Here is a 144,179-nt window from a genome sequence, read left to right as displayed (position 1 = left end):
TAGGATTTCAGTCTTTTTAAATTTGTTGAGTCTTATTTTGTGACCTAATTTTTTAAGATTGTTGTCAAATTTGAGATGACTTATATTGTCTTTATTATATATAAGATTTCAGGACATTTCAGTAACTGACAAGTCTTACTTATAACTTACAAGTCTTACTTATCTCTAAGTTACAAAATATTCTGAATTGTTGACACCCCACCAACTTGTCATCAACTTGCAATAGCTTTTTATGAATCTTGTGATATTAATGTGAATGTTAAGTATTTCATTTCATGTCAGCAGGAAATTTAAATTTTTTTCAGTGTGTTTATATAATTCATTCTTCTATCATTTTTTGATAAAGGTATATAATGTCTCTAACTATAAATTTTTTCCTACCTTTTTGTGTGAAATTTAAGGCTCATATTTGGTTTCCTAGTAGATCTTCTCAAAATTTCCCTCAAAGACAAAAATCTTAGCATGTATTTCCCTTGCTCTGCTTCTGTTGCAATCATAATGGAGGAATGGGGGACAGTTTTTGAAAAAAGGCTTCTAGGAAAACTATCTAATAGATAGGTCTCTTACACCGCTATTATAATGGCTAAGATTAAGCAAAACTAAGACTACCGGTTAAATAATATTGTAATAATCCAAAAAATGTAGTAAGAACTTGAAGAAGAAAAGTGGCAATGGAAACATACAGAATATTGAGATCTGTAGATGAAATTAATTTGACATCAATTTCTACATTCTGCATATAAGCATGATATATTCACACCTATACTAGAATTCCTTTCCTTATATAAAAACAATGTGTTAAATATAAATGAACTAGAGAAAAAAAAATCTGATGAGAAGTGAGTTAAAATATGAGAAGAAGGATTTGACCAAGGCATCTCTAGCTAGTGGGATAAGACTATTACCACCAGAGTTCTGGGCAACCATAAGTCATTGAAACAGAATTACAATACAGTGATATGTAACTCTGAAAAAAGAACTGAACTACACAGAGCCTTATGGAAAGTGTAACAATTCAGCTCATAGTTGAACCCTGAGGAAATACTTTTATGATTAACTCTGCTTGGTGATGGGTCTAATTTTAATATTGTCTCAGTAATTTCTGCATGACTTAATTGTCAGTGATGAATGGCAGCAGTTGGAATTCAAGCAAATCAAAATCACAAAAGCAAACGAGGTAAACAAAATATGTAAAATAGTCTCTGTAGAACAAGTGAGCACACATGTTCCAGGGATGATCAGTGAGATAAACACAATCCACTCCAGAAAAAAATGTAATTAATTTTTTTTTCCTGCATTGGAGTCACTGTTTTGACCAACCTAGAGAAAATTTCAAAAAATATCCAGAATGAATAAGTATTAGCTAACAATTTTTAACTTACTCTCCCATCACTATTAATCACTAGGAAACTTTCTTTGCTATATATTCTATATGTAGAATATACATGGTACTTAGAATGTAGTTGGAGTTTTTAAAAGGAATTTAAAAGATTTTAAGCTTAAGCTCCCACAAGTTCCATAACTTCAGGTCTTTAAAGTCATATTAAGTGAGATTTATTCAACAAACATTTGTTGGGCACCTACTTTGTGCCAAGAATTATGTTAACTGAGGAAATAAAAAAAAAAAAACTGAATTCCTGCCCTCAAGGTCTTTCTGAGCTGAGTAGAAAACAGAAATGAATATGTAAATTTTGCAAGAGAATACACTGGGAATTCAAAGGATAAAGTGGCAAACTTTAGCATCTAGTCCTGACTCAGGTACTATGGACAGATATAGGAACTTAGCCAATGAAGCCCTTGTCCATAAAATGGTTTTGCCCTATAGAAAAGGTCAATACTTTGCCCAAAGTCATAAAGCCACTAAGAACCAGAACTTGGACTCAAACTGGATCTCTATCTATCAGTCTTTTGAAGCTCCCATAACAAAAATACCATGGACTGGGTGGCTTACACAACAAGTATATCTCTCACAATTCTTCAGGCTGAGAAGTTCAAGGTCAAGGCACTAGCTGATTCCATGTCTAGAGAGAGTTTGCTTCCTGGTTCATAGAGAGTTGCCATCTTGTTGTATCCCCTACAGCATAAAGTGTTAGAGAGCTTTCTGGGGTCTCTATTATAAAAACACTAATCCCATTCATGAGGGCCACACCCCCATGATCTAATCACCTCCTAAAGGCCCTACCCCATAATACCAACACACTAGGAATTAGAATCACAAAATATGGACTTGCATTGGACACAGTCAGTTCATAACATCTTATAAGTAAAGAAAAAGCAGTATATTTTACCCCAGCTCAAATCTGAGAGCTCAAGCCTAGCCCTCTCTTGGAATGCTCACCTTAAAACAAAGCTACTAAAAGCTTTGTTTATAACAACCAAGGTATGGAAGCAACCCATATCCATCGATGGATAAATTATATATTCACAATGGCATATTATTCAGCCATAAAAAAGAATGAGATCTTGCCATTCACCACAACATGGATGGACCTACAGAGAACTATGCTAAGTGAAGTAAGTCAAACAAAATGCTGGAAGGTGGAGAAACTATCCTCCAAACCAAGAAGGCACTTTGAAAATGAAAGATGAAGCACACAACTCCATCCAGTTTACACAGTTATATTCAGGGTCACTTACTACAGGGAGAATTGGGCAGATGATGATCCAGGGCTTCAAAGCTACTTTCTGCAAAGTCCAGATCTTAGTTCACAGATTTTATAGAATGAAGGGATATGCAGGAGGGCACCCTGCATCCTTTTTTTTTTTTTTTTTTGAAGTTAAATAATTTTTAACAGATTGCACAGCAGTTTTGAATCATAATTTGACTCCAGATTCTTCTCTTTATCACTGTAGTATAGTATATAGATCATTCTACATTTCACACCCAGAACATTTTAATAGTTATTTTTCTCCAAATAAAGCTGGCCCAGCGTACTGATCATTTTGTGATATTTTTCAGCTGTTAATAGGGATCAGAAGCATGTCATGCTTCAAATTTCAAGAGGCTTTTTATGATTGAATATACTTGGAAATAGTATTAGATAATATCTATGATGATATCCTTTCTTAATTTTCCCATAAAAAGAGCCACCAGAAGTATTTTAGTTTAATAGTCAAATGAATGGCACCTCTTTCCAATACAGGCTAAAAAAAAGGTTTTATTCTTTTGCCTTTCTGTATGTGTGTGTGTTCTGTGTGTGCATGGCAGGTGGGGGGGAATGTGTTATCTCTACTAGTTATCTAAATGAATTTAGGGAAGACTCCCTGCATTCCAGTCATGGAATGTATGTGTGCGTGTGTCTGTCTGTATATATGTGTGTATAGGGAATTGTCAATCAACAGCTTTTTAAATTGAACTGTAGTTGACACAATGTTACATTAGTTACAGGTGTACAGCATAGTGGTTGAACAAGTCTATACATTATGCTAATGTCTCCAAGGGGCCACATAGAGCGGAGGGAAGTCATCTCACAATTTTGGACAAAGTGGCAGGCCAAAAATGGAGTCAGTGTTGTCAGCAGTCTTACACAAAAACAGATATCATATGATTTCATTTATATGTGGAACTTTTAAAAAAAAAATCAACAACCAAAAAACAGAAACAAATTGGTGGTTACCAGATGGGAGGGGGTATGGAAATAAACAAAATGGTTGAAGGGAAGTGGGAGATACACACTACTGGTTAAGGAATAAATAAGTCACAGGGATAAAAGGTACAGAACAGGGAACACAGTCAGTGGTATAATAGTGCTGTATGGTGACAGAGGGTAGCTACACTTGTGTTGAACATAGCATTATGTATAGACTTGTTCAACCACTACATTGTACACTTATAACTAATGAAACACTGCGTCAATTATAGTCCAATTAAAAAAGCTATTGATTGACAATTCCCTACTCACACATGCGCGCGCGTGCATGCATGCACCTTAAGTCAAACCTAGCTACCCAGTTTTCCTTCCTTTAATATTGATAACCCCAAATCACCATTTAGGAAAAACAGCTGCAATAAATTAAAAACCCAAACTATTTACTCTGTACATAATAGATAATTATGGAAACAAAAGAGAACTTAAGGAGGAAAAAACTCTTAAAAAGTCAGAGAAACTTGAGAGAATATTTTATCCATAAAATAAGAACAAGGAGGTACCTGGGTGGCTCAGTTAGTTAAGCATCCGCCTTCAGCTCAGGCCATGCTCTCAGCGTCCTGGGATTGAGCCCCACATTGGCCTCCCCACTCAGCAGGGAGTCTGTTTCTCCCTCTGTCCCCCCCAATCCCCTCATCATTCTCTTTCTCTCTCCCTGAAGTAAATCTTAAAAAAAGAAAAGAAAAATAGGCAATTCTGCATCTTGCAGAAAACAAAAAAACAAAAACAAGATACTAAGAAAAAGTACCAATTACAGATGAAGGAAGACCTACTAAAGGTTAAAATAATTGCCTTTGTTAAAAAAACAATAAGAAAGATTATAAATAAAGCTGAGGATCTCTCCCAAACACAGAAAAAGAAGATAAAGATAGAAAATATGAGGTAAGAAAAGACATATAAAAGACAAAAGCAGATGGTTTACCATTTGACTAATAATGGCCTTAGGAAAAGTGAATGGAGAAAATAGAATGGAAGAATGTAAGGTAAATATATTAATGTAAGATACGTAAATATAAAAATCATAGGAGACAATTTTCTGGCCACAGAGGAGACATACAGAGTGCCAAGTTCCATAAATAATTTTTGTAAAGCCTATCTTACCTGCATCTTCATGAATGTCAGACTGCCAAAGATAGAAGATGATAGAAGCTTTTAGAAAGAAGAAATCAACCAAAGAAGGTAAATCGTATTGTCATTGTTGTCTTAAAAACAAGGCTTTGTGCTATGCCAAGAGCTTGACCATCCTTTTTGATGAGCAGAAGAGACAATGTCATTGTAAACAAAGAAATGATGTTGTTTATTTTATAAGGATAAAAGCAGAAGAGTCTGTTTCTTGATATGGTCTCTCTGATTTCTTTGGCCCCCTTAAACTGGCCACTAGCAAACCAAGTGTTAGGAGGTTTTCAGAGATGTGGGAGTTGAACATATTTATAAGAACAGCCCCCTGTTTTTATACCCAGATGGTCTTTATAACTTTTGCTATTAATAAGTCCAATCAGACATCATGTAATAGGAAACAATTATAACTTTAGACACATCTAACCACAGACATCCTCAAGGTATATCAGTCAGCCCTCTGGATGAAAGCTTCTCAGGAATTATAGTCCACATGGCTAAATCCTCATGACAACCCTCTGAAGTAATGGAGCAATGCATTCTGAGGAGGACAAAATGACTTTATAGCAATCGAGTGTGAGAGTGAATAAAGGCACTTTCAGGCAAGCAATGACTTAGAAAACTTAGCTTTTCACACTACTTCAAATTATTTGTAAATATGTTACTTAAATGTCAGGTGTTTAAGCCACTGCTATCTGAATTCAAACGTAATACTATGGATCTGGGGTGGAGGGGGATGTGGAGAGTATCAATGATACCATGCGTATGTCTTATTTTGATTTTTGACAAATTAAATTAAGATAGAAATCACCAGATGCAACACTATCATTTTTAATAGAATGGTGATATCATAATACCCTATATTCACAGAAGACTCACTTTGAACCTCTCACTATACTTTTCCAATGTTTGTTGCCTCACCAATTTTCCGATAAAAGACATATTACTTTTTTAGAGGACTTTTCTTTGGCTTATGAACTCAAAGTAGATACTGGTTACCTAATTCCTTCCCAGGAACCAATTTTTCATATTAAGGCTAAAACAGCCAGCACTGCTGTTCTCCTCTAGATTATATCCTAAACCTGGTCAGTCTCAGCTCCAAGTGTGGTTTTGGATTCTCTTCACCTGCTGATGTCTCCCAGTCTAAATCTCCATCCTGGAGTTCCTCATCTCTGATTAACATCTCTGTTGCTTGCCCCACTAAAGTTCAAATACTGAACTCATTATCAACCCTTGCAAAATTCTTACTATATTTCCAATTTCAGTAAAGGCATCATCATCTCCTCAGTCCTGTGGATTAGCCATCTCTAAAGGATATGATAGTTTGACCTGTTCATCCCCCTTCCACGTACCTTCTAATGTGTTTTCTTTTTTAAGATTTTACTTCTTTGGCCAAGCATGAAAAAACACAAGAAGGGGGAGCAGCAGAGGTAGAGGGAGAAGAAGACTCCCCACTGAGCAAGGAGCCCAATGCACAGCTCGATCCCAGGACCCCAGCATCATCTGAGCTGAAGGCAGATGTTTAACTGTCTGAGCCACCCAAATGCCCCTAGTGTTTGTTTGTTTTTTATTTAATTTTTTTTTAAATTTTAATTCAATTTTAAGGTTGGGAAATTCAAACTACATTTCTCATATTTGTTTGTAGGCATGGCTTAGAACACCAATTAAGTTGGAGGACACACCCAAGTCTGAAAGGGCTGCCTTTTGGGCTACATTACTTTTCAAATCAAGGGTATAGAAATATGAGGTTTTGCAGCCATACTGCCTGCCATATCCTTTCACCAACTTCTTGGATATTGACCAGGAATTGTGGTTGCAGTAGCCAGGCTCTGGATTCTTCTGCCCAACCTCAGTTGAGGTAAAAGTGTTAGTCTATATCGTGGGGCACCTTTGAACTCAATTCCAGTGATGACCTTGGCAGTAGTAAATGTCCTAATGGGCCAGACATGGAATCTAGGAATTCTTTCTGAAGACCTAGGCTAGATTCCAGTCTTCTAATGACCTTGGCAGTAGTAAGTGCCCTACTAGGCCAGACATGGAATCTGGAAATTATTTCTGGAGAGGGAGGTTACATTCCACTCTTCTGGCACACCTATGATTTTCTAAGCCTTAATGACTGCAATTGAATCTCTTTCTGCTAAATAAGGACAATTACTGTTTTCTGCTGTAAATCCTAAAGTCTTATTCAGTTGTTCCTCTTTCTTCATACCCCAAATCAAAGCAGTAAACAAATCCTACCAATCCTGCCAGAATTTCTTTTGTGTCTGGTTACTCTCTCTTTTCTGTAGGTTAAGCTTTTAGGATATAAAGAGCATAAATTGTTTGGGTCCTGGAATCAATTGATGGCCATGTTACCTTATATAAGTCACCTATTCTCTCTGACTTAGATTTGAAAATGGAGAAAGCAAGACTAGATTGGTTTAGGAGTTCTAGATTAAGGCAGGTAAGCCTTTTAGGTAAAATCAACGGAAGGATTTTTAGTGCTTTCTTGAGTCCTTACTCAGATGACATATCTCCCTAACCAACCAATGATGGGAATTATTTTTCGTCAGTGGCTGAGAGAACATGACTAATTTCAAAGCTCAGGAAGTGTATATAAAATGAATATAAGCAGATTGTAAAAGGGAGAGGAAAGGTAACAGACCACTAGAGAATATAGGACCCAAGGAACAACATGGTGATGAATTCCCTGAGTTTTCTTTTTGCCTCCTATATTCCAGACTTGGAGCTGAAGGAGCCAACAACCCAGCTATGCCAATGGGCACAGACCAAAAAGCTCCAACAAAAGTCTGCTCTTTCTAGCCAGAGAACACCAAGACAGAAAACTTTTAGACAATAACCACACTATTTCCATCTATATCAGCAAAGGCTGAGTGGTGGGTGGCTAAAAGAAATTCTCTAAAGAGAAAGCCAGAAGGAATCTTCTAACATTAACAAGGAAGAAAAAACATGGTAACATGCATAAATACAATAGTTTTTTTCCTTCTCTAGATTTTTCTAAATTATGATTGATGGTGGAAGCAAAAAATTTACTACTACCTGATGTGGTTCTAAATGGATGTCAAGGAAATATTTACGACAATTACAATAAACTAAAGGAGAGGGCATACAACTTAAAAGGAGGTAAGTTCTTATATTTTACCCCAATTGGTGAAATGATTATATTAGTAGATTGTGATAGTTATGTATATATAATGCCTAAAGCAACCACTAGAAAAGCTATACAAAGAGATGCACTCAAGAACAAAAGTTCGGTGAAAGATAAGGTTTTCAATACATAATGCTGGAGCAACTGGACCTCCATAGAGGGAGGAAAGATGTCTTCACCTAAGTCTCATACCTTATACAAAAATTAACTCAAAATGGATTATAGACTCAAATGTAAAATATAAAGCTATAAAACATTTAGGAAAAACAACAGAAAATCTTTGGGATGTAGGACTAGACAAAGTTCTTAGACCTGACACAAAAAGCACAGTCCATAAAAGGGAAAATGGGCAAGTTAGACCTCATCTAAATATAAAACATTTCCTTTGTGGGGATCCCTGGGTGGCGCAGTGGTTTGGCGCCTGCCTTTGGCCCAGGGCGTGATCCTGGAGACCCGGGATCGAATCCCACATCGGGCTCCCGGTGCATGGAGCCTGCTTCTCCCTCTGCCTATGTCTCTGCCTCTCTCTCTCTGTGTGTGTGACTACCATAAAAAAAAAATAAAAATAAAAATAAAACATTTCCTTTGTAAAGTACCCTGTGAAGACCATGAAAGAATAAGCTACACAGAGTGAGAGAAAATGCTAACAAACCACTTATCTGTCAAGGACTATAGAAGAACTTTCAAACTCAACAGTAAAATAAAACAATCTAACTAGATAATAAGCAAAAGATCTAAATACATATTTTCCTGAAGAGGCTATACGGATGGCAAAAAAAAAAAAAAAAAAAAAAAAAAAAGCACAGGGAAAGATATTCACCATTATTAGCCATTAAGGAAAGGCAAATTAAAGCCACGATGAGAGTATCACTATCTAACTCTCAGAATGGCTAAAATAAGAAATGCTGACAATCGCAAATGGTGGCGAGGAAGCAGAGAAACTGGAGTGCTTATATACTATTCTTGGGAATGTAAAATGACATGGCCAGTCTGGAAAACAGCTTAACAGTTTCCTAAAAATTGAAAATACTACAATCATATGACCCAGTATTGGCACATGGCCATTGATCCCAGAGAAATGAAGACTTAGGTTCATGCAAAAATCTGTACACAGATGTTTATAGCATCATTATATGTAATGACCCCAAACTAGAAACTACCTAGATGCCCTTCTGTGGCTACATCCATCCCATGAATACTCAATAATCACAAGAAACAAACCAGTCCCACAACAATCTGGATATGAATCTACAGAGCTATACTAAGTAGCAAAGCCAATTCTAAAAGGTCACATAGGATCCCATTTATACAGCATTGTCAAAATGGCAACAGATTAGTGGCTTTCAGGGGTCAAGGAGTAGGTGATTTGAGAGAAAAGTGGATATGACTCTAAAAAGGCAACATGCGAGATCCTGTGTGATGAGATTGTTATGTATCTTGACTGTATCAGTGTCAGTTTCCTGATACTCTTCTGTAGTTTCCCAAAGCGTTACAGCTGAAGGAAGTAGGGTGAAGGGGACATGGGATCTCTATGTATTATCTCTTACACCTACAAGTGAATCTATGATTATCTCCCACCCCCACTCCAAATGCTTAACTTAAAAAAAAAAAAAAAAACTTATGCCAAGAAAATTACTGGCCAGAAACGAAAAATTCCAGAGGAACTGCCTTGCCTTCTTATAGTCAGACTATTTTCTTCATTATTTTGTTAAAAAGTTTATGAAAAGATTCAAAAGTATTCCAAATTTCACTGAAGAGTTCTGAGCATTTTGAGAACAATTTGAGGAGGTTACACCACTGCCTTTTAAAGTAGAATCGCAGGGGGCTCTGGGTGGCACAGTCGGTTAAGTGGTTAGGTGTCTGCCTTGGGCTCAGGTCTTGATCCCCTGGGTCCTGGGATGGAGCTTCCTTCTCAGCCGGGAGCCTCCTTCTGCCCCTCCCTGCTTGTGTTCTCTCTCTCTCTCATTCTCTGTCAAATAAATAAAATCTTTAAAAATAAATAAAATTGCAGCCTTCTAGAAGAAAGCTCTCAGCTGCAGTCCAAGCACTATAGCACGTGGGGTCTTCTTATTTTAAAGTATATTTTGATGACATAAATGGTGCCCCCACACACACTGTTTTGAGGAAGCAGCCCTCATTCATTTACCTTACTAATCCTTTCTTCCCTCGCTAATTACTAAAGAGACCCCAGTAAGGGGATGCCATCATGTTATAGCAACTACAAATCCTAGGTTAGATCCAGGAGCCTTTAAATAGTTTAATCCCCATACTCAGAGAGGTGTCATCTTCCTCAATTACTCTTTTCCATGAGCTTCTCCCTTCTACTTACCTTTCTCTTCAACTCTCATTCACTATCCACGTTAACAGGGAGGTGCTCCCATTTGGCATTCTTATTGGCAGAAGTAAGGTTATTCATGAGAAAATTAAGTGCAGCCTAGAAGCAGTGACTTCAATTTTCTCTTTGCTGGGCCCTCCTAGAGTTTGACAAGCTTTTCCCATGCCCCCCCTGCTAGGCCCCTTGCACTTGCAGTGAAGCTCCTATAGTCTCAGCCTCTGAATTTTAGCTCACTATATTCCTTTTGATACTTTATTCCCTTCTCTCCCCTTGCCCTTTATTTGAACATGATCTCATACTGCCCGGAAAGCTACTCAGAAGCTCTGGGACCCTGTGTGAAAACACAGGGTTAAAGCCCTTTGAAGCCTGGAAAAAGTTTTCCATAAATTCAGGCAGGAGTGAAGTTCATATGGGGTCCCTAGAGTAACATTTCAGATGATGAAATATTTCAACCACTATTTCATTGAAACATGCATGCTAGTAGTTCGAGTAGGAAATATCTTTGCCTTGCTCCATGAAATAAACAGGTGAGCTACCAAATATAAATACAGAAGCAAGGGGCGTAGTCTTGAAAATGAATTTAGTTTTGAAATGAATAATAGTTCCTTTCACAGATTGATTTTCATTAGTGCATTTCATAGGAAAAATTTGAGTTTTTTATTGCCTAGCCACTGATGTACACTTCTTCTTCCAATACCAAACACACTATGTTTTTCCTTTCAAAAGAATTGTGGTTTTGTTCTAATAATATTATCTAATCCTTGTAATAATTTAACTGTAGGAAGACACGTAACAAAATTAACAGGGTTAAAGGGTTTTTGTATTTCTAATGAAAAATGAACTCAAACTATACATACAGTTCTAAAAATTTCCTTTTCACACTATACATAGTAAACAATTTTCCAAGTCAAGATTTACTTTTGACCATATAGGTTAGATCGCATATAGCATCTATCTCCAGAGTTCCTGACAAAAGGTGAGACATATCCTTACATTGCCAGAAGCGGGCAGAGTACGTCTCCAGATAGTACTGAGGACTGCTGTGTGTCTGCCAGAAATGTACACCGTTTGATTCACATTTTCAGTTACATGTGGTTCTCTGCCTTTGGTAATGATGGTGAAATACAACTTCTGAAGTAGAGCTCTTAGTTCCCTGGGAGCAGAGCTGAGGACACTGAGGAAGCACTGGGTCCTACAAAGGGGGATAAAACTTATAACTTTTAAAGTATAATCATAAAAATAGTGGCCACAGTGCTCTGAGCATTAATTATATCAGAAGCACTATAGTCAGCAATTCACATAATATCCTCACATCAACCCTAGGAGGGCTGTTGGTATTTCTTATCTCATTTATAGACGAGGGGGACCATCCTCCTCCCTTACTCACTTTGAGAAGTAAGTATCTTGCTCAAGGTTAGCTGGCTGGTAACTCGTAACACAAATGTTTTATACTGGTTAAAAAAAATGTAATAGTATAGAGCACTCAGAGTTTGAAAGAATAAATGCTTATCCTATGCATTCCAACCTCAGTTTTATATACCAGTGATGACTTCTTTTAACTATTTCTGATTTTATCTTTTTTTGTCATTTTACTTAGTATTTTGTTTTTAAACTACTTTATTGAGGTACAGCTGCCATGTAAAAAGCTGTACGTATATATTGTATACAACGTGATGAATTTGAAGAGAAGTATATACCCACGAAACCGTCATCAAGGCCATAAGCATATCCATCACCTCCCAATGCTTTCTCTCACCCTTTATTATAGTAATTTTTTGTGGTAATGCTTAATATAAGATCTACTTTCATAGGAATTTTTTTTTATTGAGGACAGTTGACACACAATGTTACATTAGTTTTAGGTTTACAACATAGTGATGCAACAACTCTGTATGTTCTGCTATGCTCACAAGTGTAGCTATCATCTATCATCATAAAAATATTATTATATTACCATTGACTATATTCCCTAATCAGTTTCTTTTATCATCACGATGTATTTATTCCATAACTGGAAGCCTGTATATCCCAGTCCCCTTCATCCACCTTGCCCATCCTCCCACTCCCTTTCTTTCTGCCAACCATCAATTCTCTGTATTTACAGGTCTGATTCTACTCTTTGTCTTTTTAAAAATTCATTTATTTTGTTTTTTAGATTCCACATAAAAGTGAAATGATATGGTATTTGTCTTTCTTTATCTGATTTATTCAACTTAGCATAATACCCTGTAGGTCCATCCATATTGTCAAAAATGGCAAGATATCTCTTTAAGTACTTGAATAATATGTCTGTTGTACATATACCAATTGGCACTTAGATTGGTTTCATAATTTGGCTATTGTAAATAATGCTGCAACAAATATAGAGGTACATATATCTTTTCAAATTAGTGCTTTGGTTTTCTTTGGGTAAATCCCCAGTAATGGAATTACTGGATTGTACAGTAAATCTGTTTTTAAGTTTTGAAGAAACTCCACATTAAAAGTATCACATAGTGTAATCGAGTGTAATTTATTCCTGAAATGGAAAAAATTATTCAATATATGCAATCAATAAACATAATATGCGGGCAGCTCCAGTGGCGCAGCGGTTTAGCGCCGCCTGCAGCCCAGGGCAGATTCTGGAGTCCCGGGATTGAGTCCCACATCAAGCTCCTTGCATGGAGCCTGCTTCTCCCTCTGCCTGTGTCTCTGCCTCTCTCTCTCTCTCTCTGCATCTCTATGAATAAATAAATAAAATCTTTAAAAAATTAAAAAAAAAAACATGATATGCCACATTAACAGAATGAAAGATAAAAATTATATAATCATCTCAGTAGATGCAGAAAAAGCATTTGAGGAGACGATTGCTATTAATAATGAAGCATTTTCCACTTCTATCTCTGAATGATGTTACCATAGAGAAGAGCTATGGATTTTTGTATATTCCCCTTATATTCATTCACTTTAATAATACCCTTGATTTATATAGTTCTTTGGTACAGTCTCTAAAACTTCACAGAAAACGGTTTTGATTAGCAAAAGGAAAGCATTTACCTCTTATCTTTCAAATGTTGTACCGACGATTTCATCTTGCCATCTTACTGTAGTCTCTATATCCTCCAGTGAAATGATAAGTTATAATGGGGATAGTGTTTTCTTATTTTTGTGAGAATCTTGAGTCTTATTAAATGTGTTTGGCATCTGTAGATATAATCATATAATTTTCTCCTTTATTCATGTAGATAGATATTTTAATTTTAGACTAATCCTACTTAGTAGTATAATGTAGAGTTTTTGTACTTATGAATGAAATTGGTCTATAACTTGCTTTTCTGAACAATTTTCATCAGCTTTTGCTATTGCTATTAAGCTTAAATGCTAACCTCATGAAATTATTGGGAGTTTCATTCTTTGTCTGGAATAGTTTAAATCACACTGAAGTTTATGAAACCATGTGGTTCTGGCATATTTTGTAGTGAAAAATCTTTACTCCCTTTTCAATTTCTTTCATTATGATTGATCCATTCAAATTTTTAACTTATTCTTGGAATAAGTTATGCTAATTTATACTTTTTAGCAAATCATTTTTCTCCAGGTTTTCACATTTGTTGCCACAGACTTTCAGGTAGTACAGTAGTATTTTAGTCTCATTCATTCCTATGCTTATTTCCTTATTTTCATATTTATAACCTTGTATAATTTTGTTTTCTCTGTGCTATTTTTTCCCTATCATGTTCTTAAGAATATTATCTATTCAAATTTTTTCAAAAAATAGTTTTTATGTTTATTTTCTATTCTTGTGTTCTATTCTTGTGATTCTCAGCTTTTATTTCTTGTTACCACCTTTTTACATTCTTAGAATGATTTTATTGTCATTTTTTTATTTTTCTAAGATGGATACAAAATTCCTTTATTTTGGTATTATCTTTTCATACTAAAGGCATCTCAAGCTACAGATTTTTCTTTGAACTGCTTTAGCTAAGTCCCATTGGTTTGGGTATGAGATGTTCTCCTTTTCTTTTTTTTCTTAAAGATTTTATTTATTTATTAATGAGAGACATAGAGAGAGAGGCAGAGACATAGACAGAGGGAGAAGCAGACTCCTGGCAGGGAGCCTGATGTGGGACTTGATTCCAGGACCAGGATCACGCCCTGAGCCAAAAGCCAGATGCTCTGAGCCACCCAGGCATCCCAAGATGCTCTCCTTTTCATTGTTTTCTAAATATCTTGTATTTCATTTTTCATTCAATAATTAAAGGATTTTTCTTTAATTTTAAGTAAGTTTTTGTTATTTATCCTTTTTAATTTCAAACTTCATCATATAAGGATCAGAACATACAGTTTGTGGAACTCAATTTTATGAAAAAAGTATTAAGCTCTTCTTTGTGGTCAAATGCAAATTTTATTGTACATAAAAATTTGTGCTCTATTGGATTAAAAATTCTATGCCTATTAAAATTTTTAGAATTTTCTACATCCCTGCTTATTTTTATCTATCAAATCTATTTTTTTCTGGAAAAAAAGTACATTAAAAATCTCTCACTATTATTGTCTTTTCATCAACTTATCCTTGCATACCTAAATATATGTTTAGCTGCTTTGTCATTGAGTGTAGCAATTCATCATTGTTAAATGATTTTCATTAACTATACATTGTTATGATGCCACAATGCCTCACTTTTTCTGATCTTAATATAACTACTCTTGTGTGGGGAGCCCATTAAGTTTGGGAAGTTAGATGAAACTATGGCATATTAAAACATAAACTATAAGACTTCTAGTTTTCCCAGAAGATTCATTTAATCTCTTTAGAGTAAGCCTCTCATTTTTGGTCTGGATTATATTTCTCTCTCATTTACACTTCAGGAGGTTGAGAATCGGGTTATATAGGAAGATACCTTTATAGGTAAATTGTTCTCTTGTCAACCTCACTTTTCATTTCTAATTTGTTACACCTGCTAAACCTGAACCAGAATCAGTAAGAAGTTCTGAAGAGCAGAGAGGAAAAAAGAAAAAGAGGACGAAAATCACTGAGGGCAGTTATTTGCTTAGGAAAGTTCAAGATCTGTTGTATTTTGATATTCCTGAGGGCACCAGATTGACAGAAGACACATAGTGGAAAATGCAAGGTTTGTCTGACGGACCAGAAAAATTTACTTTCTCTCTGCAGGTCCCTCATAAGACTTCCACAGAGGTTACTAGTTGTGCCAACTCTGTTTTCTGACAACATAGCTGCTCCTATGCAATATTAAGGCAAGCAACACTGAGACATAAAGGCATATTGATTTTTATCAAGTTGAAACAGAAGAAAGATGGCTTTTTCTTGTGTTGTGGTTCTGTTACTGGCTATAGGTTTCTATTCAGTAGTAGAACCTAGTGCTTAAAAGCATGAGTTTGGACATAGACTTCTTGACTCAAATACTCTTCCCATCATCAAGCAACTGTGTAAACTTGGGCAAGTTACTTAGCCTTTATAAACCTCATTCCTCAATTAACAGAGAAAGGCTATAATCATTCCTATCTCAGGGTTATCATGAGTAGTAAATGATATAATTTACTCTGTTTAATAAGGCACCTGTCACCCAGAAACCTCTTAATAAATAGTAGCTATTATGGCTGCTGTTATTAATATTGCTACCTAACATTGTCATGCTCCTGTTTTCTTGTCTTAAAGTACAATAGTTAGGAGTTAACTTAATTGCTATCTCCTTGGCAATGTGTGCATGTAGAGTTTCCTTCTCAGCCCTCCTGGCTCAGGTTTATTTAAATCTCTTAATTGTTAAGACAGTATAGCTCTTGTTGTCTGACCTGGTATTAGTTTCATTGTACTACCAGCTCCCTGTGGTGTCCCATGCTTAGCACTTCCTAATTAACCCACCTGACACTGAGAACGCCACTCCTAGAGCTTTACTCCCTCACGGTAATAGTATGCTACATCTTTGAGGGAAGAGCTTAGATTGTGCTTCTGGCTCTTAAGAGAGAAGAAAGTACCGAGGGATGCAATATTTAGAATTAAAAGTGAACTCTGAAGTTCTACAGATCCCAAGCAAGCACATTAAAAAATTGATGGCCTTCTCTAATAAGGCAAAAAAAAATTAGATTTAATTATTTATAGCAGATGAACATGAAATATTTTGAATACTAAGAGTGAGCACTTAAGTTTATGAACAAAGAAAGGAATGAGATTCAAATAAGCTTCAGAAAAGTTATAGCAGGGGTGCCTGGGTGGCTCAGTTCGTTAAGCATCTGCCTTCAGCTCAGGTCATGATCCCAGGTCCTGGGATCGAGCCCCATGTTGGGCTCCCTCCCCTGAGAAGGAAGACTGTTTCTCCCTTTCCCTCTGCTGCTCCTCCTGCTTGTGTTTTCTTGCTCTTTGTCTCTCAAATAAATAAATCTTTTAAAAAATATATTTTTTTAAAAAGTTGTAACAAAAATTGCAGAGATATGGGATGCCTGAGTGGCTCAGCGGTTGAGCATCTGCCTTTGGCTCAGGGTGTGATCCTGGGATCCGCGATCGAGTCCAGCATCAGGCTCTCTGCATGGAGCCTACTTCTCCCTCTGCCTATGTCTCTGCTTCCCTCTCTCTGTGTCTCTCATGAATAAATAAATAAAATCTTTTTTAAAAATTGCAGATATAGGAACTTTGCAATATATTTATGCTATTTGTTTTAACATGTCAATTAATATATTCACTTTTTTAAAAATGCTATATGCGTGTGAGTAATGCAAACATAAAGACTGATCCAAAAAATGTGCATGTCTAATCAGAGTTCATTGAACTGGGCAATAGTCCATCAGTCTTGTCTGTACTTGGCAGAGCCCAGGACAAATGTTTCCATCACATGGTAAAACCAGCACCTTGTGGGAGCCCATGTAACATTGGTGTCAGGGCTGGTCCTGAAATATGACGCTATGACATATTATCTTGGTGACTATAAGCATATTTACACTTCTTCTCTATAATATATCCCCAGTAACTTCATATGTAAAATATCCTAATGCCTGTAAAAATATCAGTGCAATGATTAGAAATAATGCTTGTAAATGTCCTAGAATATGTATGATACTTAAATGGTAGCTACTACAACCAAAGGGTAGCTTCATGTCAATACTGATGTGAAGTATATTTATGTTTTTATTTAGATTGATGTGTTGTAAAGAATTTAACCTAGACCAAAGAGGCCTGGAAAATGTCCTATTGAATAAAAGTGTCTTTATTTGCCTGGGGGCTTTGGTGCACAAAGGTAGTCTAACAATGTGATTTAGAGTAGGGACTTTTGGTCACACAGTATTAGTTCAGCCCTCCAATGAGTCAGATTAGCCATGTGGACAGCCAGCCAGGTCTATGTGTTCAGTAAAACTTCTGGATTCACTGCTCAGGTGAGCTTCCTTGGTTAGCAATTCATACATTGTTGCCAGGGAAGTTAATGCGATCCAAGAGTTCAGGAGAGGACAAATAGAAGCTCCGTATTTTGAAATTTCCTGGACTCTGCTCTATGTGTCTCTTCCCTTGGTTGATTTTAACCTGTTTCTTTTTGCTATAATAAACTATAGCTGAGAGTATAACAGACTTCAGTGAGTTTTATGAGTCCTTCTAGTGAATCATCAAAATTCAGAGTGGTCTTGCAGACCCCCGAACATGCAACTAGTATAAGAAGTGAGGGTGATTTGTATAATGTTTCCTAACCTTGCAACTTGCTTTGCAAATTCTCTATAAATCTAAAATTACTCCAAATAAAAAGTTTATTTGAAAACAAACAAAAACCCCCAAACAAACAACAAAAAAACAATCCTAGAACCTGCTCTGGCTAGATAAAGCAGAAAGGATAATGTCCTATATCACTTTAATATAGGATGTCAGGTGAAGGATTCCTAAGACTAAGGAACAAAGCCTCAAATCACCCTATGATATTTTACTAACTTGATTTTATGGCAGCCAGTGGTAGCTCATCACCAGGCCTGTTTCTGCCTCAGAAACTCAACTTTGCAAACACTAGAAAACCACCACTCTATTCCTGTAGCCTATACCAACAAAATAATAAATAAATAAAATCATTCATTCAAAATTCAAAAATTTAAAAAATGGATGCCCCATTTACAGCATCCCAATCAGATATGTTAGCTGCAAAGGAAGCTTGGAAATTAAGTTCTGACATCGCCCTTGGAGAGGGATGACTTCTTTTGTGAGAAAAGAGAAGATGTATAACCAAGTAAATGACACAATAAAAATACCAAAGAGAAAAAAAGAGACTGCAACTCTAACTTATTCCTTCATAGTTAGAAAGGTACTAAAAAAAAATAGTTATTAATCCCATGGAGAGGTAGCATCAGCAAATGTAAAAGTAATAAACACTATTATTAGTTTAGCATCTATTATGTACCAGGCTCTGTATACACACCAATTCTAAAGTTTCTAAGAGCCCTGTATGGCAAGTATTATTACCCTCATGTTATAAATGACATAACTGGAGTCAGAGTAGTTAAACACAACCAAGTTTACACAGCAGCAGAGCTGACTGACTCCTTACCCTCCTCATGCAGTTGCTTCCAGAATGCCGCCAAAGCACCTAAAGCTGAGGAAACATTTCTACATGAATAATGTAGTAAAATATATTTAAAATTTAACTGCATTCAGTTTTCCTTGAAGAATGGTTTTCATTCTGAAATCCTAGTCAGTGCTAGGCTTCCAAGCATTGTAATAGAAATGTCTGAGCCCAGAGAAATGCTAGTGGACAGGAGGTCAAAAAAGGTGTCCACTCAGAGATGGTCACAGAGTGGGGAATATGACAGGTGACTTTGGATATGGAAGGTCCAAAGGTTCTGTCTGGCTTCAGAAACATTGTCAAGGTTCATCTTTCTGAAGATAGGATGACTGGATAAGGCAATGAGTCTACAGCTTCGCTTCTCATCTGGTGGAGCCTGCCAGAGAGCCTGATAATGATACACCATAAAAAGTACCGCACCTGTTTTTTAAACTTCCAACAAGTTTATCATTAGGATATTGCATAATCCTAATGCAATACCTTGGGAACTTTTTTACCTTGGGAACTGTCACTGAGTTTTCTGCCAGAGACTTGAAGGATCTACTTCTATGTTCTAGATGAACTATTACTTGGGGGAGGTATGATTCCCAATAGAAAATTCATATATGGAAGAAAAGGAAGGTGGCAGGGAAATTTCTTTGTCTGACTTGCCACATTAAAATTTCTCTTTCTAATCATCCTTGAAGATTTCAATGATGTGGACTTGTTTTTGCATAATGTGTGAAGCTTAAATGGTTCAGTACCCATGAACAATGCTTTCTTTAGTATCCAAATGAAAGCATACCAGAGTGATATATTAACATGCAAATTGGACCATGTGACTCCTCTGTTTAAATCCCTTCAATGGCTTTCCTTTAAAATAAAATTCAAACTCTTTACCATAATGGAAAAGAAAAAATGTGCTTGCCTTTGTTACTTCTTTTGACCTTAGTCTTATAAGCCTGAATGAATTTATCTACCCAACTCTGCAGCCATGTAGCTCCTTGCAGGAGATATAGTTCAATTTACTTAAATGATAATCATTAAGTATCTATCATGTGTTAAGTTTTTGGTAGATGATGGGGATTTAAATTTATATAAAACATGGACAGTCATGCAGTCTGGTGGAGGACACATATGTAAATTAATAGAGAACAATGAGATATATGCAAGAAATGCATGCATGGTGGAGTGGTAGGGCCAAGTAGGAAAGGAGTGTTGGGAGGTAGACAGCCAGGGAGGACTGCACAGAAGATCAGATTAATCAGGCTTTGAAGAATGGAGTCAGGAAAGCAGAAAACAACAACAACAACAACAACAACAACAACAACAACAAAAAGTGTAGGGAGAGGAACAATATGTTAAAAGGTCCAGGAGCATGAAATAACACAGGATGTTGTCATGTTGGGCCATAATACACATGAGGCACAGGACAGTGTGGGGGCTAGATTATTAGGGACTTGAATGTCACGCTAGCGGTTTGGTTGCCAATCTTCAAGCCAATGATTTCCCATTATTTTTGAGTCTCCAGTAGAAATCTGAATAGAAAGTAACATGGTAACACACCAGGTCAAAATATACGGAAATGTTCAATACTGTGTGTATGTGTGCATATATATGTGTATACCACTACTACTAAGTGTGGTACCATAACTATTCAAAACTATAATTGTAAATTAACTGACATTTTAAAATGATGAATCTTCAGCCTATTTGTAGCCAATTGGTTGGCCCTTGTCCCCTCAGGTGATTCGGGAAGTCACCATCAGACATTTCCTTCAAACCCCAACATCTTTTTGTTCTCTGAGGGATTTTTCTGGTGGGAAAAATATGTTCTTCAGGTTGTATAAGGGGTAAGCCAAAAGTTCCTAGGGGAACCGGAATGCTTCTCAAACAATGAAAGAAGAGTATTAGAAAATATTCCTGCTTCTTCAGCCCCCAGAGAGACAATTCTCGGGGTTTGTTCGGGTTTTTTTATATCTTCTTTCAGAAGCCCCTGGCAGACAGAATCCAGTTGCCCACAGCAATAACACCACAGTACCACACCCATTCATGGCTCTTTCCTTCTGCATCTCACCTTACCCCTCACCATGCTTCCTCCAATCACCCCCCCCAAATAAACCTTGTCTTAGGGTCTAGGATATTAATTTATTCTGTATATTTCAGCAAAGTTAGGAGGAAAAAATTATAAGCCAGTGGTTACAGGTGTCTGATCACATTCTAGCTATAAGCAATGGGGGTGTCTTTGAATGGTTTTAAGCAAGGGAATGGCACCTGAATGTTATTTTACAACGATCACTCTGGAAGCCAGAGTGGAACAAGGAAGGAAGGAGGGTAGGAATCAGGATAAAAAGCAAGGAGGCCACATGTAATAAACCAGGTTAGAAATTATTAAGGCCTGAATTCAGGAAATGAAGCTGGAGACCAGGAGATAGACTAAAGCAAAATCATAGTACAGGATTCTCAGAGCAGTGGCGGCAGATACAGAGGCCTCCAGGTACTGTAGACATTTGGTTACATCAAAGTTTTGTTTTGAATTTGACCACTGAGTTCTACAAGAGAGAAAATAATGATTGTAATATACAACATACATGAGTCTACAACTCCTTCAAATGGTCTCTGGAGCTGGGCGATGAATGAGTTTTACAGAATCTGGGAACTGCTGAAAATACTGATGTAATTGTGTGCACTTTTATAGAGAGACAGTTCATAGTTTTACAAATATTTAATTGGCTTTGAGACCCGAAAGAGAAAACTTCAGCCTAAGAAAGGAAAAGAGGAAGACTTCATGCCATTCCCTCTGAGAGAAGCTCAGGAGTGAACTAGGAGTAAATGTTAAAAAGAGCTTGTTCAGAATAAAGAATGAGCCCTGAACAGGCAAGTTACTGTGAGGATTCTGGTCAGGGCAGAAAACTAGGCCTGGATATGAAGGAGAGAAAAGTATTTAGCGGTAACCGATGGGGAGGGGTCAAATGGAGATGCAGCATAAAGATTCCTCAAGTTTGTGTTGATGACTTCTGTCAGAGCTGATGGGGAAAATTAGCACAGGCCCCAGACTTTACAGAATGACTAATTATTTCCAAATGGGGAAGTAAACAGAAGAAATGTGTCAGTGAGGTATCAAAACTGACCAAAGAAAGTGCTGTTTGTCAGGGCTACACCAGTCCACACGCTGCCTTACGAATTTTACAAAGCCTCCCTGTTTCATCCAAGGGGGTGCCGTCTTGAGGTAGAGCCCACAGCTCAGTGGATTCTAAACCCCATGCATGCCCTCAGCCAGCTTCCCTTGTAAGGGCCCCACCTGAACCACTGCTCACAACAGCCCTGCCTCTGGTCTACACCGACATTCAGGACAGCATATCAGCAGCCCTCCTGCCACATCCTTGCAAGCTTCCCCAGCCCTCCCATCACCACACACCAGCCCCCTAGGGGGCCCCGTCCCTCTCTCACCATTCTACCCTCTCAAAGCCACCTAATTATTCCCCACTCCTTCCCATCTTCTGGGGAAAAAAGTTTATTCATTCATCTTCCCCTCTGTCTGCTGTGCTTCTTAGAAGGCCTTCAGACATCTGAGCCTTCCCCTTTCTTACGACCATCCCTGGTGCTCTATACCCCTGATGAATCTTTAGGACTTTTGGACCACTTTGGGGGCTTCGCTTCCCATTTCTCAGTCTACCATCACCTCTCTCTCTTGCCCTCACTAGGTTCACTTTCTTGCTCCCTGGGCCCTTCTGGTCGATCTTTGTTACTTTCTTTGTAGAATCAGAGGCTTAAACTCAGACAAGTCTGAGGTAAAGTAATGTTGCCACTCCACAGTTGTCTGACTCTGCCTCACAGCATTTGGCTGGAAATACAGAATGGCTGCTTTGTTTAATCCCTCCCAAATGATTATGGGACCTGGAGAGAGCAGTTGATGTGTGTCATGTCAAGGTCTCTTTGCGATCTATGGGAACCCACCATCTTCTTCCTCAACTGTCCCCACTTAGCATGGTGTTGTTTGCCACCTTTACCAGGAACCCCATGGCAGGGTCTGCACGGTTTCCTACCTTTGTTCTTACCCAGGCCAAGGCTGCCAATGACAAAACATCAAAGGTACTGATGTTCACCTAGGGGTTGCCATCTGCCATCAGTGCCAACTCCCATGCTGCTAACATCTTGGGCTTTCACTATCTCACCATCCTTTTCATTGTATTCACAAGCTGTCCTCAAGAATTAATTTAGCTGCTTTTCTCTTGTTATTTACTAAAGTTATTAGAATGCAAGCTGCCAACATTTTGGCAAATTGTCAAATTTTAGTTAATGGGAAATAACAGTGACTATTTATTATTCTAATATCTGGATCAGACCTGTGTAAAGAGTAAATGGTAGTTCATTCCATTGACAATTATAAAGATGTCAGTTAATTAATTTTCATTCATTTAATAAATGTTAGAGTTCTAGGTGAGAGGGACTTTGATATCACTTGAGAGAATAATGAATTTCCAGCCATAGGGTTGTTGTTTTTTTTACTTTGTTTCTCTAATATTCAATTTCTAGCTGCTATTTATTCAAGTTATCCATGATTTTAATTCTAAATCAGAACTCACCTATAAAAAGATGGCATGGAAGGACAGACCACACCTTCCGTGGGATTTCCCATAAAATCCTTACTATTTGTTGGGATTGAGTTGTGTTACCCACAAAAGATATGTTGAAGTCCTAACCCCTGGTCCCTCAGAATGTGCCCTTACTTAGGAATGGGATTTTTGCAGATGTAATTAGTTCAGATGAGATCATGGGATAGGTGGGTGCTTAATCCTGTTTGACCAGTGTCCTGATAACAAGAGAGAAGTGTGAACAGACACAGAAGATGGCCATGTGGACGCTAATGCAGATGTGGAATCTTACTGTCACAAAACAGGGAATGCTTGGGGCTACCAGAAGCTGAAAGAGGCAAGAATGGATTCTTCCTTAGAGGTTTTGGAACAATCATGGCCCTACTGACACCTTGATTTCAGACTTCTAGCCTCCAGACCTGAGAATAAATAGATTTCTGTCATTTGAAGCCACTCAGTTTGGAGCACTTCATTACAGCAGCCCCAGCACCCTGATTCACTCTCTGAGAAAGAGCTCTCCTGCTAACTCATGCAGTCAGCAGCCACTACTTAGGTGTTCCCTGGTATCTCTCTATGCTGAGGCCCAGGAATGTGGCACGATCCCTACTTTCCAGGAACCCCTAATTCCAGGGGAGCAGGGTCAGGGGAGGCAGACCTACTAACCACCAGCACTAACCAAGGAGACAGAATAAAAGAGAGATAAATACTAACCAGGAGAGCAAACACCACTGCCTTTTAAAGTAAAATTGTAGGGGCATCTGGGTGGATCAGTCGGTTACATGTCTGCCTTCAGCTCAGGTCACGATCCTGAGGTCCTGGGATGGAGCCCCGCACTGGGCTCCCTGCTCAGCGGGGAGTCTGCTTCTCCCTCTGCTCCTCTCCCCTGCTTATCTCTCTCTCCCTCTCACTCTTGCTCACTCTCAAATAAATAAGGAATTTTTTTAAAATAAATGATTAATTAAATAAAATGTAGGTGCTATTGTGCAGGTACAGTGAAACCAATAGATCAGGAGGTGAATGCCACTGAATACATAATTTCTTACATTTCTCAGGAAGAGGGGGCATACCATGCCATAGGGGGCCATATGGAGAAGCAGGTGTGTTGGCCAAGAGGCTGAGGGAGCAGGAGAAAAACATGAGCAGAGATCTTTGTTGTGGTTTCTGTAGAAAGAAACAAGCAAGTCTGGGCAAGCAGGCTTAGGATTGACTAGTCTGAATAATGTCAGTGGGATCTAGGGTGTGGGGGCTGCCCCTGGTCCTCTGGTGCCTGGTTCTGGGGTGATGAGGCCAGGTGGCTAAAGGTCCAGAGAGAGGAACCAGTGTGGGGAGACCCTGGATTGTTTCATTTGAATATGAAAGGCATGGTCCTGGGTGTAGTCAGTTTACTGAGGGTAGGAACTGACTAGCCCTGAAAGGGACAGACTCTCCAGGTCAATTAGGCTTCAAGATGTCAAAGAATCAGAAATACAGAAAAAAAAAGAAAAAAAAAAAAGGCATGATTAATACAAAAACCTTTCTTATAACCGAGTCTAGTTTAATAAGATGCAATTCTTCCTAAACTTGTTCACCTTAAATTATTTTAGCCTTAAATATCTTCTAGAAATAATAGGATCCCAAAGGGACACCAGTGCCAGGTAACAGGTTCTGGTGCTGAGACACACTGGGACTTTGGCTGCTAATAGGACTAGAAGGGGACCCTTGTGTTTCCTTCTGTGTAACAGGAAAGTCAGAACGAGTAGCTAGCGAGTCATTTGGACTAAATGAGAACTAAATGAGTTCATTTATGTCATGTCAGTCTAGCAGATTGATTCATTTGGTTTTCGTGCAGAGCTCCAAGAGAACAATGCCAATTATTTCCACAAATGGAAAGGAACAATCCAGCTATCTAAGAAGTGAGTTTAGCATGCTTATTCCTTTAAGAGATAAGACATTTATTCTTTCTTTATTCCTCTCCCTTCTTCCTTCCTTCCTTAGGAAAGAAAAAAAAAACTATATTGGAAGTTAAGAAGACAAAACAGGAACATCCGAAGTTCACATTCTTCCTAGGTGTTTGCTACCATTGACGTCAGGGATAGCAGTCCTTAACTTTTACCAACTACTTTTTATTTGCCAAGCACCATGCTAAGAGCTTTGTAAGCAGGACCTCATTTCTTCCTCTTCATAATTCTTTGAGATAGGTGTTCTCACTCTCCTCTGTTGGATTTTTTTTTAAATGAGATTTGAAGATATTAGGTGACTTACCCACAGGGGCCCATTAGAAGAAAAGATATAACAGCTGAAAACCAAGTCTCAGACATGATAACCCAAGTTTCCGACGGCTGTGCTGGTGCTTCTTAAACTTACCATGCTTGGAAACCACTCAAAGATCTTCTTGAAATGCAGGTTCTGATTCAGTAGGCTTCCGCAGGGACCTGCAATGCTGATTTTCCAAGAAGCTCCAGGTGATTTCCAGCAGAAAACTCTTTTTTTTTTTTAAATTAATATATTCCACATTCTAGAAGTTTTTCAGTTAACAGAATAATTTCGCAAAAAGGTAGAGTCCAAATACGCCCTCTCCTCACATACATAGTTTTCTCCCCTATTACTAATATTTTGTATTAGTGCAATATGTTTGTTACAACTGAGGAGCCAATATTGATTATTGTTAAGTAAAAATCGATAGTCTTCATTAATTAGGGTTACTCTATGGATTTTGATACCACAGCCTTCAGGTCACCATAGTCTTCACTAGATCCTTCTGTCTCTCCAGTATCTGCCATTTATGATCATGTGAGTTCTGTTGTTTTTCGTATTAAAAAACAACAACAACATTTTTGGCACTCACGTCTCTATCAAAAGTGAGAAGATGAGGGGCACTTGGGTGGTTCAGTGGGTTAAGCATCTGCCTTCAGTTCAAGTCATGATCCTGGGGCCCTGGGATTGAGCCTTGCATCGGGCTTGCCACTCAGTGGGAAATCTGCTTCTCCCTCTCCTCCCAGCTCATGCTCTTTCTCACTATCTCTGTCACTATCTCTGTCTCTCTCTCAAATAAATAAATAAAATCTTTTTAAAAAGGGGGGGGGGAGTGAGAAAATGAAACACCAGCAAAAGCTTCATGTTTCCAGAAAAGTGGATGAGAACTATCACTTAATTTGATGCATATATGACTGCCCAGTCCCAAGTATTGTTTTAATTTGAGATGCTTCATATAGAACTCCTTTCTCCTGAAGCTTTGTCCTTTATGCCTCCAGCCAGATAGGACAGCTACCATAATGGAGGACAGGACATTTCAGGATCACAGGAAACCTAATGTTTTCCAAAGGCCCCCAATTCTGGCTCCTCCTCCGACCCCCTATTAGCGCTGCTCCCTCCCTTGCCAAAAATAGTACCATAGTTGTCTGGTTCTTCTTGGAAAGTCCCATTCTGCTTCCACACTCTCCTGGGGGCTGTCTTGGCCTTCTCTAGCATGAAATACAGAATATCTGATAAAATCTAAATTGTAGGTATTTATTGGATTCATTTAGTATGCTAAATGAATGAATGAATGAAATGGGGCTAACTAAAAATACTATACACAGAATTGTTTTTTAAAGTTTTTTTTTTTCATTCATTTATTTGAGAGAGAAAAAGAGAGAGGGAGAGAGTGAGCATGAGTGAGGTGAGGGGCATCAGAGAAGCAGGCTCCCTGCTGAGCAGGGAGCCAGATGTGGGCTCCATCCTGGGGCACTTCAGTATCATGACCTGAGCCAAAGGCAGATGCTTAATCGACTGAGCCACCCAGGCACCCCAAAATTAATTTTTATTTAAAACTAAAATCTAAGTGTCCTGTGTTTGTGTGTTGCTGTGTTATTTTTCTGTTGCCTTTTTTTTTTTTTACTAAATCTTGCAACCCTACCTCAAAGATATCTTTCCACCTGCTCAAATATCACCCCACAGACCAAGTGTTTCATCTTTTGCTAGGACCTGCCCAGTGTTCCTTCCCAAATGGACCCACTTTCTTGAAGTTACTGTCCCTATTTTCCCTGTAATTCCATAGTGGACAAATAAAATGTTCTGTCCATTTTTTCCTGATAGAATAATAATAATAGACCTCTCTACTAATTTTTACTCTTTCTCCTGTCACCAAGATAAACATCAGGACAATCCTTAAATAGGAATAACTTGGTGAAGGAATGTTATTCCTGTGAATCCTTCCTTAGCACCATCATATTCCAGGGCACAACGTCATCTTTTTAGTTCTGTGGTTAGAAGTCTTTCCCCAGCTTTATTTCTCTTGCTACTTTTATTTGCTGCACCTTGCCCCACTCTTTTTATTTGATTCAATCCTAAGCATCCTTTTTCAGTCTCTTCCTTTAATTCATTAGAAACAAGACAGTATCTGATGACAAACTTGCCATCTTTTCTGTGTTAGCATCATTGTCACATTTTTTAAAGCCCAAATCATAAAACATGAGATATTTGCTCAGCCCCAGGCTTGATGAAGCCATCATATCCCACCTCTGGGCACCTTCTGAGTGTAACAGGAATAAACCTGTGGACCTCTGGAAGGTTTGTTGTTTTTTGTTTGTTTGTTTTTATGCCATGGAGGTTGACACGTGAACGGACTATTTTCGTAATTGTTTTCCTCAGAGGTTGCTAAGATTTCACATGGCTCTTCTGGCTTCCCACCCACCCCTCCATCCCCTGCCAATAATGGCTCTCAGACCTCTTCAGATAAAAGCATGTGCTGGTCTCTTCTATCATCACATTATAAAACCAAGAAGAAAAAGCCAAAAGAGCTGGCAGTCATATTGAGAAGTAAATAATTCAAGACCTATAACCTGTATTGGTTTCAAAACCGAGAGGGTTAAGAATTAGGGTGGCACGTGAAAAACTGTGAAAGCAAGAATTGGAGCAGAAATTCTCCAAATACAAGTTTTATCAATTGTGTGTCTGACTCCTCAATAGAACGGTCTCAGCAGGGCACCTGGGTGGCTCAGTGGTTGAGCATCTGCCTTTGGCTCAGGTCAGGATCCTGGGGTCCTGGGATTGAGTCCCTCATTGGGCTCCCTGTGGGGAGCCTGCTTCTCCCTCTGCCTATGTCTCTGCCTCTCTCTTTGTGTCTCTCATGAATAAATAAATAACCTTAAAAAAAAAAAAAGAATTGGGTCTCAGCTGCACCAGAAATCCATCTCTTTACCATTACCGTTTTGTACAGTCAATGTGTACTCTCAGTCTAACTATCAACAGTATTTGCTACACCTGACTATTTTCTGGAATCAATCCCACCCTCAAAGACAGGGTATAAACTGCCCCTGAGAAATATTCTAAAGAACTTGCCAAAGTGTGTTGATGTTTTTAATCTCTTCTTAGTTATCCCTATAATCTGAACTAAATGACTCAACACAATAAGATCTCTATTCATTAAGGTTGTAAAAATAAGCTTAACCAACTTGGGGTTTTTTTGGTATAACCACTGCAGTGAAGTGAATATCACTTGTCAGAGGATTTTTCCTTTCTAAATTAATTTAATCATAGAACCTCTCTCAACTCTGTTTCTGTAATCATTATGCCCTTTCAATGTCTTTCTGAAGTTTGTGTCATTCTAAAGAGGTAATGAAATGGATAGAGCTTTACCGTTCCTCTGGCAAGGATTTAAACAAATCTGTGAGGAAAGCCAAGCCAGGTAGAAAGATCCCCAGGTAGTAGTTCCTTTAGGGATTTTGACTTAGCAGATAATAAACTGGCACTTCTCTTTGCTAGGACTTTAGGTCCCATTAAGGTGGTTTCATTTTCACCTTGGTTTCATTTGTAAGTTGATGAATGCCACCTGACACAATACTCTATGTGTGTAAAATACGTACACAATAGCATGTAGTGCTATTTTCTTTATAAAAACTATTATTTTTCCAGAAATCAAATTCATCCAAAATAATTAAAAACAAAGATTTTAATCTTATAAAATTGAGTATTATGAATGTGAATTAAAGCCACCTGACTTTTATATGAGTCTCATTAGCATAAGAGCAGGAAAAATGCTTTAAAAATCTGAAAATAGCATGATGATGCATAAGAGGTAAGGTTCTGACGTGGGATGGATTTATATTTAAAGGCATTAACGCACAGCCTATTTATGTGTCCTCCGTGGTGCTAAAGCTCAATGACTTTGGAATAGATTTGCCTCAAATTATGGAATTGTATGATGTTACAGTAAGACTAATTACTAAAGCAATACAGTCCAAAAGTCTCTTGTGGGCAGATAAGGAAGATGAAAATCCAAGTGAGTATGTGATTTTTTTAAAGATTTATTTGTCCATTCAAGAGAGAGAGAGAGCAAGCAGGGGGAGCGACAGGGGGAGAGGAAACCCTGCAGACTCCCTGCTCAGTAGGGAGCCCAACACGGAGCTCATTCCAGAACCCTGAGATAGTGACCTGAGCCAAAAGCCAGTCAGATGCTTACCCAGCTGAGCCACCCAGATACCCCCTTCAGTATGTGATTTGTCCAAAGTCACAACTTAGGGCATATGGCTCAGAGGCCCATCACCAGACCCCCAGGCCTTTAGCCAATTAGTCAGTAGGGCACTATTGTGCTCTGGTCCACACATCTGTCCCAACTTTCTTCTTGTTCAGCTCCCTGGGCCACAGATGATAGGAAAGCTATTTGCCACAATCCCTTTCAGCCAGGATTCTACATGTGACCTGGTGAAAGGAAAGAATTAATACCTGGACTACAAATCTTTCTCCAGCCTCAGAGATACTTAAGCACATTTAGATCTGTAGCCAAATTCTTGAAATGTCCATTGTGGTCAGTCAAGAGCACCAAAAAATAGTCCTAAGTATGTTGTACTTAATAGTCCAAGATTATTTGCTATGTAACTTGTAATTTATCAATGGACAGTAGCTGCAAGAAAGATTGAGAACCCAGCACATGCTATTTGTGTGCTAGGTGATTAGCAAAGTATCTAAGTTCAGGGATTCTGAACTCTGTGGCTTCCCTATGTAGACATGATCCATATTCACTTCAGCATCTTTTAATTTCCTTTGGTCAGAACATAAGCAATGCATGTGACTGGGGACATTGGGAGCTGCATCCAAGGTCTTTGTGATACTCTTGCCCTGGATCCCCTCTCTTCTGGATCCTTCCTTAAAGATAAGTCAACATTGCACCAGGTAAGCCTGTTGTTGTGCATTACAAGTCTGAATGAAAATCCAGAGTAGAAACCCACCCTGGTCATCTTGCTCTGAGATTTTACCAAGCAGATCTACCTACATGCTTGCTAGAGGCAGACATGAACGCCAGGTGATGTGGACACATGCAAAGCCTTCAAAGCTTCCAGGAGGCACAACGGCAAAAGTATCTGACTTTTCTGGGGCAATGTCAGTGTTCTTTCTACTGTCCAGACTTTAGCATCAGAGGGTGCAAGGAGCAAGCTATGGCGGGAGGGATTTTTCCAAAATAATTAATGTATGGTGGGATTCATTTTCAAACCCTGCTCCTAAATGTGTAAGTTTTCTGGGCCAACCAAACCTTCAAATATGCATCTTTTCACCATGTAGAATGGATTGTTTTTCTGCTGTCAAGAATCCTTATCAATAGTTAGTAGTTTCTTTTCTTTTGCATTGAAGGAATTGTTCTGAGCATTTTACTTTAGTTTGGCTTCTGTGTAAAATCCTGATCTGAGTTAAACTCATCCCATCTAGGGACTCTCAAGGGGAAGATTTGTTTCTGTAGGCTTTTGCCTAAAATTCAGAAGCCCCACAGAGCTGCCTATGATGTGTTTAGAATACCTGACCACCTACCCAAGTCCTTCAGTCCGTTAGATACCATCACTCAGAGAGGAAGGGAAACTGGACCTGTGGTTAACTCTACCTGGGTCCCTATTCCCATGAAATTTGGGAATAATTTGGCCGTCTGGCCTTATGAATATTAAATAGCCAAGGGAAAGGAAGCTTTAGAATAAGAAACTTCACCAAGCGCTTGCTTTGCTCACACAACAGGAGAGGCAGGAGAGCCAGTGAGATAGGATGGTTCTCATCCACCTTGCCAAGATGAAGATATCTCCCCCTGACCCTCATCAATCACCATCCATCACAGCAGCAATGCCTGGGCTTCACAATACTCAATGGAGCAACTGACCAAAATATGTTTATTTTTAATACCCACCTAATGGGTATTGGGACATCGTAAAAGCTACAAAGAGAGAAAGAATGAGAAAGACAATTCTTGCTCACAGGAAGCTATCGTACAAGAAGAGAAACCAAGCTTGTTATGATGCATTTCAGCAGTATTAGAAAAATCCAGGGAGGAAGTTAGAGATCAGAGTAGGAGATGGACAGAGCCAGAGAGGGAGAAATAGTTGGTTCAGGGAAGGTAGGGGAGGTCTCTCCCCTTCCTGAAGCTGGAAGTCTCTACAAGTGAAGAGGCTTCATTTGAGAGGACGGAGGAAGGGAGATAACTTTCTAAGCGGGTAGGCAATAGGGCAAATCAAGGACAGAGGAAATAGGAATGGAGAGTGAACTGCCAGTGGGTGGACTTACTTGCTTAAGGAGAGATGGCTACATGAACGAAGCAAAAAGATGTTCCTGGAGAACACAAAGGAAAGGGGTTTGACCAGCATCCTAAATCTTTAGTTCCACTGTCACCTTGGTGTCCTCAAATGGAGAAAGACAATAAAAGCAGCAGGTTCAAGGCTGCTTTTCACTATGCAGTGGCCTCCTGTAGGTCTCAGAACTTAGGGCTCTCCTTGTGTGGCTATGGATATACAAGCAAAAGCTATAAGCTGTGAAATGAGCATAAATATTGGTTATATCTAATTCTACCTCCTGTGGCTATGAGAATGTCTCCATTCGTATGTTCATTCAATAAGCACTAAGTACCCAATAATAATTAATTCCTAATTACAACTAAGTACTTACACGTATCTGACTGAATTCATTCACGGATGCAGTGGAGACAGATAATTGCCTCCTTTTTTTTCCCTCACTACTAGAACCCCTCTGGTACTAGGGGTGACAGTGGACCCAACCACAGGGCTGCATTTTCCTGCCTCCTTCACAGATGTGGATGTGGACACAGTTATGGCCAGGAGTGACTGGGAAAACTATGAGTGAGTGGACCTGCTTGCTTAAAGGGAGAGGACTAACATGGAAGAAGGAGGAAAAAGTCTGAATATAAGGAAAAAGGCTGGAGCAGAATCCTGAGATGCTGAAAGTACAAGGATCAGCCTAAAGGGAAAAAAATCAATCCTATGAGTCAATGTGAAGATAATATCATTCAAGATAAGCTTCATGAATTCTAAGAATGACCCACTTTTAATATAATCTATTGCATTATTTGGCTAACAGAATAGTTGTCCTTCTCTGTGGTATGGGTCAGAGACAGAGGGGCTGAGAATGTACATTCCCCCTTAGGAAGGAAATGTGCACTCCTTTGAGATAGTTAATGTTATGATTCTCAGTTATCATATGATAAAATAGAGACCTAGGTATTTAAATAATTAGCCAAAGAGGACAAAGCAGGTCAGAGGCAAAGGGAGAACTCACACATGGATATGCTTCTCCTGCTTCCTTAAATGTCTGATAACATGTGAGGGACAGGCAACACAAGATGGAGCAAAGAACAGTCCTTGCCTGAGGGGAATTCCTAGTCTATCTGAGAGCCTGATATATAAAAAAACACAGATAAGTAATGCTAAGGGAGCAGAGAGGAAGAAGAAATCAAATAGGGAGAAGTTTGTGGCAAAGTCTCTCATGGTCCTGGAGTCTGTTTCAGGGAAATCACCCCCCACCTTCTTTCTTGACCCATTCCTTAAGGCTTAGCTGGCAACTGTTGCTTTCCAACAAGACTTAAGTTTCTTAGCTTATTTTCAACACTTTAATAACTATTCATTGACTATCTCCTATGTGCAAAACACTGTGCTCCATCATTATCAAAAGAGTCAACAAATGGATGAGGAATGGTCCTTGCCTTCAAGAAAATTACAATCTGGGAAGAAAAAAATACTAAAACTTATAATAAAGAAGTGAAAATAATATCCTAGCAAATTCTGTAAGAGTTAATCAAAGGTAAAAGACACTAGGAATACCAATCTGCTTTGATCTCTGATTTTTTATGTCCTCTGAAGGTTGTATCGGTCATACTTACTACAAAATATTGAGTCTTTATTATATACCTAGCCCCATGCTAGGCTCTAGTACTTCAACAAGGAACAAGACTCAGCTTTTGCCTTAGTGGGGGTTGGTGCCCATAGACCGGGCATTCTCAAGAAGGAGGATCTGTTCTTAAATGCATAAGGCACAGATATATATGCAGTGCATAAATAGATATGCACTATGTATGTGGTGTTAAAATCTTATGAGAGAAGGTGGTATAATGATTAGACATGCCTAGAAAGCTTCTTTGGGGGAGTTACATTAAAAATGGGTTGGGAAACACTGTTATAGACAATTTAACAAGGAATTACAACACAATGTGATAAAGGCTGTGATAAGCCAAACAGACACAAAATAGAGACACATAACCTGGGCTTGAGAAGATAGGAAGACCACCCTACAGTCCTCAGTTTTGGTCTCTCAGTTCAGGCCAAAATGGCAAGTAAGGGCCAGAAAAAGTGTAGGAAAGCATTTCAGATACAGAGCATTACATGTAAAGTCATAAGGTTGAGGAAAAAACCATGCTACACTAATAAAACTGCATGATGTTTACAAACTTCACCAGAAAGTTCAAGTTGGAAAGGGGAAAAGCTAAGATGAGTTTTCTACACTTACCCATACCAAGTAACCATAAGATCTCCACTTTTGAATGAGATCCAAAGCAATAGAAAGCTCTGTAGCAAGTCAACACTACAATGCAAGCTGCTCTTAGGACTTATGACTCCACAGATCCAATGAGATACAAAATGTCTGTGACAAATAGGAATGAGGTATGAGCCTCTGGGAAGCAACAGCAGGGGAATTACAGCAGAGAACTAGGGAGTTGTGAAGCAAACTCATACCCTCTTCTGCAAAAAGCTATCCTTTTGAGATGCAGTTTTTGGCTTGCTATGATAAAGATTAAATGCCTCACCATGAGATATCAAGTGGCCAATGTGATCTGAGCTGCCAATGAAAGCTGGGTGCTGAGTGTATGCAACAGCAATCAGCAAGTCCCAGGAGTAGATGGTTCAGACCTCTTTGACACCTACATTGGTTGCATTACCGCTTTTCCCCAGTCCATATTTATGGCCCCACAGGAATTCCTATGACAGTTGATGAAGGAGAGAAAAACTCAGTCCTAGTTTACAGGCATTTCTGCACAATATTCTAGTGTCAACCAGAAGTAAATGGTGGCAGCATCACAATCCTTCTCAGGGCTGGCAATGAAGGATAACAGCAAAGGAATTTTTCCCAGTGGGTAGTTTGATTGTTCACTTCGCACCAAAAGACATATGTCTTTATGGGCAGTTGTTAACAGTTGATCTGGATGATCAAGGACTTGGAAAGAACAATATTGGAAGACACATCCCAGTAAGGCCTGGGGAAGAAGTATGAGGATGAACCTTTCAGAATGGGCAGATTGTGAATATATTTTTATGCCATGTTATTGGTTATCAAAAAGCATCTATCGCAGAAGATATTCTCAGTAATCAGGTGAGCAAAATGACATGTAGATGTCAACCTCTCCCCAGTTATCCTGGTGCTTACTCAGTGGCCCATGGACAAAGTAGCCACGGTGGCAGTAATGCAGGCTATAAATGGGCTCAGGACACACTGATTTCCCCTCCCCAAGGCTGGCTTAGCTACCACTATTGTTGAGTGCCTAATCTGCCCACATCAGAAATTGAGCCCTCTGGTGTGCTAGTATTCCACAGGGAGGACCAGAGAGATACCTAGTGACAGATGAATTACATTAGTTATATGGAGGAGGCAGGAATTTATCCTCATTCAAATAGACATGATTTGATGGTCAATATGAATTGACCATCTCTATTTATAGTGCCCTGCCAGCACCATAGTTTGTGATTTATAATGCCCTGCCAGCACCATAGTTTGTGAACCTCTGAAATGTTTCATTTATCATCATCATATTATGCAAATATCACTTCTAATCAGGGAACTCATTCCAGAGCAAAAGAGCTATATAATGAGCTCATGCCAATGGAGTTGACTAGTCTTCCAATACCTATCACTTAGAAGCAGTTAACCCCAGTAGAATGGGGAAACAACCTATTGAAGATGGTTATGATGCCAATCAGGAAATAATATTCTGAAAGGACAGGATTCTATTTTATAGGATCCAGTTCATATTTTGAATCAGTGACCAATAAGTAAAACAATGTCTCCCACAGTTAGAATACATGGATCCAGGAATCAACATATAGAATTGCATGTGCTTCACCTCATTATTAATAATCCACAGGGAGAATTTCTGCTTTCTGTCCCTACAACTTTGAGGTTTGACAGTTTAGAAGGGGGAAATATTGCCATCAAGAGTCTCAATGACAGTTCTATTGAATTAGAAATGGTGACTACCACCTGACCATTTAGAGGTCCTCAAGCTTCTGATTCATTTGATAGGTGAAGGTGGACTTAATCTCCTGGTTGAAATGATTATCCCTGATTACTAGAAGGAAATTCATTTGAAACAGGGAAGACTACATGTGGAATTCAGGGATTTCTCTGCCCAAAAAAGGTCAGACCCATCAGGAATGAAGATTTAGAACACCTCACCAATGAATTAAAATACCTTGACCTGGTGAAGCTATGGCTGTCAGCAAAGGAAACATGGGATGGGTAGAGGAAGAATGAAGTTATAAGCAGTGGTCCTGTGACTAGTTATAGAAACAATGACTAATGACTATGTATTTTTATTTCTTTACTGATTATATGAATGTATATATGTTTTTTGTATTTATAAATACAAATTTATCTTTCTCTTACAAACTATCCTTTATTATTTTATACAAGTTTTGTTGGCAGTTAAGTTTACGATTTAGTCTTTAGCCAATTAAATATTCAAATGGAACTGTGATTGAATTTAAGGAGTAAGTGTTATAGCCCAGAGATAAATAGTATGATTACTAATGAAGGTGGATGCATTTATTGTTGAGACTTTGGGTTCCTCATTTGAAGAAAAGGATGAGAATGTCTTCATTTGTACAAAGAATCGTTACCTTGCTAGAGGAAAACACAGTTGTTTTTGTTGTTTGTTTGGAAGACAAACAGGCACAGAAGGGATGTGTATGTGTGCTGACTAGCCAAAGGGACAGATTTTGCCAGTTATTATTCTCCCTTAGCTTCAAACCTCTATACCCTGTTTCTGATGTTGGGGCTGGGACTGTACAAATTACATTTCTGCTTTGCCAAAAGGCTTTGTTAGGCACTACTAGTTAGCCCAGAAAATTAGACCGGAGGGAGAAGAGGCTCTTCCTTCCTGTTACTTATGTTTGCTTCTTCCTTGCTCTCTGTTACGTCAGTGTCATCCTGGCCTCACCTCTTCCCTCAAGAAGTAGCAGCCCATTCTCCAACAGTTGCAGACTAGTCCCCTCAAACACCAGCACCAGCTCTGTAGAGCTGGGAGCCTGAGCTACTCAGGGCAAACCTCTCAGCTTCTAAAGCTGAATTCCTTCCACTTTTTCCCTTATTCCTCCAGCCCTCGAGCAGATTGTAGCCATTTCTTGCAGTCTCTGCTTCTGCACTTAGTGTTCTCTTTCTGCTTTGCCAGTTCCTCAATCACTAGTTAATAATTCTTTATATTCAGTTCTCTCAATGACAATGACCAGCGTGATTTCTGTCCCCTGACTAGTCCCTAACTAATACAAAGAAACCAACACAGGCTGGATCATAAAGTATCTTACAATAACCGCTAAGAAGTTTGGATTTATTCTCAATAAAATGACACTGAAGGGTTTTTCTTTTCTTCTTTTCTTTTCTTTTCTTTTCTTTTCTTTTCTTTTCTTTTCTTTTCTTTCTTTTCTTTTCTTTTCTTTTCTTTTCTTTTTCTTTCTTTTTTTTTTGCTGTTTTCTTTTTCTTTTTTCTTTCTTTCTTTTCTTTTCTTTTTTTTTGCAAATCAAATGCAGTTTATTTTTTTTATTGGCGTTCAATTTGCCAACGTATAGCATAACACCCAGTGCTCTTCCCATTAAGTGCCCCCCTCAGTGCTCATCACCCAGTCACCCCCACCCCCTGCCCACCTCCCTTTCTACCACCCCTTGTTCGTTTCCCAGAGTTAGGAGTCTTTCATGTTCTGTCTCCCTTTTCTTTCTTTCTTTTTTTTTTTTTATTTGCCGTTTTCAATGAAGGAGCCCATCTCTTTCTCCATGGGGGAATATCAACATCTGTAGTGCAATACAGTACAATTTGAAGAGTATGTGTTTCCTGCAGGAGTCAAATTGCAAAAGGATCCTCAAATCACATTTAATTGATATTATTATTAATTATTATCCTGATTATAATGATTCCTAAAACAACTACCCTAAGTTGTTTCCTTGTAATGGCCTCCCAGACAAGCCAAGAATCCGATTCGTTCCGTAGGTCTTCCAGGGATGTGAACGGCTATCCTGCCATCATGTACTGATGTCTCTGGGCCTTGCAACATACTGCCTTCCATCTGTCCTCCAAGGCGGGGACCCAACTGTCTACCCTGAAACTCAGATCATGGACAAGACCTTGAGCTTCTCTTCATCTGACGGAGTGTTTCTTGTCCCATCACCCAGAAACCATGACTGACTTGGTGATGACAGGCAGTTTTTCCACAAGGAAAGCCATTTCTGACGTTTGGCATCATTTTCTGAAGCAAAATATTAGACCGTAGTGGATGAAATATGGACGGAAATTGCACCAACTCTGTCTGAATAGCCTTCCTTCTCTTTGGATCACTCCAGAGGTAGCCATGGTATGTAGCTGCACCTGGGGCTGCACCTGCCACAGCCCTCTGGCTAAGGGATATGGTTCTTTCTCAAGATCTTTTAATCAAAAGGTTTTGGGAACAAGAAGAGGGGCAGGAGGGAAGTATCAGTGGGGAAATATCCCTTTCATCCTGAAGGAACTGATGAAGCAAGGATTTTGGGATCAGTGTAGTCTCAACTGAAGGGTTTTTCAATCAGGAAAGTAGCAATGAGATTTGGACTTGAGAAAAATTACCCCAACTGCACTTTGGAGAATACATGGGAGGGGTGAGTACTAGAGGCAGTTAGGAAGGGATTGCAAAAATCCAGGTGAGATGATACCTTGAACTGAAGAAGGGAAAGTGTTGATTGAAAAAAAAAATGAGGTAAGAACTATTGAATAGTTAAGACCAACAGGACTTTTTGCTGGTTTGGCTAAAGGTAGGGAAGGAGGGAAAGATATTTATTTCATTTGGAAGTGACAAAGAGGAAGCCATCAAGGTTGACAATCTCTGGAAATGACAGCTGGATAAGTAATTCAGTTCATAGAAAAGAAGCCCAAACATTGAGGGGTAATCAGGTTTAAGGCAATCAAATGAATCTGGTGGTCTTTAGGACATCAAGGACATCAAGGAGTGGTTAGATTCAGAGATCTGGAGATCAAGAGAAGGTGATTTGATCTGGAGTCAGAGATCTGGGAATTATCAAAATACATGGTACCAAAGAGATTGATGGAGTACCCATGGAGAGAATCGAGTGAAAAGAGACCTAAGGCTAAAATCCTAAGAACAAAATGTGAGGATGTTTCAAGTGGTTCTCAGTCAACAGGTATATCTCTCCATTCCTGAATTTGAAAGATACTAACAGCTCTGTTGAGATTTAGGACCCATTTGTGTAACTTCAGGACCTTGGGAAATTTGCCACACAATCTCCTCTTTTTGAGAGAGCTGTTATATAGTGTTTACTGCCACGCCATCAGTATCTACCTACATAAGGGACTCTAGTGAGGGCTGCCCTATTTATTGGCATGGCTACTAGGTAAGCCAGCATGGGGCACTCATCTTTGAGGAATTGATGCAGAGGTGCCTGAAAGCATGCTGAGAAACTGGTGAGCAAAATAAGACTCTGAGAGGATTAGACCCCTGAAAAAGCAAGTGTCTAACATGTCACATGATGAGGACATAACCAAGAAGTGCTGACCCAACAGGGGACCCGTCTATCACTTTTACCAATTCAGTTACATTTTCCTTTGAGAGAAAATACAATATAGCAGTCAAAGGCACAGGTGCTAGCAAACTAAAACAGTTGATCTCAGCTCTTGCACTTACCAGCTATCTCACGTCTAGCTGATTATTTTATTCCTTTAAATTTTGGATGATTTATCTAAAAAATAGAGAAAATAAGAGCAACTCAAATCATAAGAGAATTGATGTTTAAATGAGGGAATCCATATAAAGCATTTTGTGTTAGCTGTATGTGCTAGATACCAGTCTATTGCTTCTTCTTTCTAAAATCACCCTGCATTACCAGCTCTGTGCTAATGGAGATTTAAATACTACTACTTTGCAATATTAAGCTTTATTGATGGAGGGTCATCGCAGGGAGATGGATTTTTTTTCCCTGATTCTAGTGTGCTGCGATTTTTGCTTCTGGCACCTGCTGCATAGACCTCAGCAGCACAGGTCTTGGTCTGCCCCAGCTGCACACTCAGGATCTATAGTGTCTTGTCAAGCTTGTAGCCTGGCCTAGACTAGTGAACACTTCCCATGGCCCTCCTGATGTAGACCCTGGGCAACCCAGGCCTCCTGGCACCTGACTCACTCTGTGCCTGCTGCCAGCCTCAGCCAGCCGGCACTGCCTAAGTTGTTGTGCCAGGTCTTCCCGATATGTATGCTTCACACCCCAGGCTACACACTGCCCTGCAGAGGGACAGGATCCAGCTACCCCAACTTTCTCTGCAAGAGCACCTGCCAGCCTCACCACACTTGCCAGAGGGTAGCTTCCTGCTTGCCCAGCAAACATAGACTACCTTTAGCCTTGGAAAAACAACAACCATCTCTACTGTCCCATGGGCTGCAACCACACCTTTTCCAGTGAGCTCTGAATCCCAGCGTTGGATTTACTCTAACTTGACCCTTTCTTGGAAACTCTCTATCAGCCTTAGTGTGTCCTGTAGAGTTCTCCCTAGATCTTTTTAGTTACTTCTCTATTATATTTAGTACTTTTATATATTAAACCTTCTGTATTCAAATTAATGGTGATTTCTGTTTCCAGAACAGATCTTGACTGATGGACTATTCTTGATATCATTACTTTATTCAACAAATATTTATTGAGTTCTTGCAGTAAGGTTGGCATTGGCACTGTTCTACATATTGATGAAACAGCAATAAACAAGACAAAATTCCCACACTTACAGAAATTGCATTCTCTAGGAGGACAGATTGGGGCACCAGTTAAATAATGTGAGATGTCTCTTTGTCTCTACAAGGCATGTACCTCTTACATTTCATAAAGCTTTGAAATCAAATTCACATTTCCTTAACATTAGAAAAGTTGGTGTAAAATATCAACTAATTCAAATCTAGTTCATTCAAATTTTTTATCATAATATTTTCTTTTAGTTATTTTAAAATCACATTGCTTTTGGCCAAACTTATCTTACAAGTTCACTCTGATATACATTTAAAATTTACCATTTAACTCTTCTTATGTCCTGGTGCTTGGTTCTCTTTTGAGTCATCTAATATGAGTGGCGGCATTAACTAGGTATGCCGTTACTCTGCAGATGGTTATTATTTTAAAGTTGCTTAGCAACAATTGTTTAACATTCAGCTCCTATCAGCTTTTGCACTGAGATGTTTTGAAACCCTGAAAAGAGTGTACTATTTCAGGTATTTAGCATTGAACTCCATTATTTCTCTGCTAAAATAGCACACTCTTATAGTTTGTATAGAAATTACACATTTATTAAAGTCCATAATGATTGCTGATTGAGCCAAGCATTTCTACATATTTCTATCAGACTTAGAGATATGCAGAGCACAAAACTAATTGGAATATATAAATTTGTGTTTCGAATTCACTAATCTTGAGGGTAAAGATGCATTTCATGACCAAATAAATTCTAAAAATGAAAAGGTGAAAAATGTGGTTAGACTAGATAAACTTATCAGCCTCTTCAAATTCAATAGCTTTATATGAATCTAATTGACATTACAAAGGTCCTATAGTCTTTTCTCTATCAGTTCTCTTACTAAAGAATAAATTAGAGACAGAAGAAAAAACGCAAACAACACTGAAGTGCTGTTCACTGCAAAACCAAGTTTACTTGAAACACATCAACATAAAATCGTGCCAAGGGCTAGAAAGTAGAGCTTTATTAAAACAAAAACAAAAACAAAAACAAAAAACAAAAAACAAAACAAAAAGAAAAACAAGAGCACCAAGTGCAAACACAAAACTAACCCTTATCTTTATTTTCCTTTTCAAGCCGGTGAGTTTCTATAGTACATATTGAACACATTCATAAAATGCTATGAATAAATCAAAACGGTAGAGTTGGATTATGCTAAAAGAAAGAGGGGAGCTCATTATATTAAAAGAAAGAAACCCCGTGGTTGATCCTTAATAAAATAAAATTATTATTCTCCTACTTTACTGAATATTCAGGGTAAGCACGTGTTGTATTTTTTTAAAAATCCAACAACATAATAGCGAAATACTCTATTTTTAAACAATATGCCATATGTTAGGAGTGGAGAGGTTAAGAATAATGGTAAACATTCAAATGTCAAAATATGAAACACTGCCCCCCGGAGTCCCTAAAGAGCCCCATGTATCATTACCAGTCCTAACTTTGTTCATTCCCCTAGAGGTAAACATCCTCCTAATTTTTATGACTATTATTTTCTTGTTTTTCTTTATACTTTAACCATTAATATCTACATCCCTTACACTATTGTTTCACTTTGCCTGGTTTTAAATTTTTTACCAATGGATTCATACTATATGTTTAGATTTTCCTTATTTCTTTCCATCAGTATTATAGTTATAAGAAGCTGTAGTTCATTCAGCCTCATTGCTCTCTGACTATACCATAACTTTTAATCTATTCTGTTTGAAGGACATTAGGATTGTTTCTGGTTTGGGGCTGCTAAAATCATTATATGAGCATTCTCGTATAGTATCCCAATCTTTTACAAATGCACAATATAACCTAGTGTACTTATGTTGGAGTGACTTCGTAGGTTGTAAAGTAATATTAATAATAGCAATGATAGCAATAACAATGATAGAAAACACTTTATAGGATTTATTATGTTCTGGATACTGTTCTGAGCATTTCACACAGATTAATTTACTTAATCTTCACCAAAAAAAAAAAAAAAAAATCCCACGAGAGCAAAACTTAGTTCCTGGAGCAGGAGCTGGGAGTAAGAGAAAAAAATCTTACTCTTTTTATGTATGAAGTCATATACTCAAGGTCATAGAAGTAAAAAGATGGGATTCAAATCCATGTAGTTGGCAACACAGTCTGTACTCATCCACTACATCATAATGCAATAGTATTTATACAGTATAACATCTTCAAATTTGTTAGAGAATGTCAAACTGTTTTCCAAAGAAATTATGCTAATTAACATTCTCATTAGCAGGATAAGAGAGTTTCCATTACTTCCTATCTTTCTCAACACCTGTTATTGTCAGCTTCCTTATTTTAGTCTATTTGAAAGTTGTATAATGCCATCTCATTGTGATTTATACTTGAAATTCTCTATTACAAATGAAACAAGGATATTGTTTTGTTTACCCATCATCTGAATTTATTTATTTGTGAATTTCTTGTTCAAGATTTTCCTCTATTTTCTGTTGGGTTTTACATCTTTCTTATTTATATATAGGAGTTCTTTAGATGTTCTGTATATTATTTGAGCATTATATGTGATGCAACGATCTCTTCATACTCTGAGGCATGTATTTTTACTGTTTACTGCTTTTGATGGAAAAATTAACTTGTTAATGTATTTAGATATATTCACTTTTTTCCTTTACAGGTAGAGCTGGTTGTGTCTTTTAAAAAGATCCTCTCCCAGGGCACCTGCGTGGCTCAGTCAATTAGGCACCCGACTCCTGATTTCAACCCAAGTCATGATCTTGGCTTAGGTCATGATATGGGGGTCATGGGATTGAGTCTGCTTAAGATTCTCTATCTCCCTCTCCCTGTGCCACTCACTTACACCCTTGGTTGTTTGCATGTGCTCTCTCTCACTACAAAAAAAATTAAAATCCTCTCCTGGGGCATCTGGATGGCTCAGTGAGTTAAGCATCTGACTTTTAATCTCAGCTCAGGTCTTTAGCTCAGAGTTGAGTTCAGTCCTGTACTGGGCTCCACACCCAGTGGGAAAAAAAATCCACTCCTATCCCAATATTTTGAAGATATTCTTCACATTGTGTTCTTAGTGTTGTAATTTTGCCTGCTACCTTTTATCTTTAGAAACCTACAACCAGGGATCCCTGGGTGGCGCAGCGGTTTAGCGCCTGCCTTTGGCCCAGGGCAAGATCCTGGAGACCCGGGATTGAGTCTCACGTCGGGCTCCCGGTGCATGGAGCCTGCTTCTCCCTCTGCCTGTGTCTCTGCCTCTCTCTCTCTCTCTCTCATAAATAAATAAATAAAAATTTAAAAAGAAAAGAAACCTACAACCAGGCAGCCCCCGTGGTGCAGGGTTTAGCACCGCCTATAGCCTGGGGTGTGATCCTAGAGACCCAGGATTGAGTCCCACGTCTGGCTCCCTGCATGGAGCCTGCTTCTCCCTCTGCCTGTGTCTCTGCCTCTCTCTCTCTGTGTGTGTCTCTATGAATGAATAAATAAAATCTTAAAAAAAAAAAAAAGAAAGAAAGAAACCTGCAACCAATTCTAGGTACCCAAGATTTTTTTCCCACAAAAATATTTAAATGTCCCAGAATCATTTGTTGAAAAGCAGTCCTTTCTGTCCTATAGGATGGTACCACCACTGCCACAAGCTAAGCCTCCATGTAATAAAATGCTGCACTATCTTCATAACTATAGCTATAATGTATTTTAATATCTGGCAGGGTAAATTCTATTACATTCTTCTTCTGAGTACATTGGCTATTCTTGGTCCTTTCCACTCCACATAAATCTTAAAGTGTGCTTTTCAATTAAAAAACTATTTGGGATTTTGATGAAGAGGACATTGAAACTGTAAACATTTGGGAATAATTATATTTACAATTCTAAATCTTCCAATCTTTGAGTATGGAGTACAACTTTTTGTAAATGGTTCTTTACTTCATAAACTTGATGCAAGTTTACAAAATTTCTTGTACATTGACAAAGAAATCTACAATGAGAAATTAAATCCAAAAAAAAGAAGCAGCATGCCAAATGTGCAGACGTTGATCTGCTAGCCATCAGGATATGATTGAATTCAATGATGTATTCAAGATTGCGCCTTAGGTACAAGGAACTTTAATGCTTTCAAGAATTCTGCTTTTCACTCGTTATCTGAACACCTGGCAATCAGAACTGTATAAAATGTAACCAAGTGAGCAAAAGAACACCAAATTTTCAGTCTTCTTTAGTGTCTTTAAGATTTCAAAATTTTCTCCAGAGCTTTGAAGATCTTTTATGAAATTGCTTTGTGTTTAATATTTGTTATTATTTTAATAATATTTTTATGAATTTTCACATTGTCGCATATAGAAATGCAATTGATTTTCATATCGCAATTTTTGCATCTAACAAAGTTGTTAAATTCCCTTATCCTAATAATGTGTAGATTCTTTTGGATGTTCAGCATATACATAATATTGTCTCAGACTAACAGTTTTGATTTGAAAAGCAGTGATGACAGACATTCTTGTCTTTTTCCCAATCTCAAAGAGAAAGCTTTCAAGGGTTCATCACGTTTGCTGCAGATGTTTGATAGAAACCCCTTAATTAGATTGATGAAGTGCCCTTTATATCTAGTTTGTTAAGAGCATTTTTATCATGAATAGATGTCGAATGCTTAGCAATTGCTTTTAATACATCTAATGAGATGATCACAATTAAATCTCCTTTAATTTGATTATGTGGTGGATCACAGTAATTGATTTTCTATTTTAAAAATAACTTTGGATTTCTAATATGAACCTAACCAAGTCATGATGAGTTATCCTTTGCTGTATTTGTTTTACTAACAGTTTAGAATTATGCTCTATATCATGAGTGAAATTGGCCTGTAATTTTCCTTTCTCATACCATCATTTGGTATCAGATATTTGCTGGTCTCATAAAACAAGTTAGAAAGTATCCCTTTCTTTTTATATTCTGGAAAAGCTTGTTTAAGCTCTTGCATATTTGTTTGTACTCCCCAAAAAAGTTGTTTAGACTTTGAATTTTCTTTCTATGAATACAATTAATTTAAAAGCTATGGAACCAATTTTTTGTCTATTTTGCTAAGCTGTATATTTCTAAAAATTAGCCCATTTCTTCTATGTTACAAATTTATTGGCTTTGAGTTTTTCATAATATCATATCTATTAATGTCACAAAAGAAATGGGTATGTCCTCTTTTTCACTCCAGATATCACTCTTCAAAGTTAACTTTGCCAGAGGTTTGTCACTGAAAAAAGTCTTTTTTCAAAAAATAAACTTTTAATTTTTTTATTACTTTCTGCTCTAATCTTTATTTCCTTTGAGGTTATTTTGTGCTGTTTTTCTAATTTATTAAAATAAATGGTTCTCATTAATATTCAGTCTTTCGTTCTGCTAGACACATTCAAAGCTATCAATTCCCTCCTATTGTTTTAGCTATAGCCCATAAATTTTATCAAGTGAAATAAACTATTTTCAGTTCCACTCATATTTTAGGATCCATTAGAATTTCTTGGTTCATTCATTGGTTTTTTAGAATTGTGCTAACCCCCTAAAATACAAGGCTGCTTAATCACCTATTTCGAGGTAAATATCAATTTAGATATTGCCTTTTTGGGCAGCCCAGGTGGCTTAGCGCCACCTTCAGCCCAGGGTGTGATCCTGGAGACCCAGGATCGAGTCCCGCATCAGGCTTTCTGCATGGAGCCTGCTTCTCCCTCTCCCTGTGTCTCTGCCTCTCTTTCTCTGTGTCTCTCATGAATAAATAAATAAAATCTTTTTTAAAAAATTATCTTCTCAGTGAATTGAACCTTTCATCATACGAAGTTAACTGCTTCTGGCTTTACAATTGTTTCCAGATATTAATATATCTATATCAGATTACTTTGGGTTGGTATAGCTTTTACCAAAATTTTCCTCTCAAAATTTCTATATTTTATCCTTTAGGTGTGATCTCTTACAACAGAATATAAGTGGTTTTATATGTCAATTAGTTTATTCTGCCTCCAACTGGATAGCTTAGTCCACATACATGTGATGTGTTACTGACATATTTTGGTTATTTTACTATCTCAGTTTTTTTCTACTTATCCTTCTTCCATGTTTCTTTTCACTTTTATTTTCCATACTTTAAAAAAATTTTTTTTCTATCTGTTTTCCTCGATTACTAGCTTGGAAGTTACATACTCATTTCTATTAAACAATCATTTTAGTAGTTGGTTTTACATTAGAAAATCAATTCTATACAACATGTAACCATTAAAATGGCCATTATATAGAAATAAGTTATATATTAGATATCACATTTATACATTATAATACTTTTATTCTCTTCTCATAAAATCCACACTTTTTTAAATTGTAATATAGTTAATGTATACTATTACATTAGTTTCAGGTGAACAACATAGTGATTCAACAATTATAAACATTACATAGTGCTCACAAGCAGTAAGTGCAAATTACCCTCTGTCATCATACAAAATTATTACAATATTATTGACAATATTCTCTATGGTATATTTTTCATCACTATGACTTACTTATTTTATAATCAAAGTTTATACCTCTTAATCCTCTTCACTTATTTTGCAATCCCCTATCCCCCACCCTTTTGGTAACCACCAGTTCTGTGTTTATGAGACTATTTCTACTTTTGCTTGTTTGTTTTAGATTCCACATATAAATGGAATCATATGGTATTTGTCTTTCTCTGACTTATTTCACTTAGAATAATGTTGCAAATGACAAGACATCATTCTTTTTTATGGCTGAGTAATATTTCATTTTTTATACACACACACACAGTGTCTTCTTTATTCATTCACCTATCAATGGACACTTAGGGCCCATATCTTGGCTATTGTAAATAATGCTGCAGTAAACATAGGGGTGCATATATCTTTTCAAATTAGTGCTTCTGTTACCTTTATGTAAATATTTGGTAGTGGAATTACTAGATCATATGGTATTTCTATTTTTTCAATTTACATCGAGGGTTGTAGAAAACAGGGTTCTCTTTTCTCCGTATCTCTACCAACACTTGTCTCCATTTAGCCATTCTGACTGGTATGAGGTGATACCTCATTGTGGTTTTATTTGCACTTCCCTGATGATGAGTGATGTTGAGCATCTTTTCATGTGCCTGTTGGCCATCTCTAGGTCTTCTTTGGAAAAATGTCTCTGCAGGTCCATTTTTTAATCAAATTAGTTTTTTAGTGTTGAGTTGTCTAAGTTTTATAAATTTCGGATATTGACCCCTTATTGGATATGTCATTTGCAAATATCTTCTTCCATCCACTGAGTTGTCTTTTTGTTTTGTTAATGGTTTCTTCCACTATGCAAAAGCATTTTATTTTGGTGTAGTCCCATTAGTTGACTTTTGCTTTTGTTTCCCTTGCCTAGGGATACTTATCCATAAAAACATTGCCAAGGGCAATGTCCATTTTACTATCTAAGGTTTCTTTTAGGAGTTTTGATTTCAAGTAATACATGGAGATCTTCAATCCATTTTGAGTTTAATTTTGTGTGTGGTGTAAGAAAGTGGTTCAGTTTCATTCTTCTGCATGTAACTGTCCAATTTTTTTCAACACCATTTATTGAAGAGACAGTCTTTTTCCATTGTGTATTCTTGCCTCTTTTGTTATAGATTAATTGACCCATAGGTATGGGTTTATTTCTGAGCTATTTTGTTGTCTGTTTTTTTTTTTTTTTTCCCCAGTACTATACTGTTTTGATTAACATAGTTTGAGATTTGGGATTGTGATGACTCCAGCTTTGTTCATCTTTCTCATAAAGTTGCTTTGGCTATTCAGAATCTTTTGTGGTTCCATGAAAATCTTAGGATTATTTTTTCTAGTTCTGTGAAAAATTCTATTGATATTTTGATAGAGATTATATTGAATCAGTAGATTACTTTGGGTAGTATGTATCTTTCCATTTAATTGTTTCATTTATTTGTCTTGTTTTCAATCTCTTTCATCAATGTCTTAGTTTTCAGAGTACAGGGCTTTCACTTGTGTGGTTAAATTTATTTCTTAGTATTTTTTCTTTTCTTTCTTTTTTTTTTTTTAAGATTTTATTTATTCATGAGAGACACAGAGAGAGAGAGAGAGGCAGAGACACAGGCAGAGGGAGAAGCAGGCTTCATGCAGGGAGCCCGACATGGGACTTGATCCCAAGTCTCCAGGATCATGCCCCGGGCTGCAGGCAGCACTAAACCACTGCACCACCAGGGCTGCCCAGTATTTTATTTTCCTGATGTGATTGTAAATGGGATTTTTAAAAATTTCTTATTGTACTCATTTTTATTGTACACAAATGCAATAGATTTCTATTAATTTTGTATCCTGCAATGTCACTGAATACATTTATTAGTTCTAATAGTTTTTTGATGACATCTTTACGGTTTTCTGTACACAAAACCCTAGGTCATCTGCAAATAGAGATGGTTTTGCTTCTTTCTTACCAATTTGGATGACTTTTCTTTTTCTTATCTGATTGTTCTAGCTAGGACGTCCAGTACCATGTCAGATAAAAGTGGTGAGAATGGATGTCCTTCTCTTAATCCTGTTCTTAGAAGAAAAAAACTTAAAGCTTTTCACCAATGAGTATGGAAGATCTTTTTCCATCCTTTCACTTTCAAACTGTATGTCTCAGTTTTGAAGTGAGTCTCTTGTAGGCAGCATATAGACAGGTTGTATATTTTAACCATTCAATCATCTTATGTCATTTGGTGAATTTAGACCATTTACATTTGAATTATTCACAGGTATTTACTTACCACTATTTTGTTAACTGTTGTCTGGTTGTTTTGTAGATTTTCTCTCTTCCTTTCTTCTTTTGCTCTCTTCTTTTATGGTTTGATTATTTAGTGTTACGCTTGGCTTCATTTTTGGTGTATCTATTACAGCAAGTGGATACCAAGAAGATCTTGTATATAATAGTTTATATTCAGTTGATGGTTGCAACCAAACATATTCTGAAAGCATTACATTTTTACTACCCCCCTCTATTTTTTATGCATGTCCTATATTACATATATTAAAACTTATTTTGTGTATTTCTTGACTAATTTTTATAGATAAAATTAATTTTCTACTTTTGTCTTTTAACTTTATTAGCATTATGAATGGTTGATCTAACTTTACTGTATGTTTACTTATATCAGTAAAATGTTTTCCTTTCTTAATTTTCTTGCCTGTAGTTATAGCCTTTTATTTTCCACTTAAAAAGTCTCTTTAACATTTCTTATAAGGCCTGTTTAGTGGTGATGAACTTCTTAAACTTTTGCTTGTCTGGGAAACTCTCTCTCCTTCAATTCTGAAGAACAATCTTGCTGGGTAGAGTATTCTTGGTTACAGGTGGTTTTTTTTTTTTTTTTTTCCTTCAGCACTTTGAATATATAAGCCACTTTTATCTGGTCTACAAAGTTTCTGCTGAAAAAGAGGCTATGGAGTTGCCCTAATATTTAATTGTTTGCTTTGTTGTTGTTGTTTTAAATTTATTTATTCATGAGAGACAGAAAGGGAGAGGCAGAGACATAGGCAGAGGGAGAAGCAGGCTCCCTGTAGGGAGCCTGATGTGGAACTCAATCCCCAGACCCCAGGATCACGACCTGAGACAAAGGCATATGCTCAACCACTGAGCCACCCAGGGATCCCAATAGATTTGTTTTTAAATATGAGTTAGATATGCCAAATAGAATTTCAAACACAGATCTGAAGTTGAGAAATGAGATTTAGGTTGGTGTTATAGATTTAAGAATACAGTTAATAGCAAGAGAAAAGCAAAAATGAATTATTGTGACCTCATCAAGATAAAAAGCTTTTGCACAGCAAAGGAAACAGTTAACAAAACTAAAAGGCAACCTACAGAATGGAAGAAGATACTTGCAAATGTCTTATCAGATAAAGGGTTAATATCCAGAATTTATAAGGAACTTATCAAACTCAACACCTCAAAAACAAAAAAATCCAGTCAATAAATGGGCAGAAAACACAAACAGATATGTCTCCTAAGAAGACATACAAATGCCCAACACACATATGAGAAGATGCTCAACATCACTATCAGGGAAATACAAATCAAAACCACAATGAGATACCAACTCACCTGTCAGAATGGCTAAAATTTAACAACTCAAGGAACCACAGATGTTGGCAAAGATGCTGAGAGAGGGGAACCCTCTTATACTCTTGGTGGGAATACAAACTGGTGCAGCCACTCTGGAAAACAGTATGGAGGTTCCTCAAAAAGTTAAAAATGGAGCTACCCTATGACCCAGCAATTGCACTCTTAGGTGTTTATCCAAAGGATACAAACATAGTGATTCAAAGGGGCACATGTACCCTAAGGTTTATAGCAGCAAAGCCCACAACAGCCAAAATGAAGAGCCCTGATGCCCTTTGACAGATGAATAGATAAAGAAGATGTGGCATACACACACACACACACCAGAATATTAGTCACCATGAAGAATGAAACCTTGCCATTTATAACAACATGGATGGAACTAGAAAATATTATGCTAAGCAAAATAAGTCACTTAGAGAAAGACAAGTATCTTATGATTTTACTCTATGTAGAATAAGAAACAAAACAGGAACATAGGGGAAGGGAAGGAAAAATAAAGTAAGATGAAAATAGAGGAAGGCAAACTGTAAGAGATGCTGAACTCTAGGAAACAAACTGAGGGTTGCTGGAGGGAAAGAACAATTGGGTAATGAGCATTAAGGAGGGCACTTGATGTAATAAGCACTGGGTGCTATATGCAACTGATGAATCACTAAATTCTACTCCTGAAACTAAAATACAGTATATGGTAACTAAATTGAATTTAAATAATTTTTTTTAAAAAAGTACAGCTAATTGTAGCAATGTATGTGTAAAGTAAGAGTCCTAAAGATGAAATCTCAGAGTATTATCAAAAAAAAAAAAAAAGAAAGAAAAATCAAAACCATAAAGGACAGTTAGGCAGTATACAAACCAAGAAGGAGCGGTTTTTTTTTTTTTAAGTTTCTTAATTTCAATATAGTTAACATAGAGTGTTATATTAGTTTCAGGTGTAAAATATAGTAATTCTGTACACTACTCAGTGCTCATCAAAAGTGTACTCTTTATCCCCAGCATCTATTTTACCCATCCCCATCTCCTTTCTGGTAACCAACAGTTAGTTCTTTATAATGAAGTCTGTTTTTTGTTTTGTTTTACTCTTGTTTTCTTTCTTAAATTCCACGAGGGAAATCATCTGGTATTTGTCTTTCTTTGACTAACATCTCACATAGCATTGCACTCTCTAGTTCCATCTATGTTGTTGCAAGTGGCAAGATATCATTTTTTTGTGGCTGAATAGTTTTCCTGTGTGTGTGTGTGTGTGTGTGTGTGTGTGTGTGTGTGTGTGTATAAACCAACCACATCTTTTTCCATCCATAGATGGACACTTGGACTGCTTCCACAGTTTGTTGTAAACAGTGCTGCAAAAAACATAGGAGTGCATGTAACCCGTTGACCTCGTATTTTTGGATTTTTTGGGTAAATACCCAGCAGTGGGGTAACTAGACCAGAGGGTCTATTTTGAACATTTTGAGGAAACTCCATACTGTTTTCCACAGTAGCTGCAACAGTTTGCATTCCCACCAACAGTACACAAGGTTTCCTTTTTCTTCACATTCTTGCTAACACTTGTTGGCTCTTGTGTTTTTAATTTTAACCATTCTGACAGGTGTGGGGTAATACCTCATTTTGGTTTTGATTTAGATTTCCCTGATGATGAGTAATGTTGAACATCTTTTCCTGTGTCTGTTGGCTATCCGGATGCCCTCTTTGAAGGAATGTCTGTTCATGTCTTCTGCTCATTTTTAATTGGATTATTCATTTTTTGTGTTTTTATCAGTTCTTTATATATTTTAGATACTAGCCCTTTGTCGGATATGTCATTTGCAACCATCTTGTCCCATTCAGTAGGTTGCTTTTTAGTTACTTCCTTCACTGTGCAGATTTTTATTTTGCTGTAGCCCCAATGTCCCATGGGACTACATGAGAGTCCCATGTAGTCCCACATGAGAGCATGTGAGTGAGTTGGAGACAGAGGGGCAGAGAGAGAGAAAAAGAGAATCTTAAGCAGGCTCCACACTCAGTGCAGAGCCAAATGCAGGACTCTATCTCACAATCCTGAGATCATGACCTGAGCCAAAATCAAGAGTCAGATGCTTAACTCAGCCACCCATTTGCCCTGCCCCAAAGGTTTATTTTTGCTTTTGTTTCCCTTACCTCAGGAGACATATCTAGGAAAATGCTGCTATGGCCAATGTCACAGAAATTATTGCCAGTGCTCTCTTCAAAGATTTTTATAGTTTCAGAGCTTACATTTAGGTCTTTAATCCATTTTGGGTTTATTTTTGTTTAAGAAAAAAAAAGTGATCCAAGTTTCATTCTTTGGCATATAGCTATCCAGTTTTCCTAACACCATTTGTTGAAGAGACAGTCTTTTCCCCACTGCATATTCTTTCCTCCTTTGTCATAGATTAATTAACCATGTAATCATGGGTTTATTTCTGAGTTTTCCATTTTATTCATCTGTGTCTTGTGCCAGTAACATACTGTTTTAATTACTATAGTTTTGTAATATAACTTGAAGTCCAGGATTGTGGTACCTCCAATTTTTTTCAAGATTGCTTTGGCTATTTGGGGTATTCTATGGTATCCTATCAATTTTAGGATTTTTTGTTCTAGTTCTATGAAAAATGCTGTTGGTATCTTGATGGAGATTGCATTAAATGTATAGGCTGCTTTGGGTAGTATGGACATTTTAACAATATTTGTTCTTGCAATCCATGAGCATGGAATGTCTTTGTGTCATCTTCAATTTCACTCATCAGTGTTTTATAGTCTTCAGAGTACTGGTCTTTCATCTTTTTGGTTAGGTTTATTCCTATGTATTTTACTATTTTTAGTGCAATTTTAAGTGGGATTGTTTTCCTTCTCTTTCTGCTGCTTTGTGTATAGAATGAAATGGATTTCTGTACAGTGATTTTATATCCTGCAACTTTACAAAATTCACTTAATCAGTTCTCTAGCAGTTTTTTGGTGGAATCTTAAGGGTTTTCTATATACAGTAAACAGGAGTGGTTTAAAAGCAGTAAGGAATAGTTAATACCATCAAGCCTCACAGGATAACGTATCAGTTTTGCAGTGCATAATATCCTATTGGTTTTGACAAGTGAGTTACATTAGTGAGAGCAGTGGATGAGGTTAAAAGAAAGGGAGACAGTGAAATTGAGGGTATTGCTAAATGGCTGGAGGAAGTGAAAGATCAGAGAAACTAGGACAGACTAAGGTAGAAGTGAAGGCAGTACAAGAATAACATTGAAAAAATTGAGTGGCCAAAATCCTAGAGTTCATAAAGACCATTCCCTAACACTGCCAAGTGCGCAGTTCCCAAACTTTCTCAGTTTACATGCTCTTAGTGTCTCAGTATTTACAAAGCATACCTACAGCTAAAACTAACAAAAACCCCAAAAATACAAGTTTCATTTACTACATAGTTCTAATAACTTAGTTTTTATGCCCTAACAACTTAGCATCTGTTTGGACACAACAAAGCTTTTCAAACTTTGTAATCATATTGAACATTTTTGTGTGATACTTTTATCACAGCAATTGCTAAAAGCACAGCTTCTCAAAGAAATATCATCCAAAAGGATGCTGCAATGTAACAGTAAAACTTTGAAATACCTCAAGCTAGTAATTTGTTTGGTGTCCAATAAGTATGGCTGTGATTTCTGGAAAAATTTTTATGAGTGGTTTAAGTGAATTTTGAACCATTAGAAAACCATCAGGTACTACATATGTCAACCATATGGATATATTAAGGTCACCAAAGTGATGGCAAGACTTGAGATGGAGAAGTATGAGCCAGTTGCCAAAGAAAAAGAATAGGGAAGTATAACCAGAAAGAAAATAGTACAAATGAAAGAATTAAGTAAAGGTGGCATGGTGATGGGTTGAAAGGGACAACAGGAGGAGATTCTGTGTTACAGTAAAAAGGATCCACAACTCCCCCTTCACAAAACACAAAGAAGCATTGTCCTTTTGGGTGTTAGATGCCTATAAGCCAGGAAAGATGAACAAGACTGTACTGTGCAGAGTTTAAGGATCTGATATATTTGTTCATAATGAAATGGTTCCTAGATGCAAGCTAGATTTTAAACTCCTAAAGGGCAAAAGCTTTATTTTATTCATTTCTTATATTCCTGGGGCCTACAATGTAGACCCTAGATTAATCACAGATTTACTGACTCCCTTTCAATGAGGAAAAGACAAACATCAACCTCCAAACTGACTCAATGAGGGATACTAAAAAAGACTGAGGAGTCTGGCAGCCATACACAAAGAAAAAGCCCAATATGGCAAAAGAGAGTAAATATAAATCAATTATTAATCTGAAAAATGATCACTTCAGAATCTCAAAATAGACATACATAACTATTTTTTTTTGATTAAACATTTTAGGATATGCATGGGATTACCACTTGACTATTTCAGTTCATAATGAATTAAAAAAATTTATGAGTATTTTTATCTCCCCAATTATGAGGCAATACATGAGATTCTCAAGGTAACTACAAATTGTATAATTTAAGGGTTCATCTGTTATTAATAAACACTGTAGAAACATTACACTACCATTTGTACGATAGATTATACCATGTGTGGTACTGAATCTTAAAGCTTCTTTTTAATCTTCCATTATATCTAAACAATGACTCAGGGAGAAAGGATATTTATAAGAATAATCATACACGCATTATTAAAGTAGAAATGATGAAAATTTCAGGGTGACAATACATAAATAATAACTCTGTTGGAATTCCACATCTATTATTATTACAATATACTCATCTACTGACGCTAAAACCATGAGGCTAATGCTTGAACAAAAATAGCATTAAATTTATACATAAACTTCTGGCAAAATTGTACAATTTTGTCCATTTTACAGTCACTCTTTCTTGTTTAGTCCAAAAATCAAATCCTATCTAGCAAATACTGTTACTTCAATAATACAAAGTTTTGTCTACTAGTCATATGTTGATCTATACATTGTCAATAACATCCCCAAGTAAAAGAATATTTCATTAATATCAGGCATTCTCAAAGCCTAAAATCTTAAGAAATAAATTTTTTAAAAAAACATGAGAGTTAAAATAAGGAGTTCTGAACTTAAAATGCTTTGCTAAGTTTTATTGTATAGATTAAAATTCTGGTTTCCTAGATTCAGTAATACTAAATTGTCTGTTGGGTTTAGTAGCTTCTTGCATCAGCTCCTGCAACTGTCCAATTTGTTCATCACGAAAGTCATTAAGTTTTTCTTCCGGTAGGGCAGCTCCAAAACATACTTTTTCTGTTGAATTTTGTCTGTTTTCATTAGTTTGTTGCCATAGCACTGAGGCATACACCTAATAAAAAGACCAAAAAAAAAAAAGTTATATATATAAAAGTAAGATATATATTTACTCATTTAATGTTAGAGAACTTAAAAAAAATCTAATTCCAAGTCACTATTTTTCTCCATCACTGAAGATACAAACAAAATGGCTGCTGATTTACTATTGGTGAAAATTTCAAATATATGTTATTTTTAGCACTGTTAAGAGTTTCAATAGATTTTTAGCAGTTTTTAACCTGGAAATCTGGGGGGTTGGGAATGGCCCATGGATAGACTTGAAGAACATGCATATACCACCCAAAAGTGATATGCTAAATTGTATGCACAGAAGTACTACAAATAGTTCTGGGGCTCTAGCTTTCCTCAGGTTTTCTTTTTTTTCTTTCTTTTTCTTTTTTAAAAAATTTTATTTATTTATTCATGAGAGATACAGAGAGAGAGAAAGGCAGAGACACAGGCAGAGGGAGAAGCAGGCTCCATGCAGGGAGCCCAAGCCAGGACTCGATCCTGGGTCCTCAAGATCATGCCCTGGGCTGAAGGCAGCGCTAAACCATTGAGCCTCCTGGGCTGCCCTTTCCTCAGGTTTTCAAAAGAGAGTGGTGGTTCTTATAGACTTAACAGTAGGTTGCAAAATTTATTGTTAATTCTCTTACTTTCAATTAAAACACTAATTCACACTAGAGAGAAAGTTATCAAATCCTTAACCTTTTAATATTTAATAATAATCTTTGTCAGGAAAAAAATCTCTATTTTTCATGCTGTAGTTTTTCTCTCATTCAATCAGCATCTTTAGTCTAATACTCCAACTACTGTTGTCTGGCACAAGTGATACATTTTTGAAGCAGACTTTCACTCTACAATCAATCCTTTAATCAGACAGTAAGTAACAATATATTTTAGTTCATGAAGTTAAAAGAATGTATGCACCCTCTAGGTAAGTAAATATTTAACTCTATATAATGCCACTAACTCTATCTAGTTTAATTAAATTGTTTATAACTAGATTGCCATTATTACCAAAGAAACTTTAATTCAAGACATTCCAAATCTTTACCTGTATTGAAAATATTTTATGTTTTACAGAAGTCAGTTTCATATAATAACTGAAAAAGAGCTGCACACAAGCTTTATCAATCCCACCTCTAAGTATATGCCCCAGAACAGGGTTTCTCAACCTTCACACTATTAACAAATTGGATAATACTTTTGTAGTAGGGTGGATGGGAGTCTGTTCTTGCACCATAGGATGTTTTAGCAGTATATCTAGTCTCTACCCAGGAGATGCCAGTAGCACACCATCCTCAGTCTTGATAATCAAAAATGCCTCCAACCTTGCTAACTGTTCCCTGGCTGACCCAGGTTGAGAACTATCATTCTAAAGAAACTTTCAAACATGTGACTGAGTGGCATAAGAAGTGTGGTACTACTTGTTAAAGCAAAAATTGGAAACAAGGGCAGACCCGGTGGCTTAGTAGTTTAGTGCCGCCTTCTGCCCAGGGTGTGATCCTGGAGACCCAGGATCGAATATCGCATCAGGCTCCTTGCATGGAGTCGGCTTCTCCTTCTGCCTCTCTCTCTATAATAAATAAAAAATCTTAAAAAAAAATTGGAAACAATCTCACTGTATTTCTCAGTAGAAGAAAGAACAAATACACTAAGCTTTATTCAGATACTTCATCTTTTCAAAGAGCCAGTTCTTGGTTTCATTGATCTTTTCCATTGTTTTGTTTTTTAGTCTCCATTTCATTTATTTCTGCTCTGATCTTTATTATTTCCTTCTTTCTACTAGATTCAGGCTTTGTTTATTCTTTAGCTCGTTCAGTTCTTTTAGCTAGCTAGCTCTTATAGGTGTAAGGTTAGGTTGTTTGAGATTCTTCTTGTTTCTTGAGGTAGGCCTGTATCACTATAAAATTGTTGTCACTTCATTCCAAAGATTTTACTGTTGTGTTTTCATTCATCTCCATGTATTTTTTAAATTTCCTCTTGATTTCTTTATTAACTCACTGGTTGTTTAGCAGCATGTTGTTTAGCCTACTACATGTGTTTGTTTTTTCCATTTTTTTTCTTGTGACTGATTTCTAGTTTGATACCCTTGTGGTCAGAAAACATGCATGATATGATTTCAATCTTCTTAAATTTTTTGAGACTTAATTTGTGGCCTAACGTGACCTATCCTGGAGAATGTTCCATGTGCACTTGAAAAGAATGTATATTGTTGTTTTGTATGGAATGTTGTATATGTAAGTCCATCTGGTCTTGAATACAAAGCCACTGCTTATTAATTTTCTGCCTTAACGACTACCCAGTGATATAAGTGGGATGTTAAAGTCCCCTACTATTATTATATTACCCTAAATTTCTCTTAATATCTGTTTATATTTGCTTTCTGTATATTGGTCTCCAATGTTGGGTATTAGATATTTACAATTCTTATATCCTCCTGTTGAAGGATCCCTCTATTATTATGTAGTGCCCTTCTTTGTCTCATTACCATCTTTGTTTTATTTTTTTAAGATTTTATTTATCTGAAAGAAAGAGAGCACAAGCAGGGGGAGTGGCAGAGGGAGAGGGAGAAGCAGGCTCCCCACTGAGCAGGGAGCCTGACATGGGGTTCCATCCCAGGACCTTAGTATCATGGCCTGACCCAAAGGCAGATGCTTAACCAACTGAGCCACCCAGGTGCCCCACAGTCTTTGCTTTAAAGTCTATTTTGTCTGATTTGAGTATTGCTACCCAGTTTTTCCTCCCTCCCTTTTACATGGAATATCTTTTTTCATTCTTTCACAGTCTATATGTTTGAGCTCTGATGTGAATCTCTCGTAGACAGTATACAGATGGGTCTTGTTTTTTTTTAATCCATTCAGTCATCTAATGTCTTCTGATGGGAGCATTTAGACCATTTACATTTGAAGTAATGCTTGATAGGTATGTAACTGTCATTTTGTTAAACTGTTTTCCAGTTGCTTTAGTTGTTCTCTGTCCATTTCTTCTTCTCTCTTTTCCCTTGATTGGCGAATTCCTGTGGTGTTATGCTTGGCTTCCTTCCTCTTTATTTTTTTGTGTATCTATTATAAGTTTTTAGTTTGTGGTTACCATGAGGTACGTATATAACATTATATATAACAAGGATAAAGCAACTATATTAAAATGGCAGCCACTTAGGTTTGAACATTCCAAAAGAACTTTTTAACTCCTACTTCCACAGTTCATGTAAATGTTGTCATATATTACCTTTTTATTCATATTTTCCCTACTTTCAATTAGGGCCTCCCCCTCCCACCTTAAGTCCCTTTAACATTTCTTATAAGGTTGGTTTAACTTTTCTTTGTCTGGGAAACTCTTTATCTCTCCTTGCCAGGTAGGAAACAAAACAAAACAAAATCATAAAACCAAAAATATTCTTTCAGCTCTTTACAGGCCAGAAGAGAGGGGCATGATACATTCAAAGTTCCTGCCGAAAAATCAGCAGAGGCTTTATGGAGTTTCCCTCTGTTACTGCTTTAAAATTTTCTCCTTATCTTTAACTATTGATATTTTAATTATCATGTGTCAAGTGATGTGGACTTCCTTGAGTTCATCTTGTTTGGAATGTTCTGCAGTTCCTCAACAAAGATTCCTATTTTCTTCCCCTCTCTTCTCCTTCTGGGACTTCTATAATATAAATGGGTACTTGAGAGTCTAAAAGATATTTTGAATCATTTAAAAAGCTTTTTTGCTGTTCAGCTTGGGTGCTTTCCATTACCTTGTCTTCTAGATCACTGATCAGTTCCTCTGCATCTACTAACCTGTTTATTCCCTCTGATGTATTTTTCATTTCAGTTACTGTATCCTTCAACTCTGGTTCTTTTTTGTATTTTCAGTCTCTTTGTTGAAGTTCTTACTGAGTTCTCTTCAGTGAGCATCTTTATGATTATTACTTTAAATTATATCAGACATATTACTTATCTCCATTTCATTTGGAGTATATTCCTCTGTCTCATTTTGCTTGACATTTGGTGTTTGTTTCTATGAATCAGAATTTTCCTAAACTTGAAGGAATAGCTTTGTGTATGGTCATCCCTGGTGGAAGCTTTGGCTTCTTGGTGGTGACTTTGGCTGGCTGGAACATGGTGGGGGTGGGAGGGTCTCAAAGCTCTCTGTTCAGAGGATATCCTGGCAAGATAGCTAAAATGAGAGAAAAGTGGGGTGCTCTGATGGGGCAGGGGCCCTGGAGTCCCAGGGACTTCCACGTAGGGGGTGTCCTGGTGGGGTGGTTGGAGCCAAGGTGAGTCCCAGGATGCTTAGTACAGTAGATGTGAGCTAGGAGGTCCCCAGAGCATACTGAGTAAGCCATCTGGAGCCAAAGCGGTGTGGCCTAGACTGTTCCAGGATGCTTAGCACTGGTATACCTTTGTACCTTGGCATGATGGTTGGAACAGCAGTAAGTGCTGACATGGGTATTCTGATTTATGTTTCTCTGAGGCTGCCTTGGTGGGATGGCTGAGGCTGGTGTGGACTAGGGTCCTGGGGCTCACTGGGGTGATAGGTTAGCTAGGGCACCCAAACCACTCTCCTGTCCATGCTACCTAGGAGGAGGGGGAAACATAAACCAAGGCTCTTGCCAGCCCCTCCTACCCAGAGAGAATTTCAGCAGCTCCCTTCTTGTTTGGTCAAGTTTCTCTTCCTGTTCAGATCCTTTATATTGTAATAGTAGTTGTTGGGTTGTTTTTTTTTTTTTTTACCCCTTACTTAGCTTTTTTTTTTTTTTTTTTTTTAATTATGATAGGTGACAAGGATTAAGGAGTGTACTATTTCACCCATTCCCCCACCTACCTCCCCTCTGGTAACCATCAGTTAATTCTCCATAATTATTTGTTTGGTCTTAAATTCCACATGACTAAAATCATACAGTATTTGCCTTCCTCTGGCTTATTTTGCAGAGCATTATTTTCTCTAGCTCTATCCATATTGTTGCAAATGGCAAGATTTTTATTTTATGGCTGGGCAATAGTCCATTGTATATCCATACCACACTTTCTTTATCCATTCATCTATTGAGGACACTTGGGCTGCTTCCATAGTTTGGCTACTGTAAATAATGCTGCAATAAATATGGGGGTGTATGTATCCCTTTGAGTTACTGTTTTATATTTTGGAGGTAAATACCTAGTAGTAGGGTAACTGGATTACAGGATCTATTTTTAACTTTTTTTTAAGGAAACTCTATACTATTTTCCACAGTAGCTGCAACAGTTTGCATTCCCACCAAGAGTGCACAAGGGTATCTTTTTCTCCACATCCTTGTCAACACTTGTTTCTTGTGGTTTTGATTTTAGCCATTCTCATAGTGTGAGATGATACCTCATTTTAGTTTTGGTTTGCATTTCCTTGATGATGAATGATGTTGAGCATCTTTTCATGTGTCTATTGGCCATCTGGAAGCCCTCTTTGGAAGGATATCTATTCATGTCTTCTGCCCATTTTTTAATTGTAGTATTCATTTTGGGGTATTGAGTTTTATCAGTTCTTTATATATTTTGGATACTAGCCTTTTATTATATGTCATTTGCAAGTATCTTCTTTCATTCAGTAGGTTATCTTTTCATTTTGTTGGTTCTATCCTTCACTGTACAGAAGTTTTTTATTTTGCTGTAGTCCTTGCTTTCTCAGGAGACACATCTAGAAAAATGTTACTATGGCCAATGTTAGAGAAATTACTGTCTGTGTTCTCTTCAAGGAGTTTTATGGTTTCAGGTCTTACATTTACATCTTTAATCCATTTGGAGTTTATTTTTGTGTATGGCAAAAAAAAAAAAAAAAGGTGGTCCAAGTTTCAGCCTTCTGCATGTAGCTGTCTGGTTTTCCCACCACCATTTGTTGAAGAGACAGTCTCTTCCCCACTACATATTCTTTCCTCCTTTGTTACAGAATAACTGACCATATAATCATGCATTTATTTCTGGATTTTCTGTTCTGTTCCATTGATCTATATTCCTATTTTTTAAATTTTATGTATTTGTTTGAGAGAGAGAAAGCACAAGCTGGGAGAGGGACAGAGGAGAAGCAAACTCCCTGCTGTGCAGGGAGCCCAAAGTGGGGCTCAATCCCAGGACCCAGGGATCATGACCTGAACCAAAGGCAGATGCCCAATGACTGAGCCACTCAGGTACCCTATATGTCTATTTTTATGCCAATATCATACTGTTTTAATTACTCCATTTTGTAATATAACTTGAAGTCCGGAATTGTGATAACCTCCAGTTCTGTTTTTCTTGTAGTTGCTCTTCTTTGTTCTGTGCCCCAGGGCATCTGGCACTGGTGTGTGCTAGATGGTCTGAGCTCACTGAGGCACCAGGCCTGTGAAGATGCTCAGCCCCTGCTCCCATCTGTACTTTCAAAATGGAGGGGAAGCATAGGCCTGGTGCTCACCAACAGTTCTCTTGCCATTTGGCAGGATTCTAGGACTGGTTCCTTTACATTCTAGTTGCCCTTTTCAGCCATGGCTTTTTTTCTATAGTCTAGAGCAAACATATCTGCTTATCATCCCTCAGTACTATCCCTCCCCACCATAGTTTGCAGTGCTTGGGGTGGGGGTTCTCTTTGTTACCATGTAGAGAATAGTAAGAGAGATGGAAACATGGTATATCTATCCTTTGTTGTACAGAAGCTGTTCAGTCACCCCTCAGGTTTTTGTTTTTGTTTTTCAGGAGGAATTGCTCTATTAATAGTTAAATCAATAGGTATACCAATGAATAAATAGGTATACGTATTTATTGATATAAATAGGTATATCAATGTTGGAGGTAAGGTCTACTCACAGTAAATCATCTTGGACTAGAATTTCAGATACTACTTTATAACCCATTAACAGGTAAATAAACTAACTATTTATCAGCATGGATGAATGTCTAAAACAGAATCCAAAAAGTGTATTTTAAAAAGTTCTGAAAAGAAGAACAAATTTGGAGCATTCACAGCATCTGACTGCAGAACTGACAAAGCTACATTAAATAATTAAAATAATGTGATACAGGCTTTAAGATAAACATATAGACCAACAGAATAAAATTTAGAGTCCAGAAATAAACCCTACATATATGGCCAATTGATTTTCAACAAGAGTGTCAAGGCCACTCAATGGGGGAAAGAATAGTCTCTTCAAGAGACACTCCTGAGAAAACTGGATCCCTCCCTCCCAGTATATACAAAACTTAATACAAAATCCATGAAACTTCAGATCTAAATATAGGAGATAAAATCATAAAACTCCTAAAAGAAAATAGGTAAATCTTCATGACCTTGAATTTGGCAATGAATTCTGAAAAATGACCCCAAAACACAAACAATAAAAGAAATAAGGAGATCCCTGGGTGGCTCAGTAGTTTAGCACCACCTTTAGCCTGGGGCATGATCCTAGGGACCCGGGATCCAGTCCCATATCAGGCTCCCAGCATGGAGCCTGCTTCTCCCTCTGCCTGTCTTTCTCTGTGTCTCTCATGAATAAATAAAGTCTTAAAAAAAAAAAAAAACAACTGTGCCTTTAACAAAATCAAAAGCTTCTTTGCACCAGAAAACATTATTAAAGTGAAAAAACAAACTACAGAATGGGAAAAAATAATCACAATCAATGTACTGGATGAAAACACCCAGCCTATAAAAAAACAAAACAAACACAAAACTCCTATAACTCAACCACAAAAAGACAACAGCCCAATTTAAAAAGTAGACATTTCTTCAATGATGATATAGAAATGGTCAACGAGCATATTATTTTTTAAAATATTTTATTTATTTATTCATGAGAGATACAGAGAGGCAGAGACATAGGCAGAGGGAGAAGCAGGCTCCATGCAGGAAGCCTGATGTAGGACTCCATCCAGGGACTCAATCCAGGGACTCCAGGATCACACCCTGGGCTGAATGAAGGCAGCCTGCTTAACTGCTGAGCTACCCAGGGGTCCCAGGTCAATGAGCATATTAAAAGACACTTAACATCATTAGGGAAATGCAAATCAAAGCCCTATTGTGTTGGCAAGAATCTGAGGAAAATAGCATTGCTGATGGGATATGAAATGGTACAGCCTCTAAGGAAAAGAATTTGGCAATTCCTCACAAGGCTAAAGAATTATTGTATGACCCAGCAATTCCACTCATTGGTATATAACCAAAATAAATAAAAGCAGGAACTCAGACACTTGTACTCCTCTGTTCAGAACAGCCTTACTCACAAAGGCTAGTATGTGGAAACAACCCATGTGTCCATTAGATGAATGGATAAACAAAATGTGGTATAGATACAAGGAAATAATATTTATCCTTAAAAAGGAATGAAGTTCTGGTATATTCTACAACATGGATGAACTTTGAAAACATTATGCTAAGTAAAATAAGCCTTACACAAAGAATATTGTAGGATTCCAGTTACATGAAACATGTAGAATAAACAAATTTAGAGGGACAGAAAATAGAACAGAGGTTACCTCGGGCTGGGAAAATGGGATTTATTGCATAGCAGGCACAGGGTGTCTGTTTGGGTAAAAAAAAGCGTTTGGGAATAGAAAGTGGTAACTGATGCACAACATTGTAAATGCAATTAATGCTCATGAATTATATGCTTTAAAATGGTTGAAATGGAAAATTGTATGTTATATACTTTTTTAAAATCACATTAAGAAAAAGGTTATGCAAGAAATTTTATATCAATTAATGGCGGAGTAGCTTCTATCAGACCAACTTTCCTGCAGATAATCTTGTAACTCCAGAGAACTATAATCAAACAACAACCCCAAGGCACTTGAGAACAACCAGAGTTACAGAGAAAATAGAAAGGAGTCGACTCTTCAGAAATTGACAGAGAATACTGGGTTAGATTCCCATATTTATGGCTTTTAGTCTAAGATTCCTGTTGGTGCTGAGAGGTAAGGGAAGAAGCTGTGGACACTGTGGGCTAACCACAGCAATTGGAAAGTGACAAGGGGATATCACAGGAAAAAAAAAAAAGAACTATAGAAAGGGAACTCTGAATTCTGTAAATAAACTCTGCCAAAATATCTGGCTAACCCCATAACTATGAATGCTCAGAACAGACTCAAAACAGCCCCCCAAAAAGGGTAAAAAAAAAAAAAAAGATATTTCAGTAGCTTCTCATCAAAGAAGACAGAATTTGGAATCTGAGTTCTGCCAAATTAACTGCTTGATAAAATCAAGACAGTTTGGAAGAAAATAGTGGAATAATGTCTCTATGATGTATCATTCAGTGTCCAGGAAAAAAAAACCCAAGATTACTAGAAGCATGGAAATTCAAAAGAAAAGATAATGTCTGAATGGAAAAGTTAATGTCTGTAAAGATTATATTTTTAAGTAATCGCTACACCCAATATGAGGCTCCAACTCACAACACTGACATCAAGAGTTGCATGTTCTACTGACTAAGCTAGCCAGGTGTCCCTGGTGGAAAGGGATTTTAAAGCAGCTATTATAAATATGTGTAAGTACATAAAAGAAAATTTGACCATAATGAATGCATATGAGAAATTTCAGAACAGAATAAATTGTTAGAACCAAATGAAAATTCTAGAACATCATGATGCATTATCTGAACTGTAAAAAAAAAAACCCACTGGGCTTAAAAGCATACTAGAGTTGAAAGAAGAAAGATCCAGTGAACTTGAAATATATCAGAAGTTATTCAATCTATAAGAAAAAAACTATTAAACTTAAGATCAATGTTATATGAGACAAGGTCAAAACATTTATTTAGATGGAACTGGAGAAAAAGAATGAGGCAGGAAATATATTTGAAAAGTAAGTATCTGAAAAACATACAGATTCAAATTGCTTAGCAAGTTCCCAGCAAAAACTTACAAAATGAAGACACTCTTGGCCACATTAGAGTTTTAAAAAGGACCAATAAAGCAAAAATCTTACATTTATAAACAGTATACCCATTTTTTATAGATCTCAAAAATACATTATTCATAAACATATATAAATGCAAAATATATTAAAACAAATATGGAAACAATAGCCATCACCGTCAAGATACTGATAATCTCTGAGGACGAGGAAAGGGGAAAAGATTGGGATAAAGTTTTATCTGCACTCTTAATATCTTTTTTAAAGAACTAAATCAGTAAATTCCAGGAGTAAATGGCCTCACTGATAAATTCAAACTCTTGCAAAAAAATTTAGAGTATATTTCCTATTTTACTCATTTTACAAAGCCAGCATTACCCTGATACCAAAACCAGACACAGCCACTGCACACAAAGAAAATTAGAGGTCAATATCCCTGATGAACATAGCTGTAAAAATTCTCAACACATTACCAAGCCCAATTCAACAATACATTAAAAGGATCATACACCATCAAGAAGTGTGATTTATCCTTGGGATATAGGATGATTCAGTGTCCACAAATCAGTGTGATACACCACATTAACAAAACGAAGGATAAAAATCATATCTCAGTAGATACAGAAAAAGCATTTGACAAAATTCAATATCCATTCGTGATGATGGTAAGAGCAGATGTAATGGGCTTGATGGTGCCATATATATATATATATATATATATATAATATATATATATATATATGATATATATATATATCAAGTCCTAACTCCTAGAACCTGTGTTATCCTATATGGTGAAGGATTTACAAATGTATTTAAAAGCTAAATACGTGGGCAGCCCTGATGGCCCAGCAGTTTGGCGCCGCCTTCGGCCCAGGGTGTGATCCTGGAGACCCGGGATCGAGTCCCACATTGGGCTCCCTGCATGGAGCCTGCTTCTCCTTCTGCCTGTGTCTCTGCCTCTCTCTCTCTCTCTCTCTCTCTCTCTCTGTCTGTCTGTCTTGAATAAATAAATAAAATCTTTAAATAAATAAATAAATACAAGCTAAATACTTGAGATGAGGAAATTATCCTGTTGGACTCTAATACCATCAGAAATGTTCAGGGATCCCTGGGTGGCGCAGCGGTTTGGCGCCTGCCTTTGACCCAGGGCGCGATCCTGGAGACTCGGGATCGAATCCCACGTCGGGCTCCTGGTGCATGGATCCTGCTTCTCCCTCTGCCTATGTCTCTGCCTCTCTCTCTCTCTGTGTATGACTATAATAAATAAATAAAAATTTAAAAAAAAAAGAAATGTTCATCTAGGAGAGAAGTAAGAAATTAAACACACTAGAAAAATGATGATGTGAAAATGATGATGTGAAAACAGAGTTTGGAGTGATGTGGCCACAAGTCAAGGGATCCTTACATCTACCAGAAGCTGGAAGAAACAAGGCTCAGTTTCTCCCCTAGAGCCTCCAATGCCTTAATTAGGACCCCTGGCATCTAGAACTTTGAGAGACGAAACTTCTGTTGTGTTAAGCCTTCATGTTGTGCTAATTTATTACAGTAACCCCAGAAAACTAATATAGCAGTAAACTACTGAAAATTTTAGAAAAGTCTAGTAGAAAAAACCACCCTTCATGCTTTAACAACTTTACCTGTTAGCAAAAGATGAATTCACTGTGGCTGCTAATTCCATTTCTCACTAGAGCTTTTTAAAAGGCAGAGGACCTACAGTACCAGTTAATCAGGGATTAAAAAACTAAAATACCTTGAGACTAGTTCTGCTTTCACTGCACTTCCTACATATTCAACTTGAATCCAGTTGATACCACTAAAATACTGGTAAGAAAGTAGATAGAATCTATTAGAATATGACTTTAATGTATATAAAAAATAAAAATAAACTTAGTTTAATAAAATTATCTCTGAAGTATTAGAAGACCAACTTCTATTGCACAGGGTTTTGTTTTGGTTTTTTTTTTTTAAGAATAAAAGTGAACTGTATGAGATTTTTTTTTTTTTTACCAGCTTTGGAAATTAATAAACATTACAAGGATATCCTAACAAGAGAAACAACCAGATATAATGCACCCCCTGATACTTATCACCTATACCAAAAACCAACCTACACCTAACAAGCCGATATATCTAACCCAACTTACAGAATAATGTGTTAAACCTCACTATGGGAATGCAATCAGCAAAACCCAGACTATAAGAATGCAACTGGCAGAAATCCAAACAATCCCAATCTAAGCTAATAAAGGAAAAATCACAGTAAGAAACCAGTAAGACACCACCTTAACCAAATGATTGAGGTTAACACAGTAATAAGTGATATTGATAGCATTGTACCCCCTGCTAATACTGCACTGAGAAGGGTACATCAGCTCTGTAGTATTTCTCCCACTAATGTACAACCTCAATGTAATCCTAAGAAAACATCAAATTGCAATTCAGGGACTCTTCATCAAATAACTACCAGGAATTTTCAAACGTTTTAATGTCATGAAAGGAAAGACTAAAGAACTGTCACAGATCAGAGGAAACAGTGGCAACGTGATATCCAAATGCAGTGTGATATACTGAATTAGACTCTGGAACAGAAAAAGAATATTAGTATAAAAACTGGTGAGACTGACTATACTAAGTAGTTAATAATATTGTACTGATGTTAATTTCTTAGTTCTGATCATTGTACTATAATTATGCCAAATATTAATATGTAGGGGAGCTATACTATTTTTGCCACTCTAAGTTTAAAGTTAAAGTAAAAAGCTAAGAAAGGGCAGCCTGGGTGGCTCAGCGGTTTAGTGCCGCCTTCAGCCCAGGGCATGATCCTGGAGACCTGGGATCGAGTGCCACGGCAGGCTTCCTGCATGGAGCCTGCTTCTCCCTCTGCCTCTCCCTTTCTATCTCTCTCTGTGTCTCTCATGAATAAATAAATATCTTTAAAAAAAATCTAAAATAATGTTTAATTTCATAAAAAGGGAGATTTAACAGACATACCAATTATGATGTACTAATTTATCTGGATTCTTTTTTTTTTAAAGATTTTTATTTATTTATTCATGAGAGACACACACAGAGAGAGACAGAGACATAGGCAGAGAGAGAAGCAGGCTCCATGCAGGAAGCCTGATGTGGGACTCGATCCTGGGACTCCAGGCTCACTCTCTGGGCTGAAGGCAGACGCTTAACCACTGAGCCACCCAGGCGTCCCAATTTATCTAGATTCTTAAACAAAAATGGTAATTTAAAAAACTAGATGTTTGATGATATTAAGAATGGCTAATTTTGGAGGTACAATAATGGTACTATCATGATTTCAGAGTTTATTTAGAGATAAATATTAAAGTATTTGTGAATAAAATCATGCTTGTGATTTGCTTTAAAATAATGAGGGTACGGGAAGAAAGTAGAAGAAGGTACAAACGAAACAAAATTGGCCATAGTTGATAAATGCTGAAGCCCACTAACAGGGACGTGGTGGTTTGTTATATTCTAAGTTTGTATAGGCTTGAAAATTTTTCTATTAACTAAAAAATGTATACACACACTCATATATAACACAATCTAAAAAGAAAACTAGAAGGAAATTTAAATAAACAGAATTAGCCATGTATAAATACCATTCAACTAAAACTATTATTTCAATCACTCCTAAATTTCAATTATGTATTTCAAATTCAACTTACCTACAAAACTTCCCAAGCACTGGAAAGCTCCCTTGGCCTATCTAAGCACAAGCCTGTGACTCTAGACAAGGCTGCTCTCATATTGCTTTAACTTCTCTAACCAAAAATCATAGCTCTCAATTCTTTTTCTTTCAATGAATGAGGGATATTAAGTGTCTTTAATGCCAAACTTAATTTTTGTAAATCGAAGAAAAAAGCAAGCGTTTTCAGGTTCAATATTATCTGTTCTTTCCCATGTCAACTTCTAAAATAACTTTAGTTTTCTTCTTTGAATCCTGATGACTTTACAAGAAAAAAAAAAAGTTTGCTTTGAGGCCATCCTTTCTCATCCTGAGATATTTTTTTCTTAAAGATTTTATTTTTCTAGGTTGAAGCACTTAGGTGTTGGTGAAAGGCTGTAGTGCTTTCCTGGCCTGTCATGGAAGCCCACGCAGAAAAAGGAACCAGAAGCTCAAAGTAGTTTGGAGTGCTGAGCCCCCTACATGGAAAGCAGCTGGAGAGAGCCCCACAGTCCTTTGATGGATTTGATGGGAATGAGAAATAAACTTTTGTTAAACTATGAAAAATAGTTTCTTTTGAGTAGTCTGTATACCCAACATTGGGTTCGAAGCCACAACCCTGAAATCAAGAGTTGCATGCTCCACCCACTTAGAAACCAGGCACACACACACGCCCCCGCTCCCCCAGATCTTTATTTCTAATGAGGTCAAAATGATTTCCTGGCTACAAAGTTCTATTCCTTTTAGTTACTGTTGTTAATTAATTTTGTTTGATCCTCACTCTTTCCTGCTGCCAATTAACCATTTCTTTCAGTTTCTCCTTCCTCTCTAGTAAGTATTCATTAGAGAACACACTAAGGTTCTTTTTCTTTTTTTAAAGATTTTATTCATTAGAGAAAGAGAGACAGAGCACATGTACAAGCGGGGGTGGGGGGGGAGAGAAGAGAGAAAGACTCCCTGCTGAGCAGAGAGCCTGACTTGGGGCTTAATCTCAGGACACACACACACACACACACACCAAGATACTGACCTGAGCCCAAGGCAGAGACTTAACTGACTGAGCCATTCAAGCACCGCCACACTAAGGTTCTTTAATGAAAAAACAAACAACCACCACCACCTACATTTACCAGCAGTTTTTCTTCTTTCTGTTTCTGGAACTATTTATTGAATACCTTACCATTACCATAATTTTTAAGCCATAAGTAAAACATATCAAAATAATTTTTATTTATTTATACATGAGAGACAGAGAGAGGGAGAGAGAGAGAGGCAGAGACACATGCAGAGGGAGAAGCAGGCTCCATACTGGGAGCCCGACGTGGGACTCCATCCCGGGTCTCCAGGATCAAGCCCTGGGCTGAAGGCGGCGCTAAACCGCTGAGCCACCCGGGCTGCCCACAAAACAATTTTTAAATAGGTTTCACAACAATTTCCTTACCAAAAGAATAGGACCTCACTTGATACTTTTTTTTAAAAAAAGATTTTATTGATTTATTTATGAGAGACAGAGAGACAGAGAGAGAGAGACAGAGAGGCAGAGACACAGGCAGAGGGAGAAGCAGGCTCCATGCAGGGAGCCTGATGTGGGACTCAATCCTGGATCTCCTAGGCCCTGGGCAGAAGGCCATGCTAAACCACTGAGCCACCTAGGCTGCCCCTGCTTGATACTTTAGCATATGCTTGTGAATCCTGATTAAATTCACTTAGTGTACCATTAAATTCACATTATAAATACAAGTGGTAATCACTGGGTTTGCACCATCTGCCCCACAGGCTAGCATCAAAGTGTAATAAGACTCCTCATACACCTGGCATACAAAAATTGAGACTGATTGGTTCTTATGAACAAATCTGGGCCACAATTTTTTTATATGCAAATATCGAACACTGTTGGTAAGAGAATAAGATTTGAATATGGGACAATGATAGAGTTACAAAAAGCCAGGAATCAAGTCAATAAATCTATGGACTTCATACAGTTCAGACTATACTTGTGAGTGATAGGATTTTCAGGGCAGAAAAGATACTAGACCCATTCATATCTTTAAAAAGTCTCATGTATATACAAATAGATATAAGGATTGGTCAAATTTGGGGCACCTGGGTGGCTCAGCGGTTGAGCATCTGCCTTTGGCTCAGGTCATGATCCTGGAGTCCTGGGATTGAGTCTCGCATCAGGCTCCCTGCAGGGAGTCAGCTTCTCCCTTTGTGTATGTCTCTGCCTCTGTGTGTGTGTGTGTGTGTGTGTCTCTTTTATTTATTTATGAATAAATATGTGCTCGCTTCAGCAGCACACATACTATTTATGAATAAATAAAATCTATAAAAAAAAGGATTGGTCAAATTTAAATAGGTACACCTATACTATGCAACAGTTAAAATGAGCTCCCCAAGACAAGTGAAAAAAGCAATTTGCAGAATATTATGTTAAAGAAAGTCATTGACATATGTTTTTAGATTATGTACACATTTATATAGATAATAGAATACTTATATATTTATACATGCAAATGAAGACACTGAAAGGATGCCTACAAAAGTTTAGGGGGTGGTCTTTCATATTCTGTTCCAAACATTTCACTTCTGTAATATTTTGATCTTTTATAATAAATATTAAATAATGTTTAAGTAATTAAATGAAAGAAAAAGCAAAGAGAAGCTTTACTGGACAAATTCTGGAATGAAAGAACTTAGGGCTCTGATTTTCTTGATTTGTCCTAACAGCAGAGGCCAAGTCAATTTGCCATAAAGATTAAAAGAAAACTCAAATTCTCATTTTGTTTAATCACATATCTACTATTTGCCCTTTGTTCTTTAAAACAAAATTACAACTGAATAGCCCAAAATACAGAAACATTTTTAATTCTAGAAGAAATCATGATACAATAATGAAAATTACCAAATTCTAAATTAAAAAATTGTTTCACAAAAGGATATTCATATATAGAAAAACTTTGTCATAGGCCCCTTTTAAAAGTGAAAACAAACGAAGATCTTTTTTTTTTTTATAGCAACAAGTCTTTATTTTCATATAAGGTGCCCCAGCAGGTGACCATCAGAGAACACACTGCTGTTTACAGATACACAGAACCGAACAAGAAGAGCATGTTAGCATGCGGCCTTACTGTACACATTGGACACTGGTGAACGGTTTCAGACACTGCAATTAGGAAACAGAATGGGCCAACGCCACCTGTCGAGAGGTTCACGGATCACTCAGCAGTGCCGCGGGCGGTCTTTACCTGAAAGCAGAATCACGATCACTCTGGCAGTCTCTGAGCAACTCTAAAACGCAAGTCTAGTGAGAGACAAGCAAGCAAGCGAGAGATACCCTGTCCCATCAGAGGGAGGCTGATTCAGGGCCTCCACTGGCACGTTTCTCAGCGGCAAGGTAGCCGTTTTAATAGCCTGGGTTTTCCTTACCACATTTGCTGGCCATCAGCAAAAGTAAGAATTTCCAACACATGAGCTGAATAAGCCTAGGATTAAAAAGCAGAACACTGTCCACGTAACAGAGCTGCTGCTACTTTGTGACTTCTGCCCAGTTCTCACCTGTTGTCCTGCAAAATCCCCTCATCTGATGAATTTTAGCAAAGCTTCTAGCAACTGTAACAGACCTTTCCTAACCCAGCTCTAGATGCTAAGTATCAGAAACAAATGCCCGTGAAGTGGATGTGTCCATGGGAAAATGGCATTAGGAAAGCCTAATCTTTCTAACTACATATTATTACATGTATTATTAGTCCTATTATTAATTCCCCTTATAAGATAGGCATATATGGTGCTGCCATGCAAAAAACTTCCTGGAAAGCTAAAATAAGAGTAATTTTTCAGGGTTTTGCTAAATTCAATTGTTTGTACTCCTTCAATGTAAACTCCCAAAGAGAAAGACAACTAACTACTAGATCCAGAAGGAAAAAGTTACCTTTCTCCCAAAAATTACTTAATTACTATAAGATTTTATTCAGTAACATTGAACCAACAAAGTTTGGAACATTTAGTCAAGCTTTCTCTGGAGAACTGATTAAAAATGCCATGTCTCCTGGAGGAGCAAAAACAACAAAAACACCCCCCTCCACAATAAACCTGAAAGTTACCTGAATTTTAATAATTAAATTCAAAGACACCTTAGGGATTTCAATCACAGCTTTCTAAGTCATTAACACAATATTTTATATTAAAGAAAAAAAATGAATCTATTTTGTCAATAATAAATTTGATTTTTTGCCTGACAGATTTTATGGTTTTCATGTCAGCAATGACATCCATTTTTATGGCACAAAAACATCAAATACCACCTACGTTATTTCTTAGCACCCAAACAGCTATAATACATCACACTGATTCACAGAATACAAACAATAAGAATAGAAAGTAGCACTAGAGCCACCTATTGATGTATTTCTCAGGTGGCCATGAACCTGGGCCTCTCTGGAATCAAGTTCCCCAGGTTCCTCTGCCCAGTGAAAGCAAGCAGACTCTGGACTCATCTGTGACTCCAGGGATTAACAACAACAACAAAAAAAGTGTTAGTTGCTACTCATGGGAGAACAAAAAAAGAGACTAACCACATGGAACATAGAAGATTCCTGGTTAGGGATATAATATGGAAATGTAGAGAAGATCTGGTTCACAAATGCTCTTTACAGTTGTTTATGATGAATTCTGTATGTCCTTGACATTAGACCCATACAAATCAAGTATTTCATAATGGCAGAAATGAAAAGTCAATACAAATAAGTATATTTCTGTTTAGGAAATTCATCCAAAAGTTTCTAGAAGCTTAATACTAGCATTGTATTTAAAGTAAATGTTATTACATAAGATATCTTACTTAAAGGCAACTATCACAAAAAAACATTCATAATTTTTTTTTATTTAACTGGTCAATTTTTTAAAACTATGAAGATAAATGCATTATATGTACATTTATTCTTTATAATTTGTTTCAGTAAATTTTAGAATACATTATGTTCTGGATAAAGACTTAAATGTATAATACTATGATCCATTAACAGAATATTTTAAAAACTATTAATCAAGCTCTCAAACTAGATACCTTTATTAATCAGAACAAATATGTACAGTGTAGGATTATTGTGAGAATTAAATGAAAAACTGTTAATATTTCTATAAGATCTTTGCATTCAGTCTGTAAAATACTATAGAATTCTCTTCATGGTTGTCTTTATGAATACTCTTGCCTGGAATGCTCTTCTCATGGCTGGCCTCTTACCTCATGTCACAACTTAAATGTCTCTTACTTAGAAAGGCCTTCCTGATCATATAACTTTGTTACTCTTTTTCTCAGTACCCTAAATATTCTGCTCAGTACTTATCTGGTATTTTTACTTGCCCCACTAGAATAAAAAGTCTGTGGACATAGGGACACATCTGTCTTTTTCACTACTGAATTCCCTTCATCTAACATGGGGCCTAGGTCAAAGAAAGTGCTCAATAATTACCATCTTAATGATGACTAAATAAATGTCCAAACAACTACCAGAGACCACTCTTTCAATGTATTACAGGCACAAGTTTAATGCATCATCTTCATATATACCTACTTTATCTAGTTTTTTTTAAAGAAGATTCATAATTTAAGATAGTGAGAGGAATACAGATATTTCCATAAAGTGAAAATATCAAACCTTATTTTTTACTTATGATTTTTTCAAAGGTTATCTTTGCTCAAAGGTTGTCAAACATTTTGGTCTCAGAACTTTATATTCTTAAATACAAAGAAAGAGGTTTTCATGTGGATTATATCTACCAATGTTCACATTAAAAATTAAAACATTTTAAAATTCATTAAAAATCTATGTATTACCAATAAACTCAAAGTAACAACACATTTTTATGGAAAATAACTTTTCAAAAACAAAAACATCTTAGAAGAATGGTACTGGTTTACTAATCTAATAATTGGTTTACTACAAAGACAGCTGGATTCCTTTTCTATTGTGATTTGTAAATTTGGTTTTAGTAGATAAAGAAAATCTAACCTCACACTGATTAATAATTATAAAAGGGAAGCATTTTTAGTACTTTTTCTGATAACTGTGGATATCTGATAACTGTGGATATTATTCTTTGATACTGCACCAAAACTAAGTAAGTGGTAGTTTCTGGAAAGTTGCCATGTACTGTATCAATGAGCTTTTCCTACTCTACTACATTAAAATTCATTGCTCCATTTAACTCTTTGAATGAAATTTTTATCCCTCCATGGTTCTGTAATGTCATGCATTGGTCATGTTTAAAATAGTGGTTCACTAAGTTATGCTGATCTCCTAAATGCTGATGTTTCACTACACAGTATTTTAAAATTACATTTATTAATATCATCACTGATAAAATGAGAAAAGACTTTTTCTTGGGAACTGTCAAGCTTACATTGATACAAGTTTTCCAAAATCCTAATTTTTGCTCAAAAGCTCAAATTTTATCTTTGGCAATCAATATCAGTAATTTTCCATGACCCGATGAGCTCACTTCACTCGTTTTTGAGAAGATGTCTGCAAATATCATGTCTGAGCAATGATTTATCTGTCAGTTGCTCTTTTCAGCAAAAACTGTATACAACTTAAAAGTATTAACTAAAATACCTTTATAAGTGCTTTTACTCAAGACAATCATCATACTTTGGTATGAAGCCAAAGTGTTTCATGAATACTTCCTATTTCTTCACACCAAATATTAAAAAGATGCACTCAAAGGTAAAGATTTAATAAAATTAGTAACATTTACTATTTCATTAAGGACATTCTTATATAAAATTGGCTCAAAAAAAAAAAAAAGAAAAAACTCAGGGAGTTGAGGAAAGATCTAGAAGAGGATCCTGAGTTCCCTTCACCCCACAGACACAACTACATATATCCAACTAGCTCTGTAAATGACTTGAAGATTAGCAGAAAAGACCTTCCACAGTTACAGAGAGGAGGCCACACTGAAAAGACAGGAGGAAAAAAAAAAAAAAAGACAGGAGGGGTGGAGACTCCAGCAAGACCAAACACAATTGGGAGGGACAACCCAAGCACAGAGAAGCCAGAAGATCAGACATCACATGAGGCAATGGAGACTTACATTGGAAAATGAGTCCCCATAACAAACATCTGGCTTTGAAAACAAATGCGGCTTACCTTTGGGAGCTTTTCAAATAAGCAGGACTCAAACTCCAGGTACTTTAGAACTCACTGGGCTTAACACCAGGGAGAGCCAAGGTTGACAGGAAACTGAGTCCCTGCCTTTAAAGAGCCAGCATAATAAATTGGGCCAGAGACACTGCACAGAAGCAGCAGTTTGAAAAGTGCCTGGGATATACATGAAGGAGATTTATTTACTATCTCAGAACGTGTGCTGGCAGGGAAGGATCTTCAAATTTCTTCAGGAACAAAATGCTGGCAGATGCCATTTCTCTTTCCTTTCCTCAACCAAGATAGTCAGATATTCTTGGAAGCCACCACTAATGTATCTATCGTGCTAGTACCACATGCTCAGCTACTGCATTCCCCTGAGGACCCACCCATCTAAACCTGCCTGCTTTGGCTGACTTCCCTCCAAAGCAGCTCCAGCTCCACCACACTCTGCAAGCAGCCTCAACAGAGACCACCACTCCAAAGTGACTACTGTCCTGAGGACAGGGGAAAATAAACCCACACATCAGCACACTTGCAATTCTTGTATTGCTGAGCCTCTTAGCTGGTTGCACAGAGAGCAAGCCATGTCATTCAATGCATCTGCAACTGTGGCAGGGAGGTTAACTGCAGACACCTACTCTGGCTGCTAGCCCCACCCACCTAAAGCTTGTGGTGGCCTCAGAGGAGTCTCTTAATAGTGCAGGTATCAAATCCTGCAAGGTGCACCCACAGCAGACAAATCAGGTCATTGTAGCTAGCTAGGCTGAAAGCAAATACAGCTCAGCCACAACACTAGGGTGCATGCAGTCCATAGAGAAGACACCCTGGAGCACCTGGTGACCCAACAAGATTGAGCACAGGGCACCACAGTGACCTGTTGTACACAAGGCCACTACTTTCAAGACCAGGAGATGGAACCAACTTCTCTAATACATAGAAAACAAGAGTTAGGCAAAATGAAGAGATAGAGGAATATGTCCTAAATGAAGGAACAGGACAAAATGACAAAATGAATCAAATGAAATGTAGATAAGCAAAATACCTGATTGATAATTCAAAATAATGATCATAGATACCCAATGGACTTGAAAAAAGAGCAGAAGAACTCAGTGAAATCTTAAAGAGACAGATAACATTTAAAAAAAAAATCCAGAGAGCTAAAGAATTCAAGAGTGGCATTAAATAGTAAAAAAAAAACAAAAACAAAAACAAAAAAACAAAAAACAAAAACTGCTTCACATTAAATAGTAAAAAACAAAAAACAAAAAAACAAAAAAAAAATCAAGAGTGGAAAAAAATACACTAGAGGGAGTCCATAAATTAGAAGATGCAAAAGAATGTATTAGCAATCTGGAAGATATGATAATGGAAAGCAACTAAGTTGAAGAGCAAAGAGGAAAAAATAGTAATAAAAAGTGAGAATAGGTTAAGAGAACTCAATGACACTAACAAATGTAATAGCATTTGTATTATAGGGATCCCTAAAAAGAAAAGTGAAAGAGAAGGGAACAGAAAACATGTTTGAAGAAATAGCTAAAAACTTCCTAATCTGGGAAAGGAATGGACATCCAGATCCAGGAAGTACAGAAAGTCCCTAAAACAAGATTAACCCCAAGAGCTTCACACCAAAACACATAATAATTACAATGGCAAAAAGTAAAGGTAAAGAGAGAATTCTAAAAGCAGGAAAAGAAGAAGAAGAAGAAGAAGAAGAAGAAGAAGAAGAAGAAGAAGCAGAAGCAGCAGCTACATACAAGATATAAGAGAAACTCCTTACAACTACCAGTTGATTTTTCAGCAGAAACCTTGCATACCAGAAGAGAGTGGCATGATATATTCAAAATCCTGGGAGGAAAAACCTTGCAACAAAGAATAATCTACCTAGCAAGATTATCATTAAAAATAGAATGAGAAAGAGTTTCCCAGACAGACAAAAGTTAAAGGAGTTCATCGCCACTAAACCAGCTTTATAAGAAATGTTAAAGATGCTTAAAGTGTAAAATCCATTAAAAAAAGAAAATTATAAAAGCAAATATATAGTAAAAGTAGTAGACTAATCACTTATAAAGTGAGTATAGAGGTTAAAAATCCAAAAATAGGGGATCCCTGGGTGGCTCACTGGGTTAGCACCTGCCTTTGGCCCAGGGCGTGATGCTGGAGTCCCAGGATCGAGTCCCACATCAGGCTCCCTGCATGAAGCCTGCTTCTCCCTCTGCCTGTGTCTCTGCCTCTCTCTCTCTCTCTGTGTCTCTCATGAATAAATAAAATCTTTTTAAAAAAATCCAAATAGTAAAGTGAATTACTTCTATAAAATAAGATATCCTAAATAAAAAGATGTAAAATATGCAATTATATACATAAAATATGGAAGTAAAAATGTAGCACTTTTAGAATGTGTTCCAACTTAAGTGACCATCAACTTAATATAGACAAATGCACACATGTATCTGACTCTAATGTAACCATGAATAAAAAACCTGTAATAGATACACACAAAGCCAAACACAAGAGAGCAAAAGAGAATGAACTATAAAAACAACCAGAAAATAATTAACAAAATGGTAATAAATACATACCTACCAAAAATTAAATGTAAATGGACTAAATGCTCCAACCATAAAATATATGTAACTGAATAGATTTAAAAAAAAAAAAAAAACAAGAACCATCTATATGCTGCCTACAAGAAACTTGCTTCAGACCTAACAACACATACAGGCTAAAAGTGGAAAAAAAAAAAAAAAGGAAAAACATATACCATGCAAATGGAAATGAAAGAAAAAAAAAAAGCTGGGGTAACAAAAATTATATCAAACAAAATAGATTTTAAAACAAAGACTGGGCAGCCCAAATGACTCAGCTTTAGTACCACCTTGAGTCCAGGGCCTGATCCTGGAGACCTGGGATCGAGTCCCATGTCAGGCTCCCTGTATAGAGCCTGCTTCTCCCTCTCTCTCTCTCCCTCTCTCTCTCTCTCTCTCTCTCTCTGTGTGTGTGTGTGTGTGTGTGTCTCATGAATAAATAAATAAAATCTTAAAAAAAATAAAAATAAAACAAAGACTATAGCAAGACAAAAAAGTACACCACATAATAGAGGGATCTATCCAACAAAAGGATTAACAAATATAAATATTTAAGCACCCAACATTAGAGCATTTAGATAGATACAGCAAACATTAATAGACATAAAGGGACAAATTTGACAGCAATGTAGTAATAGTATGGAATTTTAACATCCACTTACATCAATGGATAGATCATCCAGACAGAAAAATCAACAAGGAAACGGTGGCTTTGAACAACACAATAAACCAGATAAATACAGAATATTCTATCCAAAAACACCAGAATACACATTATTTTCAAGCACACCTGGACCATTCTTCAGAAGAGATCACATGTTAGGCCACAAAATAAGTCTCACTAAATTACTCAAGAGACACAAAAGGATGTAAAATATGAGGTCATATAAATAAACCATGGAGGAGAAAGTGGAGTTAAGAAGACTGAAATGTCACACATCTTTTCCAACCACAATGATACAAAATTAGAAATTTAAAAAATCTGGAAAGAACACAAATGCATGGAGACTAAAGAACATGCTACTAACAATGAATGGGTTAACCAAGAAATCAGAGGACATAAAAAACATATGGAGATGAAAATGAAAACACGTGACCCAAAATCTTTGGGACACAGCAAAAGTAATTCTAAGAAAGAAGTTTATAGCAATACCAAACCTACCTTAACAAAATGAAAAATCTCAAATGAACTAACTCTATAGAAAAAGAAAAAACAGGGATCCCTGGGTGGCACAGCGGTTTAGCGCCTGCCTTTGGCCCAGGGTGCGATCCTGGAGACCCGGGATCGAATCCCACATCGAGCTCCTGGTGCATGGAGCCTGCTTCTCCCTCTGCCTGTGTCTCTGCGCCTCTCTCTCTCTCTCTCTCTCTCTCTGACTATCATAAATTAAAAAAAAAAAAAAAAAAAAGAAAGAAAAAGAAAAAGAAAAAACAAAGTCCAAATTAGAAGAAAGGAAATTATAATTATACTTATTGTATTATTTATAAATATATTCCTATATTTAAAATATATGGAATATATAAAATAGTTTATTATATTTATAATACATATAACTTTATATATGTAATTTTTAAAAGATTAATGAAACCAAGAGCTGGTTCTGTTAAAAGATAAAACTCATAAACTGTTAGCCAGACTCATCAAGAAAAAGAGGACTCAAAATCAGAAATGAAGGAAGAGAAATAATAATTGGCATCATAGAAATACAAATTACAAGAGAATACTATGAAAGAATATATGCCAACAAATTTGGACCATCTAGAAGACATGGATAAATTCCTAGAAATATACAATCTTCAAACTAAATAAGGAAAAAAAAAACGAGAAAATTTGAACAAACCGACTACTAACAACAAAATTAAATAGGCAATCAACAAACTGTGAACAAAAGTCTAGGACCAGATGGCTTCACTGATGAATTCTACCAAACAATTAAAGAAGAGTTAATATCTATTCTTCTCAAATTCTTCTAAAAAAAGAAAAAGGATAACTTCCACAAGACCAGCATTACCCTAATACTAAATCCAGACAAAAACACTATGAAAACAAAAAACTTCAGGTCAGTATCCCTGGTGTGCATAGATGCAAAAATTCTCAAGTAAATATTAGCAAAACAAATTCAAAGATACATTTAAAAAATCATTCACACATGATCAAGCGGGGATAGCAAGAGTGACTCAATATTCACAATCAATGTGATATACTGAATTCAAAGAGAAAGAATAAAAACCATATTATCATCTCAATAGATGAGGAAAAAGCATCTGATAAACAACAATACCCACCCATTCATGAAAAAAAAAACTCTCTACAAACTGGATTTAAAGGGACCATACCTCAACATAATAAAGATCATATATGAGAAACCCATAGTTAACATGTACTCAATGGTGAAAAACAGAAAGCTTTTCCTCTAAGATTAGAAATAAGACAAGGTTGTCTACTTTCACCACTTTTATTCAACACTGTATTGGATGTCCTGGCTATAGCAATCGGACAAGAAAAAGAAATAAGTCATCCAAATTGGTTGGGAAGAAGCAAAACTGTCACTATTTGCAAATGACATGATACTATATATAGAAAACCTTAACTAGTTCACCAAAAATGTTATTAGAATAAATGAATTCAGTAAAGTTGCAAGATACAAAATAAACATACAGAAATTGGTTGCATTTCTCTACAGGAATAATGAAGCAGCAGAAAGAGAAATTAAGAAAACAACTACATTTACAATTGCACTAAAAAGAATAAAATAACTAGAAATAAATTTAACTGAGGAGTTGAAAGACCTATACTCTGAAAACTGCAAAACATTGATAAAAGAAACTGAAAATGACAGAAACAAATGGAAAGGTATACCATGTTCACAGATTGGAAGACTACTGTTAAAATGCCCAACCTACCCAAAGCAATCTATAGATTCAATGTAATCTGTATCAAAATACCAATATTTCCGAAATGCCAATGTTCTTCACAGAACTAGAACAAATAATACTGATTCTAATTGTATGGAAACACTGATGACCCTAAATAGCCACAACAACCTTGAAAAAGAAAAACAAAAGTGGAGGTAACACAATGCAAGACTTCATGATACACTACAAACTACAGTAATCAAAACAATAGGGTACTGATACAAAAACAGACATATAGATCAGCAAAACAGGATAAAGAGTCCAGAAATAAGGGGAAGCCCAGTTGGCTCAGTGGTTTAGCACCGCCTTCGGCCCAGGGCATGATCCTGGGGACCTGGGATCAAGTCCTGCGTCGGGCTCCCTGCATGAAGCCTGCTTCTCCCTCTCTGTGTCTCTGCCTCTGTGTGTGTGTGTGTGTGTGTGTCTCATGAATAAATAAATAAAAATCTTAAAAAAAAAGAGTCCAAAAATAAACCCAAAGCTATATGGTCAATTAGTCGATGACAAAAGAGGTAAGAATATACAATGGAAAAAAGACAATCTTTTCAATAAATGGCGCTAGGCAAATCTGACAGCTTTATGAAAAAGAATGAAACTAAACCACTTTCTTACACCATTCACAACTCAAAATGAATCGAAGACCTAATGTGACACCTGAAACCACAAAACTCCTAAAAGAAAACATAGGCAGTAATACCTACAGAAAGCCAACAGGCAAAAGACAAAATGCTCAAAATCACTAATCATAAGAGAAATGCAAATCAAAACCACAGTGAAATATCACATCAGTCAGAATGGATAGTAGTTCTTTCATTAAATCTTTACTTGTCAAATATCTGACTGCTACTAGGATTTAACAAAAATCTATAAAAACAAGACTAAGTCTTTATAATTTCTCTTTGGGACAATACATGTAAAAATGTGAAGAAACATTGTCAACTCAGTAAGACATGAAACAAATAAGGCAAAACTATAGTCAAGAAGGCAAAATTATTTGCATATAATATAGTTAACAATCAAGAAAACTTTAAAAGATTGACTAAAAACATTAATCAATAAGGGTGCTCAATAAAATGAGTTAGTACCTAAATTAACAGCGTCACACAATATGTAAATATCAAAGATAATTTAGAGAAATAAACCCATGTCAATTCTCCCCAAATTTATTATAGATTCAATGCAATCCCAAATCAAAATTCCAGCAAAGTTTTTGTAGAAATCAACATGCTGATTCTAAAATATATATGGAAAGTCAAAAGAAATAAAATAGTCAAAACAGCTTTGAGAAACAAAAACGAAGTTGGAAGACTCATACTACCTGATTTCAAGACTTGCTATAAAGCTAAAAGCTCCAGATAAATATGGCACTAGCAAAAAAGACACAGAACAGAATAAAGAATCCAGAAATAGCCCCCACGGCCAAATGATTATTTATAATGATGCAAAGGCAACTAAGTGGAAAAGCGATCATCTATTCAATAAAATGTGGAAAATGTCTAATTATAAAATCAACTTAACATTCAAATGCAAAAAAGTGAAAATCCATACCTCATACCATATACCAAACTTCTAGAAAAAAATCATAGGGAAATACTTTTTGACCCTAGAGGAAGCAAAACTTTATTTTACACAAACCTAAAAACAATCCATATAAGAAAAAATTATTAATTGGATTTAATCAAAATTTTTAAGTGTTTGCTTCCCTAAAGACATTGTTAGAAAAATAAAAAGGTAAGCCACAAACTGGAAAAATATATTTGCAAAGCATGTACCTGACAAACAACTTGAATAGGATAAAGAATTCTGGTAACTCAATAATAAAGAGACCAACAATAAAAGGGAGGGCAAAAGATTTGAATATAGAATAGGGATTGCAATAAAAACACAGAAAAATGCTCAATGCATTAATTACTAAGGAAATCCAAGTTAACAGTGAGGTATACTACACATCCTAGAAAGGCTAACCATACATACTAGGACTAACCATATAAAGTGTTGACAAAGGGATCCCTGGGTGGCTCAATGGTTTAGTGCCTGCCTTCGGCCGAGGGCGTGATCCTGGAGACCCGGGACAGAGTCCCATGTCAGGCTCCCTGCAGGAAGCCTGCTTCTCCCTCTGCCTGTCTCTCTGCCTCTCTCTCTCTCTGTGTGTGTCTCTCATGAATAAATAAATAAAATGTTAAAAATAAATAATAAAATAAAATAAAAGTGTTGACAAGGATACAGAACAACCAGAACTCTCAAACACCATTGGCGGAAATGAAAAATGGTGCAACCACATTGGAAAACAGCTGGGTAGTTTCTTAAAACATTTAAGAAACGACCCTCCTATTTTAATCGTAGATATTTACCCAAGAGTAATAAAAGTATATGTCCACACAAAGACTTGTACCCATTATGTTCATAAAAGCTTCCAATAACCAAAATTGGAAGCTCAAATTGCTCAACAAGAGATAGACAAATTATGGTAGAGCCATACAACATAATACTACTCAGCTATTACTCAGCTACAACATTGATGGATCTCAAAAATAATTATGCTGAGTGAAAGAAGCCAGGCAAAAACAAGTACTTACTGTATAACCTCATTTATATAAAATTCTAGAAAATATAAACTGATTTATGTGACAAACACAATCCATGTTGATCTGGGCCTACGGAGGAAAGGGAAAAGCAATAAAGAGAATAGAACAGAAGGCACAAGGAAACTTTTCAGAGTGATGGATAATTTGTCACCTTGATAGTAGTGATGGAATCATAGGTCAAAATTCATCCACTTTAATATGTGTAATTCACTGTACATCAATATCATCACAGTAAAGCTGGGGGAGGGGGAAAGGGGGGAAGAGGGGAAGAGGAAGGAAGAACACAGGAGGAAGAAGGAGAACAAAACTAGCCAAGTCCCTCCGTACTTATTCCCTCCTCACAACCCAGTGCCACTGGAGGAGGGAAAGTCCCAAGAAATCAGCAAGTAGATAAAATTAACTATATCTAAAGATGGTAAGGATACAGTGAGATATGAATGCATATACATAACTGATTAATAATTCATATGGAACAGAAACAGCTTATGTGGATGATACATAATGATATTATGACAAGACTCAAAAAACATTTTAAAAATCCTCTTTACCAAATAGTTTATCATTAAAATGTTTAAGCATCAAAAACTACTTTCAGTTTAATAATTAACAAGAAAATAGAAAAAAAGCAGACATATAGAGATTAACTTCATACTTTATTTTTACCAAAAAAAACTGATATATTTACTTTTTTAAAGATTTTATTTTTTCACGAGAGACACAGAGAGAGAGGCAGAGACACAGGTAGAGGGAGAAGCAGACTCCATGCAGGAAGCCTGATGTGGGACTTGATCCCGGGACTCTGGGATCATGCCCTGAGCCAAATGCCGATGCTCAACCACTGAGCCACCCAGGTGTCCCTAAACTGATATATTTTAATAATTACTTTTCTTTTTCATTCTACAGACTTATATTTGGTAAATAAAAGTTGTATAAATTCTATACTTTTTCTAAAAATCTTTTACTGTTTGTACTTGTTTTTACTACTTTTTTTTACTTTTTTTTTTACTACTTGTTCATCTATAGTGCAGGATAATCCTGCATTTTGAAAAAAGGAAAGATGAAATAAATGATTATATAAATTAACTTTAGAATATGATGCATTCAAATTATATTTTAATATAATCTTTTTAGAAAGTGCTTTCTAATTACTAACATATTCTGGCTTGCATACAAAAAATCCAAAAACAAGTTACATAATTCTCAAATATTTTCCAAAACAATCTACCAAAAGATCAAGTGAGTTACTCTTGATCAGGCTAAATAAGGTATTTTTTAAGTCACATATGAAGTTGACAGTAATTTTACATTTCAATTTAGGGTCAAGTGCCATGATCTAAAGCTGGTTATTATTACCTTAAATATTACTTTATTTCTGAAAGACAAACTTAACAGAAAATAAAAATATGCTAGGTCTGGGATCCCTGGGTGGCGCAGCGGTTTGGCGCCTGCCTTTGGCCCAGGGCACGATCCTGGAGACCCGGGATCGAATCCCACGTCGGGCTCCCGGTGCATAGAGCCTGCTCCTCCCTCTGCCTTTGTCTCTGCCTCTCTCCCTCTCTCTCTGTATGACTATCATAAATAAAGAAAAATTAAAAAATATATATATATATATTAAAAAAAATATGCTAGATCTTAAAAAGTTATTTTCTGCATTTAAACATTATTGTAATGAATCAAATAAGAGAGTGTAGCATTATCACTGTTACAATATTACATGAGTTACCCAGAAACCACTTATTTATAACAAATGGAAAAAAACAAAAAACACAACTCAATCACTAAAAGAGACAATATGATTAATCATATAAAAATGAACTTACAGGATATTTACTAATAGGTTCAAAAACAGAGATAACAGGAAGAGAGAACAAAAATTAGTTTATAACACAATAAAAAAAGTAAAAGGTGTGATGAAAACACAAGCCAAAGTGTAAATCCATCCTCAACACCCCTCATTAACTGCATTGGCATGAAAAAGGGCATTAAATTTTTTAAAATGTTATCAAGCATTTTCAAGCGAAAGAGAGCCTGGATCAGTCACAGGAGTATTTTGATTCCCTAAGCATAACCTTATGGTGGAGAAAGTTACACCACTATAAAAGCCCATAGTCATAAAAGCCCTTATACGTCACTCTGAGTATGCTTAATAACTTTGACACATGCAATTTTTTCAAACTGCAAGGATGGTGACCATTATTTCTACTATTCTACAAGATCTTTCATCATCTGGTATCTTATGTCAGCCTCATTACAAACTACATATAGTTCCCAAATATACCCCACTCTAGTTCATGCATCAACAACAGGCATATATTCCCTCTATTTGGAATGTCCTTACCTGTTTCATGGCATAAGACTTTAAGACTCAGCTTGTGTGTCACTTTCTTCTCCATTACATCTATAGCCCTACCCCATCTGCCTGTGGTGCTCCCCTGGCACTTTGTATACATTTCTTAAAGCATACATCTTACAGCAGGTTATTTATGTTATTATGTTCTTTATATTAGACTTTGAAGCCAAAACCTTCAGGCAAAGGAGCATGCCTAGGCACTCATGCCTTCAGAGTCCAGCATTATCAAGCTTCAATATATATTTATTAAAGAAAACAGGGAGAGAAAAGTTATAAAATGTGCTGGCTTACTAAGACCCCTGTTCTCAATTCACCTGACAAATTTTGTCTCACAAAGGAAAGAGCCAAGTTAGCAGTCTGTATATTACCCCCAGCATTTCACAAAACAGACAAAAGTCAACAAATTTGAAAGGATGAGCCTGCAAACCGAAGTATCAGAATTCAGACCCTAATTTAAGGTCCGAATTAATAAATTTAAGGTCCTTCATTAATAAAATGAAGATATTCAGTGAGGATTAATAAAAATGTGATTATCTGGGGGTGGTTTTCATGTCTCCTTTATACTGTTTCATAGAATCTCCCCTAAGATCTTATTTTTTTTATCAAAAAATATTTAAAAAGCAGCAGTCTCTTTAATACTACATTTACAAGTCAAATGTTAATCTTTATAAATAAAATACTTAAAAACCAACTAAAGAAATACTAAACAGGAACCAAAATGAAGAAAAACAAGCAACAAAACAAAAACAGGAAAATTTCTTTCAGATATCCTAATTTGAAGTAAAGAAATTTATTTTACCAGTATATAAATATAAGTATAACCAACCTGGTCTCTTAAAACTAAACTTAAAAGCAGTTCTAAGGGTAACCATGCCTTCCTCTTTCTTCTCTTTTTATGTAAAACCCGCATCATTCAAAAGAATAGTCTCAGTGGTAAATAATCAATCACAACAATTTCCTTTAGTTTTTCATTTTTATTTCAAGGATAAAATGTAGCTATTTTATATATGTGTTTAAACTTTCTCAAATGATGAATAAAATTTAAAGACTGCTTAACAAAAAGCATTGTTTTGAGAGGATGATTCCCATTAAGACACCATCTCAAAAAAAAAAAAAAAAAAAAAAAAAGACACCATCTCTTTTCTTTTTTCACAGCCAGCTAGTTTAATCTGTTTAAGAGTTACTTCATCACTTGATCAAAGATGTTTGATCAAGCTACTGTTTTCCATTAAAGTTCCTCGTAACTATAATAATATTTTAACTATGTTCTCTAATATATTTATTTTGCCATCTTTCTTACAGTTTAAGTTCACTATTCAAATGTTTATATGATAATAGTATGTGGCTTCAAAGTTCAGCAGATTATGAGAAATTACGTTAGTATGTCCTCCCTCAACCCCCAAATTGGTAGACTGGATTTACTCCAAAACTTCACTCCTAGTTATTCCAACAATTTATCAAGTGGATTAGCAGCATAACTGTCATAGCTATATAAAAGAATCATGAATCAGTACACCTTAAGTTTAGTTTGGGGATAATGATTACCTTGCCACTACACATTCAGAAACAATGACATTAAATACAGTCATTCTGCTATGAGAGAAACCACAATGGTGTCCTATTTCTCATTGGATCAAATTTAAATTCTATCAACCAACCCAGAATTATTTTCCTATTTAAACAGGTATTCCCTACTCCCACAGTAGGAATACGTGTGTGTGTGTGTGTATGTGTGTGTCCAACTCTATATTGGCATGGCCCATAATTTTATTACTTATATAGCTATCACAGTCACTGGAAGCTACTATCTAGCAGGCAAGACATTTTATTCAGACAATGAAAGATCAATGAATTAAGTAAGAAAATAAATACCAAATCACTTTCTCATTGGATCCATCTCCAGGTCTGCTTTTCCCTTCTTCTAAACTCCTACTCCAGCTATTCTTTCCATCTGAAATGCCCTCCTTTTTCTCATTTATCAATCTAAAACTTGCAGGGAAGACAGGTAGACCAACACTGAAATTATAGCTATAAAAGCTCTTTGTATTTTAAGATTCACATTTTTTTTAAAAAAATAGATAACAAATTGAGTAAGGTCAATATCAGTGATATTTTACAGAATATAATTTGTTCAATTCTACTTATTTGCACATTAGAAATGTTTATGCTTTCCCTTTTCTGTACTTCAACTAGATGCCTACAAATTTATTTTGCTTTGTATATGTGATATGCATACACTAAAAAGGCATTTTGTGCACATGTGTGTGTGTGTGAGAGTAAGAGAGTAGGTGAACATCAGATCACTGGACTTAATTAAAAATGCCTTTAGGAAGCAAAAAAGAAATGCAAGAATGGGGAGGGATGGGATAGAACAGTAATGTTTATTATAAATGTTTTGGTGCTACTTGATGTTTGAAGATATATGTAAACTTACAGCTTTAAAAAAAATAATGTTCAGGGCTAGCCCGGGTGGCTCAGAGGTTTAGCGCCACCTTCAGCCCAGGGTGTGATCGTGGAGACCCGGGATCGAGTCCATACACAGATATAAGTACATAGATATTCCATACATAGATATAAGTGCACAGCCCATGTAAAAGATTGGTTCTATTTAACATATGTACCTGGGGGAAGGGGTGAATTACCACAAACACTGCTCTTTATTCTGCCCTCTAATATCCAGGAACTAATAGTTGTTAAATAATAAAGTTGAGAGGTGCCTGGTCAGTCGGTTAAGCATCTGCCTTCAGCTCAGGTTATGATCCTTGGGGTCCTGGGATTGAGCCCCGTGTTGGGGCTCTGCTCAGAGGGGAGCCTGCTCCCCCTGCCACTCCGTCTGCTTGTGCTGTCAAATAAATAAATAAAATCTTTAAAAATAATAAATTTGAAATGTTTTAAGGGTTGCACAAAAAGAAATAGTATGAAGACCTTTTCACGAAATAAAAGTTATCTTTATTAACAATAAATTAAAATAAAAACTACTATAACATTTAAAAAAGATGTACTTAAAGATACCACACTTTTTACCACTCTGACTAGCCCTCTCTTGATTCTTAATAAAAACCATAGAATGTGTTCTATAGGGGCAGCCCTGGTGGTGCAGCGGTTTAGCGCCGCCTGCAGCTCAGGGTGTGATCCTGGAGACCTGGGATGGAGTCCCACGTCGGGCTCCCTGCATGGAGCCTGCTTCTCCCTCTGCCTGTGTCTCTGCCTCTCTCTCTGTGTGTCTCTCATGAATAAATAAATAAAATCTTTAAAAAAAAGAATGTGTTCTATAGCACATATCCATAAATGCTAATAAACCAAAACAAAGCTTCTAAGGATTATTAATTCTTCACAGCAATAAACATTTGGAAAAATCAATTGTTACTGTCATTCTAATGATGAAAAGCTAATATGGACCCTGGAGCAAAATGGAAATCAACTGAATGTCTGTTGGGGAACAAGAAAATAATAGAATTAAACGGAGCTTAGTTTAATACCAAAGTAAATTTCAATAGCAGCAACTATAATGTGTTGCTAGTTTTAGTTTCTAAAAATTAATCAGCAATAAAATTAAAGTGACTATGTAGGTCAGAGTCTTAGTAAGATTTTTTTTGTAATTTTATTCTACTTTGGTATATCTTAAATTGCAAACACTTTTAAACAAACATTAATATATTAATATTTCTAGTGGTATGGGCTTGGAAGAGGGTTATTTTCTCAATAAAACCTTTATTCATTATATTAAAATGTAAAAATTTTTTAAAGATTTCTTTTAAAAGAGAGAAATGCGCAAGCAGGAGGAGGAGCAGAGTGAGAGAGACTACTCAAGCTGACTTCCCACTGAGCACAGAGACTGACACAGGCCCCAATCCCAAGACAGAGATCATGATCTGAGCTGAAATCAAGAGTCAGAGGCTTAGCCCAGTGAGCCACTCCCACACCCCAAAATTGAAACTTAATATATTCAGTATGATCTCAGGCTGAAAATAACAGACGTATAAATAATTAACTTAAGAAAAATATTATGCAAAAAATTATATATATATATTATATTTGTCAAAGTACTGTTTCTGGGAAATTTTATCGACCTAAACATGTTATCTTAGATCTACTAGACACAGGTCCATATTATGTTACATCTAGCAAATAATTTCACTTTAAAAAATTCTAGACATTAATCAAAATAAAGAAAAATTGAACAAATTTCTATCATGGCCAATCCCTAAAATGACTCAAGGTGAAAACTGAACACATAATTTCTGATAACTTAGGCACCTGGCTATATTAATATATCCAGCTCTAAGCTCTGGCTTGTCATAAATATTGTACCACACTGTAGAAAGCCCCACTGCAAACTGTGGCTTATTTCTCAATGTTATACCATACTGTAGCAGAATCAGCTTAAGAAAAATAATTCTCTTTTACAAAACAAATTTACCATTTCATATGCAGTCTTACTTACCCATTCTTTTAAAATAAAATACCTTCTCAAACAGAAATAGGACTATTTTTAAAAGGCTCTTAAATACAACTTAACCACAAAATCTCAATAAAATGTAAAAATTATTAACTTCCATAACAAATAGTTCTGAACTACCATAATAATGGAGAGATACAATAATGAAGATAATATAAATAACATATGGTTAAATTTGATGTATACGCCACTCAGCTGAACTGGGCCTTAGGCTATTTTTCTAAAAACAGTCTGACCTGCTAGTCTGTGTTTCAAACAAGCTGAGACCAGACCACTGCAGCTACTAAGAATCTTAATCACTGAAGGTTCCAAGAAGAATGAGACAGTGACTGAGTATGTTGGACCTGTCTCGCATGCTTCCTACAGTGTCCAGAGGAAATGAGCCAGCATTCTCTACTTCTCACCTTTCTCATTTCCCTTTTTGGGAAGGTCATATTCAAACAGTAAGAAAATGCAAAGAAGTAGAGATGCTGCACTCCACAAGATTTATGCTCCCTTAACAAGTTTCCCATTTCACTGAGTTATTAGGCCCTGGCCTTAAAATGAGACCAACTTCCAAAGGATGTACATAATCTCCAGTGCATAGAGATCATATAAGTTTTTATACTAATCTTCATACACTGTAGAACAAGAATATTTTAAAGAATACATTTTCACAAAATTGAATATTCAACCCTAAACAGAATTTCCTTAAAATCTCTACACTTCATTAGTATATATAAAAATTGTTATCATCTAAACCACTATATTAGGGAAAATGCTTTTTTGGTGTTTCCAATTTCAATAACAGAGTCTATAGTATACTGTCCTCCTTTTACAATTAAAAAAAATGTATATTATTACTTTGGTAAAATACACTTGGGGAGCAATTAAAACTTTCATGATGGATCTTCCCTTTCCAGTCTAATTATGGATTGATTTTTAAAAGACAACTTACAAGTCACTAGAGAGAAATTATTTTGAAATTCCCAAAGGGCTATGATTCAGTCTGTATTATATTTATGAACTACACTTTTGAAATTTAATGGCTTTTTTTTTTCATTTCTAAATAATTAAAGCCTCTGGTATTTTACCTTAGAAACTGGCAAAGTATACTGGAATTTTGATAAATTTCATCTCATTGACTTTTCTTAAATGCCTGTAGGCTTGTAACAAACCAGTAAATCTGACAGAAATAAAAACTAGAAGAAGAAGAAATGAAGAACAGTTCAGTTTGATTACTTGGACAGGATAATAGAAAGTATTTGTTAAATTGGTTGTTGAAGTTGATTCAGCAGAGATTAAAAAGCTCTAGTATTAATGGTAAGTAGAAATAAGCTACCTGAGTTTTGGGAGGAAGAAGGAATTGGTAAAGTGAAAGAAAGGTAACAAAAATAAAGATGATACGGGGTATTTCAATCTTTCTTATTTAGTACAAATCAGTGATTCTGATTAAAAACTAATCAAAGAAACACTGTTATTATAATCATTCCTTCTTCTATCCCAACCAATCGCAGCTAATTTATAGAGTCCCACAAACCACATGCTTTTTTTTTTTTTTTAAGAAATGACAAAGACCCTATATTCACTGCAGCACTAATTACAGTAGCCAAGATATGGAATCAACTTAAGTATCCAGTGACAGATACATGGGTTAAGATGGGGGTGGATGTGTGTAATGAAATATTACTCAGCCATTAAGAAAAAATGAAATTCTGCCATTTGTGACAACATGGATGGATCTAGAGGGTACTGTACTAGGTAAAGTAAGTCAGAGAAAGATGGACCATATGATTTCACTTATATGTGGAAACCTAAAAGAACAAAACAAGAGAAACAGATTCACAAATACAGAAAACAAACTCTTGGTTACCAGAGGTGGGAGGGGCTGGTGAGAACTAAATTGGTGAAGAGGATTAAAAGGTACAAACTACTAGTCATAAAATAAATAAGTCATGGGGATATAATGTAAAGTGTAGGAAATACAGTCAATAATATTGCAATAACTTTGTATGGTAACAGATAGTGACGACTTATTGTGAGGACCATTTCATAAAGTATAAAAATATCAAATCACTATGAGGCATAACTGAAACTAACAGGATAATGCAATCACATTTCAATAAATACATAAATTTCAAAAATAAATTTAAAAAGAGATGACAGAGAAACTGGCACAATGTATAATTTTATACCAAATTCTAAAAATAATGTTTCCATCCCAACAAAAAGTTCTACTACCAGTTTCCCAGGTTTTCTTTTACACAATGACTGTATACTGTTCTCCAAACCGAAATCCTCAGCAGCCCTTTGCTATTCTTTCTACAAACTTACTTCTAAATTCCAGAGGCTCAACATTACCAAGTCCAAAGCTAATCTCAAACTTTGACACTTCTCCCTTTCACTACAATCCTGTATTGACAGCTCTACAGTTTTTCTCCATTTGGATACTTTTGCTGTGGGTATCATGTCCTTGTCTTTCCCAATGTGCTCAGAACAGAAACATTCTCAAACATTAAAAAAAAAAACATAAAAAATGGCAGTGTAGGAAATTCCAATAGTTCAATAGCTCTCTCCACAAAAGCAACAAATATACTGGCAAAAATGTCAAAACCAACTTTTTCAGAACTCTGGAAACTAATGGAAAGCTTGCAGTAACCAAGCAAACATTTAGCTAAGAAAAAAAAGGTCAAATCTTGGTTAGAGAGCTCTGTGATATTTTAACTCCCTCTAGTCCTGTCCCACCCCCTCCAGCTGGACAGCAGTTGAGGACAACAGGTAACTTTCCCAGTATAGGTATTCAGTATCAGAGAGAACAGAACAGACCTTATTCTCAAATGATTGGGATTTTTTTGTTGGTGACTCCTTAGAGGAGCAGCTAGCTCAAAGGGCTCACTTTTACCTGTCCTCTCAGAACTCTCCCAGTGCTGAGGGACCACCAGGGATATCTGTCAAAAACAGGTAAGGCAAATGTACTAGTTACTGATGCTTGGGGTAGGAGGTAACATTTGAGGCAAACAACAGATTAACCAAAAAATTTGGAATAAAAGTCTAATGAATAAGATTCTCTGCTAAGTAAGGGTTGTGAAAAGCACCCACATATTTCTGGGAATTTAAAAGGTCACATACAATGGCCACATGTCTAAAATGTTGAAAGAGTTTAGATTCTGTGTCACTGTTTAGAGGAAAGCCCTCCAAGAGGGATGCCTGAACAGGAACATCCATACACACTTTTCAAGAGCAAGACATAAATTTTTATCATAAACCACTGAGATCCTTGGATTGTTGCAGAAGTTGGCATTAATTATATGAATAATACAGACCTAGAATCTAAGGAACCTAGAAGATATACATGCTATTTTACTGTAAAATGAAGAATTTGTTTAAAGAAAAACGAGTGACTTTTTTATACTATGTTCTGTTCACTTAGGCTCTCAGCAAGTATATTTTCTTTATAGCTTTAAATCACTAACAAATATTAAAAAGAAAAATATAAATATAGACTGTTTTCATATGCACATACAGGTATATTTTTCTGTAAGTTATTTAGGGCAGTGTGTTAGCCCCCCACACCATATCTTAAATTTCATAATACATATTGTTAGGTAAATAGAAGTATATATACTCAAATTTAACTTTGCTGGAATACATCTTTTTTATGAGTTTCACCAGAGTCAGAGAGTTTTAGCATTAACATCTGGGAGCAATAACTGAAAATAACAACTATGAACTAGTTTCAAGCTAAAAACAAAAAGCAACACAGTCCATACAAATCTATTCATATGTATTCAAGTCCATGCAATTACTCTTCTGAATGATAATGCTTCAGAAGAGAAATATATGACAAAAATAGCTGTGAATAATAAAAAGAGAATCACCTAAAACAATGGGAACGCAAATTAAATTAAAAACATGCAATTGTTAACAGTTCATCTGGAATGACCAAATCCCTAAACCTGCATTCATCTTGAATTCGTATTTTTAAACAAAAAAATTAACAATACAATACTTTTACAAAATGCTCTAAAAAGTATATAGCAAAAAAAAATTTTGGAAGTGATATTTCAAAAAATGTCAAATAGACATAAAATATTAACTTCCTTGTGCATGTTGCCATATTCCTTACTTAAAAGTATCATGAATTTCTTTTCCTTATAGTAGCATCAAAATGCCAGTTACAGGGTGCCTGGGTAGCTCAGTGGTTGAGTGGCTGCGTTTGGCTCCTTATGATCCTGGGGTCCTAGGACTGAGTCCCACATCAACCCCCAAAGGGAGGATGCTTCTCCCTCTACCTGTGTCTCTGCCTCTCTCTCTCCGTGTCTCTCATGAATAAATAAATAAAATCTTAAAAAAAAAAAAAAGCCAGTACAGAGTTTTCTAATTTATGCCTCCTATTTGAAGATTTAGTATTTGGTAATTTTCTGATTATAATGTAGCCCATAAATGCTAAAATCAGAGTACCAAAAATGTCATATTAATACATATAGAATATATAATATTGTACGCAGTAAAAGAAATTACAAACTAAATGCATGAGGTAAATGTTTTCCTTAAAAATTAGATTACAGATGCCCACTCAAATCGCCCGCACCAAAAATATGCATCATTAACTTTACATTTGTAATAGTTAGACAGCATAGATTGTCCAAATATTACTTTATACAAAATCTATTAACTGGAATCTTGTAATAATAAGAATCTGTCAAAAATGCCTAAAGATATATACCTTACTTGGTAATGGACAATTCTGAAAAAGCTGCATGCACCTTATTTTATAAGTTGAATTATTAAATGAACTACAGAATGAAAAGGTTTATTCCTAAAAACTCTGTTAAAGTTTAAAAAAAATGCCTTTGGAAATAAAATCATCAGTCCTAATTAATCACAGCTTGGGTTCATATTCCATAAAGGTTTCTGTTAAATGATTCTGGTCTATATTATTTTCTAGTTACTTTTTCCAGCATTATAGCACATGAATCTTCCAATTTTAAATAAATATTTATAAATATAGAAACTAGGAAAGTGGTTATAAGATTAAAAGAAATGTAGATTTTAAAAAAGGAAAAAGAATGACAGCATTCAAATTCTATATTCCTAGAGAAAATAAATGTCAGCCTCCTAGAAATAATCTCCTCATTAACCCACCCTGAAAAGGAAACCAAGGAATCTAGTAATGGCTGTGATTTCTATAACGGTTCCCCAGCTCTAACTGACTGGAATGTAGAAACCAAAACATTCGGTCTTGTTATCAGGAAATAGAAGAAAACTGTCATAACACGGATATCATGCACAAAGTAATACTGACTTGAAGAAGTCTGGAGAACATAGAAAAGAATCAATTTAGGGAGAAAGTAAAATGATCTTTGAAATTCTTTTAGTTCACTAGCCCATTAGTCTCCAGAGTGAGATGTGAGCACCTGAGGGATACAGGGATTACAGCAAGGCAATCTACCAGAGTAAAGGAAGAAAACAACCAGAATTTCTATGTAAGTTTCTTATTTAGGAAATAAGGGGAATTTTGTTTTATTGGTATTTAGGTTATAGGTTATCACTGGCACCCTCCTATGTAACAAAATCATATAGCATTCAGATAATAAATGAAGTTAGTTCTCCAGTTCCTCCATGCCACCAAAGCAGACAGAGACCTCTCCCTCTAACCTCTACATCTGCTTCTGGTCTATGGCATTTGGATGTACTAGTTTGATAAGCCAGTTAAATAGATTTTCAATTTGTATTATCTAGTTTAACTAAACTAATTCATAAAATGGACACGTGGCTTTAAAAGATGCCCATGAAGAACCCTCTAGTTGAACACAATATTAATAACACAGTGCCAGCAAAGAAGATAACAGAACACTTTTCCAACTACTATTACATCATCCTAATAGTACATGTACTACTAGTACATCGACCAGATTAATGAAGTAAAAACAATGGCAAAATGTACCCTTGACATGTGATGAGAATAGAATTTACTTTTGTGGTTTTCCTCCCCAAAACTCATAACCCCAGTTTATTCATGAGGAAAATATCAGCCAAGTTGCAGTTGGAGGACATTCTACAAAATACCCAACTTGCACTCCTCAAAATTGTTAAGGTCATCAAAAACTGGGAAAGTCTGAGAAACTCCCAGTCCAGAAAAGGCTACAGAAACATGACAACTAAATGTAATGTGGTCTCTTAAATGGGATCCTGGAACAGAAGAAGGTCATTAGGTAAAAACTAAACAAATACGAATAAAGAATGAATTTCATTGGTTGTGACAAATATGCCTTAACTTTTTGAAAAATGGTAACATAATTAGGTCTAAAAAACTCAGCCTAAAATTTTCAAAAGCATTAATACTATCTGAAATACAAATTTACATCCACTATTGATAATGATGAACATTTTGCCTTAAGTGCATATTGTGCTTCAGATATTAGCTAATTAATGATAAGATATACTCAGAATTTATAAAATAGTAAGTATATATAATTTTTTTTAATTTTTTTTTATTTATTTATGATAGTCACATAGAGAGAGAGGCAGAGACACAGGCAGAGGGAGAAGCAGGCTCCATGCACCGGGAGCCCGATGTGGGATTCGATCCCGGGTCTCCAGGATCGCGCCCTGGGCCAAAGGCAGGCGCCAAACCGCTGCGCCACCCAGGGATCCCATATATAAATTTATGCCCCAAAAGGATGGAGACCACAATTCTAGAAAATGAGATTAATTAGATTTGATACTACTGTTAATGTATCACCAATTATTTATTGAGTACACATTAAATGTCAGGTGCTAGAGATACAAGGATAATCATACAATTTCTGATTCAAAGCAGCTTATAATTTAGTAATCAAACAGAAAGTAAAAAAGTAATTAGTACACAATGTAATCATAAAAAGCAGTAAGAGAATAACTGCCATAAATAGAATGAGAGCACTTGGACTGAGAAATGAGACATGAGGCACAGAAGATGCCTGGAACTAGGTGCCATATAGACTGACTCTCAAAGGACAAGAAGTTGGTCAAGCTAAATAGGAGGAAGATGTTCCAGAAAAAGGGACCAGCATGTACAGGAGTCTAGAGCTATGCTATCCAAGAGCACAGCCACTAGCAACGTGACTACTGAACACGTGAAATACAATTACTGAGAACCTGAGTCAATCTAGGGAAAAAGTAAAATGAATAGAATAATTTTATTTCATTTAAAGACTGAAGCAGGGATCCCTGGGTGGCTCAGCGGTTTAGCGCCTGCCTTTGGCCCAGGGCACGGTCCTGGAGTCCCGGGATCGAGTCCTGCGTCGGGCTCCTGGCATGGAGCCTGCTTCTCCCTCCTCCTGCGTCTCTGCCTCTCTCTCTCTCTCTCTCTCTATGTCTATCATAAATAAATAAATAAATAAATAAATAAATAAATAAATAAATAAATAAAAATAAAGACTGAAGCAGCTCAGCATAGTCAAGATATCAATTCTCTCCCAAGTTTAACACAATTCCTACCCAAATCCCAGAAATGATTTTCGTAGACACAGACAACCTTATCCTCAAATGTATATGGAAAATAAAAAAGGTCTTAAGACAATTTTAGAAAAGAAGAATAAAGTGTGAAGAATCACTCTACTTGATGTTAGGACTTACTGTATAGTTACAGTAAACAAGACAGTTTGGTGGAGGGACCAGCCACACAGATCGATGGAACAAATTGAAGAACTGAGATACACATTCACATGCCTAATTGATTATTTTCAACAAGGTGCAAAAGCAATTCAATGGGAAATAGTCTTTTTAACAAATGGTGCTGAAGCAATTAGACATCCATAGGCTAAAAAAAATGAACCTTGAGCTAAACCTTATGCTGTATGCATATGTTAATTCAAAGTGGAACACTGATTTAAATGTTAAAAATATAAAACTTCCAGGAAGGAAGAAAAAATAAAACATAAGGGCAAATCTTTATGGGAGTTCTTTGACTTGACACCAAAAATATGATCCATAAAAGGAAAAAATGATAAATTGGACTTCAAAATTTAAAACCTTTGCTCTGAAAAAAACTGTGAAGAGAATAACAAATTACAGTTGAGAAGAAATTTGTGTAAGCCACATATCTGACAAAAGCCTAAAATCTAGAATACCTATTAAAGAATTCTCAAAACTCAACAGAAAAAAATCTAATTAGAAAATGGCAAAAGGCAAGAACAGACGTTTCAAAGACAACATACAGATGGCAAATAAGCATATGCAAAGATGTTCACCATCATCAGTCATTACGAAAATGCAAATTAAAACACAATGAGATATCAATACAGAGCTATCAAAATGACTAGATTAAAAAAGTAGTGACAGTAAGTGCTGGCAAGGATGTAGAGAAACTGGTCAATTATATATTACAGGTAGGTGCGTAAAATGATATAGTCGGTCACTCTGGAATATAGTTTGGCAGTTCCTCTGAAATAGACTTGCACATTGGGACACCTGGGTGGCTCAGCAGTTGAGCATCTGCCTTTGGCCCAGGGAGTGATCCTGGAGTCCTAGGATCAAGTCCCATGTCAGGCTCCTTGCATGGAGTCTGCTTCTCTCTCTACCTATGTCTCTGCCTCTCTGTCTCTGACTCTAATAAATAAATAAATAAAATCTTCAAATAGACTTGCACTGCATAAAATATTTTCATAGGAAACACAACTTTCTTGTTTTAACAACTGCATTGTGTAAGATACTGCTGTCACGCTGTACTAAGGGAGGCAAGTGCAAGCATTACTTAGAGCACTACACACAGGCACACAACCAATCTAGTTAGTCTCCACAGACTGACACAGCTCAAGTGAGGTTCTTCTAGGCATCAGTGTCAGGCATATTAGAATACGCAAGACAGCATGACTTACAGTGATACCTATTAATTGGTAATTAAGTCAAAATACCTGTTTTTAAAATTATATATAATTACATTTGTTGCAGCTTAAAAATACAGTATGGACAACTTTAAATTTAAAGGAAAGATATATTGATGCAAAACTGAGTAGATTCAACAGCTAGAACTAGGACCAAAACATTAAAAAAAAAAAAAAACCTGGAAGAAGCTATTACAAACTTCATGATGAATGGCAACTGTAATTTACCAGAGCAGAGTAAAATGAGGAAGCTGTTTGGTTTTGTGTTGATCATTAAATTTATAGATCCAAATTCACCCAAAGACTGCGCTGTGAAATGGGCCTAAGCCCTTTAAATATTTTTCTTTTGCCAGCTGGCACAGTGTTAAGCTTTGTCAGTAAAGAGCACAGGAAAGACACCGTAGGACTAAAGGGCTTTGCCTCCTCAGGCTTCCTCCAGGAGCATTCCTCCAGAACACTCAGCTCATGTAATACCCAGTGGCCAAACAATCAGTGGCCAACAGCTCCCCTGTGTAGTGAGACATCTCTGTGTACACAGCTTGGGTTGCTCATTTCTGGCAAGATCGAAATGGCAGATGGCTAGCAGGTGCCAGCAAGGCACCACAGCAACTTCTCTGTCATCCAATGAGTTATAGCTATGCCCCAATAGCAAGGTCTGGATTTAAGACCTTAAGGTTAGTGGAACACTTTCAATTGCTATTTCTTAGGAGTGCTATTGTTGACAGCCCTAAAATTTCACCTTATGTGGCCAATAATTCTTTTAGGTTTAGATTTCTTAAGATCCAAATGTCTTGCCAGGTCTTATCTGTTCATGTAATACTTTCTAGCAAAACAGCAAAAAATATTAAGCAAATATTCTTTTTATTTGGAAGATGGAGAAATCAAAGAACTAAACTATGAAACATGACAAAGGTGATAGGGCAAATCAGTGGCCAGGGTCAAAAACTAAAAAATCTTGACTAAATTCAATATTTTATTCCTAAAACTATAGTTTTAGATTCCTAAAACTATAGTATACCATTTGCCTACCAAATAAACAGTAAAGGGATAAAAATATAACACCACACATTCTGACTGATAGAGGATCATCCTGGTTTATTACCAGTTTTCACATTTCATCCAGTTTAAAATTGGTAAAAAGTGAAAAAAATCCAGGACCAAATTATTAACAGTTACATTAAGATAGCTGGACTGGTACTGGCATACCTTCATTTTGTACTTCCAACTTTGGCCGGTCTAGTCTAGTAGAGTAAGAGATGAAACAAAGACAAGCTCTCAAATTAATAAGTGGTCATCCTAGAGGATGACTATAAATAACCCATGTGTCTTACGTAACCCTTTCCTGATTGGCGTAACCAATATGTTCTTCTTGAAGACAGCATGCAAGGCCTGAGTGATAAGCAAGTGCACTCAGACACAGAGCTTCTAAACTTGTAACTTTCTAGTCTAGAGTAGAACAAAATTAACTCTCTTAAAGATGAAATATGCGACATTATTGTCAGCGCTACTGCAAATTCTGCAAAAAAAGAAAAGTTCAACATTATTTTTACATTATTTAAGTGATAATATGAATATATATTTTGGTGGAGTGCCAAAGAAACAGTTTTATTAAATTTAGAGACCCTCCTTAGAGAAGCAATGTACTTGGCATTAATTGTAGTGCATATACAATTTATAAGTATGCCCAAACTGTGATATTCTAATCAAAATAGAATCTGTTGTCAAAATTGACATTTTTAAAAATCCGTACACAGTAAGACTAATCCAAAAATTTTGTGACAAGGCTAACATTAAATCAAACACTTCAGCATGGTTCTATGAACTTCCTCTCTGCGCTGCCTATCTATAGATTTAAAAACTATTGGAGCTTTAAAAAAAACTAATTTGTAAATCAACCTAAGTGTTCTATAACAATACTGAACTTTTTTTGCAAATGAGTCTTTAAATTTTGGTTGCATTTTTTTCAAATCTGTTGGAATTCTTAACATAGGAGACAAGCAAAAAGCTTATGCTTTTAAAACTTTCAACAAATGGCTTTTTAAAAAAACAAAACTTGTAAGCAGGAAGACTGAAATTTACTGTTACTAAAATGAGAAACAAATTAAATGTTAAGAGCACAAAAGGTATACAAAATTTAATTCTGAAATTCTATCGTTACATATCTATCTCAATTTCTAGCAGCAATCTTTTAAAGGAGCTATTTACAATTGGATGTATTTATATTCATACTAAAATGGATAAAAATTGAAAGTCCTAGGATTTTAGAGCATCTCAATTTGGTAAAACATTCAAATGATCATAAAGACAACTTATCTGACAAGTTCTGTCTCATGTATTTGTCAAAGAAAGCTACCCTAAATGGAAACTAAAAACTAGTACCTGTTAAAATATTTGGGCTTAAATATTGATACATTTAAAAGCCAAAAGATGTTGATTTGAAAATATCCTCCATTGAGCAGAATTTACCTTCAGTTCCTTTGATATCTCAACACCCATAGAAAGCTGGTTTTCTCAATTAAGTCAACAAGTGAAATCTGTTAATGTTATCATAAAATATAACTCTAAAAGGCTTGCAGCAAGCAATTTTAAGGGAAAACTTTAAATAAAACCATATTGCTAAAACTATATTCTTCAGGAAAAAAGTGATACAGTATCACAGATATAGCTATAAAGAAAGGACTAATATTAATATGTCCTGAGTTGTTATCCTATTTATGTTCTTTCTGTATTGTTCATATAATCACTGTGGAGGGGGTTTGTGCTAAAGTAAACAGACTTATGTAATTTTTATATTTTGAAAACTTATTTTTGGAAAGTTTTCAATAAGAGCTATTTTATAGGTCTATCAACATAAGCCAAATTTTTAAGTCAATAAATATACAGTTTACATATGTTGTTAATTTTTAGTGTTTTATTCCCGTGTCCCAGTTTTGACAAATTATTTAGATAATATATAAAACACTTGCAACTTGAAAAAGGCCAGAATGTTACTAGCTACAGGTAAAAAAAAAAAAAAAAAAATGTCATGTTATTCCCCTTTTTTTAAACTAGATAATCATCTAGTGTTCAAAACAAAGAAAATAATTGGCCTATTTAAGTCTCCACAAAATTTCCACACCTTACTTTGATCTTTCTCAGATCATCATTTGAATAATTCATAATTTTACAGTTAACCTGCTGTACTTACACAAAACATGGTATTTAAAATTTTATTAAAAGTATACTGTTTTATTAAGAATCACAAACATTAACTCAAACACAACAATGTATCTGGGTAGCTACCTTGCAAGATAGTGAACTCCGGAAAACAAGAGTATATCTGATGAAATTTTTTTACCACTATGAATTATCATCTGTCTACAGTGGTATATGAAATGTAGTAAACAATTAATATATATTTACAGAATTAATGAATTCCTTAAATTAAGACAAGGGTGATTTCAGAGAAGATCTGACAATGACAGAGAAAACAGTAAAGAGCAGGAAGCATGAAACAGCCATTCAAAACTCTAAGCAAATTAACATAAAAAATGCATATTGCATCAACTCCTTAATTTCTAAAATAAAGTCAAATACAAGTCCACATACCAGGTTTCATACATTTATAAACAGTAAACAACCGTACTAAATTTCCCCTAAGCTAATAATAAAAAAAAAAGACATTTACCAAAACAATTATTTTAAACATTATTCAAGGGAAATCCATGAAACCTTCAAAAATGGATTAAAACTGTATACAATAGAAAAAAATTCCACTTTAAAATTAGTGAAAACACTTAAAATGGCAACAAATCTGTAGCCGACAATGCAAACATGAAAGTTACTAGCTGTAATATGAAAAGATAAATACTATTTCAGATAAAATTGAAATCAACTTTTCTGAATTTTTCAGTCAATAGTCTTTCCAGCTATAAGGATCTTCTGCCATCATGTGGAAATTTTTGAAATTACACTTATACAGAAAAATGGCAGTACCTTGAGAGACATCTTACATTGTTTCCCAATATTAGAATCCAGTTATAAGCTAGATATATATTCTTAGAAGAATTTGATGACAATAATTGTGCACAGGAACGCTTAGCTCCTCTCTTCTGAAAGAAGATGGTGTTTGTTCATTGCAGCTTAAGGAAACTGCATGACTTTCAACTCCTCAGTTTCCAAGACTCAGCAGTTATGGCTTTCCTAGGTCTCTCCCAGTTCATGATCTTAAATTCCTTAAATATGCATTCCTTATCTCTTCTCCGTTTAGGCACTTAAAAGAATATCTTCAATGGAAAAGGAAACAGAAATATAAAGTTATTTTAACTTATCCTGAGTAATTAGGAAACACAGATGTCAAATATAAATTTTATAAAGACCAAAAGTTTATTAACAGCTATAGAAAAAAAAACAGCTATAGCAAAAAATAAAAATAAAACACTGAACCAGCTATTCATACATTCATATGCCTAATGACTTATGAATATATCTAGACAAAAACATAGAGTACTTGGAATAAGCCTAGTACCTTATGAAATATAACACTGAATTCTGGGCAGCCCTGGTGGCGCAGCGGTTTAGCACCGCCTGCAGCCCAGGGAGTGATCCTGGAAACTGGGGATGGAGTCCCACTTCGGGCTCCCTGCATGGAGCCTGCTTCTCCCTCTGCCTGTGTCTCTGCCTGTGTGTGTGTGTGTGTGTGTGTGTGTGTGTGTCTCATGAATTAATAAATTTTTTAAAAAAACACTGAATTCTTATGTACTTATGAAATAAATTTAAGAATTCTCATATCACAGTAAAAGCCTTTGTTTAAACTATTAATCTTTATAAAGACTACAGTTCACACATTCAAATGATTGTTAACTTTTTTTTTTTAAGATTTTATTTATTTATTCATGAGAGATACAGAGAGAGAGAGAGAGAGAGAAGCAGAGACACAGCCAGAGGGAGAAGCAGGCTCCATGCAGGGAGCCTGATGTGGGACTCAATCCTGGGACTCCAGGATCATGCCCTGGGCTGAAGGCAGGCGCTAAACCGCTGAGCCACCCAGGGATCCCTTGGTTTTTAAACTAACTATGGGAAAAAAACAAAAAAAAAACTAACTAACTATGGTCATTAGCATGTTTGGCCTTCATCTGAAATATAATCAGACATTTTTTTTTCTTTGGGGGGGAAAATAAGATTTATCAAGCATTTATTATAAGCAAAATACTGTCCAGGAGCTTTAAAGTACACAAAGATAGGTAAAACATAATTTTCATCCTCAAGGAACATACCATCTACTAGTGCCAAAATGATGTACACAAATAACTATATAATGCTGAAAGCATGAAGTACCAAAAAAAAAAAAAAAAAGACCCAAAAAATACTGTTTTAGGAAATTAGAAGATAGATAGACGTTGGCTTTTTACTAGAAGAATTAATTAAGAAAGAGTTGATAGGCAAGTACTGGAGCTGCTATGAATGAAAATTTAGGCTTTGGCCATACAGAAAAAGGAAACTAGTTAGGCCACATGAATAGTAAAAGCCAAAACAACTTATGGCCACATTCAGAGAACACCACTCAGTCAAACGGAACCAGAATATAGGATACATGTCAGAGAATATTGAGATAGAAAGTAGGAAAAATATATTCAAGTCAGATTTTGTATGGTTTTAAGCTGTAGGTTAAAGAGTGGTCAATGGGAAAATAGTGATGATTTTCGATAGAGGCAATAATGTCAAAGTTGTTTTTTTTATAAACTGGCAATTAAAAAAGAGACTAAAGGCAAGATTATTTATGAAATTACTACAAATACCTAGCGATAATGAGAATGGAGACAGTAAGTCAGGGCTCTGATATGGTAAAAGGATACAGAAAATAAGAGAGAAGGAAGAGGGGAATCCTTGGGTGGCTCAGTGGTTTAGTCGGCCTAGGGCGTGATCCTAGGGTCCCAGGATCAAGTCCCACATCAGGCTCCCTGCATGGAGCCTGCTTTTTCTCTCTGCCTCTCTCTCTCTCTCTCTCTCTCTCTCTGTCTTTCATGAATAAATAAATAAAATATTTTTTTAAAAAAGAGAGAAGGAAGAATTAGAAATAATGAAATCACAAAATTTGTTTTCAGCACCCGCAAAACTCTTCCCTGGAAATCTTGCCTCCTCCTTTTTTTTTTCTTTTTTAAAGGTTTTATTTATTTATTAATGAGAGACACAGAGAGAGAGAGAAAGAGGCAGAGACACAAACAGAGGGAGAAGCAGGCTCCATGCAGGAAGTCCAACATGGGATTCAATCCCAGGTATCCAGAGCCACCCGGGCTGCCCGCCTCCTTCCTTTAATCTCCTTCTTACTCTTCACTAGAGGTAAAATAGCTAGCATTTATTGAGTATTGAGTACTATGGTACCAAGCAACTGTTATGAATATATTAGCTTATGGCCTCCTTAACTTTAGAGGTAACTACTGCAGGTATTCCCATTTTACTGATGAGGAAACAGGCTTGGCATGGTTAATCAAATTATCCAAGGTCACAGGGTAAGGGACTGGATGTTAGCCAATGTCAATAATCATTAAAGTGTTACTAATGGAATCTCTCAGAGATAACTATATTTTTCAAAGAATCTCAAAGATAAAAAGATCTTCAAAATCTGGCAGAATGGATCAATATGAAGGAAGTCAAGTGACAAGGCAGATACATGAGTAGAAAACTGCCTAATCATAAATTCAATTGGTTAAAGATAAGTTTTCCTCCCACTGGACTCCTACTACCCATTGTTTACTGCCAAAAGACCAACATTCTCAACCACTATTCTTTAAGGTACACCGAGTCTCATATTATCTTATACAGACTTGTAGTGGACTTAATAAACTTAAAGATACTGACCATGTATTAGCCTCTGAATTGACTGAAAAATAATAGGCACTGAATGAATGAATGAATGAACACTGAATGAAATCAACTTAGGTGGTGGGCTGCTTCTGTCTCTCCTCCCTGGCATAGTATGACCAACATCATCACAAAATTCATCCCACATTTGGAACAATTTCTCCATGTCCCACCTTGAATATGATGAAACCTCTCTTCTGATTCTTTGCTTTCTATTAAGGTCCAGTTTCTGACCTTAATAATGTCTAGATTATCCATCAACACCCTCAATTTGTAAAGACCAAGGAAAAACAAATGGTTAGCCCCATTTATATTAAAAGAGGTGTTTCTGGGATCCCTGGGTGGCTCAGCGGTTTAGTGCCTGCCTTTGGCCCAGGGTGTGATCCTGGAGTCCCGGGATCAAGTCCCGCATCGGGCTCCCTGCACGGAGCCTCCTTCTCCCTCTGCCTGTGTCTCTGCCTCTCTCTCTCTGTCTCTCATAAGTAAATAAATAAAATCTTAAAAAAAAAAAAAAAAGAAGAAGAAGAAGAAGAGGTTTCTCCTAAATCCTATGACCTTTCCAAAGGTTCCCTAACCCAGTGACTCCCTCTCCTCATTTATCAAGGAAAGGCTTTACTTTCCAAGGGATCCAACAGTACCCATGTGCAATCATGACAGGATTCTCCTTTGCTGGACTATCCAGTAGGCAGTGAAGAGGATTTGAAAGATGGGGCCAAGTCTCCAATGCTCTCAGCTTTGTATATACTTTCCCAGAGAAACAATATACTAGTAGTTAGGCTCCTAGGTAGCCCTGCAGAAAAGTCTATTCAGTGCAGTTCTAACTGTAATAGCACAACAGCAATTACATTTTATGTTTTCATTTTAAATATACCATATTTATGACATATTACAGACTAAATAGTTGTTTATGGTTAATTCCGGTTAAAAGCATCTCAGTATCCATAAAAGGAGGATGAATTATCATTAGTCTTCCAAGTATTAAGCAGAGCAATAAACTGCTGGGAATCAAACTACACTAAGTAGAAAGTTAATAAACATAATTAAAAGCAACATACACTTCTATAATTACAAAGATAAAACAAAAAGAAAAACAAATCATTAGGATTTGGGATCCAGTTTGCTTTTAGGGAAGAAAAAAAACTATTAAATAACTTTTCAAACTTCGGATAACTTCAAACTAGCCCTGCTACTATTTAAGAAAATATAGCTTAAAATTATACTATAGTTCAATCTTAATATATGAACACTTGCTACCTCCTTAATTTAGGGTGTGGAGCACATTTTGATAGCATTCAGTTGAAAAGAATAGAACTAAAATGATCTGGTATGTCTCTCTCATCAAAAGTGCCAAATCTAAATTTGTTCTTCACATCAAACAGAAATTAAATTTTATTCTTTTTAGACACACGCCATCGACATTTGTAGACATACCCTATTTAAAACAAATCTGATGTATGCAAATGCAGGTTTACACAAAGAAACAAATTACGGGCTGATTATTCACTTCACAAAGGATTCACAAAAGAAATCCCTTTAATAGTAAGTTTGCCAGTATACTTAAAATATAGTTAAATTTCAAAAGAAATCAATTTATAAACAACTTTTCAAAAATATAGTACAAAAGTAGTTATAAAGTATCAAGCTTCAGAAACTTCTATTATTACAATGTTTTTCCCAAAAGCTTGACAAATCTAGAAGGTGAAATTAACAGATTAAATACAATAGCTGAAAATGGCATAGAAATGTATATTTTAAATAGTTCTTAAATATATACTTTTCTAACTATCCTAGTAATAATTAAACTACCAAATTCTTCTTTAAAATTACATGCAGAGACTAGCAAACCATAGTCAATATGGCTAAAGGTGACCCAAGAAACCAAAGAGCAAAGAGTCTGTTTTGTCTTCTTTATATAAGCCAGAAGTACAGAAGAAGAAAAGATCAGATATCCCAATCGGCATTGCAGTTTTTATTTTGTTTCTCCTTTGCAGTGTTCCAAGTGCTCTGAGATGTAGAAGACAATCTCTGGGAAAAGGAAATCCAAATTTAATGATTCAAGTATGGAGATTTTTTTGGACCAACTAAGGGAAGAGGGAAAGATCCTAATGCCCCCAAATGGTCATCACTGGCTAAATTTCTTCCTGTTCTACTCAGAGTTCCACCCTAAGATCAAATCCAAAAACCCCAGCAAGTCCATTGAAGACCAAACAGATGTGGAGTAATCTGATAGCCAAAAAAAGCAGCTTCACAATAAGACAGTGAAGCTAAAAAATAAACAGAAAAAGAATTTAGCTAGTGTGGGAAAATTTGATGGTACAAAGGAGATAGCTTGTTGTCTAAAAAAAAAAAAAAAAAAAAAGGACGAGGAAGAAGGTGAAGAAGGTGAGAGGAGGAGAGGGAAGTGTTTGGGGAAGAGAGGAGGATAGCAAAAACTGAATATCTATCTCCACATGAATTTCAGAGTACAGAAAACATGGTTATAAACGTCTTTGAGGTGTCTCTGCCCTCATTAGATTTAATTACAAAACTAGAATATAATCATACTGCAGTTTCTAAAAACAGCCTAGAAATATTAAGTGATTTACCATGAATGAAGTAGTGAAGGGTTTTAGAGCACTCAGACACTATAAGAAAATTATACATATTTCCAAGTATTTTTAAATTAGTTTTCTCACTCTGTGCACCTTGCTCTTGGCCTTGGAAAGGCATCTAAAGATGCTCATGACATTTTTTATAAGTGGTGCTAACTAGGGTTATTGGCTAGAAATCCCAAGTTATTAATTGTATATATCCATTGCTTATAAAATGAATAAGTAACACACAAACTATCGAGGCTCACGCTGGGAAGTGTGAGGCAGTGAACAAGATGCCTTTTGGAAGAGTCATGGTTTAGAATGTGTGCCATGAAGCTAGACCCCTTAACACTACATGCTGATACTGTTATACGTACATGTGCATTTGCCATGCCATCTACTGACACTTTAGTTTGGAAGGGGGAAAGTTTTTTTATAAGAAATGTATGCATTCTTTTATTCAATGGAATAGTTTTTAAACAAACTGTAGACCTCTTCACCTTAAGCAAAGAGTCACTGCACCAAAGTCCAGAAACCTTTGCTACTTACATAAAATTAGCAACATTCTGCAATTTTTCATTTGTTTATAATGATGGTATTTTTTTTTAAGAAAAATACACCATGTGGGTATAGGCATTTAAAATCTATTCATAAATAAATAAAATCTTAAAAAGGAAGAAGAAGAAGAAGAAGAAGAAAAAGAAAGAAAGAAAGAAAGAAAGAAAGAAAGAAAGAAAGAAAGAAAGAAAGAAAGAAAAAGAGATGCCTAAGTGGCTCAGCGGTTGAGTGCCTGCCTTTAGCCCAGGGCGTGATCCTAAAGTCCAGGGATCAAGTCCTGCATCCCTGCATGGAGCCTGCTTCTCTCTCTGCCTATGTCTCTGCCTCTCTCTGTGTGTCTCTCATGAAGAAATAAAATCTTCAAAAAATAAAATAAAAAATAAAATCTATTCAAATAAAACATAAATATTTGAGTGTTTGAGATCATAGAAGTCAAATTGCAGTTTATTTTGGAAATGCTTCCAAGTTCTAGTGACTTAGGAGAAGAGCAAAAACTGTAAATAAGAGAAATATGATCCTCCCTTAGGAATCAAGCTAATTAAATCAACACACCATGGGAAGTATCTGAATTCTCTCAGGCCCAGATGATAATTTGGTAGCTTAATCTATTAACATGTTAATAGCAATAATAATAATGGTTTAACAGAGAGAAAATGTTTACAATGAAAATAATAAACTGTTAAGAGTCGGCAAACTTACTAATACGTGTTCAGCACTGCCCAAGAGAAAAAGAGCAGTGAAACAGTAGAACCCATGATGTTTTCTACTGTAGATACAGTGAGGCCTGATGAAAAATCTCTCACTTTCCATTATTATTATTATTATTATTATTATTATTATTATTATTAATTATTATATTATTATTATTATTATTATTTAAGATTTTATTTATTTATTCATGAGAGACACAGAGAGAGAAGCAGAGACATAGGTAGAGGGAGATGCAGGTTCCCTGTGGGGAGTCTGATGCCTGACTCAATCCCAGAACCCCGGAATCACAACCTAAGCTAAAGGCAGATGATCAACCACTGAGCCACCCAGGTGCCCCCCACTTCCCATTATTTTAATTCCATGTTTACTAAGCAACCTTCTAAACACTAATTCCATTTCCGAGAAAGCTTAACAGAGGCCCACAATCCCTTACCTACAGTTCTGAAGTCAAGAAAGTTTCAACAAACAAAAGCTTTTTCAGAACTTATTTGGCAAGAAATTCTGATCTAAATGGATATGAATCATTTATTTACTCCACTTAATATTAAAAGTCAAATTTACTATGGAAATATTAATGTTATTTGATTACAGGGTACCACCCCAGATTCCACTGGGGTGTTTCTTAAAATTCAGTCATACTCCTTATTACCTTTCTAAAAATTTAAAAAAAAAAAAATTCTGAATTGAGACACATCTGAAAAAGAGTTCCCAGGATCTAGATATAAATATTCTGACTCCCGGAAGAGAAGAGCCCCCTTCACCAGTTCCCACTCTCCTCCTCATAGAAATGAATATTCTGGCCTATACTTCATTATTTATAAATTTAGTTAGTGTAGTCTGATGCCAACATCTGATCATCTCTGGGTATAGTGGTATAGAAAGTTCAATTCCAGACCTACAAGATCAATTACTAGGAATTATAATCACAATGTTGGGTGGCACATACCAGGAATCTTTTTCCTAAACCTACTGGCTTCCAAGCCACCAAGTCAACCTGTTTACCTGTCTTCCATTTTCTCTGACCTACCAGAAGACAAATCAATAGTTAACCAATCTCCCTCCCAGTCCCATCTGTCAGGCTGATACAACTCCTACAATACTTTAAAAAATGCGAAAAATAAAATACTATAGATTTTTAAGTTATTAAGTAGCAATTTAATTTTGATCAAATTAAGTTACTGGAGAATCGATGAATATTTAAGTACATCTCTAGGAAATTAAGCAAGAGAAGATTCTTCATGTTGTTTAAAACAACTTATTCAAATGGCCCTGATGATTCTTTTCTGATCTTGGATTATAGCACCAAAAATTCTAAAATAGGTCTTCTAGTGGTTAGGTAAAAGAATAACTAGATAAAGTTTAATTTTGAGTATACATATTTCTTTTTCAGCAATGCTTCATAGTTTTCAGTGTATAGGTTTGTACATCCTTTGCATCATCCCTGAGTACTTAATATTTTTGATGGTAAGCAGTATTTTTAAATTTTAATTTCCAAGTTTGCATTGCTAGTATATAAAAATAGTTAATTTTTGTATGCTGATCATGTATCATGCAACTTTGATAAATTAACTCCAAATTTTTTTGTAGATTCCATCAGATTTTCTACATAGATAATCATGTTGTCTGTGAATAAAGACAGTTTGATTTCTTTCTTTCCAATCTGGATATCTTCTATTTCTTACTTCAGTGGCCATTTACAATGCTGAATACATGTTTAGATTTTCATTTCATTTACAGAACTTAGAAATAAATCATAAAATATATAGCTGACATTATTCATTAAATATGAAGAAGTTTAAGTTTAACCTACAAAATTTTAGAGGCCAAAATTAGGAAATATATTTATAAGGTGCTGGTATTTGACTCTTTTAATGTGTTCGCCTCAGTGCTTTATAACATGAGACTGGTAACAAAAATAATTGAGTATATCCAACTGCATTTTTTTAAATAACATTTATTGGCTTTTCTTATAATTACTAAGGTAGCCCTGATCTTTGCAGAGAATCTGGAAAATAGGTGATCCAAGGAAGAAAATTACAATCATGCATTATCATATCTAACCCAAAGATAAACACTATTTACATTTAATTATAACATGAACAGTTTTCCCAGTCATTAATTCTTCTGAAACACTATTTCTAGCTTCATACTAACACACTCATCATATGGCTATCTATCATTTCATTCTTGATTCCTGATTATTTCATTCTTGCCATCACTGGATATCTACACTGTTAGATTTGTCATTATTACCATATATATGCAGTTCAATTAACATCCTTGTAAATAAATCGTAGAATGGTCTCTTACTAGATAAAGTCCCTTTTGCCCATTCTTTTATTAAAGCTGTGTTTTCCCTATCCAAGCTAATAAGCTTTTTATATTCAGTCTATTAATTATATATCACATTAATTCAAAATATATTCCATTTGCCTTTTTAACTTTTTAAAAAAGCAGGAGTTATTAATTTTATGTTAATTGTAACTGTATTACAGAAACAAATAAAATGTTTTTTTTTTACCCATTCTATTACTATTAAAACATATTACCCTAAAACTAACAGAAAAGATTAAAGAGAAAAATCAGGATTAGCTATGGAAAGCTTAAAATAAGTTAAGCCATTTGATAGGGTTTTAACTCATCTAATATAACCGTATCTTAGAAGTAAAAGAGAACTTATCGGTTCATCCCTATATTCAAGGATAAAACATTACTTTTTCTACTGAGACCACTAGGCCTAAATAAATCTTTCAAAAATTACCCAGAAAACTTATGTGCCAGACTATAACAAAAGTTTAACAGTTATGTAACATCAACTTCCATTCTCATTTCATTGCTGAAGAAAATTCTTGAGAAAAAAATGTCTGGCAATAGCATCTTGGGCTAATAAACTTAAAAAAAGGTCATTATTTAAATAATAACTAAACATTGGTTTATTATGCTAGAGGTACAGAGAATAAAAACATGAGTAAGAAGCTTCTCTTTCCCTTAGGAAAAATACAAAAAATGGAGAAGCAAATATACAAATAAATTGTAGCAAGCAAACAAGCAAAATTCAAAAGAGAAATATTGATAACCATTTTATACTGCAAAATTTTAATATGTTTTTGAAACAATTTCATGAGGTAAGAACACAAGATTTTTGTCCTATGTAGCTAGCTGTGTGATACTAAACAAATCATTTTATTTCTATAAATCTGTTACTTTCTCTTTAACATGACAGAACTGGGGTTCCAGCTTAAGACAACAGGCTGGTAAAATCATAGGAGCATATTTTTTATATCCTCCCCTCTCAAAATGCCTTTAAACTGATAGTAAAGAATTTTTAAAAGGAGTAATCTATAATGATTAAAAGAACAAGGATGGAGCCATTGGCAGTCAAGAGATTTCAGTGAATTTCTCAAGACAGGAAGCAGGTAGAAGAGTGAACTCATAGAAAGTGCACATACAGGGAGCGACAGCTTAGAACAAAAAAAGAGAGAATATAGCTGAAGATAAAGCCCAAGTGCCAGAACCAACTGAACACAAACACCAGGTAGATAAGGAAATCAGGAATGAGAAGCAAATCTAAGGGCGAAAATGGAAACTCTACGCCTAAGAGTAATTTTCCAATCAACAAGCCTATCTTAGGCAAAGTTCTGTTTCTTACTGCTTTACTTATAAATAGGGACAGATAACCAAAATTCACAAGATATTTGAAACATAGAAGACTTTAAAATAAAATGAAAAATGTGCCCTTAAAAAAAGCGATATGGAACAGAAATATTACTCTTTACTATAAGCCCTCCCACACTAATTTTTTAAGCAGATATTGATTTTTTAAGTACATTAACTGAAAAAAAAAAGCATTTACTATAGCCATTTGAAGCTGCCTTTCAATTCTAATACTCTATGTAATATTTCAGACATTTGTTCTTATTAAGCAACTGTAAAATATATTTCAAAAAATAGTAAAACTATGCATATACAATCCTTTATCTTCTTAAATTCTATGCAAAAACTTATTTCAAATTTTTAAGACTGTGTTATGTATAAATATACATGTGCAGAACTGGTTTTTATTTATTTATTTATTTATTTATTAGGGGCACCTGGCTGGCTCAGTCAGTAGAACACATGACTCTCAATCCTAGGGTTGTGAGTTCAAGCCCCGCACTGAGTGTAGAGATCTATTTTAAAACTACAATCATTAGCATATTATTATACTATCACCATTATTTAAAATCTGTAAGTTTAAATAAATTTTAAATCATTTAAATAAAAGAAATAGATCTCTATGTTTCAGTAACAACACCAATATACACAATATTGATCAAATTAGTATTTTAAAAATACCTTTTGTTATTTATAACACAAGCATTGTTATAACACATCTCATGATATCAAAAGTTAAATATTTCTAAATAAAAATACCTGAAAAGCATCAAAAGCCAAATGCTTCAAATAGAAAAAAAAAGTTTTATGTTCCAATGATAGTTTCATTTCCTCTCCTTTATTCTTTTTTCAACCATTAGATAAGGACCACAATATTGCTAAAAAATTTTTATTTTTTTTAATTTTTTTTTTAATTTTTATTTATTTATGATAGTCACACAGAGAGAGAGAGAGGCAGAGACACAGGCAGAGGGAGAAGCAGGCTCCATGCACCGGGAGCCTGACGTGGGATTCGATCCCAGGTCTCCAGGATCGCGCCCTGGGCCAAAGGCAGGCGCCAAACCGCTGCGCCACCCAGGGATCCCGCTAAAAAAATTTTTAAAGGTAAAGCTTAATGTAGAAAACATACACACCATCCAATAAACCATCACAAAAACACTACATTGAGTAACCTTGCTGCATAAACAGTACAACTGAGAGGTTAACAAATTACTCCCTCATACTTGGTGGATACATTGCCCAACATATCCGATCCATCTACTAAACAGAGAGGTAATTCATTCCTTTTCTAATGCAAGCTAAAATACAAATTACATTTCTAATGCAAGCTAAAATACAAACTACAAATCAGAATGTTCAAAAGCAACAAAATGAGGCCCCCAAATTAGGTAAGAAAGGCATACAATTATAAAAACTGCAAAATACCCATCCAAGCCTAATTATCCTAAGTTAAGGAAACTTTAAATATAGGTGACAGGCAAGTTAATCATACATTTTTTATCTGATGATCTACTTCAAAGTCGTAAATAAGACAAAGATATCCCATGTGAGTTATAAATGGATGGTTACATGAAATGTGAAGCACTTCCTCTTCTCAAACAAATACAGCAAAACAAAAAAATCAAATGTTACGTATGATGTCTAGACCATCATACAAAGAATTAAACACAAGAAGGACAAAAGAATGTTCCTTTTCAGAAGTAGCTAGAAACAACCAAATACAAAAAAAAAAAAAAAAAAAAGAAAAGAAAAAGAAAAGAAAGAACCAACCATATACAGAAGAAAAGAACAGTTTCAGCATTGTACTTCTACCTTCACTCTCTTAATTCCTAAATGTTAGTGGTCTATCTTCCTTACCCCACATTTTACCCAACCTGGGCACTTTCAGCCACACCTTTGAACTAACTATAGTTAAGGAATTCCAATTCTTTATTTCCAGCCACAATCTCTCTTCTGACTATGAGACTATGGTTTCTACATTAAGCCTTACCTTTTATCTCCACTTGACTGTCCCACCAGAATGCTGGACACAAAATGTACCATACTGCACTCATTCTCCACCTGCTCCTTCTATATACCTAGTCTGATTACTGGTATGATGTTCTTAAACCTGAGAGTTATCCATTCTATTTCCTCCCCTTTTATCAATCCTCTATGGGTCCCCAAGTCAAGTCTCAGTCTACCTTATAAAGGATAACACATACATCCATACTTTGCATTCTCAACACCTGTCTTGGTTCAGGCACATGTATATTAGGGATTCCTACATCCCTCCTAACAGTTCTCCCTACCTTCAATCTGAAGCATTCTTCAATCATTCCTTTGTATTGCTGCTAAAGTGACCTTCCTAGAATATAACTCGAATCATTTCACCACTGCTTAAAATCTTTCAGTAATTTCAAATAAAAACTTAAAATCCTTAGCAGAATACCTCTGTAACTTTCTCTTCTTAATCCTCATTTAAGATATTAAATTTTAAACACATCATTGCAGATCCTGGAAAAAAGTCATACTGTTTCTTACTTCAATTCCTCTGCATAGGTTAGTCCCTCTTTCTACAAAGTCTTGTTCTTGACATGGTAATTTTGACTTGCTCAAGGCCCAGCTCAGACATTGTATGTGGCCCTCAATTTCTCCATTCCCTATCTGCTCCCATCACATTTAACAGACACACTTTCATACTGTATTATAATTATCTAACATATGCTACTGAATTTCGGACACCATGAAAGTAAAATACAATTATCATTCTTTTTTGTATCTCACAATGCCTAGCACTTCGCTGGCAACAATAGGTGATCAATAACTATTTACAGAATTTGTAAGCCGTTTCACTTTTTGCAGAAACAAGTTCTACTATAAACATCACCCAACAGACAGAGAGAAACAGCTCCTTAAGAAAAACAAAAGAAACCAGGAAAGCAGTAGACATAAACAAATGGGGCAGAAAAGGAAAAACTAAACACAAGGAGTCTCTTCAGAGTGGCTCTTGAGAACTGTTTTTTACCCTTCATCTCACATTCTATCACAAATGTCTTACTTGCTATTTAATCTTCAACACATTCTAATTTTCCAGAAAATAAGTGATAAGAAGTTCTCTCCACAATTGGGCAGGCAGAGAAAAAAAATGGAAAGTATTACCTAAATCAGCTATTCCTCAAAACTGAGCAGTTAGGATTTTAAAAACATCATAAGTAAGACCACTGATATATCCAGCCCCAATTCCACTTCTAACAGTTGCCTCCTAAAAGACATAAGACTACAATATTTTACCAATGAGATATCAAACATTCTCCCTAACATATTCCCAACATCTCTTTCTGAACCTACGTTTTTTTCTCTTCCGTAAGATATTATATAAATTCAGTATTTACTCTGTAAACAAGCATATGCATTTTTATCCCTAAAATGAAATACTTTCTTCTGACTTTCCCCTAAGTGGTCCTTGAACAGAAACTTCCCCAGCTGAATTCCCTTTATCATTTGCAACAGTTTTCCATGATTACAAATGAAAGGAACAGAGACCTTTCCTCCTAATGCTGGGGCCTCTATGATGTTTGATCTTTCCCTTCTCTTTTCCCCAGTGGTACCCATACCTAAGTTTGCCCCTTAAAGTAAAACAAATTCAGAATCCATTCAAGTTCATACGTAATTTTAGAAGCGTGTGAGAGAATATCAAAACCCAAAGTCCATAAAGCACAGGAAGTCCACAAGTGTGTTACTCTCAATTAGCTTGACAAAAACATAAGCATCAAGCTAGTAATACTCATGTGTGCCAAGTATGTAATCATCATTAACCAAAATAACAGAAATCCATGCCATAACTAGTAGAAACAGGTATAACATAATCATTAATTAGATGTTTTGAAGAATACGTGGGGTGGGGGAGGCCCAGAGGACCGAAAGATATCACTTTCCAGTATCACCGCCCTAACCAAGCTGTTCTCCCCTCCAAGTTATTAAAATCTTCTCTACCCTTCATCTTTGGAAAAGAACAACTAGCTCTCTGGCAGAACCCACTCCACACCTTGCAACTCCAAGGCTTAGACTGAGCTGCCTTGCAACTGTGAGAATTATGATTTTATCCAAATAGTTAGATTACTAGGTTTAAACTAAATTTTACCCAGCTGCTAACTCATTAATTACCAGGGCTCTAGCCCCATGGAATACACTTTACTCCATTATAAAAAATAAGTAGAAATGTCAGATCGATAATAGGGAAGAAGGGAAAAGGCTTACCTACAGAAACATTCCAATAAATAAATTCAAAAGTAATGAAGGAAATAGAAAATCACCATGAAAACACAATGAATAAGAGCAAAATCAATGATGTTCCAAAATAGTTGGCAAAATTTAAGGAGAAACAGAGTATCTGTATAGCTTCAGAATATCTCCCCAAAATATACACTAATTTCACAATGGCAAACAGTAACTTTACAGTGGAGAAATTTGGCAGACATCACCTTAACTAAGTGAACACAATTAACATCACGATCAGTAAGTCATGTTGACATCATGTGCCCTCTTATAGGACAGGTTTCTTTTATTTTTTAAATTTTTATTTATTTATGATAGTCACAGAGAGAGAGAGGCAGAGACACAGGCAGAGGGAGAAGCAGGCTCCATGCACCGGGAGCCCGACGTGGGATTCGATCCCGGGTCTCCAGGATCACGCCCTGGGCCAAAGGCAGGCGCCAAACCGCTGCACCACCCAGGGATCCCTATAGGACAGGTTTAGAAAAACTCACCACCTTTGTTGGTATCCCTCCCACTAATGCACATCAGTCTAATCAGGAGGAAAAAAAAAATCAGATAAACCCAAATTGACAGACAATCTACAAAGTAATTTACCAATACTTTTCAAAAAAAAGTGTCAAACACATGAAAGATAAGAAAAGATTGAGAACTATCAAAGACTAGAGAAAATTAGGAGACAGGATGACTAAATAAATGCAATATGAGATCCTGGATTGGATCCTGCAGCTGAGTAAGAACATTAGCAGATATACTGACAAAATGTCAATAAAGCCTCAGTTAACATCACTGTAGCAACGTTAATTTCTTTTTATGTCAATTTCTTATTTTTGATAACTGCACCATGGTTATGTACAATGTTAACATATGCGGAACTGCATGTAGGATGTATGGGAGGAGGGACTCAGTTCCTGTCTGAGTAACTCTTCTGTAAGTTTTAAATTAATTAAAAAAAAAAAAAAAAAAAAAGCTGAATTCCAGATACCAAGTTGCGTAGGTCAATCAACAACCCGGTTGTTTGGTTTTTTTCGTTGCATCTCTCTCTCCAATTGATTCTGTTTCTACTCTTTTCCTAAAAAGCTTCCAAGTTCTTAGACTTTAGGAACTCTCAAAGTGCCCTATTTCTTCTCAAACAGAGCTAGACTTCCTTCCAGTCCTGCCACAAACCGACCTGGCTTAAAAGATGTCACTTAAATGCCCTAACTTCTTACTGCTATTAGCTATTCACAAAGTGCTATTAAATGACAGCTAACTAATATTATTTCACAGATAAAACTAAGATAGCTCTTCCCCCGAGCGGCCTGAGGTGACCTCCGGAGATGGTTCGCTACTCGCTGGACCCAGAAAACCCTACAAAATCATGCAAGTAGAGAGGTTCAAATCTTCGTGTTCACTTTAAGAACACACGTGAAACTGCCCAGGCCATCAAGGGTATGCATATTCGAAAAGCCACTAAGTATCTGAAAGATGTCACTTTGCAGAAGCAGTGTGTGCCATTCCGTCGCTACAATGGTGGAGTTGGTAGGTGTGCGCAGGCCAAACAGTGGGGCTGGACACAAGGTCGGTGGCCCAAGAAGAGTGCTGAATTTTTACTGCACATGCTTAAAAATGCGGAGAGTAATGCCGAACTTAAGGGTTTAGATGTAGATTCTCTGGTCATTGAGCACATCCAGGTGAATAAAGCCCCCAAGATGCGACGTAGAACCTACAGGGCTCATGGCCGGATTAATCCATACATGAGCTCTCCCTGCCACATTGAGATGATTCTTACTGAAAAAGAGCAGATTGTTCCTAAACCAGAAGAGGAGGTTGCACAGAAGAAAAAGATATCCCAGAAGAAACTGAAGAAACAAAAACTTATGGCCCGGGAGTAAATTCTGCATAGAATAAATGCAAATAAAAATAAAAATTAAAAAAAAAAAACTAAGATAAATTAAGTGATGTGACATTTAATAAATTCCAGACTCTGAATATGAACCCAATTCTTTCAGCTCTAAGACCAAGTTACCATATTAAAAGAAAGCAATTTGCATGTAAAATTCAACTTCCCTAGCTCCATGCAAGCTGATTACCGCTAACTCATGGTTTTAAAGTTCTAAATTTCACGATTGTCCTAAACAACCCTCTTGCAAGCTACAATCAAGAATTCTGAGATTCGGTGAAAAAGGCCTGTGTTCACCCTAACCATAACCTATATAATTAAAAAGAAGAAAAGACATTGGTCTAAACCAACTTATTAGGCTTTCCAAGCATCGCTTACCTCTGTTCTTTTACCGACACTGCTTCATGCTTTCAAACACCTGAGATGTCCCTCTAATTTCCAATTCCATTCATTTCTTGATATTTGCAAATCATAGCCAAGAGCAATTCTGCTAGGCCTCCAATCCCACGAAATACTCTAAATACCTCCCCCCACCCCCCCGCCTCACTCAAAAAAAAAAAAAAAAAAGAGAGAGAGAGAGAGAGAGAGAGGGGGTCGTCAAAGGGCTAAAATCTAATGCCTGTGTCTGAGATTTAAATGTGCAAGGAGACAGGGCAATGTAACCAAGTAACGGAACTTGAGACCCGGGAAAAATCAACTTTCATCTGACTTAAGTCTGAGCATTTTTCCCTTCCACCGCTTGCCGTTGTATCTGATATCTCAGTCAACTGAGCACATTATTAAGACCCAAGAAAGGGATCCCTGGGTGGCGCAGCGGTTTGGCGCCTGCCTTTGGCCCAGGGCACGATCCTGGAGACCCGGGATCGAATCCCACATCGGGCTCCCGGTGCATGGAGCCTGCTTCTCCCTCTGCCTGTGTCTCTGCCTCTCTCTCTCTCTCTCTGTGACTATCATAAAAAAAAAAAAAAAAAAAAAAGACCCAAGAAAGAGGGCAGCCCGGGGGGCTCAGCGGTTTAGCGCCGCCTTCCAACCAGACCCTGGAGACCCGGGATCGAGTCCCCCGTCGGGCTCCCTGCATGGAGCCTGCTTCTCCCTCTGCTCCCCCCCTCTAAATGAATGAATGAATGAATGAATGAATCAAATGTAAAAAAAAAAAAAAGAGCACGGAAATGTAAAAAGCGGCAGTTATGGAAACAACCCTCAAGTCTGAAAACTGGGTAATGAGAAAACCAGTAATTCGTGAATGAGCGTTCGCTACGAGGGGCAAAAAGCTGGTGGACGGGACTTACTCAACTTCGTGACCTCCCATCCCCATCCCCGTCCCATCCCATCCCTCCCCTCCCGCCTCGCACGCGCAGGAGCTCCAGAGCATGGACCGTGCCGGAGCCGCCGATGTCACCCCGATGTCCCCAGCTGCAGCCCGGAACCGGCGGGGCAACACGCAGGCACGGGTCGTAACTTTGGGGAGGGCTCCTTGGTTCAGACGCAACAGGCTGCGGCTGTGCGATGCTGCGGGGCGCGCGGGGCAACCAGCGGGCACAGGGGGTCTCTCACAGGGACACCCCTGACGGTCTGGGGCATTCACTTGCCTCCCATTCCCGCAGGAAACGCTGGGCCTCGTCAGAACCCACGGTCTTATGTCTCCTAAATTCGTCCTTCACGTAAAGGTCGCCAAGGGTTTTGAGGTCTGGGGGCAGAGCCCGGTGCAGCAGCAGGATGCGCCGGTACAGGGCCCGGACCCGCGAGACGTGCCCGGCCGGCATCGCGGCGCGCGCCGACGCCCACCACCACGCAGGCGCACAGGCCCGCGGCGCGCCCACTGCCCCCGGGGCCGGGGGTCGGTCAGCCGGAACCCGCGCGGAGGAGGGCGCGCGGCCTTCATCCGGTTTGGTCCGCTCTCGAATCAGGACCTTCCGGAAACCCCGGCTGCTGTGACTGACGGGGAAATGGGCGGGTTCTTGTCCGGAGGGGGCGTGGCCTTGGTGCAGTGGCGCGCGCGGCCGCACCGTTAAAGCCCACCTTGGCCCAGGGAGCGGCAAGCCCAGCCCTTGTCACCCCGCAGCCACACCGCGTGGTCTTTCCCATTCATCTTACCCTTCTTTCCTGATAAAGGCTGAGAAAGCTTTCATCAAAACCGGGCTCCTCCAGGAAGCCTGCCATGGTTGGCTCCACCCACTTCGAGCGTTTTTCAGCCTTCCTGTGTCCTCCGGAGCGATCACATGGGACGAGGATTCATCTCTCCGTTCAGCAGCCTGCTACCTACTGCGTACTTTGCATCGTGCTGTGTTCCTACTTTGTACCCTGAAGGTGCGGCCTCTTTCACATAACTGAGCCCTGAGCCAGCCAGCAGGTGTCATTAGCTCGTCAAGTTGGCTACAGAAGAATCCTAGGGAGACATTTATTTTTTAAGACTTTATTTATTCATGAGAGACACAGAGAGAAAGAGAGGAGCAGAGACACAGGCAGAGGGAGAAGCAGGCTCCATGCAGGGAGCCCGACGTGGGACTCGATCCTGGGTCTCCAAGATCACACCCTGGGCTGAAGGCAGGTGCTAAACCGCTGAGCCATCCAGGGATCCCACATTTATTTATTTATTTATTTTTTTATTTGAGAAAGAGGGCAGGGGGAGGGGCAGAGGGAGAGGGATAAAGAATCTCAAGCAGACTCCCCTTGGGCACAGAGCACACCTCGAGCTTGATTTCACGACCCTGAAGTCACGATGTAAGCTGAAATCCAGAGGCAGAGGCCTAGCCCACTGAGCCACCCAGGCTCCTCTAGAAACATCTTAAACGTGTCATTTCCAGGGCCATGATTCTGGAGATACTGATTAAATAGTCTGAGCTGAAAACATAAAATCAGGACATTTAAAAAAATCTCCACCTTTTGCAAAGGTGAGAGAGCGAGAGTGTGACTGCTTTCTAAAGCTGGCAGCCACTTGGCCTCTTCTTTCCCACCACACCTTTGGTCCTTCAGCAAATGCTGATGGCTCCACCAGCAAAATGTATGCAGAATTGGACCATTTCTTACCATGCCCTCAAACGCAACCATCCCTCTCTCTCCAGGCAACGCCTCCTAATATTACTGTAGCTTCTTGTGTTTCTGCCTCAGGCCGTGATGAACGTAGGTCATGATCCACCAAAACTGTAAGTTAGATCATGATGCTCCTCTGCTCAACAAAATCCTTCAGGAAAACCAAAAGTCTCTCCACTTCTTAGCTCTCTAAATTTTCTCCTACTGCCCTCTCCCTAGTTGGCCACACTGGTCATCTTTGGATGATACTGGCATTCTCCCAGTGGCCAGATACCAGGCATACTCCCAACTGAAGGCCCGTGTGCTGGCTGTTCCCTGTAATTGGAATGCTCTGTCCCATATATATCTTCTTGTCTAACACCTTTCTTTCACCCAGCTCATTGCTTCAGATCCCCCCTAAGACGCTCCCTGGTGAGCATATTTGAAATTACATCACCATGCCAAGAACTCCCTAAAGCCTAAGCTACATTTTTCTATAAAACACAAATTTTGCCTTCTTGCTTATTGTCTGCCCCCCCCCCACACACACACCCTAGAATATAAATTCCATTGAGGCATTTTGTGATTTTGAGGGTGTCAAATGACTCCTATGGCCTGCTGGTGATGAAGGGGCAAGAGTATAGGAATTTACGTGATTCCCTCATAGATTTTTTTCTGTGTCAAGACTTTTTCAAAGTGAAAGAAAACACATACCCTGCTAGCAAAGGGCAGGGACTTCCTTATTTTGGTGCCCTTTCCAGGGACCACCACAGTCCCTAACAAATAGTAAGTACTCTAATATGGATTACCTTGAGTGGACTTTTTCCTTTTGCTTAAAATTTAGAAGAAAAAAATATTTGTTTAAAAGAACACAGAAAAATTTTTAAATGGATTTAATTTGGTATTATGACAAACCACATTAATGGCAAAAATTGAATGGCAGTGTGGTTATTTTACTTCAGGAAATTTTTTTAAACCATATTTCATCTGTTAATATCCCTATAAATTGAAAATTAATTTCTTGTTCCAGTTTACTTTTTTTCTGGTTTCCTTTGGGGCTAAATTACGTGTATAATAAATATTTCTTTCAGAGTCAAAACTCTTGTAAAAATGTGGAAAAAGCATTCTGCCAATGAATTAATAAAAAATAACAATAAAAGACTTAATTCAGCCTAAAGGGAGCAGAAAAGGTCCACAGAACATTGGGCAATCAATACTCAGAAATGGCAAATGATGGGTGAGAGAGAAGCCAAGACATAGTGGTTAGGCCTTGGGAAGAGGAATCAAGTAATAACATATATAATGATAGATGACCTTTATTTTTTTACAAAGAGCTGGACAGTGAGGTATGTTTTGAGGACAAAACTTCTCTGATTCCTTGACCTTCCAATTTAGGCTGGCCAGTTTTCCTCTTGTGGTCAAAACAGCCATTAATTGAAAATAAGATCAGAGTTATATTCTTGGCCACTAATCCAGATCAGTTCACTTCAAGTAGGCCTTTCCTTTATCCTTCCTCCATATGTTTCTTTTTCCTGTGTGTTATTAAGCAAGACACTCAACCACTCTGTGCTTGGATTGTCTTACATGCCAAATGCTGGCTTAGGTCATTTCATACCTTCCAAGTCTAGTAATCTAATCCTGATTTGTCCCAGATTCCTTCTAGAATATTTTGTAAAAGTAGAAGCAGACACATATCTACTCTGAAATAATTACTTTGAAAAGACTTTTTTGTTTTAAAGTAGGCTCCATGCCAGACTGGAGTCCAAAGCAGGGCATGAAGCCCATACAAGGCTTGAGCTAAGATCAAGAGTCAGTTGCAGGGTGCCTGGGTGGCTCAGTTAACTAAGCATCTGCCTTCTGTTCAGGTCATCATCCCTGGGTCCTGGGATCAAGCCCTGCAATGGTCTTCCCTCCTATGGAGCCTGCTTCTCCCTCTCTCTCTGCCCCTTCCCCCTGCTTGTGGTCTCTCTAGGTATCTCTCTCACAAATAAATAATATATTAAAAAAAAGAAAGAAAGAAAGAAGAAAGAAAGAAAGAAAGAAAGAAAGAAAGAAAGAAAGAAAGAAAGAAAGAAAGAAGAGAGAAAGAAAGAAAAGCCAGTTGCTTAACTGACTGCACCACCCAAGCACCCCTGCTCCAAAAGGACTTTTAAAAGAAGGGAAAACTCCTCAAAACTTTGTGTGGAATACATCACGTAAGTCTTTCAGGGCACACAAAATATAACAACCATAATACACCCATACCCATAAAGAAGATCAATGCAGCAATTTCACTATGCAGTATGGTACCTGTGCAGACCAACTCCTGCACAAATAGACACAGAAGAGGCTGCTAGAGAAGTTTTTTGCCAAACAGAGAACTTTGAGGTCAAAGGAGATAGAGAAAAATCGATGAATAAGAAAAAATAAACTGAAAAAAAGAATTCCATTTTTAAGTAATCTCTACACCCAATGTGGGGCTTGAACCCACAACCTGAAGATCAAGAGTCACATGCTGTATGGACTGAGCCAGCCAGGCCCCACACACATTTACATTTCCTATTTCTATATAGACATGCATCAGAAAAAGCTATTCATTTTTTTTCTGGTGATCAATTAAAATGTATACTAAATTTTTTTTATTTTTAATGTTTTTAATTTAGAAAAAGTAAAACTAAACTGAAAGGAGACAGGAAACACCTGTGTGAGGCATACTGCCTTGTTACTTTGTATTATGCTCTAGTGTTTACATAAACATGTTGAGGGACGCCTGGGTGGCTCAGCAGTTGAGCACCTGCCTTCAGCTCAGGGCGTGATCCTGGAGTCCCATCATCAAGTCCCGCATCAGGCTCCCTGCATGGAGCCTGCTTCTCCCTCTGCCTCCCTCTCTCTGTCTCTCATGAATAAATAAATAGAATCTTTTTTAAAATGTTGAAAATAATCTTACTTGCTAATAAAGTTGAAGCCTTTCCCCTACAGCAGAATGAGGAAGGATTGGTGAATGTGAGAGGCTGGTGGTGAAAGCTCTGGACACTCACTGCTTTATGTCCTTAGGAATGGAAACACATGCATAGGCTTGAATTTGGTTTCATAAGTGGCTCATTTTTTAATTTATGGCTATTAAATTCCAAATTTCCAATCTCTGAGAATAACAAAAAGCTAAATGCCTAGAACAAGATACATCTTTGACTCAAACAACCTTCACATGCTTAGGGGTCAGGAGAGATGAATAAGCTGGATTTAACCACAATAACTACTTATAGTCCCCCAAACAACACCACAAAAGGTCTTTTATTTTCCACTTTACCTCAGAGTCCTAAATAGGAACATCACTATGTGGAGGTGAAAATGTAAGAGGAAGGACTTCTTTAAACATTTTTACTTGGTTTCTGAGTATCTCTAAGTATTGAGATGCAATGGTAAGGAAGCAGATCATCTTGAAATCCAAAATTTCAAGTTTAAATGTAATGGTTCAAAGAATTCAAGAAGCAAATTCATAGAGAGTCTGTTCTTTGAGAGTCAGTTTGGAAAACATGTTAGTCTTCATTTAGTGTATTCCTAAGTTTCTGAAACATGTTACACAAGAAATATCAAAGAGGGACTAAATGTAGAGAAAGATCTAACTAAAAGGAATATTTTAAATGTTTACAATTGTTGATAAATGGGGATGGAAAATCAACCAAAGTTGAGATACATTGTCATGTATAATAATTTAAAATACTAAATATAGAGATCCCTGGGTGGCTCAGCGGTTTAGCACCTGCCTTTGGCCCAGGGTGTGATCCTGGAGACTTGGGGTCGAGTTCCTGCATCGGGTTCCCTGCGTGGAGCCTGCTTCTGCCTCTGCCTGTGTCTCTGCTTCTCTCTCTCTCTCTCTCTCTGTCTCTGTCTCTCTCATGAATAAATAAATAAAATCTTTAAAAAAATACTAAATATACTAATGTTTTTCTAAGGGGAAGAAAACTGACCATTGCCACAGAAGCTGAAAACAAATTCAACACCCATTTCTGATTTTAAAATAATAATATAATAGAAATCAATGGATTTCTTTTTTTTTTTTTTCTCTTGAGAGAGAGCAGGAGGAGGAAGGGCAGAGAGAGAGGGAGAGAAAGAATCCTAACCAGGCTCCTTCCACTGGGTGTAGAGCCTGATGTGGGGCTTGATCTCACAACCCTGAGCTGCAATCAAGAGTCAGACACTTAACTGACTGGGCCACCCAGGCACCCCAGAAATCAATGGATTTCTCAACACAAAACCCAACATCTTATTTAACATCTAAAATAATAGGTAAGTTTTTCATAAAAGGAAATGGAAAAAGAACATATATTCTCCTCACAAAAGATAAACCAAAAACTGATTTTTTTTAAAGTTACCTATGGGGATGAGTTTGGGTGAGGGGCAAGGCAGAGAGGATACAGACGGAAGGGAGATGTTTCTAAGTTTATGTAGTTTCAGCTTTTGAGCAGTGAAAATCCATAGAAAAAAATCACATTAAATTTTTTAAAAGCTAACTAACATCAGTATAGAAAGCAAATCTTAAAAATGATTGCAAAACATTGTTTTGCCCATACACTGTCAGTTTTGTTCAAAATAGTTCATCACTGGGGTGCATGGGTGGCATCATCAGTTAAGCATTCCACTCTTGATTTCTGCTCAGGTCATGATCTCTGGGTCCTAGAATTGAGGCCTGAGATGGTCTCCACATGCAGTGTGGAGGATGCTTGAGATTCTCTCTCTCCCTCCTCCTTTACCCCTCCCACTGGTGCTGCCTCTCTCTCTCTCTCTCTCTCTCTCTCTCTCTCTCTCTCTCCCCCTCTCAAATAAAAAAATAAAACCTTTAAAAAAAAACAAAAAATATAGTCTATCACCTACATTTATATCCTCCTTTCCCAAAAGTTATTTAGTTGATGTAAAAATTGATGTTTACCCCTCTTTCATAACTGTTCTCTAATTTTGCTACATTGTAATCAATGAATAAGTTGTAATTTATCAAATCATCAGTAAAAGGGATTTCTTCAAATTTCCTTTGAGCTCTTTTTTTTTTGAGTTTCCAAGTATGCTTAAAAGAATATGTTGTTTCGTAAGAAACAATAAGTGTTAGCAAGAATGTGAAGAAAAAGGAAACTTCTTGCATTATTGGTAGGAATGCAAAGTGGTACAGTATGGAGTTTTCTCAAAAAGTTAAAAATAGATCTACCCTATGACTCAGTAGCTCCACTAATGGGTATTTGTCCAAAGAATATAAAAACACTAATTCAAAGGAATATATGCACCCCAATGTTTATAGCAGCATTATCAACTATAGCCAAATTACAGAAGCAGCTCAAGTGTCCATCTGTAGATGAATGGATAAAGATGATGTGGTATATATATATATATATATATATATATATAATTTACTATACATATTTACATATATATGTATCACATACCAATATGTATATTGGAATATTACTCAGCCATTAAAGAAGAAAGAAGTCTTATCATTTGCAACAACATAGATGGATCTAGACAGTACAGTGCTAAGCAAAATAAGCCAGAGAAACATAAATACCATATAATTTCACTCATATGTGGAATTTAAGAAAGAAAACAAGCAAAGGAGGAAAAAGAGAGAGACACAAACCAAGAAACAGACTCTTAACTGTAGACAGCAAACTTATGTTTACCAAAGGAGGGGGAGAATGGGTGAAATAGTTGATGAGCACTGGGTATTGTACATCTGAAACTAATATCACACTAATGTAAACTAATATTACACTGTATGTAAACTATATTGGAATTAAAATTTAAAACTTAATGAAAAGATACTACATTAAAAAAGAGTATGTCATTTCTATTTTGTAGGTACAAAATATATATATGAAATATATTTTAGATTAAGCTCAATTATTCAAATTTTCTATTTTTATTTTTATGTTTTTGCCCACTTGATCTTTCAGTTTCAGAAAATAGAGCATTGCAGTTGCCCAGTATGATTGTGGATTTGTCAGTTTTTCTATTTGGTTATACTTGTTTTTGCTTTCTATGTTTTGAAAGTTATGTTAGATATAAAAATTAGTTTGAAAGTCAGTGATGTTAGACATATTAAGATTTATATTGTTATATCTTCTTGTGCATTTTAGCAATGAGTTCTTATGGGCCTCTTAAGTATTTTATCTTAAATTCTATTTTGTCTGATATTTATATAGTTACAATTGCTTTTCTTTTGTTAGCATTTGCTTCAGGTACCTTTTTATTGTCAACCATGATCTGTCATTCTCTTTTGTCCCCTCTTCATTATTTATAGCTAGATTTAATTTTATTATCCACTCTCTCAGTAAGTGAGTTTAACCTGTTCATATTGATTGTGTTTAATGGCCTTTTTGAACTAGTCCCTGCTGTCATATTTTGTTTCCTGCTTACCACAATTTCCAGGTTATTTCTACTGTATTTCCTTTTACTGAACTATTGACTAGAAAGTTTTATATTCTATTTCTATATTTCTGGTTGTAACTCTTGCATTTTAAATGTGTGTCCATATTGTTACATTCTTCAAACAATATTTAAAGTTAATCAGTAGCTATATCCTTCTCTAAATAAAATAAGAACATTGGCATTCTGTTTCCCTGCCTCCTTACCTTCTGCAAAGTCCCCTGTGGTTATTGGTTGGAATTGTAAATCCCCAATCAGAATCATCCAATGAGGAGAACCAATATCAGGAAAGATGATGAACTTAAACCAAAGAACCTACACCCCAGAATTTACCTCTGTATTCAGATGCCGTATTAGTGCTTCTATTCTCTCCGCTTTCTTTAAGGGAAAGCCAAGATAAGCTGCTAAGGATTCCATGCTCATCTATCTTCAGCAAGAGTAGGGGCACATAAGGGACATGCCCTAGGGTGTCATGCCAGTTTGGGTATCTCAGTGGTCAGTCTCCCACTTTAAGAATTCCTTTCCCCTTGGGCCCTTGTCAAGCCATCAAAGGGCACTCACTTCTTTCTCTGAACCAAGTTCCGGTACTCACTGCCCTCACCTGCAGACAGATACCTGGCTGCTCCTGCTGTAGCACCCTAACCAGTCACCAGGACCCTCCCTGCTCCTAGCTTTATCTCCCCAAGTGTAGCCTGTTCTTGGAATCACTCTCATCTGTTGCCACCACTACTCAACTCACCTCTTGAGCTGAACTTTTTTAAAGGATATTCCATCTACTCTCTTTTTCTCAGGGATTCTTCACACTTTCAAGAACATCATGAATTTCCTTTATTTTTCCAATCCAGTTGCAGCTTTTTAAAATATACCTTTATCACATTTCTAAGAATTAGCAGGAATGGATGACTATACTGTTTTTCCAGTCTTAACATTTGAAGTACAATGATAAATCATTGTGAAAAAAAAAATCAAACCTAAATGTCCAACATCAGGGAACTGATTAAGTAAATTATGATATATTTATGCAATGGAATATCTAATATGCTTTTAAAAACGATGCCCTAATGATATTTAGTGTGAGAAAGTCCATCTTAATTATTGTTAAGCCCCAAAAGCAGGAGATAGAGAGATAGAGTTACTAATTTTTTAAAGTAAAAGGAAACCCAGGAATAAATATTTAAAATATAAACGATGCTGTTGTTTCTGGTAGGTGTACTTTCCAATTTTGAGCAAGTTCTCTTTTATATATAAAATTTATTTTACAATACTATTTTAAAAGCTGGTGAAAAAAGAGTTTATATTATTTTCAAGCTTGCATTAAACCTTTACAAAAACTGATCAAAAACTAGATCATGGATGGGGCACCTGGGTGGCTCAGTTGGCTAAGCATCTGCCTTCAGCTCAGGTCATGGTTCCAAGGTCCTGGGAAGGAGCCCCTACCTTAGATCAGGATCCCTGCTCAGTGGGGAGCCTGCATCTCTCACTCCATCCCCCTCTGCTCCTTCCCCTGTTTGTGCTCTTTCTCTCTCTCAAATATATAAATAAAATCTTGGGCAGCCAAGATTGGGTGGCTCAGTGGTTTAGCGCCATCTTTAGCCCAGGGCCTGATCCTGGAGACCTGGGATTGAGTCCCATGTCGGGCTCCCTGCATGGAGCCTGCTTCTCCCTCTGCCTGTGTCTCTGCCTCTCTCTCTCTCTCTCTCTCTTTGTGTCTCTCATGAATAAATAAATAAAATCTTTTAAAAAAATTAAAATATTTTAAAAACAAACTAGATCATAAAGAAAAACTTAAATGAATTTTTTGAAAAGCAAGAAATTCACAGACCTAGTGCTCTGACCACCACACGTGAAATCAGAAAATGATAACAGAGTTTACATTAGAAGAGTACAACAGTTTGGAAGTTTTAAAATACTCTCTTATGTACATGTTACAGCAAAGGAAAAGAATATAACAGAGTATATAGAAAATATGAAAAGGAGGCACTAAAAGACTGGGAACTACATGAAACAATGTGTATTTCATTTTAAGTTGTATGGCATACACTCAGTAGCTCTTCTAAGAAGACATAGTGTATCTGAATGGCTCCATGGTTGAGCGTCTACCTTTGGCTCAGGTTATGATCCTGGGGTCCTGGGATGGAGTCCCTGGAAGGGACCTGCTTCTCATCAGGCTCCCTGGAAGGAACCTGCTTCTCCCTCTGTGTATGTCTCTGTCTCTGTGTGTGTGTTTCTCACGAATAAATAAAATCCTAAAAAAAAAAAAAGACAGATGAGTGGTACTTAGGCGCAGCCTTGAATGGCAGAAACAGTATGGGCTGATGAAGGAAAGATGGAGGGCTCTTCAAAAGAGAAAAACAACATGAGAGGAAACCTTGAACTTGTGTCATTAAAACAGTGAAGACACCAAGCTAATTAGAATTGAATAGTCTAGTTACCATGAATAGTCTAGACAGTAGTAAAAAAAATGTTTTGAAAAATAAAATGTTTGGAGCTAAAAAGAATATACATATGTTTTGATATGTATATAATACATATATTTTATACATATATATTTTTCTAACATCTGATTTTACAGTTGGTGAAACAGAGACCAGAGAAGTGACTCTGCAATTTGAATGGGTTTAGAATATGGAGAGCCTTAAAAGACATTCAACACAGATCACCATTTTTTTTAAAGTAAGCTCTATGCCCAGCTTGGGGTTTGAACCCCATATCCAAGAAAAAAAGTCACATGCTCTACTGACTGAGCCAGCCAGATGTCCCACAGTTCACTATTTAGAGGGTAAGAAATGAGTTACTAGAAACTTTGAGCCAGAAGGACATGGTAAGAGTACTGTGTAAAAAAGAATAACTTGGCAGCCATGTGCAAAATAGGCTATTAACAGAATAAATTAATACCTACTTTCAAAAAAAATAATAATACCTACTTTCATTCAAATGAAAGAAGGGCCTTGTATTGAACCCATGACTACAACGTGCCACTCACAGGAGACTGATTAACTCCACCATCTGCACTTGAGTCTAAAAAGAGAGCAACAGATAGCCAGCAAGTGATGACTGGAGGTAGGCAGAGCTCTACATGGGACTTTGAAGGACACTGGATTTAGGACAAACCAGATGGGGGGAAATGGGAAAATTGGCTGAACGAAAGAGTATCCCTGGTCTCCCTTGAGTGGTACAACTGACAAAGACAGAAAAGTCGAGGAGGTGGGGAACTGCTCTGGGAAATGCATTGTACTTCAGTCACATAAGTTTGGAGGGAAAGCCCATAGTACATGACGCAGTGAAAAGTTTCTATTTGTACCAATGGAATTTCCTATTGGTCTGTGTCAGTGCTTCTCAACTTTGGCTGTATGCTAAAATCACCTGGAAAACTGGTTTAAAAAAAATAGTGATAATCAAGCCCCACTCCAAACCACTTGAATCAGAATCTCTGAGAGTGGGGTGAGGCATCAATATTGCTTAGAAGCTCCTCCCAGGATTCTACTATGTAGGCAGGACTGAGAACCAATGGTCTAGAGTTCCAACCTGGAGACACTTGGGTTCTGGGGAAAATATCCAAGATATTAAGACACTGTGTTAAAAACTGGTTACTAAATATCCAGTACTTCCATACCAGAGAGTATCTAAGATCATGGCAATAGAGATTTTTATATAGGTAACAATACTTTAAACCATAAAAGTAAAAATTGTCTCTGAGGAAGAAAATGTAAGAGTGAAAAGAGAGTGATATAAATCTGGGTTGTATCCACAATTATACAGCAAGAGGTGAAGAGCTCACTCCAGAACTGTCCCATTTCCCACATGCCCCATCCACAAAACCAGTGTTTCTCTTAGAACACAGTGTAAGCTTTCCAAATAACTAATGGACATTCATAACACAGCTTACCTATACAAAGTTGGCACCCTTAATAAAGATCCACAAAATCTCCATTATCCGTATCTTCTTCCTTCCAACCCAAGACTTCCACCAGCATTCTTGATTATAGCCCAATCCTTCTGAGAGGTGGCTTCATAATTATCCACTCATTCTTTCTTTCATTGGCATCTTCAGTTATTCTCTTTATGAGATCATTCTATTCAGCTTATAAACATTTATGAGAATACTTCACATAAAAAAACCCCACAAACTTCCATCTATTCTGTCTCCCTCTCAAACTACCATCCTATCATTCTGCTTCCTTCATTGGCACACTTGAAAAAAATCACATATTTCTCTATATCCATTTCTATTGCCCACTCAATCCATTTTAATCTATTATTGGCCCCACTACTCTTCTAAAATCACTTCCCTCAAAGTCACTAGTCATTTGGTTTCAGTTTGTATACCTTATTCTCTCCTGACCTTTTAGATATCTTTCTAGAAATCGAATCTCTATGCTGTACATACACCTGTATTGTCCAGGTGACCCCACCTTTTGGGCCCTATTTCCTCTGTGTTCTTAGCTAGCTGCAATTCTTCTTTCCATCCCTAAATGAAATACATCCAAAGGCTCAGTCCAAACATCTACTTTCTGTCAGTGCCCTTGTCCTGTCCAGCTGGTCCTAGCAATTGGTGATGCTCTGCTGCCCCCACCTGGCCAAGCCCATTCTAACCACTTTGGCGGCTTTCCCTGTACCCTTACCTGGAAAAGTGCCAGGACACCTTATCCAATCACACACACCACTGACCTCTCTACAATATTAGCCTTCCTCTATCTAACCATGGGATAAGTTCATATTGGATGGCCCATAACCCTTTTAGAGTCTATGTCCCATTTATCTCATCATTTTTCTCCAAAGACTTCTTTCTCTACCATTCTTCAGTTTACCTAGATTCAAGACTCAAGAGACATCTGTAATATCTTTCACTCTCTTCATTTATCTTGTTATGGAAGAATTCTTGTTACGACTTCTTTTGTAAATCAGTTACTTTTTTCCCACATCATTGACCCACCTTCATAGATTCTTTCCCTCATTTAAATGATCACACAGTCATCTAATTTCTTCAAGGCCTCCAAAGTTTTCCCATTGTCTTCAGGGTAAAGTCTGTGCCCCCAGAATATAAAATTAGATTTAAAAATCCCCCCTAAAAAAAAAATAAAAATAAAAATAAAAAAAATCCCACTGAAGCCAAAGGCAAGACTTGCAGCTGAGCTATTAGTCTACTTTCTCATTACCTTATGCATGTATAAAAGTATTTTATTATAATATATAATTTTATTATAGTATACATTATAATATACAGTTGTATATTATACAATTTTCTTAAAACTGAAGGAGAAAATTCTAAGTGATAAATTCAGACAAAGATTTCAACTTCTTAAGGCCATTATGCTTTTAACATGCAGAAAGCAAAAGTAAGTAAACATAATAAACAAATGCAAAAAATAATTGTCTGACAAGGGAAGTCATTCCTCTATCCCCAACCTCCAAATTAGAATAAGTTCATAATATGTGTTCTTCATACTCACAAATTTAATGTGACTAAATCATGTTTATCTTCAGCTAGATTCCAGCTCTGCCATTTTTTTTAATTTATGTGATCTTGGACTAACATTGAAGCTTTCTGGTCTCAGCTTCCTCCTCTTAAAATGAGAATGATATTTTGTACATCAAAAGCCTCTTCTGTGTTTTAATGATTTAATATGCAAAAAGGATTTAGACTACTTAGTCAACAGCACATAGAAAGTGCTGATTAGTGTTAGCAGTGATGATGGTGGTGTAAATTGATAGCCAGTAGAAACTGCACTTCTTATTTTAAGAAGTAGGTCTTTTTAAACTTATCCCACCTTAGGCATAACATTAATCTTAGATGTGTGAAACTTAAATTAACTGAAATGATGTAATGCTATTTGGGTGACTACCTAAATTCTTAACCAGCATTTATTCCTGGGCCCCTATTATACACAGGCAATGATGACTTTCCTTTAAGCAAGAAGAACGGTTGTTCTTAAAGAGATAATCTCTTGTGGATCTGCACCAAGTTTACTGATTCGAGATAAATACCGCAATATCTGACAGACTCACGGCATTAATGATAGGAACAGGATGTTTTAGTCTTGGACTTGTGTTGTGAAATCACTTGAATTGCTACTACTCATGTTGACTGAGAATGACAAATTAAGTGAAAATTAGTGGCTAGTCTCTGTCTGCCATTCTATAGTCATCATGATAAAAGAAGATCATTTATCTAGGTAATGAAGAGTGGGGGCTGGATAATTCTAGAGACTACATTATTCTGAACCAGTAACTTCTTGGAAATTGTTTTCAAGGTTGCATTAAGAGTGTTTAAGCAAAGTAACATTTGTTCCTCCTTCATAAAATAAGACTTTGGCAATGAATGTTAACAAGATTTCTTTAAAAATGTAACAGCAAATATCACAGATGTCTTAGAATTAAGGCTCAATTTTAGAACAAATTGCAAATTTTTAAAATTACTTTAATTGGACCTCAAATGGCCTTGTGGATAGTCCAATAATGTTCTTAAACAGATGAGATTATTTTAAAATGTATATATGATACAATTATAGCTTCTCTCAAGTATGTCACAACATATGCAACTGGTAATGAAGTACACATTTCAAAGTCACATCGAATGGGTTCATTATTAGCAAAAATTTTTAAAAGAAGAACAGAAATCCAATCTTTCTTTATGGATATTTGTTAGAATTACAGCCTTTCTCAGGCACTGTGGCAGAATAAACATTTTATAGAGAATCTACTTTGCCACGTGTAGGTGCATAATATTAAAGAAAAGTTCGGTGGGGCAGGCCACCTGGCTGGCAAGGGTGGTAGTGCATGAGACTCTTGATCTCAGGGTTGTAAGTTTGAACCCCACATGGGGTATAGAGATAACATAAAAATAAATCTTTTAGAAATAAATAATTTTTAAAAAATAAAGAATATGTTTTGTTCACAAGTACCTAATTTTTTTTTACAAGTACCTAATTTAAGTGTGTTCACAAATGTAAAATAAATCAGTTTTTAAGATACCTAATTATAGTCTGGCACCATTATAAATTAAATTCAGACATAATTAAAGGGAAGATTTAAAAACTTATGCAGCAATTCTTCATTTTTATTTTATTTAACAGGCTCCTAACAGGAGCTAAAAGGGCACACAAGATATCTAAGGACGTCTCTAACCCGAGCACACACAGTGTTTTCCATAGTCCTCTTATCAAAAAACCTATATAATGTCCCAAGAAGATGAACCTGAAGGAAGAACGATTTGTCCAGAAAGAACATTTGCCCTACATCTGTGCTTCTCAAACTATAATGTGCTCACTATTCATCCGGGTATCTTACTAAGATGCAGATTCTGATACAGTTGGTCTGGGGAGGGCCCTGAGATTCTGAATCTCTAACAAGATCCCAGATAATGCTGATGTTGCTAGACCACGGACCACACTTGAAGAAGTGAGGTCCTAAAACATTATCTGTATCATCAGCTAATAGAGAATGACATTTTACTTTCCCAAACTGAGTTTTCTTATTCAGATATGTATAACGTGGATAGTTTGGATAACTTGCAAAGACCTAAAATTTTTCCAAATTGAAGTCCAATTTAAAATATTTTCATTGTTCTCCAAAAAAAAGAAAAAGTGGTATGAGAAGAAAAAGAAAAGAGAAATAATATTTTTTTAATCAAAAGCATCATCTGAAAGGATGATGAACAGAAATAATAATCAAGCGCAAAAAAGGGCAAAAATAGGTCTCAAGTATAATCATCTTTGAGTTAATAAGGCCAAGGCAGGACAGAAAGGATACTATGAAGGTAAAGGTGAATCAGTCCAAATGGAGAAGTATTATCTTCAGGTTTGGGGCTTGCCCAGCCTCAGTAGATAGCTTTTGTATGGGGTATGGGAGGGATTAAGTCTTAAGTACTTAAGGCTAAAAGTATTCATGAAGGCCTACAGTTGCCTAATCAAATTGCTTTTATGCCTTTGGATCAGCGTTACATTACCCCACAGGGAATTTAAACACAAACATAAACATGTATTTAAATGAACTTAGAAGAAAGCTTGTTGTCTCGTCTCCTGTTTTAATTAGATATGTCTTATATGAGAAACATATAAATGCAGGCTCTGCGGTTTCCCTGGCAAGGCTACAGTACTAAGTAAATCCACTATAGTATTATTTTGTTTGCTTTTTTTCCCTTAATTAAGTTTTTAAAGTTTCCTTAACTCTCTGTGTGGCTGCTTCAGCTTAGGCAGCCGGGTTTGTGGTGAAGGTTTCTGAGAGCTCATACCAGTCTCCCCAACACCCCTCCCAGGCGTCTAATCCTACCTCCTGTGCAGCTAGATAGGAAAGCAGAAGAAAAGGGAGGGGGAAACATCTCAACTGCACAATAAATGCCTTTCATAGAAACCCCCCTTATACTGGAAAAAAGCCCATTATTTTCCTGGCATACTGATAGTAGAGGACCCTCAAAACATCAAACTTCAAGTATGTGGACAGCCTTCCAGGGCTTATGGAAAATAAGGATCACATCCAATTATATAATGCTGATGTATTAAGATATTTTGCTGGCCTAAGTGCTATCTTCACCATAGATCTCTGGACTGAAGCCTCCTCTAGAAGCTAATTTTAGAGGCTGCAATCATGTCCTAGTTAAATATCCGATATGGGGGCAATCAGTATACACACCTCTAACTTCTCTCTTTTTTTTGTTAAAGCCTCAGCAAAAAAGGTAAGTTATGAGTAATGGGACACATTACTGAGTGGCTTCAAACCTTTTTGAACTTTTCTGCATTTGGGGGGAGGAGACTTTGTTTTCTTTTAGTTTAATATTAATTAGACCTTAATTGAATGCTGCTAAAAATCTAGAGCAAAAAGGAGCATATGCACAATATAAAGCATATATTTTATTACAGTAGGCTCCAAATATGTGTGATTAAGCTAATGGTGATACACATGGCTTTGGAGCACTTGAAATGTGGCAGGTCTGAATTAAATGTAAAATACAGTTGACCCTTGAACAACACAGGTGTTGGGATCCCGAACCCCTGTGCAGTCAAAAATTCATGCATAACTTTTGACTTCCCTCAAAACTTAACTAATAATGGCTTACTGTTGACCATAAAAATAACATAAACAGTTGATTAAGACATTTTATATATCATATATATCTGTATTTTTATAATAAAGTAAATCTACAGAAAAGATATTATGAAGAAAATTATAAAGATATTATGAAGAAAATTATAAGATCTTATACTGCGTTTATTGAAAAGAATCTGCATGCCTATAAGTGGATCCATGCAATTCAAACCCATGTTGCTCAAGCGTCAACTGTACATATCAGAGATCTAAGACCTAACAAAATAAAATTTAAAAATGGTGTAAAAATCTCAATAATTGTTTTAATATTAATTGATGTTCATTTTTTTAAGATTTTATTTATTTATTCATGAGAGACAGAGAGAGGGGGGGGGAGGGCAGAGACTTAGGCAGAGAGAGAAGCAGGCTCCATGCAGGGAGCCAGATGCGGGACTCGATCCCAGGACTCCAGGATCACGCCCCGGGCCGGAGGCAGTTGCTCAACTGCTGAGCCACCCAGGCGTCCCTTAATTGATGTTTAAATGATTTTTTCATAAATTAAATCTGTGCACAAAAAAAGCTAATGATGTAAGATATAGGTATATATTTGCATATCTTTTTATGTCTTAAGACAGCAGAGAAAATAACATTAAGTCAGTTTCAGTTAAGCAGTATTCTCTAATCTATGCTTCTGTTTTCCAGGTTATGCACTAGGTTTAAATTAGTTAAAATTTATATATGAACCAAGACGTACAAAGAAAGAAGAATAGAAGCAATATACCTAATGTTAAAAGTGATTATCTTGGAAAGATGAAATTAAAAGTGATTTCTCAAAAACAAAAAAAAGTGATTTCTCATTTTTTTCTTTCTGCTTTACTTCTACCTCCCCGCCAAAATTTCTGAGCCTTTTAAAACAAAACAAACAAGCTATTCCACAAGCAGGCATGTAATTAATGATTTTGCCTGTTGCTATTTGTTCCACAGCTATTTTACATGATTACTAATTCAATCATCTAACACAATTTATTAAAAATCTCCTATGTACCAGGCAGTCTGCTTGGCACTGGGAATGTGCTAATATACATACATTACCTGTTTTTATTTTTTATTTTTTATTTTTTTTTATTTTTTTTGCCAGTACCACATTACCTGTTTTTATCAAATATCTAGCTAAATGCTATTCCTTGATCTATGGAAAGGTGTTAGAAATGTAGGCACCAGGTTACACCTGCTCCTCTACTAAGTTTCTCCTTATTTTCCACCTTTCTGTAATGTCAGTAAGAGTAGAATTACTCCAAGCAAGAGTTTTTAGGACTTTTTTTTATCTTAAAGATGATGTCACCTGATGTTACAGGAGTACCTGACTTCAACCATGAAAGCCTAATGTGTAGGCCCCGTGTTCATCTTTTCATGACTCCATGCCAAGAACCAGTGATGATACTGCAACCTCCACACTCGTCTGAGGCAGGGACAGGCCTGAGGAGGCCTCAGTGAACCCCTAATCCCCTCCCTGCTGAAGACACTCATATTTAGGAAGCCCCAAAGGAGGCTGTGTGAGACCAGGCTCATTAAACACAATAAACAAAAACTGATCAAACACTCAAAGACCAAAGTCTGTAAAAGATGCTTAGCTAGTTAAATATATATCTCCAAAATGGAACTTTTGTGTATGCCCCCAGGTTCCAGAAGAAACCACTGTGATTAGCAACTTCCAGCTAACATTTAAATTCTAATGTAGCTAAGTCATGTTCCTTCACTGTCTAGGTGTAGCGTGTTATTTAAAAACATCTGCTGCCAAGCCCACCCTGTTGCTTTCCACAATAGACAGCACATTAAAAAGATTTCTTGACTAGGCATTTAAAGCCCTTCATAAACTGATCCCAGCCTTTGTTCCTCCCAATCTGTTTCTGTGTAATCTTCCACTCCAAGCAACTGGCATAACTGGCTAGTTCTAGAACATGCTTCTCCCTTTCCCATTTTTTGTCTCTTTACCCTTAAAGATCCCCCTTTTTTTCTCCATTCTATCCATTCTCCAATGATAGATGACATTTATTTCTTCATAAAATTCCCTAAAAGAACTTCAGCCCCCAGAATGCCCTTCCTCCTTGGACCCCATTGTGCTACTCTCTATAGAACTTACTAGGCCTTGAGTCAGTATAAGGGGGCATATGGTTTGGAATGGATGGAACTATCAATCCCCAGTCCACACACTCTTAGAGTACCTTATCTCTCTATCTCCTTACCATTCAGGACTGTTGTTCTTTGGTCTTTGCTTGTCTTTTGCCTTAAGGCAGCCCACCTAGCAGAGAGCTTAGATGAATCTTTAACAGCCATAGTGTCCTTTTGGGTTATAGAGAGCAAAATGGGTAATCAAAGAAATGTTAAATCATTATTTTATGATCTCACTTCTCTTCAGCTTTTCAAGATTGAGTCTACGCAAGTAGACGCTGTACTCTGTGGAGGCAAGGATCATCTCATACTTTCATCTAACAGAGTTCCCAAAACAATACTTTGCATAGGTTAGGTAGTCAACAGAGATGTGTTTCTTGATTTCTTATTCAAAACTATCAATGACAAAGTGGTCTCATAGAAATACCACAAGTAAAAAACTTGCCTTGTAATCTGGAGCTGATGAGCTATCTGGCTCTATTCCTTTTGGACCCTCAGCCAGACCCCTTTTATAGACTGAGTAATCTTCAGTCATCTCAGACTAGGTATGATTGCAGTGGTTCAGATAAGAAAAGTGTGAATGAAAAGAGCATAATGTCTTCAGCATAGTTATCTCTCCTACTAGCACTTCCATGTAGGCTTGTAACTCCATGTTAATTTTGTGGCAGAGATTGTTCATTGTCCCCTAATACTATTATGATTTCTCCCTTTTAGAGAGAGAAATCTCACATTTTAACTGAACACATGGCTGCCAAGCTAACATCATATCGTCCAGTCTTCCTTGTATCTAGGCAGAGGCATACAACTAAATCCTAACCAGTAGGGTATGAACAAAAGTGATGTATGCACATTCTGAGTTAAATCCTTTTTAAAAGAATTGAATTATTTTCTATCTAATTCATTTTCCCTACCCTTTCCCAGGCTTTAATGCAGAGCATAAAGCTAATAAACCAGTTTTGAAGATGGCAACACACTAAAGGATGGCCTAACAACACAATAGAAGGAACCCTGAGTCCCTAAGTTACTTCATGAAGCTAAACAAACCACATACCCTAAATTGCCAATTAATTCTGGACTTATATATAAAGGAAATATAGCTTTCTATCTCATTTGAAATCCATGGTACTTTCAAATCTCTTTATGAGAGTCACTTAGCCTTTGCCCTAATTTTCCAGGTAAATAAGACTTGTTAAGATCAACCTCTGTCCCCTGACGATACCACATACTTTACTTTCCAGAAGCTTATGCACAGGATTTGGCTTCTGATTGGATTTATTTCAATATACAAACCTATTTAAGAATCTAATAACAGGGCAGCCCTGGTGGCTCAGTGGTTTGGTGCCACCTTCGGCCCAGGGTCTGATCCTGGAGACCTGGGATTGAGCCCCACGTCAGACTTCCTGCATGGAGCCTGCTTCCCCTCTGCCTGTGTCTCTGCCCCACCACCACCCCTCTCTCTCTCTGTGTCTCTCATGAATAAGTAAATAAAATATTTTTTTAAAAAAAGAATCTAATCACAATATAGACATGGCACATCATCTTCACCAACTATTGCTTCATTTGAGTTACAGACTGTGGTTTCTCTAGAATGAGTCCATCAAATTTTGGCCTTTTCTCATTTTGTCTTTCTTTTTTTTAAGATTTTATTTATTTATGAGACACACACAGAGAGAGGCAGAGACATATGTAGGACTTGATCCCAGGACCCCAGGATCACTGCTTAAACCAAAGGTAGACACTCAACCACTGAGCTACCGAGGCATCCCACATTTTGTCTTTCTTTTGCCAAACACAGACGTGTCACTTTTTGTTACTTGAATGCATGCATTTGAGGTTTTTCAACAATGCCCTAGTAGTCCAAGGAAAAGCTCTACCATATGGCACATTCTCCAGGAACATATTGTATCTAAAACCTGGGGTCCTAGAAGGAGGGTTCCAATCAGAGAAGCCAGAAGGTGCATATCTCTTAACTCCCAATCTCAAATACAACTTCCACCTAATTTGCTGAAACACTTGTGCTGGAGCCCTAAGATACCACATTAAGTAGTCCTACCTGAGGCTACCATGCTGTGAGGAAGCCCAAACTAAACCTATAGAAAGAATCCACAGGGAGAGGCCTGGGATACTATATAAAGAGAAAGATGACTGGCCAGCTCTCAGATGTTCTATTCTTCTACTATTCCAGCTCCAACCACTGTCTGACTACAACCAGATAGGAAATTCTGAGCCAGAACTACCCAGCTAAAGCCTTTCTTAAATTGCTATGCCTTAAAAAAACATGAAATACTATAGCCACTAAGGTTGGGGGTAGTTTGTTGCACAGCAAAATAACTTACAATAGTCACCAAAAGTATAGAACCCATGTTGTTGGGACCAGGAGGGAAAAAGGGGTATTTCTGACCATAGCCCATGCAACCTAAGAATTTTAGCATAGACGCCACAGAGTTTGGATTCAAGAGTCTCAGTCTTTACCTTTTGTTCCAATTTGCTTACAAAGGATAACTTTGAGTATTTAAGTTTTTCAGATTCTTCATCTACAAAGAGCCTATGTGGCTGTAAAGATCAACAGGACACTGCAGGAATATCCTCCCAGAGAAAGTGTTCAGGAAATGTTGCCTAGCCCTTGATTGCCACATGTTCATTCAACTTCATGTGGGTCTTGTAAGAAGCCAAAGCTGCCTAAAATGGGTAACAATTTGATGGGTAGATGTCCCTCTACC

The 144,179-nt window shown here is 36.6% G+C and overlaps 1 protein-coding gene across 1 annotated transcript; it reads right to left on the bottom strand.

Moving 5' to 3' along the window:
* Window positions 1–53,094: 53,094 nt before the first annotated feature.
* SDHAF3 (succinate dehydrogenase complex assembly factor 3) lies at window positions 53,095–122,769 on the bottom strand. The gene is made up of 2 exons (XM_072764350.1): window positions 122,457–122,769; window positions 53,095–56,009 (listed from the first exon to the last, which is right to left on the bottom strand). Exons 1-2 carry the CDS (start codon window positions 122,628–122,630, stop codon window positions 55,806–55,808), a joined length of 378 nt encoding a protein of 125 aa, XP_072620451.1. The 5' UTR covers window positions 122,631–122,769; the 3' UTR covers window positions 53,095–55,805.
* Window positions 122,770–144,179: the final 21,410 nt, after the last annotated feature.

This window comes from Vulpes vulpes, chromosome 7, assembly GCF_048418805.1.
Source record: "Vulpes vulpes isolate BD-2025 chromosome 7, VulVul3, whole genome shotgun sequence".
In the NCBI taxonomy this organism is placed as follows: domain Eukaryota; kingdom Metazoa; phylum Chordata; class Mammalia; order Carnivora; family Canidae; genus Vulpes; species Vulpes vulpes.
Note: the sequence above shows the minus strand (reverse complement) of the source record. Positions and strands in the feature narration are given on the sequence as shown.

Coding starts and splice junctions, on each gene's coding strand:
- SDHAF3 (XM_072764350.1), bottom strand. CDS start 122,630: ATGCCGGCCGGGCACGTCTCGCGGGTCCGGGCCCTGTACCGGCGCATC. Junction 56,010..122,456: donor GTTTCCTGCGGGAATGGGAG/GCAAGTGAATGC, acceptor TCTTTTTATTAG/GTGTATGCCTCAGTGCTATG.